General features: G+C 39.2%; 2 protein-coding genes across 2 annotated transcripts in view; one reads left to right on the top strand and one right to left on the bottom strand.

Moving 5' to 3' along the window:
* The window catches only part of sorcs3b (sortilin related VPS10 domain containing receptor 3b), a 46,205-nt gene extending 3,229 nt beyond the window's left edge, over positions 1 to 42,976 (top strand). The window contains exons 2-27 of the mRNA XM_074675804.1: positions 13,026 to 13,093; positions 17,136 to 17,235; positions 17,397 to 17,555; positions 19,320 to 19,393; positions 20,224 to 20,288; positions 20,938 to 21,056; positions 22,816 to 22,905; positions 23,139 to 23,318; positions 23,980 to 24,126; positions 25,035 to 25,137; positions 25,529 to 25,605; positions 27,428 to 27,519; positions 28,335 to 28,442; positions 28,662 to 28,779; positions 28,962 to 29,095; positions 29,661 to 29,774; positions 30,360 to 30,531; positions 32,060 to 32,246; positions 32,543 to 32,676; positions 33,002 to 33,125; positions 33,437 to 33,549; positions 33,863 to 33,997; positions 36,280 to 36,379; positions 37,280 to 37,385; positions 37,497 to 37,657; positions 41,313 to 42,976. Of these exons, the coding sequence (XP_074531905.1) occupies positions 13,026 to 13,093; positions 17,136 to 17,235; positions 17,397 to 17,555; positions 19,320 to 19,393; positions 20,224 to 20,288; positions 20,938 to 21,056; positions 22,816 to 22,905; positions 23,139 to 23,318; positions 23,980 to 24,126; positions 25,035 to 25,137; positions 25,529 to 25,605; positions 27,428 to 27,519; positions 28,335 to 28,442; positions 28,662 to 28,779; positions 28,962 to 29,095; positions 29,661 to 29,774; positions 30,360 to 30,531; positions 32,060 to 32,246; positions 32,543 to 32,676; positions 33,002 to 33,125; positions 33,437 to 33,549; positions 33,863 to 33,997; positions 36,280 to 36,379; positions 37,280 to 37,385; positions 37,497 to 37,657; positions 41,313 to 41,377 (3,045 nt within the window). The 3' untranslated portion in view covers positions 41,378 to 42,976. The remainder of the gene's footprint in view (positions 1 to 13,025; positions 13,094 to 17,135; positions 17,236 to 17,396; positions 17,556 to 19,319; positions 19,394 to 20,223; positions 20,289 to 20,937; positions 21,057 to 22,815; positions 22,906 to 23,138; positions 23,319 to 23,979; positions 24,127 to 25,034; positions 25,138 to 25,528; positions 25,606 to 27,427; positions 27,520 to 28,334; positions 28,443 to 28,661; positions 28,780 to 28,961; positions 29,096 to 29,660; positions 29,775 to 30,359; positions 30,532 to 32,059; positions 32,247 to 32,542; positions 32,677 to 33,001; positions 33,126 to 33,436; positions 33,550 to 33,862; positions 33,998 to 36,279; positions 36,380 to 37,279; positions 37,386 to 37,496; positions 37,658 to 41,312) is intronic.
* A 4,488-nt stretch (positions 42,977 to 47,464) lies between these two features.
* Positions 47,465 to 117,566, bottom strand: LOC141794772 (VPS10 domain-containing receptor SorCS1-like). Its single transcript, XM_074675271.1, has 27 exons — positions 116,728 to 117,566; positions 88,630 to 88,697; positions 86,914 to 87,013; positions 86,550 to 86,708; positions 84,870 to 84,943; positions 80,478 to 80,542; positions 79,873 to 79,991; positions 79,450 to 79,539; positions 78,386 to 78,565; positions 76,398 to 76,544; positions 74,647 to 74,749; positions 74,324 to 74,400; positions 73,623 to 73,714; positions 73,371 to 73,478; positions 73,022 to 73,139; positions 72,722 to 72,855; positions 70,633 to 70,746; positions 69,352 to 69,523; positions 68,905 to 69,091; positions 66,547 to 66,680; positions 66,322 to 66,445; positions 64,286 to 64,398; positions 60,255 to 60,389; positions 56,021 to 56,120; positions 55,475 to 55,583; positions 53,160 to 53,314; positions 47,465 to 48,257 (listed from the first exon to the last, which is right to left on the bottom strand). The coding sequence occupies exons 1-27, from the start codon at positions 117,418 to 117,420 to the stop codon at positions 48,199 to 48,201; spliced, it is 3,729 nt and encodes a 1,242-aa protein (XP_074531372.1). The 5' UTR covers positions 117,421 to 117,566; the 3' UTR covers positions 47,465 to 48,198.
* Between the last annotated feature and the right edge of the window lie 26,613 nt (positions 117,567 to 144,179).

Raw genomic sequence — 144,179 nt, 5'->3', positions numbered from 1 at the left:
GTATTGGATGGAGGGATGGTTAATGAGGGTCTTTATTGACTTCCCCTGAGCTGAAATGATACTGTATGCTGTTGTAAATACAGTCCAGGAGAATAAGGGTCTGGTCATCTTAACTGGCTCGCTACTAGACATTGATGAGGCCAGCTGTTCTTCCTGGCCTGTGCTGTAAATCTCATCGAGCTGTTTTTTTTTCTGTTGTGGTTTTGTCTCACTTGTCAAGATTCAAACCAATCTGTCAGCTCCGTAACCTCGTCTTTTTCCGCCGCGACTGACTGCGAATCAGACAGGCCTCCCGGGTGGCGTTGTCCGCATGCTTAATCAGAACGAGGCAGTTATTGTTGCACATAATCTCATCGGTATAAACAGATAATAAAAAAGAGGAAATGGCACCGCCCTGGGGGACATTTGAGTTTAAAACCGGTTCATTAGATAGACAGCCATTCCATTTAACATGCCAGAGCCGGTTGCATAGAGGCTCCTTGATCCATAAAATCAAATGGAATGGGTTCCCAATCCACAAAGGTGTTTGACCAGAGTTTGTGGGTGTTACAAGATGATGAAAAGTGCATTAAAAAGGGAGCAGGGCTGAGTTCTTCACATGCAACAAAGGGGGAAAGTTTCAGTGCAGTTTTGTTTTTCTCATAATTTCCCACATTTCTCTTTCAGATTCTGCACACACAGAGCTGCTTTTCTCTGGCTTTTGCGCGGTGATAATTTTAGGGTAAGTGTAGGGTAATTTTAGGGTAAAATCCCCTTTTATGAAAAAAGGCACAAGACAATCAAAGGGGGGCTGATGCGTGACCTTGTGAAACCTTTTATTCTTTCATTTTTCATCGTCCTTGGGACCCCTGGTTGATAGCTGAAAGGATTTTGATCTGTGCGATGTTTGATGGAAAACGAAAGTGGTTCATGTTTTGATATTAGAGCACTTTTTTTATCTGACATATTTTGAATGTGCACTTTTGCAGCTTTTAAGCATTTGGAAATATTACAGCTCAGCCTTTTCATGATGTTTTTATCCACATTAGTATAAATACATCATCAGAATCAGCTGGTGAGCAGTCATTTTTCTGTTTTATTACTTCATTAGGCTTTTAAAGTTATTGCCACTGTGGAGACAAACAAAAATATTGAGGTAAATCTCTTCTCGTCCTTTACCTGCTCGTCCCTAGGGGTGTCAGCACCATAAGTCTGTTCATTAATCCCGCCTGTCTGAAGCCTTTAGGGCTGCGCTGTCCACTGATGTGATTGTTAGATGCTGATAGAAACTGCAGCAATCCTCCATTCTTCGTAAGAGGTAGACTGTCGGTTACTACAGCAAAGACAATTGCTCAGGAGCTCGGATGGGCAAATTTGAAACATCTGCTGAGAAAATGCAGCATTTCCTTTCCCCCACTTTTTTTCCATCCTTGGTTTCATTTCATAGCGCACAGGATACAAGTTTCACCCACACTGTAGCAATAATTTAGTGAAATCCCACTTTTTACTCCTTAGAAGACATGCATGTGTGCCCTTTGATTCATGAATCATTTGTGCTTGGGGACCATAATGCATCGCATCAACATAGAGACTCTCAGCACTTCCCTAGCAGTTACTCCATAGTTTTGCCTCCCAAAGTGCATTTTAAGCAGCAAATAGAAGCCTGCCATGAGTTGTTTGCTCAAGTCACCGCTTGATTCCTGTCTGCTTCCCATCACTCTCCCTCTGTCCCTCTATTGTGGCTCTAACACACATACCCACACTTATATTTCAATTTTAATCAAAGGGAGAAAGCGGGCGCACAATCACATTTAAAAGGTTTGCATGTGATTAATTAGTTTAATAACTGTCGCAGGGTGGGATACACATGCTATAGCTGTGATGAGGTTATGAAAACAAATTTATGCGTTTTCTGATTGGCAAAATCACAAAATTAAAATTCAAAATTAGGGAACGACTTCTTTATTAATCATCATGGAGACAGAATCAACATGTCAGTGCAATGCTTTGTTGAAATACTTTTGATGCTTAAAGGTCACGGCTGACTCTAGGTTCATCTCTATGACTGGCTTTACACTGTGATGATTGCATGCTGCTTAAAATTTATCATCTCTTCATACCTGTTTGACTTCAAGTAGTGCTGAATTTTCATTGATTTTCTTTACTCTTATTATGTTCTTGTGAATATCAGGGAGTGCCATTGCAATTCTCATGTGTTGTCAGCAGCACTACGTTGAAATAACTTCATGAATCCCGACTACTAATACCTGGCAAGGTAACAGAGGTTCGGTAACAAAATACGTTGAGCCTGCTTGGGCCTTGAAGCAGCACATTGCCTGAAGCAACACAGCAGCTACTATCATGTTTAAAGATGACTGCGCTCGCTCAGGTGGCAGTCGGCTTAAATAATAGCTTGACTTGGTAGTTTACAGTGACAGGAATGTATAATATGAAGCAGGAAATGACTTTTTCCTATCTAGTGAGAAAGAAAAGAGCAGAACTGAAGCACCACATACAAAAATACACACACACACACACACACACGCGCACACACACACACACACACACACACACACACACACACACACACACACACACACACACACACACACACAAGGTAAGCAATCAATGTAGTTGATGGGAAACTTTCAAACACAAAATGATACAAACAGACTGTTAACTCAATGGTATCCTCGAACACATCCTTCAAAATGAGTAGTGGTTTATTTTGTTTTGAAGAGAAAAACTATAGTCACAATCAGTGGCGGCATAAAAGGAAACCTAAAGATTGTATGCAAGTTATTGACAAATTATAAGAAAATAGCCTCTCGAGACAGAATCTAAACCTTGCACCGGTTAATGATTGATGAGAGTGGGAGTCAATTTAGATCAATCATGTTACAAGACTTCAAGTTATTGAAGAGGTCAAGCATCAAATTGTCTTTTACTTCTGCTGCTGTGACCATCTCAAACATCTTCCTAAGCAGATTCCTGTAGCCTGTAATCTTGATTTCGTGCTGAGCTTTTTATACAAGCCACACTCTGATAGTCATAGAGTGCTCTTTATCTCAATCTATGATTATCGTCCAGTGTTTTTACGCCGTCCTTTAGTGCATAATAAAGCTATTTCTTGCTTTTTCGATGGCTCAATTTTCCCTACTGTGGTAATTGACATAACAACTTTCATGACGTTGTTTTTGGTCAGACTTCTGTTGCCTTCCTTTGCCCAAACTTGTCTCTGTCTTTTCATATTTTCACTCATCTTTAGTGATGTCCTGGAAAAATAAAAGAAAGTGCTGATGGCTTGTTGCAGCTGACAAGAGGGCAAAATTAAAACTAAAATTAGTATGATGAATATACTGTGGTCAGCTACTGAAATTTCAGTCAACAACTTTTTGTGGCCAGACACGAAAACAAATTATGCGAAAATTGAGTGGGCACTTTTCATAACACTTTATTCAATAGAAAGTGATTCATAGGGTCACTGCAGACATACTTACCACATAAATGCGAAAAAGCCGGTATGGTGCTCCAGCTCATGATTGCTCAATGGCCATCTGAAATATTTTTTAAAAGGGCATACAATTTCACAAGACATGATGTAGCAAATTAATAACTTAACTAATAACCTGGTGGACTTAAACCCCTAAAAACCCAATAAAACCTGCCAACATTAGTCTGTGCAAAAGAGACATTTTCTAGGGTGTTGGAAAACAGGCTAATACTCATCAGCCTTTGCATACAACCCTGAACTTCTGCCACTGTAGCTGCTAGCAGCAAGACACGGAGTTCTTCTGTTTAGGGCCCATTTCAGCCATTTTCCAAGCTAGCTTGGCAGAACAAAGCAGAGTGCAGAGCCACTGTTGTGAGGAGTGGCACACGCCTGAGCCAGGATGAGTAGTTTACACATACCTGTCACTGCTGAGTTAGGTTGCCAGATGTTGTGTGATGTATCACATGTAGAGGTGGAGGAACACCCATTTGATTGTGAAACAGGGAGATAATCAGGAACGAATACAAGTTGAAAACCTTAACTTGCTGCTGCTTAAACTGGAAGTGATGACAGGTCCAGCAATAATGAGTAAATTCCCACTTTTGGACACTTCTTGCTGTGTTGCTTGATAAAACAGTAGCAATCCCATTGCTGTTGCATATTATTAAAATGTGCAGCTCAACAGTGGCTGTCAAGCTTTTCAGTGATATGTAGTTCAACAATGAGTGTACTTGTGAAAAGGATCAAAAGTTTCTTTTAAATGTATTTTTAATACAACTCTGATCCCCAGTTTTGAGCCACATTATATAGAATTGTTTTCTGTTCATCAGTTTGTCAAAACTTAAAACCAGAACTAACTACAAACAGAGGTTTGGTCATACTCCTTCTATCTGTACCCTCTCTGTCTTAACATCAACATGCATGATGGTACATACTACTTTGTTGATAACGTTTGATTGTGCACTATTTTCAGTTGTGGGACACAGTATAGGTTAAAACTGTTTCCACAGTTCTCAATTTGAACATCACCACCAGACAGCTCTTGTGTAAGATGTGCATTCAATTGTTGGTATAGTTGAGTTTTTATTTTGTTCGTCTTATGTTGCTTTTATATAAAATTTTTGAGATACAGAAAACGATGTAGAACAGGAAACTGAACAGAGAAATTTAGAGATGACACATAGCCGAAAAGGTCAGAATTAACCTTCCCTACATGCTTTCATTGCTGAAGCCTTCGAACATAAGACACACAATTTAGCTGCTAAATCAAAGCAGAACCTCAGGTGGATGATTCAGTGTTTCTAAAACCCATAAAATAGGACATGTCCAAAGCCCAATCCCTCTAAAATTTGTCAAGAACCATAAATTCCTCATCTGAACAGAAACGCTGGATGAACATCAAGTGTTGGGAAGGGGTGCTATTTTGTTCATATTATAAGGTGAGTAAAAACCTTGGTTTAAGTTTTCAGAGTTATCTACACTAAGTCTTTCAGAAACCGTAACTTCACATTAAAAGTAGAAGGTCATCACTGATGTGAACAGATGAAGCTTTAAAAAGTATTTTATCACAGGGCAATGGCTTTGTGACAAGACTTTTAGCTTTATAGTAATAACCTGAAGGGACATTTGGTTTTGTCGGTCATCAGTTATTAGTCACTCAGTGTCGGGCCCATTGAACTCAGAGCCTTGTCACTCTGAATCATAATACCTGTAGAGGAGAAAGGGTCAATCCACTGGACTGTATCAACACTTTATGTCACAAGGGAACCTCCCAAATAGTACCAAAAAAGTAGCCCAGAGGAGAAATAGAAACTCAAAACTGAAATTTGACTAAACCTTGAAGAGCAGGCAGTCTGTGCCTGTGCACATTACGAAAAATGTAAATGAGAGATGAGCGAAATGACAAGATGGGGTATGCGTGACATATTTAGCTCATGATGTGAGTCTCGCATCACTTTTGGCAGTGAAGAGGGTCATTTTAGGTGGAGGGTTTCTCTCTCTTCCAAAATCTCAATTTGGACCCACTACCGCCTTTGGCTCTGGCTCAGACTCCTGTGGGCAGAAGCCGAGCCATTAAGAGCCAAAGCTGTGAAGGAAGAGAGGAGACTGGAAGAAATGTCTGAGTGCTGCTTTACAAAAAGAAAGAGCGTTAAAAATGATCTAAACTTTTTTTATGTGTATTTTCATATATATATATGTATAGATAGATTCTTCAACATGAATAATGAGTTACATGTTGAAGAGTAGAAGTTATGATACCTAGTCCCTGAACACTCAATATAAGCAAACCTGAGTGGAACAGAACAAAAGCCTTGTAAGAATAAAATGCAAATGTTAAATTTTTTTCTTTCCTCGCAGCTTACGATGCATCAAATTAATTTTAGATTGCACAGGATGTGACTAAAACTTTGTCGAATGTGTCAAAACACTCAAATGACTCCTCAAATTGCCATCAAATTTGTCCTTGAACGCTATGTTCCTTGTTTTTCACCCTCTTTTTTTGTCACAGTGCTTTTTTCCGTGACACAAACACAAAACAAGAAGGAAAAATTACGGACTGAATGTGTGTCTATACCCAGTGCATTAAACATATTTCATTGACTTTTTATTCCACACTTCTCTTCGAAGAAAAAAAGCAGGCCAATGACAGACTTTTTTTTTCGCCCGTAATAGCAAATATCACGGTTTATTGTGCATTGTTAGCAGCAGAGAGACATAACATGCACACAAGCCTCCTCACAATGGAGCTGTATTTGAAGTAAAGCCCCTTTATAGTCAGCCCATTTCATTAATTTCCCCCCATAATGGACTGAATTGATTGCTGGAAAACCTCTGAAGCTCAAAGCATCAGGGCTATATGACCGAAAGCTCAGGAGTCAGGAGGATAAGCAAACGCACAGACAGCAGACTAATGCACAGGGGACGCTTCTCTGAGGTTTACTTGATGAAAGCAGCATCCCTGCAGTATGTTTTCACCCACAAAAGTACAAACAATCAATTTGGTCCAGGGATAAGACGAGGACAGGGGAAGGCCTCTCTCTTCGACCACACCATTTCTCTTAAAAGCAGTTTGTGTTTTCCTGCTAAGTGCTTCACTTTGGAGTCGTCCTCGCAGAGCCACAATCAGAATATGTTGTTTTATTTCTTTATCCCTCCACCCACTTGTAGTGCATCTTGATTTTGCCCCTCGCTGCTGTCAAGCCTTTAAGAAATTTATGCAAATTTGGAACCAATACTGTTTCTTTTCTCTGCAGGTGTTTGCATCAGATAATTTCTAATGGATGCATGAATATATTAATCTTTAATCTACTGAGAAATCAAAAAAGGGTTCCACTTCATGTCTATAGTGGTGGATAGGCTGTAATACTGAAGTTTTGAGTGTTTTTCTGAATCCCATTTGGCACCCCAATGAACAAACTCTGTTTACTTTTTGTTCTTGGCCGATCTTCATCCTTAATATTACAAGAAATTAAAATGAAAGTGGTAGTCTACGTCGGACCTCAAAATGTTCTCAGTATGGGCAAGAGATCCAGGACATTAATTAGTTGGTTGACTCAAGAAAAACAGTGTTTGTCAAATTACTCCAGTGACTCTTTCTAGCCCTTGGCTTCTGTCTTCCTTTCCCTAATGAAGTTGAAAATGTAATGAGCTTAACAACAAATGAAACTGCTTTTATTTTTGTGTCCTCGGGATTGCGTCTGTGAGAATGTGCCAGTGAAGTGCAGTGCAGTGAGATGAACAATGGAGTCGCAGCCTGCTCTTTTCACACTGAAATGCCAACTTTTGGTGTCTGATAATGGCCGGGATGCATTGTGGGGGCTCGATGCATCTGCATTATTTGGTAGACTCGGCTCTTTCTGCCATGTGCTACGTTTTTCATCCTGCTTCCTCTTTCAAACCACTTCTTCTGCTTTTTATTCAAAACAGGATGGCAGGAGTCAATTTCTGGGTAATCAGCAGTATTACACAGGCATGAAAAATTATGTGAAAGCTGGGCATTCAACTCTGCTGCCCTGTTACAGATTTTACAGCTCACAGATACAAAATTACAGACACAGTGGGATGATTATTTTGGTCTTAATCACAATTATTCAAACTCATTTGTTGCTCTACCTCCACACTCTGACTAACTCCTTGTAATTCCTATTTACCAAGTTAATCCTTGTTAACTGAAAATCTGTGTTCAAGCCGAATGGAAAACTATTTTTGGTCTTTCAGAGTTAAGTAGAAAAAAAAAAACTATATCAGAAATCATTTGGTATAATGTCGCCAGTACTTAACACAAAGTATACACGGCCCTGGTTTCCTGACGTCAATAGATCCAAGGTGTGAAACTTACACATATCACAGTTCTTTATGGTGTGGTGCTGTGTTCACACTTTTTGGGCTGATTTCGGCCTTTTTCAGCTCCTCAAGGAAATGGCTGTAATGTTAGCTCTTTTCTAAGATATTTCCCTCAGCTAGCTGCTTGCTAGAACTAGAAATTCATCCAGTTTTTAGCGTAACCAGTTTGACTAAGTCCCGCCCCCAAACACAATAAGCCAATCACAGTGCGCATTCCCCTACACTCTGACATTCTCTGCCTAGAAGTCCATTGGAATACACTAGAAAGTCAGTTTTTATTCTGTTTTGTGAGATTTTTATGAGACTTCAAAAATGGTCAAACTGTGTTCATTGGGTACGTGCAATTCCAGTACATTTCCTGAGAGGTTGGGCGATAGGATGTAATTCTTACTCTTTCCTGAGCCACATCTCAACTGAGAAAAGTGTCTTCTTATGATAAAGTTGTGCAGTCAACCAGGATGTCTACATGTGTTATGTTAGTGTACTAAAAGATCTTTAGTAAAGCTTTGTAGATTAAAAAACTCTGCTTTAGCAGAAGAAAAATCTAGCTCTGCTGATACAGATGTTTAAGTTAAGTTTAGATCAGAAAAAAATGCCATAAGTTATTAGCATAGCCTATTTTACAAGTCAAGTCAAGCTAGGTTAGTTAATTGGAGGTAAACTAGACTTCTTACTCTGTGTTATGTGGTACATGAATAATACAGATCCTCTGTCTTGTGGTCCGAGATGATGACGGCAACAAGATGCGATTTGTCAAGTCTGCACTGGGACCTGTAAATTTTGGCTTGTAGCTGAAGCTTTTTATCGACCATGTCAGCATTAAAATGATTCATATATCCCTCTAATGCCGAGTTTAGACATTTTTGGTGGCTTCTAGGTGGTATGTGATCTCTCTGTCTCCAAAAATCATCGATGGCCTCCTGTGAAATGTCTCCTACTGGGACACCTACCATAGCGCCTGTCACTGAATATTCATTGTTTGTCTGAGTGAGTGGTTGGAGGTGTGGCTTAGGTGAATTACAGTACAGTAGATACCAGAACCCTGTAAGGATCTTTGTGAAAATGAAGCTTGTTAATAAAATACAGCATCTGCTTAACAAAAGGTGAATTCTTTACAAAACCAGCTGCCACTGCCACTATGCTCAGCCACAGGGGAAAATCTTATCTTTACTTTTGTTAAATCGCTGGAAGCTCCACCCATTATCTCTTCTACAGTAGCACCTCAGAGAATAAGGTGGAAAGGGCATCTTTCAAAGGGATGATTGTCTTGTAAAGAGAATAGATTTATATCTGTAAATTTGCACACAGCTTAGTCATAAACAAAAAGTATCTTCAACCAGGACTTGCAGGGTTTGGTTTTATTGGATCACCTGATGGATTGAAAACAAAAATCACATCAAACCAGTTAATTGTGTCTAATAGAGTCTCTCAAACTGACCTTAGAACAGCTGACAGAGCCATATCTGGGCAAATATTACCTCCTGTAAGCTCATCTTTTAGGAGGAGATTTAATTGCAGTCGACACATCTCAGTGAGTTGTCAGACATTTTGATGATGTGGTTGGACTCGCAGGAGGTAAATAGACAAGGGTGAGTCCCAGGAGATGGCTCTGTGTGGATGTGTTTACCCCACAGTACAATATACAAAGGCTTATGTGTATTCATGAGGATGTAAATGTGTATCATTTCAGCTGTGAACTTTTGACGGGAAGTTAAAGGTAAATGAAACTGAGATTTTTTGTCAGTGCTTCTCTTAGATGACTTAATACAAAGAGCCTTACATCAGTCACCGTTATTAACTTTTGGGGTCCCTCAGAAATTAATTTAGATCCTTCAGCTATCCCCTAAGGTTAGGTTGAAAACAGTGACAGAGACATGAAAGTGGCTATACTTCTCACATTTCTGGTGATTATTCCTCCTCCCTCATCATGAGTTACTCATGAGAAGGAACAAACTGTGAATTGAAGGTGTGACTTTTTGGAGCAAAGATCCCTTTTCCCCCTTACTACCTAATCAGTTAGATATGATACGTGAACTGTGCCAAGCTAATGAGGCTTTACTGGAGGTGGAGGAAGCAACAGGTTCCATTTGAAGTGGGGTGTTAGAAAGCATAAAAAGTGTGCAGATGTGGAGAAACAGTCCTTTTATTAATAGCCGTATTGCTGTACAGCACACAGAGATGATTCATATCTAAATTGCGAGCTGTGTAGAAAATGTTCAGCCCACCAACATGGTTTTTGAGATGCCCATCACGTCCCACTGAAGCACTTTAAACATTTCTCTTCAAAAAACCAAAACAGATTGATATGGAATTTCAAAAGATCGGATTTGGTCCAACAGTCTGAGTCATTGAGTCTGTAATATACACACTGCATGCTTGAGCGCCTGTGCAAGTGGAGTGTGTAGGTCTGCCTGCAAGCTGATACAGTATATCACAGTGACAATATGGCTGCATGGAGGGGGTCTATTTAGGCATCAGAAAGAGTTAAAATCTCAACGTGGCAAAACAACACCCCACAGAGATATGGCTTTGTAAAATGTCCCCTTTATGGATTAGCCCCCTTTGAAATGTAATGGATGCTGAAAAACAAAAGAGAGCCTGTATAATAAGAGATGAAAAGACAACAGAAAGAAAGGGAGAATAGGAAAAAAAGAGAAAGAAGAAATGAAAGAAGAAAGGAAGAATAGCTGCCTTGTACTAAACTGTAAGGTAGGAAAGGATGAAAACAAAAGGAAAATGTTGGAAAGATCAAAACAAGGGTAGAAAAGAGTCAAGAATTTATGAAAAAATAGAAAAAAATGTAAGGAAAGACGAAAAAGAAAAAATCGAAGATAATGAAGGGTGGAAGAAAACAAAAGGACAAAAGATAAAAAGAAAGAGGAAATATTAGGAAAGAAAAGTGACAAGGATTGATAAAAAGACAGACTGAAAGAGAGAATGAAGAAAAGAAAGGAAAGAGGTACTTATGAGTTTTAAAAGGGAAGTAAAGAAAGGAAAGAAAGCTCCAAAAAAGGATAAAAGGATGACTAAACCCAACTCCTTGGAGGGTGGGAACCAATCTGAAAAATGATTGGTTGGCTTTCCCGGGGCAAAGCTCTCTTTGCTCACATCAATAAAACATAAACATGAATAAATGCACTGCTTTCGGCCTTCCAGGGTCCTTACTTAATTTCATGTATGCAAGTGAGTGATGATGTGCATGGAAAATTATATTTACCTTGGAGGCTCCAAATAATTCTGGGAGCCATTTTGTGTTTGTTTGTTCTCAGTATTTACATAAATGCAAGGCTGCACCATGATCTCTCACAATATGCGTTTAACAAAACTTAATTCGTTGGCTCTTCACAATGTCACTTATGCATCTGATGTGCAAGGTATGACCCTGCTGGTTGCGGCATTAGCATGTACAGCAGTTGCTCCTCATTGACATGTGCCACGGATGCACAGCCTATCAATAATGTTAAGGACGTGGGAACACGCAGTCTCCAGTGATGTACTCTTGATGTATCCACTTAGGAACAAATCATCCAAACAGTCATTTGCCTCACTAGTCTGTGGGTCCCTGAGGTGGATCTTCACTGACCCAATTCATTGGGTCAGCTTTTGCTAATGAGCCAACTGCACAAACACGTTGATGCCAGTTAAGATGAAGCTCCTAATGACAATTACAGCTGAAATACTTTGAGGCTTTCTGTAATCAAGTTTTGCTGTCAAGGGCTATTCTGAGAGGCGGTTTTACACTTGACAGACTCTGAAAATGTTTGAATAAATCAGATTCTTGTGTAAAATGGTGCAAGATGGTTGAAACCAAATAGAGAACACATTTATGCATTGTTCACACACTTAATTTGCTGTGTTAGATAGTTGAATCCCTTCTATGAGGAATGAACTGCCTCTGGTTTGACACTGATGAAATCAATTCCAGATTCAATTTACCTCATAGTATTTGTAATGTCCCATGACACAGAGTCATTGTTGTGAGCAAAAAGAGAATTGAGGAGACAAACGATCAACAGTTTGGCAGAGTTTTTCTCTCCTATCTATTTTTCAAAGAAGGCAATTAGGCCTTACATCACAGCCATTTAACTAAGTCGGTACTCCAAATTGATTCAGACTTCAGCGTTGGACCTTGCAGACATGGTGCATTTAGTTATGCAAATGCTTATCTCACTGTGTGATTGGTTAATTAACCTGTAATGCAGATAGTCCCAGCCATGCACATTGGCTGTTTGATGGCTAAATCGTGGGTCAATTGGGTTTTTAACATTTTCAAAGCAGACTTAGAGGCACGTCTTTTGTTCCTCCGAGTCTTGTGTGGCTTTTCTTGGTTTAATGATTCGCTCCGCCGGTCCCATAAGGTTAATGTGTTTAAACTCACTGTAATTGAGCTTTTGACCTATCTTTCAGGCTTTTTAAAAATTCCTCATATTATGCCATGTTCCTGCTCCTTGATTGTTATTATCCACCGTTCCTTTCTCTCTTCCTAACTCCCTGCCCTGCCCTAAACTCCCTTCCTTTCCATCCTGAGTTATGAGCATCCCCATGGGAAGTCATTTATAATGCCATTGGAGTGACAATAATTCGTTTGCACACCATTTCACTCTGCCCTCTGTGACTTGCCAAGCTTTTATGGGCTACATTTTTGTTTCCCCCGAAATACATTGTCCAACCATCCTCAGAGAACATGCAAAAGCATTTAGGCCAAACTGGACCTCAGCATCGTCCAGTGACTAAAATAACGGGTACTATTTTATCCATCAACATTTCGGTGCTTTTGCTGCTAAACTACCTCAAAGACAAAAGAAAGAGAATTAAAAGAAATGGATGAGAGAGGGCGTTGTGGTGCAGTGACTGACTGACTGACTGTATTTCTTTCAATGTTCACTGAACAATTATGTTTGGATTTTGCTGTCATGTAGGTATCATTCCACATGAGATACAAACATAGTTCTTGACAGCCCTCATGGATTTTTTTTTCAGATCCTGCCACCAGCAGACATTTTCTTGTGACACAAAGATCCCTTGTCACTGGCATTACACTCTGCACAGGGCTGATATTTATTAGTAAAAGATGTAGCAGGCATGTTGGATTCATTCCATGTCATTAAGTGTAGACAGGTAATGTATGCTAGTGAGGCACTTATGCAAAGGTTTTTAAAGTGCAGACGTTGGCATGTAATTACACATTCCTGTTCCTGTTATGTTGCAGGTGATCCTGATCTTGACAAAGCTGTACGACTTCAACCTGGGGGCTGTTACAGAGAGCTCACTCTGGAGGTAAGGTTGTTTTCAATCACTCCTCTCCCATCCAAACAAAAAGGTTGCAGCATCATGGTGGGAATTTTATAAAAATGCAAAAGCAAGATCCCAAAAACAATAAGCATAATGTATTCATAGAAGATGCAGTATACTGTAAGTTTGATTTATAGTGTTCCCCTTGCAAGGATATGAGCAATCAAGTTATACTGGAAGCCAATATAAAGTATGTTTTAATAAAGCAATCTGGAGTAGTTCAAAACGAAGCATCCTCCCCTTTGCAGCTCCATAAATAACACAGCTGAGAGTGCGACAACCTTTTAAAAAAAGACCCAGATGTGTGCTCGGTCCATCATGACCAAAAAAATCCCTGAAAAGACTGCTTCTAAAAGATGAAACGCCAGACTTATCTGAGGGATTCTTTGTTTGGCTCTCTCTTTTCTCTGACCTAGAAACTTCCTGATGGAGTTTTTGATTGATTGTCATCTGTAACCTTTTGTCTCAGAAGCAATTGACATGCGATTGCCACTGTATAGCCGTAGTAATTCCATTCAGTATATATTGAGAGGTGAGTTACAGTGCCCTGTCAGGTCATAAATAAGAATAGAATTCATTAAGGATTATGCCACAGAGCCCTATCCAGCTTCTGATATGCCTTTTTTCCTCACCTCTTCCATAGCCTGCAGAGAACTCATTTCATTCTGAAATACACACGAAAAAGAGACCATCACTCCGCCAAGCATAGAGTTTCAAATTAATATCTGTTTCACCAAAGGCGCAGCTAAGATTTACACCCGACTTGACACGTTTTGAAATCCCATATTGTGTACAGGAGGTCTTCCATCATCAAGGTGTCTGCTTAACAATGGCGCTGAGAGTAAATTAGAGTGTACCTCAGGGGCCACACGAAGCCTCTTAGTAGGGGTATTAGAAAAGCACAAATTTGAATGTTATGAAAAGAAACAGGAGTAAATGATTTTGGCGATAACACAATACATGATTTATGGCTACAGCTACAGCGCGCTGTTGGTGGCAAAATGCATTGTGCAGATCAATGGGGGACTTGCAGACACCAACTCAGCTAACATCAAGTCACTTTGTGTTTGGAGATAGCTGATTTTTTGGACTGGAGAATGCTTCACAATCTGCTCCAGAGGCTCTCTGAAACAGCAGAGAGAGGGACAGGCCAGAGGAAAGGAGTACTTAAGCACAAATCCAAATGTGTTATAGAGGGGAAAGTCTTTGAAAACAATGTCAACAGCAAACAGCACGATTCAGATTAATGCACAGACAATGATAGCAGACACTGGGTATCTATCCAATTATGCAGTGAAATTACATTTGGAGGCACTCAGGTAGAACTGAGAGCGAGGAGAAATATGAAGATCGGGATGACAAACACATCTACCCTTGTCACGGGAGGCACGGACTTGTAAGGAACAGGCAGTTCTGTGAAGTATCTTTTCATGTTGCGACAGACACTGAATGTCTTATTTTATTTCAACACAGGCTGTTTAAGTAATAAGGGCCAAGAAATGGGTCATCTGTTCTCATAAAAAGGAGATAAAAGCAGAAAATGAGTCACATAATTCATCTTAAACCTGTGGTTATCACCTTCATGCTGCTAATTTGTTGCAATACAGCTACTGAATACATGAAAAAGAGACAAAATAAATGAAACAGATAGAAGCAAAGGTAATATCAAGCATTTGCTTCAGTTGTAACTGTTATAAAATCAGTTAAAATCAAATTTCAAGAACCAGTAAAGCTGGTACTGAAAATGTGTTCATGACCCTGTAAGCTGTGATGATTACTATTACTCCTGATTTTTGCTGTCGCCACATAACATTTACTATAAACACTGTATTTTTAATTCCTCAAAGCATACCTGAAGTTCATGAATTAATTGTACCTTCAGGCCAGCAGCTGTTTTTTATTACATGTCAGTGTTGCATGAAAACCAGCTTTCAAGGACTTGACGTGTATGGGAATGTAAAGTCAGTGTAATGTGTTTGGCAAGGCTACATTATACCTAACTGGTGTTAGAGCAGCAAAAAAGGAAATGTCTAATGAATATGTCACCTCTTTAACGCACAAAGCGTCTCTCGACATCTGTAGAGCGAACAGTTGAGTCTCCTTAAGGTGTCATGGACCCAGTTTGACACCAGTGTATGAAGATGCCCACTTGCCCTCATCTATCTTCATGCTTGGATTGTGGGGGGACACTGACTAAAGGAAAGAATTTTTTGTTCCCTGTAAAACATCCCCAAGAACCACACGTGTCCTGTTGTCCAGTGTTTGTCTGCAATTCCACCACAGTTCAAAAACAGGGGTAAATTATGTAAATCAGACCAGGCAGAGCAGTATACAGGAGTAAATTTATCACTCCAGACCTAAATTTAGACCATAGTTCCTCCATTCAAGATTCATGTTGTTCCAGGGGAAAGTCCTTGTGGTTGAAAAACACCTCTGGTGGTCAAGGTCAAATAGCTTATCAGCAGAATGTAAATATCTGGATGAGGGGATAGTGAGATGAGCACCAGTGCTGGTTTAATGAAAGCAAAAATACCTTGTTTAAATTCAAAAATGTTAATCCCAAAGCTGCATCACACATGTCCTAAAGGCCATGTAAACCTGTCAAATACATTTCTCTACTCAAATACAAAGCTGATGTTTTTAAAACAGCACTGTCTTAACTGCACTACATGTTTATGTTGGGTTGCAATCTTTTACTTCCTACTTTTTTTCTTGCTTGTTGCTACATTTCTAGCTGAGTTAGTTGATCAAACTGAAGGTCATCCTTTACTGTATCCTTCATTTGATAGACATGGCTAATCTCTAAGGTAAATGCATTTATTTGCCTTCACTGCTTCTTAACCTTCAAGCACTGACATTGTCCTTCGCAGAGTCATATCTGATACTCCCTGTTCACCTCTGTTCTCTTGGCATTTTATAGGTTGCACACCCTACAGTATACATTTGCTACCAGCTGATGTGTGTCTTTGCAAATTTACCAACAAAGAGTTTTTTTTATATATTTGCCAACCCATCCTTGGCTCCATTTTTCCCCCATGTCCTGCTCTCCCATATGTACCCTGTGTAAAAGACAATTTATGGATGCACATTGGTATCATGGTAACAGTGTGAAAAACAATAACTGCCAGCCTCAATGTACTACACATTGCTTGAAGTCAAAAATATTTAAGTAGTGTGCACCGTATGCAGCATTAACCCATTTAATCCCAAATTTCTCCCTGCAAAATAAGCACATGCAATTCATTCCTTAGACAGTGTAGAACATAAAATGTGTGATTTTTCATTTTGTTTCATATTGTTATTATTATTGTTGTTGTTGTTGTTGTTGTTGTTGTTGTTTTTATATTATTATATACCTTTTATTATTTCATATTCTACATTTTTAAAACTTAAATAAGCTACCCTAAGTCAAACCATTACCTTAAGAGTTTAAAAAAACATGTCCAGCAGCTTCTCTTGATAGTGGGAGTATATGGGTTAAATGACTCTTTTAGGTAAATGGAAACAAAATAGAAACTATTTACCAAACAATCTTATCAGTGGTCAATAACTCCTATGCTAGCATCCTGTTTATGAATACTTTTGACACACAAATTGACCTGGAGAGAATCTTTTTTTATTCATATTCCACATTTTAGGACTATATAACAGCATCTTCCATGAGTGTTTTTTTTTTTTTTTTGTGCTGTGTCATGTTTTTGCATTTAAAGTGGTGCCCAGGTGGTGCTACAGATTATGAAAAGTGTAGTAATGGCTACAGATTTTGTCTAACAAAGTAATAACATTAGCATGAAGCTAGTCTGTGACTGCAAGTTCATTCAATACGCAAGAGGTTGGCTGAGTGGAAGAAAATCAATCTGAAAATGTATGTTGTGCTTTAGAGATGCAGTCACATAGGAATAACTGACTTGCAGTTAATGGTCTAAAACATGCTACAGCACTGATATGGTGCTTTGAAAACAGTTTCAGGCAGGTCTCTAATGGATTTTTTCATCAAACACACAGCATGCTTTTTGTTTGTGTCCAGATCGACTGATTACGGAAGCACCTACACCAAGCTCAACGACAAAGTGGGCTCAAGGACGGTTTTAAGTTACCTGTACGTCTGCCCTACCAACAAACAGAAGGTCAGCATTCCTCTTTTTGCTTTTATCTCTCTGTCTGATCTCCGGAAAGCTTAGTCCCAACATCAAATTACAGCTTTTTTAAAATTGCTGCCAAATGACAGTATCTCTGTCTCTCTCCCTCTTCTAATGCTATATCCCTCGTCTGGCCCTCTCTACTTTAGATAATGATGCTTAGCGACCCAGAGGTAGAGAGCGCTGTTCTCATCAGTTCAGATGAAGGGGCGAGCTTTGAGAAGCATACCATTAACTTCAATATCCTGAGCCTGCTCTTCCACCCTGCACAGGAGAACTGGATACTGGCCTACAGTCATGACAGCAAGGTATCTTCTGACAATCAACCTGTTAGAGGAAAGGTTGAAAATGACCTTTATATCAAAGCTTTTTCAAGTGGAGATAGATCTATACACTTTTCATTCTGTTTTCTTGTAAATGACAAGTAATGCAACGTTGTTTTCATGAGATCACCACGTAATGCCAGATGATACAACTCAAATCTTCATTGTTTCAAGAGCTCAGAAAAAAACACTGAAATAGGCTAACTGTATGTACCTCTTAAGTTTTGGTAATGACAGCATGGCATATTTAATGAAAATAGAGTAAATTAAATTAACTAGTTTTCCCTGGAAGACTAAGATAATATATTGTATGAAAGACTGTCTGCCAAGAGCTTAGACTTGTACAATTTTTTATGTCTATGTAAACATATTGAATGGTATTTCTGATGGTCGTAGCAACTTGCAGTTGATCAGCAATTTGCATCTATTCAGTTTGTATCAAATGTTATGATGATGCATTTTTGAAGGGTAACTACTTGACTGATTTATGTTAGAGAATACCTACTCTACTCTTTATCACCTTTCATCATGTTAGTCACCTGTTGAGTAGCTCTGAATGATTTGCAGCTTAATTAACCCCTTGTCAATCTTATTTTGACATCTGTGAGAACCCTTAAGTCAAGCACGATTTAGTCTCTGCTTGAAAAGTTTTCTAATTAAAAAGGTGATATTAAGTTAGACACAGCTTATGGGTGTTACTTTCACTCAATTTCATAGTCACAAAGCAACCCAAGAGCCTTTATGCCTATACATAAAAATACCTGTGAGCTGTTAGCAGCACATTATAGCTATTGCAGGATTATGTCAGCTAGTGCAGAATTACCTTGCTATTTTGATATTACTTAAACGGTAAAAGGACATATATAGCGCTTTTCTAGTCTTCCCAACCAATCAAAGCACTTTTCACAGCAGGCCTCATTCACCCATCCACACCACATTCGCACACTAATGGTAGAGGTTTCTATTGGGAAGCACAAGGACACTTCGGCATGTGACTACAAGGGCTGGAATCTAACCCCTGAGTGGTGAGGACTCGTACCATGGAGCCACAACTTACAGCCTGTGCTTTGGAGCATTTCCGGGAGGTTTTTATAAATGGACCACCTCTGTGTTTCAGAAACAGCTGAGACATAAATCCTCTGGCTTCTTTCCTGTGACCAGAAAACATAAAAACTTTCCCGTCTACTGGTACTTTTGTCTTTGTCTTTGGAAAAGGGTGTGATGGAAAGTTTCAGGTCAAGTTTTGCAAAGGTCTTGAAACGAGCTGGAAAAAATCTTCGGGGATTACACCAACATCCATATAGATTATGTAATTAAACGTTGTAAAGGTTTGGTTTGGGCTTTTAACTTTGTAACATTATATAGATGTATTAAAATATGGATCGGTTTAGTAGGTTTTCTATATTCATGGTTACTCGCTGCTCTCTGTCAGAAGATGTTTTTGTTGAACTCAGATTAATGATGATGTTAAAAGTATGTTTAATTCATTTACCCTGTAAAGTTTATCTTACAAAATCTTGAAGTTGTACATATTTCAACTTTTAAATTAACTTTCAGAAACACCGTGTTGCTCCATTTATTTCATATGAATCAGAACAGCTCTTAGAGAGCCAGACCATCATTCAGCCAAGGATGCTCCAAGATGTTTACTATATTGAATCCATAATGTGTTTTTGAAGGTAATTTTTGCTGCAGTTGTGATGATGATACTTAAAGTGTAATAAATGTCATCATGATTTCATCGTGCAGGTGTACAGCTCAATGGACTTTGGGAGGAAATGGCTGCTTGTGCACGACAATGTGATGCCAGGTCGATTCTACTGGTATGATTGCATGGATCCTATTTTTTGAATTGTTTTTTTTTTTGCAGAGTGATTGATTGTAATTTGCATAATGATAGTGTGTGTGACCCTGTGCTGTCAGAAGGATCCAGTGACCTCTTGTCAAAACCAGATCTCCCCTTATGCAGTCAAACACAAAGCTGATTATACCCGAATCACGTAGGAGGAGGCAATATTGTGCTCCTTTTTCCATAGCACAAACATGACATGCTGTTTTTGTTGTCGCTGTCATTTAGTAATCCAGACTCTGAGCACAAGGCAGTGAATATTGATGTGAGCCCGTTTATCCCTGTTTGTCATGGTATGTGTCAAACCCAAGTGTGTTTTTTAGTCGTAAAGAAAGGACACTGGATGGAGGACATCCTCTCCACATGCATGAACAGTTAGATGTTTGATAAATGGGACAGCGCAGCGGGAAGTGTGGTGCCCGAAACAATGCATTATTTGTGCTTTTGAAACCATTCCTTCACACATATTATGTCAAATAGTTATTTTTCAGTAGGGTGCTACAGCCGCATTGCTTGGGTTGATATTTATGGGACTCGCTGTGTTTTTCCTCCCCCTCCCCCTTGTTGTTTTATCTCTTGATGTTTCGGTGAATTGAGATTAATTGCCGCTGGTCTTGTACATTCTATGCACTGACTGATTTACAGCAGATAAAAACATCTTTCAATGGCTCTCACACAATGTCCACCTACAGCTGTGATTCTCACCCCAGCCTCCCTCTTCTTTCTTATCTCATTTTCTTTTTTTTCTCCATCTTCCTTCACCTCTCTCCGCTCCTCTCCAACCCAACCCCCCTCTCCTTCAAGGGCGGTAATGGGGCTGGACAGAGAATCTGATGTGGTCCACATCGAGACGCGCATCGCAAAAGGCCGTGAGTGTGCTCTTCTTCTGTCCACTGCAGTAGCAAGACCCACAGGACCCCCTTGCCTCTCATTTAGAGCGAGGTCACAGGGAAGATGAGACCCGTTCTGTTGCTCAGATTGGTCCCTGAAGTCTAGTAAAGCAGAATAGGTGTCTTCTGACAAAAATGGAGAGTTTTAGCTGGTTGATGGATGTTTCATCCCTTTAATCTATCCCCTGTGTCTCCTAGACAAACCTCAACTCCCTCCTTCTAAACAGCATTCTGTCAAACCAATTATAGGGGTTTCCTGCTTCGGAAAATATGCTCATATGCCTCCTGTGGTGAGAAGAAAATAGTCTCTGAATTAGTATTCAAACTTTTCATGTGTCACAATACTAACACAAAAGTGTGACACAGTAAAAGAGCCTCCCTGAGACTTTTCTAGTCTTGAATGTTTGCTAGTTTGGGATGCTAAAAGGTCAACTATGTGCTTGTAACTTTTGTGGAATACTTTTTTGATTATTCGAGCAATTGCCCAAGCCGAAAGTTTTCTCAAAACTGTGAACTTAGGCTGTTTAGCATATGTATACTGTATAGCAGCTCCAGCGCATACAAAGTACTCTTTGAGGGTAAATGGTTGTAATTTACTTCTGATCGATTTCCTTTCGCCTCTTTCCAGGCGCTCAGTACGTGAAGTGCAGAGCCCAGCGCTGCACAGAAGCCAACAGACAGTACCTGTTTCCCGGACATGTAGACACCAACTCGCTGGTTGTGCAGGATGAATATGTTTTCACACAGGTTTGCATAGTAATGGAGTACTTTTCTTGATGAAACTAAACCAGATGTCTTTATCTCTTCTGACTCAGAGGCTTACGTCTGTTATTTTTAGAGGGGGTTTTGTTTTTGTTTGTTTGTTTTTATTTTATTTTCGTCTCTTGTGCATCCAGTCCATACTTTTCCATCAAAACCCACATAATGGCTTTCCCTAACACACCTGTTCCCCACCAGCCCGATGTGTGTTGTGATTATGTTTTGTCTGGTTCATGTCAAGTCACGCAGTGTGTGAGTTTCCGCACAGACAAACACTCACTGCTGGGAAAAATGTGTTTGTTACCTGAGAACACACAGCAAAGAAGCTCAGAATAGACAGGTTGGTGTCCTTATTACGGTTCCCTCTGACTTTGACTCCAATTAGACAGCCACAGTCAGGGTCATTATTAGAAATTTAATTTCCAAATGCCCTCCTCTGTCATTGATTTCCATCTACAGTGAAGTAATTTTCTCTCTGCCAGGTCATCCTTGATGCGTTCGGTCATCGCTGTTAGACTCAAGCCAAGTTTTAGGGAAATAAAATATCTAATTATTGTAATTTTCTTGAGCTCACTGTTTGTTAGAAAACATTTACACTCCTTCGTTTTGAATAAACACCTCTGAATGTTTACTGTTGGTTTTTTAATTTATCTATCCACAGATTTAATCTTTTGATATGATATGATGTTGCAGCAGCAATACTTTAGCAGTGACCTAGTTTCACTTTCAACACACTTAATCCACAGACTTGATTGGAATGGCTTCGATGCAAGACAGAAAATGTATAAAAAAATATCACAGTGGGGTTCAGAAATGGTGATTCAATAAAAAGACCAAATTGCATTTGGCTGAGATGAGATTGACCGTCAAGGCAGACATGAGGAAGATGCTGGTGAAAATAACTGGACCCAGGGAGTGTCCGCGTGCAGCTGTGGCGGCGGCACAGATGACTTTCTTGTGACTTTCATTGCTTGGGGCAGTTGGATTTAACTTGACAAAGAGTAATGAGGTTATCGATTGGGCTACAACGAAATAAGCAGTCTTCAACACCTCTAAAGTCTCTTGGGAGAGAAGGAACAGCCAAGTGCAACATCCTCAAAAATGTGGCCTGGGAAAATGCAGCTCATTGATTTTCGATAGATTATTCCATTAGAGCTCTAATGTAGTGTGTTGGGGGACAAACACCATCCCTCTAGTTGATTAGAAAATAAGCAATCAAGTAGCATTGGTTTGGCTGTAAGTGGATGGGGAAGTGGCAGTGCATTAAGATCTTCAGGACACACTGTAGATAAAGCCAACACAATTTTCACTGCCTCTTAGCTCAGGACTAATTGAGATAATGATAATAATTTCTGTTGTGCTTGTAATTTTAATCTTCTTTCAACACTCTGGAAAGTGGAGTAAAAAATCCAAGCGTTTTATCAACTCAGTCATGCATCGAGAATTAATATACCTCCTTCTGGAGATGTTTGAGCTTCATGTCCTCATTTCACTGCAGAGTCACATTCGGGATAGTGATGGTCTCCCCCCTCCCATCCCATCGCACCCCACTTTTTTCATTTTCTGGACACTCTGCACAACTCTGTCTCTGTAGGAAGAGCTCACTCTCATGAATTTAATCAGAAATGTGCAAATAAGAGTCACTGACCTAAATGTTGGAAAACAAGGTGTTGGGTAAAGTGAAGTTAAAATATGTATATGTGGCCTATTTAAGGAATGACAGAGCCTCTTTGACTTTATTGCTCAGGTAACAAAGTCAGGACGAGCCAGCTACTTTGTCTCCTACATGAGGGAATCATTCAAGAGGATGAAATTACCAAAATATTGTCTTCCCAAGGTAAGCACCAAAGTGCCAAAGATGAATTCTCATCCAGACATGTGATGATTGCTTTTGTTTGCATCTTTTCTTCCCCTTTGTTGCAGAAATCAATTCTTAAAAGCTGTTTTTGATGAAATATCACACTTTGTTCAGAAGCGTCTCAGCAGTGAATGGCCTTTGTTTCCTCCCCTGTGTCTATCTTTCTCACCTGTTCTTTTACATTTCTCTGTCTAATGCACACCCTCCTGCAGGACATGCACATCATCAGCACGGACGAGAAGCAAGTATTTGCAGCGGTCCAGGAGTGGAATCAGAATAACACTTACAGCCTGTACATCTCTGACTCTCCTGGGGTCTTCTTCACCCTGTCATTAGAGAACCTGCGAACCAGCCGAGGACCTGCTGGAAACCTCCTCGTAGACTTTTATAAGGTGTGTTTTAAGTCTTGGTAATGGTAATGGGCTGCTGCTGTCATTTCAAGTCACTTCTCATGGAAGAGGTAGCATTTGTCAGAAATGTCTGTCATATTTCCAGAAGCCCAGGGTCATGTACTTAATAATTTAATTTCAAACCTTTATTTATTCATGGGAAACTCACAGATGGACATGTTTTCAGAATAAATATACAGTATGACCCAACTCAAAAACATGTTTCTCTTTAACTGGAAATGTATACCTGATGCTATCAAAAGGTTTCAAAAAAATGTCAGGGTGTTTTTTCTATTATGTTTCATCTTCTTTTGATGAATCTGTTTACATTTGGGAGTTTTAAAAACTGAAACATTGTCAAATAAAAGATTGCCATGGCTCATTAGTTTCAGGGTTTCCTTCATTGAATTTTTTTCTCCCATGATGCCCCAAATGTTAACAGTCAGTGAGACGTGGAGACTGCAGTTCAGCACAAATCAACAAAAAGCCAAAACTTCTCGCTGTAGCCTCAAGCTATTTTCTCATTTAAAAAAATGATTATCATAGATTTATTTTCTTTGGTCAGCTGAGTTTTTCTTCAAGCTCTGAGAAGCATCAGGAATTTGATAGATACATCCAGTACATCCCTGAGACATAATTGCATTTTTGCTGTTTTCCTTCATAGGTTGAGGGGATAAACGGCATGTATCTTGCCAACAAACTGGTGGACAGTCACATCAAGACTTTTATCACCTACAACAAGGGACAGACATGGGCCCTGCTGCCAGCTCCCGCTGCTGATGTTGTGGGAAATAACCTTCACTGCATCCTGGTGAGCCTTTGGGCAGGAGTGAATAAATGCTTTTATTCATGCAGAATGAAGCTTTTGACACATATCATTCGTCAAATGTTTCAACCTCATCAGCTGTGCTTTGGATGCTCTGGGTTTCCGAGCCGTGTTTGCTCAGGGCGAGGTGCCAGTTTCAGCATCAGCATCGGCTCACTTTTTTAAACCTCCTAAACGCCAGAGGAGATGCTTGGCTGGGATATTCTTATTAACGGTGTGCGCCTCAGAGTGTCACTGACTCTAGTTTCAGGGGTCCAGACTTTCCATTAACCTCTGTGATTTCAATTTACTACCTGTAGTCACACACGACTAATGAATGTTAGATTACACAGAATCACATTATGAGGTTGTGTTGTTATTCAGCAGGTTTGATTGTCACCTCATTCACTCGGCGTGTTCCTTAAAGATTGAAATAATGTTAGTTGTTCGGTTAACGGCAAGGTTACAGTTTTCCTCTGTGTCACACGGATGACCATAATGCTCTTGTCTACTTTCTGACCCTTCCTTCAACTGCCGCCGCTTGAAAAGCCTTATTGATGTTTTTTCACTGCGCTTTAGTCTGAGAGATGAGTGGAAATGATTTGAATCAATTTCTCCAGTTTTATCAGTGCATCTTGGGAATTTTAATTACATGCCTTGTTTGCTTTAGAATGAAACAATTCAAATGCCCTTTGTGTCCTCTCAGCCAATTCTGCCTCTTTTTTTTCACAGGGAGACGATGAAACGAACAAAGTATCTTTGTTTTCCATAAATGGTGTCTGAAAGTGTTAGCGCTTTTCCCACAATGGGGAGAAGAGCTTGAAGACAAAGCTAATTATGATTGCGCCTGTAAAGATTTTACCGATACGTATTGTGGCCAGCCTATTCTGCACTGACTTCCGTTTTGTTGACAGCCCTTCTGTTCACTACATCTTCATCTGGAAATGTCAGAGAATCCCTACACCTCCGGACCCATCACCAGCAAAAAGTCTGTGCCGGGCATCATCATAGCAACAGGTAGATTGACTCCAATGACTCTGATTTCTAAATTAAACTGATCGGATTAGAGATGACACAAACGGAGGACCTTTGCTTATTTTTCCTCACCAGAGGAATCCCAACTCTCAGATAAACAGTTGATGCATTACAGCCACAAAAATACACTAAGCTAATCACACACTGCCCTTTTTCTGTCATTGAAATCAGAAACTCCTAACTCCTAAATCTCATATTTTGGCTGAGATGATTATGTTGCAGGAAGTTATAACCATGCCCTCTCGTGGAAAATGAGGACACACAGCGCCTCAGAAATAACAATTCTATCAGCTGATTGTGCATATAGGTTTGTTATGGAGTCTTTGCTATGTAAATACTCACTGAGTAAAATTATTCATGCTTTTGTACTCAGGGAATATCGGAACGGAGCTGTCCTCTACCAACCTTGGGATGTTTTTATCATCTGATGCAGGAAATAGCTGGAGACAGGTGAGACCCACTTAAGGTAACACGTTTACCTTAAACAGATTATGTCTTCATATTAAGAGTGCTGTCATGAGAGGAACAAGGAAAGAAATACTTTATTTATCAGTGTACTTGGGGGGACTTTTTAGGCTTCATTACTTGACTATTTATGGGACATTTTATTTTACCTCCTTTTTTTTAACACAGATATCTCTATGCCGATGATACTGTTATTTACTGCTCTGCTCCAACGCAGCATCAGGCTCTGCATCATTTACAGGATGCTTTTAATTCTGTAGTAGTCACATTTAGAAAAACTGTTCTTAAATCCCAAAAAAATAAAACTTCTGAACTTATAAACTCAAAGACTAAACCACAGGACTTTTCTTCTATAATTACATCTCAGGGTGATGTGATTTAGCTTGCCTCATCTTACAAATATTTAGGTTTCTTAACTGATAATACCTGTATTTTATGCTTCACAGTCAGCAGCTTGTCAAGAAGCTACATGCATGTATCTACAGAATGCCTTCACCCTCTGGATACTGTACATCATAGAGCAAGGAGGTTCATTATGAGTCTTAAAGCTCTAACTCATCATTGTGACCTGTATTCAAGTTGGTTGGCCTGCGTTGTCTTTTGGAAGATGAAGTCATTGGCATGTCCTCATTTCTTATGCGGCTGTATCAAGCTTAGAAACGTTGGAAATTAAAGTCTTCACCCTGCCTCTCAACCACAACACTTATTTTTGCTGTCTGCTGCTACAGTACAGCCTAAAATGGAAAACAAGGCGTTTTAGATAATGCGGCCTCTGCCTGGACCTGTTGCAGGAAGAGTTGGGCCTGAGGGAGCAGGCTTTTTCAAATCTTTTTAAAATTAGACCAAAGGTATTGGATGATGATGCATTAGGTTGTAAATGCTTTGACCACTGATCTGTCTGATGTTACACTGGATATGGTGTTCTGCTCTTGTCATTGTTTTGTTTTGTTAGTCTGTAATTGTGTGCTATGACTTGCTGCTGTCCTGGCCAGGATACTCATGCAAATTAGATTTTTAATCTCAATAAAACTTTCCTAGTGAAATCAATTTACTTTATATCCTTAACTTATTAAAACAGGCTTGTAGTGTTAGCATCAAAGCATCTAAGGAGGATTATGAAGATTTTTGTACAGTTGTGTAGTCAAAAGACGAGTTTCCTATCCTCAAATAGTTAAAAAATCAATGGGCTGTCTGATGGCACAGTTAAGCTTTGAAAACTATCCAAATATAGTGAAAATGAGAACAGTCTTCTACAATGGTAGAGTTGATGCTACCTAGTGCTTCACAGCTTAGGTTCTAGTCTGGTTTCCTAACAAGCAGACCGAGTGGACAATACACCGAATATTGGCAGCTGCTTTAAAAAATAACAACTACCCCTTTTAAAGCATTCACTCTACATACAGACTCTGAGTCCTTCTTGCAGTAGCTGCTGTTTTGACACCCAGCTGCTCCTTTTGCAGCACGTCATCCCTGACTTTCTCTGCTGCCTCTCTTGAGCTGTCTTACCCAATAAAGGCTAATGTAAAATGTCAAGGCAGACAGCACAGGATTTTTAGAATGGGGTAATTTTGTTTGATTCAAATTTGTAATGCTGTGAGTCATTTATTACGTAAGATCCAGTTAGCTCTTCACAGAAAGAACCAGAAGCAATGTCCTAGAGGGAGCTACTTTTTCTATCTCCACTAAGTTCAATTTAGAGTCCTTCCTTTCTCACCTCTATATAAGTTAATAGCTGAAGGCTTACAGAAACAGGTATCTGTATGTCAGTAAAGAATGTATGAACTTTTTTCACCTTTGATCATTTCAGATTTTTGATGAAGAGCACAACGTCTGGTTTCTGGATAATGGTGGAGCTCTGCTGGCAGTGTTGCACGCAGCTACCCCGATCCGACACTTGTGGTAGGTGCAGCTATTGTTCATCACCGGCTGATGTCATAGGCAGGAACTGTAGGTGTTGGAGTTGTTCTGTAGTGGGAAATTACCGGGGTATAATTTTATTTTCCTGGGTTTGATGGCGCTTATGATTACGCCTAATGTTTTGAAATGCTGATGGGCAAAGTTTGCCTGATTGCTGTATCAAAACTGCAGCTTCAGAGCTGTCAGAATCATTTCCAATAGAAGAATGTCTGTGTACTCGTGGACAGATATGATGGTTTGAGTGCTTTTATGTAAATGAAAAGTAGCGTCGGGTGGAAATATGAGCCTGAGAATGCCCTCATAAGTTGCTCATATTGTTGGAGCTTTGTAACAGCATCCACTTTGATGTCCCCGCTCACTACAGCCCTGTCAGGAGTGATTAAGCTCAGAGAAAGGTGATTTGAGTCCCCCCTCCCCAATCTATTTGTAATGTTACAGCCCAAGTCACATCTTTCTTTCTGTTGTTTTGTCACCTTCAAAAATTTACCTGCACTAGGGAACATTTGTTCTATTGTTCAGTCTGGTGTCGAGATAATTTTTCACTTTGAAGAGAGTCCAAGGCGCTTCATTTTTCAACTCTGGCAAAAGCTAAATGACCTGAAATCTTTTATCATATTTCTTTGTGCATTGTTTTTTACCGCTCAGCCTGAGCTCTGGTTATGTTTGATGTTGTATGCAAAGAGAAAGCAATATATTTAGCCACTACAGACAGATAAACATGGACAGATAGATAGACTGACAGACGGACAGACAGATGTTTGTGCACTGACAGCTGTTGTTTGTTTGTTTTTACTCAGGATCAGTCTAGACGAAGGAAAGAAATGGGACCGGCACAGTTTCTCCCTGGCTCCTCTGTATGTGGACGGAGTTTTAATGGAGCCAGAATCTGACAATCACATTATCACGTAAGTAGAGACAAGCACAGACCAGCAGGAATCAGACTAATACCAGGCTTACAGAATTGACAGAAATTTCTATCTGATTTCCCACAATGAATGCAACTTTGTGTCCACATGGATGACAGAAGAAGTATTCTGAGAACAAGATGAGCTGATATTTTGTTGCAACAACACCACTGGCAAATGATGTTGCACTAAGTTTGTGGTTTGGTGAATTACTTCCAGTTTCTTCGGACACTTCAGCCATCGTTCTGAGTGGCAGCTGATCAAGATTGACTACAAGGGTCTCTTTAGCAGAAGGTGCATGGATGGAGACTACCAGACATGGCACCTGCACAACAAGGTAGCAGGAATATTCAACATCATTGATTTATCGTCTACTTCAAGAGATGCACGTTTGCCTGTTGCCAGTGTAAACACTGTAGGCATGCTGAATTCATGAACAAATATCCTTCAGTCTCTCTTTCTGCACAGCCCCCCCATCTCTGGATAAAAATAGACCATCTTTTTTTCTCTCTTTGATAGGGAGAGCTGTGCGTGATGGGCGAGAAGCAGATCTATATGAAACGAAGGCCAGGTAACCGTTGCATGCTGGCCCAGGACTATTCAAGGATCTACTCCTCTGAGCCCTGCCCCTGCACATCCTATGACTTTGAATGGTAAAGGTCTTCTTTTCACAGGTTTCCTCTCTGAGATGTAAATCAAACTTTTATCCCTTGTGGTCTTTTAGTTCTTTCCTTTTTGTATTTGTCAAACAGCTGCTCTTCTTTAATATCAAATTCAGATGTTCCTAATTACAGCTTTTTGTAGACATTTGTAATTAACTACAAAAGTTTCAGTTTGCTGAACTTCATCTGTCCAAGTTCCTACTTACAGTGCATATTTACTGGATAACTAATATGACTTTATTCATCAGATCTAATTATAGTTTTTAAAATTGTAGATGGGAGTGAGAAACTTTCATCGAGCCACTGTAATTTGCATAATGTCAAGTGACTTATTAGAATTCAATTAATAATGAATCACTAAATGAATTTTGAATATCTTTTATCCATCTGTCTGAAATTCTCTTTGATCCTGCTTGTCTGACAATCATGTCTCTAGTTATGGTCTTAAAATATGCCATGAAGCTCAAACTGTGCCCCACTACAAAAGCTTGTACATGCCAGATTATTTGAGTAGAGCTGTTTATCATTTTATGAAGTGGTGTGTGTTTTCTGGCAGTGATTACGGGTGGGAGCGCCAGGTGGATGGGAAGTGTTCCCCTGCTTTTTGGTTTAATCCAAATGGGGCAGCTAAGAGCTGCAGCACCAGCCAAAGCTTTCTTAACAGCACAGGGTAAGTGGCCCTCGATGTTCAATCCATCACAAAACAATGTTATTTCATTCCAACTTGTTTGTCATGTTGTGCTGAACGCAAACGAAAAAAATTGCTTTTACTTCCTCAATGGTTAAAAAAAAGACACACTGAGGACTCGGGGAGCTGAAAGAGTAACCTTGACTGTGTCCCAATTCCATAATACATAAAAATGCAAAGTGAGCTTGACTATGCACAACAATTATGATAATAAACTTGCAGATAGATTTATATTGTACACTACACAGGATGGATACAGAATAACAATTGAGCTACTTCTGTTACTACAAATAGGTATAACCTCAAGCATCTGCTCCTCTTTGCTATAAAAGATTTAAAGTAACATGAAGCGCAGCATCTTCACATAAACATCTGGCTTTCTCTTTTTAATACTGAAGTGACAGAAGTATTACTCAGTTTTTGCCCCTATCTGTTAAAAAAAAATGAAAGCATACGATGCAGATTTTTTCTCTATGAAGATTGGTTCCAGCTCACATTTCATGTCAGGAGTTGAAATATAAATGAAATATGACATGACACTTTGTTCTCTGACTTTATGCTTCAAAGGTATCGGAAAGTTTTATCCAATAACTGTAAGGAAGGTGGGAGGAACGTCTACTCACCAAAGAGGCAGGCGTGTCGTCCTCGACCACCTCGAGGACTCCGGCTCTCCACCAGTCAGGGAGAGCTCAGTGCCAGTGTTGGGAGCAACGTTACCTTCATGGTGTACCTGGATGATGTGAGTCTCAACACCTAAAGATCACTGTAGGGTTGGTAGAGCGTGGAGTGTTAGCAAATGTGTAAACAGGTTGGGTCAACCGAGATGCTGCACACATCAGTGAGCTATATACCAGTACAGCTTACATGTGGTAAAGCTCCTCTGCTGAGTCAGCTGGCACAGCATTAAACCATGTTTACCTTAAAGGTATAGCACCGGAGCCTGATTGTATTTCATAATTTAAAAAGTATGCCATGTACAAGAAAATATTACAAAAACATGTTTTTTTGAACTGTGGAAGGAGCTTCATGAAAGTCAAAAGATCAATGTAAGTTGTTTAAGGATCACAAATTTGCATTCCAAAATGATTAAAATCTATCTATTTGTCAAGACCTTTTCTAATTAAAATCACAAATGCAATGATAAAGTGCCCAAATTAAATGCATCCAACTTCTCGGCTTAATGACAGTCTTAGCCAAATTTGTGACAACTTATCATCAGAGTAAATTATCTTTCAAAACATCAGAAAGTTTGACATCTTGAAAATTAGCTTCCCTCAGAGGACCTTGAATGCTTGTACCATTGCGGCCGATTGAATATTTGTAAAGACGTTACAGAAAAATAGAAATTTCAACCTCTTGGTGATGGACAGGAACAGTCAGGGGATCATAATTCGTTCAGGAACATCCTCTGAGAACCACAAATGCTCACATGAAATGGTTAGAAACCATGGTTCAAAGACCATTACCATTTTTAGAGCAATAAGATAATAATCCTTCTATATGTTTCTGATTGCTCAGGGTTTTTAGATATTTCATAGATATCTGGACTCAGTCTATTTAATGGGAGTAACTGAAACGTTGTTTGTGCTGGATTAATAAATCAAAAAGGTTTTTCGCTGCAGTAGTCCTTTGATCTTTGATGTATGAACACTTTTAATTGGAACTACTTCCTGCTTCGAAGATGACCCCTGTAATACTGTGGATGTGGTGCTGTGAAGATCTCTGGGACTCTCCCTGTAAAGACAAGGTGTTATTGATTCTTTGAATTCAAGTCTTAAAACTTGTGAACAATACAAGTGGAGACTTGTTTGTCTTTGATCTGTAGTTTTTGCGGCAATATTCCAATATAACAGATGAGTTCAGCTATTTGCATGACTGGATGCTTCAGGGAGTAATAAAACTGTGTTTTTTCTTTGTAATGAGTCTGGGAAAACACATCAATAAGGGGAGTGTGGTGTTGTGTTTGAGATGATTTATCAGTAGATATGATCACCAGATTTTAGTAGACTCTTGTCACTCTTTAAGCCCTCCGTGACCTTTTTTGCCTCCATTGCTCTCCTTTCCCTTTTCCTCTTCTTTCCTCTGTTGAATTTCTGTCTCCTTTCATTCACATTCACCAACAAAGTGCTTGTGACACCTCTTAAAGGACATCTCAGCCCGAGCACTTTAACAGAGGGCCTCTGCTTACGTCACTTGTATGTGGAGTAATTGAAGTGTCTTGACTTAAGCCGTGGTGACAGAGGCCATGTCTTCCGGTGTGTCCTCAGGGAGACTCGCTGAGGACCAGCATTCAGCTTGACTTCGGGGATGGCATCAAGATCACATACTCTAACCTGAGCAGGACCGATGATGGCATCAAGCACATCTACAGAACAACTGGGATTTACCGAGTGTCAGCTACTGCGGAGAACAGCCAGGGATCTGACAGCAGCACTATGTTTTTACACATCACCAGTACGTGAATAAGAAACATCATTACTCATTCCTGCGGCAGCGCTCATAGCATGAACCTCTTTTCTTTCATGGATAGTCACGTCCCCTATCTGCTGAATTTCATTTTAGTCATGGTTCTATTGTCTTCATGCCTTTTAGACTCAGAAAATGCAAAACTACACACCTGAAGCTAAATCTACATCATCTGTGATAACAATAACACGCACTATGTGAGCGCGTGTGAGTGCAATTATATGTATACACATGTATTTGCATATATGTGTGGTTGTGTTAAAGTGCATGTGTTGCTGCTTCAGGTCCAGTGGAGCGTATTTATCTCTCCGCTCCTATCGTGGCAATCAGGGGGAAGGAGGCTAATCTGACTGCAGTGGTTTGGCCAAGCCACACAAGAATATTGACCTTCTTCTGGTGGTTTGACAACAGCTCCGAGGTGAGAAGCATCTCCACCCACTCCCACTGTTGTTCCGCTGCAGCCGTTCCTACTTCCCCTCTTTTCATTATCCTCGTGCTGTTGTTTGCGAAGTGTAAATCCACAGAGCTTTAGCACAAGTCATGTAAAATGTGACTGCACGTGGCTTCCTGGCGTCTTTCGCGGGTATCCAGCTAGCAAGACTGGTCATATTTATTTATCATGTTGATTGTTTTCCCTGTAGCACCACCTCATTATACAGTATGTCAAGGGCTGCATGTACGCCAGCTGAGAGGAAGAAGAGTTTTTCTGTGAAATTCTCTCTGTTTTTCCTTTTGAAATCCAGCCCATTATAACCTTGGAGGGAAGCATCTCATACACGTTTCAGAAAGAGGGAAAAAACAAGGTCACGGTCCAGGTTGCCTCTGGGAGCACCATCATACAGGATTCAAAAGTTATAACTGTTAAAGGTGAGAGGGGGAGACAGTCTTCAAAGCACTTTAATTGGTATGTTGCACGTTACATGAATATGCAATATGCTAGCTCGGGGAAAGTATGATGCCTCTCGGTCCACCCTGCTAGCAGCAGCGTGTTCATGTCAATGTGGACTTATCTAATGAATGAAATGTCACGGTATGCGAACATGAAATCTTGAGGAGCAATTAACTTCAAGGCTCATGTTGCCAAATGAAAAAAGACGAAACTGCACATCTGATTAATCAGAGAAGAAACCAGAAGTAGCACTCGTATTCTAACAGACCTCACTTCACTGCTTTTTCAGAGTTCTTCAGGTCGCTGCTGTTGTCGTTCTCACCAACTCTTGATGAGCACAATCCTGACATCCCTGAGTGGAGGGAGGACATAGGGCGTGTGGTTCGGACAGCTCTGTCACAGGTACATCGTGGCGCTATTGCTCTGAGATCTTTCTTGGAACTATCATCACCCTATGGCTCTCGGGATTATGACTATTTTATGGATATGTGCAACACTCACCCCCACAGTTACCTTTTACCGTCCAGACAAGGGCTGTTGTCTTTTTAGTTTCACTCTGATGTGAGTAACCTGAAGCCTTTGTTAGGTGTCAAAATGTTTGCAGTAAAAGAACTTGAGTTTGGAATTTTTGCTTTTATTGTCCTTGAGTTTGAATAACAGTCCGTACCTTTAAATATAATCATAGTGGAGTAATACCTGGGACTCATCATTTCAGGTGTCTGGAGTCTCTGAAGAGCAGCTGCTGGTGTCTTTGTACCCTGGTCTTCCAAGTACAGCAGAGCTCTTTATCCTCCCTGATGAGCACATGTCAAGTGAGCACAAGAGGAGCAATGAGGAGGCTCTGGAGACGGTAAGAGACATGATACAATATCATGTGAATTTTTATCTAGAATTTTATCAAACAATGCTGCACTGTTACAGTTAGCAGATTCTAATAATGAGCAAAGAAAAATGACATTGGTTGATTGTTGGTTTGGTCAATACTTGCTGTGACTGTTTTGGTCATAGATATTTTAGCAATGGAAGGATTTTTGAGTTTTACAGTGTGTTATGATGGTGATGCAAGGGGATACAGCAGCTTCTCCTTGTCTGATCTAAATCTGGAATTCTTAATCTTGATGCTGCAGCTTGGTTTGGATTGATATGTTGTAGGAATGCACAATATATCTGTATAAATATCAGTATCGGACAATGTTGGTCATTTTTTTAACATATCAGCATCAGCAGATGTGTAAAAGTGGGCCGAAATTTACTAGTTAGCTGCCGGCCATTTTCAGAGCATCTTGAATGATCTTTGAAGACCCAAATAATATTGTTTTCGATGACAATGTAAACATCAAAATTACCTAAGAAGAGTGGACCCCCTTCTTCTATGTCTCTCTTCCTGTGTTTGATCCAAGTGGTACTTTTTTGCTTGCGTTCATCTGGGGCACTCCATCCTCTGACCCTCTCCATGGTCGTCTTTTCTCAACTTTGTGCCACTCTTTCTCTCTGAACTACCTCAACACATCATCTCAGATATTATTTTTTTCTTTTTTTACCAATATCGATCTTGGTAAATATCGGTTATCAGCCATAACAGCAACATTAATTTGTTGCATCCCTAATTTGTTGTTCCGGTGTTTGTTGATACTAACCAAGAGAACTCAACTTACTACTTTTGTATGATTGTGGACATTTTGCTAAGCTAATATAATAAACTGGTGATATTCAAGGCTGCTTCACCCGAAAAGAGATATTTCTAAAATATGGATCATTTTGTCCCCATTTTCAAAAACAAAAATTGTGTCTAAGATGTATGAACTACACGATCTCTGTGTACGAGCTAAGTTGGAATATTTCTCTGTCCACATAACAGAATGAAGGAAGCACAAGTATGCCAGGCCAGTATGTGGCAAGCATGTGTTATCAGAACATCAAGTTAAGCACATAGACTGTATGATATATGGACAGTCTCTGTGACGTCATCCATCAGTTCTTGATACAGAGTAAACTGTAAACGCTGAGTCAAGAGGGGGCCTTTGAGCCTCCTCCCCAACAGCCACATGGTGCCAGACCTGTCAGCCGTTGATTGAGCCTCTGATTGGACAAATTAATGATCTTAAAATTAGGGATGCTAAATCGATATCAATGTCAGTATCGGCCGATGTTGGTAAAAGTGTAATGTAAAAGTAGGCCGATATTTACTCATGAGCTAACAGCCATTTTCAGAGCATCTTGAATGATCTTTGAAGATCCAAATAATATTGTTTTCTACATCCATGTTACACCAAAATTATCTAAGAGGAGTGAACAAGGAAAGCAAGTTTTACAATAAAGGGAGATATTGAAAAATACAGTTTGCATGATTTTCAGTATGTTCACAATTTGATTGCCTCTGATTGTTTTTTGTTTTGTTTTTTTTGTAATCAATATTTGATATCAGTAAATATCAGTTATTGGCCATATCAGCAATATTAATATCAGATATCGGTATCAGCCAAAATTTTCATCATCGGTGCATCCCTACTTAATATCTCCTAGACCACTGAGTTAGAACCCCCACCCACCCTGTACAGTGTGTCTTAATAAAGAAATTAGATATTCAAACCCAAGCTGTTTTTTGTACCAGAATGTAAAAAAGTTTATAGTATCTGTGTTTTTTTGGCTTGATGTTTACGGGTTTCTGGTTTTTCTGCAGCCAGCCTCAAGCAGACATTCAATGAACTGCAGCTTTTAGCGCTTCTACCTATTCTTCATTTCCTAAACTAGATGTTGCCCTTGTCAGAGCCTGATATGTAACACAGACTGGAAATATAGTACATAAAAAAAGCATTTAGAGAACTCTGACATTTACAAAACTTAACATTTATATACCAACCTGCATTGAAACAATAAGCCCTTTAATCCATAAATTGTTGGCTCACTCTATGATGTAATGAAATTATTGCATTATTGAGAAAAAAATATTTTTCCTGGCCCATCATGTAATAACCGACAAAACCAGCAAAAAGTTGTGTAACTGGGGGTTGCCAAAACAGGAAAAGGTGGCCTATTGACAACATCAAAATAATTTTTATTCTGTTATCTCTCACTTGCCACAGATGTGTAAATGTAAAGTAAATGCGTTCCTTTCCTTTTATTTTAAAACAGATATCAGATATTTTTGTCACTGCCCTGAACCAAGGCCAGATCCAGTTTGAACTGAAAGCTGATATTCGTATTATGGTGTACATGACTCAGCAAACTTTAGGTAAGTTTGTGTGAAACTGCTGCCTATTATCCTCACTCTGATCAATGGTACACTTGAAAACCTGTTTCTGTTTTGTAAAGTAAAAAGCTTTGAGACATGTTTGTCTTCATTTATGCCAACTCAGTAAAGTTTGTCTGTACATCAACAGCACATTAGTTTTGCCTGCTGATGCACAAAAGATAAACTGTGTGTATTTCTTGGGACTGTGTGACATTGAGCTCTGCTAAGACTGAAAACATCCAAAAACAGTGTTCCCTGAGTAAGATCGCTGTGATAAAGTGTATCACAGGATTTAAATATCTTTCACAGTGAATCAGTTTTGCACCTGAGGCTGTGAGACAGTACTTCTCTTTGAAATCATTCGATCAATGAAATGATTGACAAAGAAGTCATTTAGTATGCGCTGAGGTAATCGGCAGGGTCACTGGGTCATTAGCATATCGCAGAAACGTGTCGATCAAGCCCGCGTGGCTTTACCCTTTTCATCCACCAGCAGATCTGTCTTCATTTGTGTCTGCGTACAAAGGTCTGGGTTGCCTTTAAAATGATTCAGAAAGGTCACACATTTCATAGGCTTCTCTCTGAAGGAGACAAAGATGGCCGACAAGGGGAGATACTTTGAATATTGCATCTCAGCATTTAGAAAGCCATGACTATGCATAAGCTACCTGCATGACGGTCCCTGCGGAGAAGTAGCAGACCTCCTAAAGGTTCTCTTTAATACCCTGAGGGGATAACACTCAGAGATCAGCTCTTCAAACTGTACCTGCTGTTGTTACATGACACAGGATAATGAAAGTCATCTCCTTGAAATAAGACACGCTTCAGACGGGGGAAAGGTGCTTTAACACATTTATCATGTCTGAGATTTGACACTCATGGGATGTGCTTACTTTTCAGCGCCACTTGTGGATTCAAACTCCATTCACAGTGGATCTGCAATGTTGATGCTGCTCACTGTGGTCTTTGTTGGATTAGCAGCGTTCTTCATCTACAAGTTTAAAAGGTGTGTTTCCTTTGATACGAGGGTGAAAAGTGTATAGACTTCGCTGGATTCAATTTTTTTGCTTTTCAAGCAAACCTTGACACAGCTTCTTATCTGTTTCCTTGTCAAAAGAAAAATCCCCTGGATCCACGTTCAGACTGAGGACAGTCAGGAGAAGGATCCAGAAGTGATCAGTACAGTCGGTCAGAATGACAACATGACAAAAGTAAAGCTCAGCGAGTTTCCCTCGCCGAAAGAACTAATGGAGAAGGAGCTGGAGGCCAGGAGCCGAGGTACGCTTGCCTCTAAATTTATTTTAACAATCGTCAACTGTTTGAACATAAACAGTTGTAGCAACTCAGAATTTCACAGTATTTCTAAAACACTGACAATATTCCCAAAGATCATTGATTATTACTGATTGTTTTTCTATTTTTAACTGTATCAAATTGTTACCCCTGGTCAATGAGGATCCCCCTGCTCTAAATCCTTGCTTAAATAGCCCATGCTCTGCTGCAACTATTTTAACAGAAAGACAGAGAGTGGGGTCCAACAGTTTCACCACTGTTAATGCACTGATGGAAGTTAGACGTCTCATGTTAAAAATAAACTCTTTCGTACTGTTATTTAGAAGCAATCTTAATTTTAGATTACCTTGAAATGCTCACTTACAAAAAGCCTCACCTGTTGTTGAAACATAAAGTGAAAAATTTCTTATCCTGGTTTTTAGTTTTAGTTGCTGCTACAAAACTCCCTGCTGATTAACTCTGTCAAAGAATCATGAGGCAGTGTTTTTGTGCATAATGACAACCTCATTCAAGTAGATGCATGTTAGGATAGTAGAACTTAGAAGAAGTTAAGTCAAGAAATTTTATTTGTTTATTAAAAGGGAATAAGTTGAATAATTTCTAACATAAAAAGACAATTTTTATAATACTTTTAATTGACATTTACAACCGCCTCAGGTATGGTACCTTTATGTGAGTCAGTTATTACCCAAGGTTTCTTCTTCTTTTTTTGCTTCCTTTAGTGCATAATAGCATTGCTGCAAATTATCCATCAAAAAATGATACATAGAATATTCATACCTGTTCTACTCAGACTCTTAGTACAGTGTTTTAAGAATGAATATCACACCATGAGAGATACGAATTAACATTTCACTGCCCCAAACATCCGCACTGTTTTCCACACAATTTTAGCTAAATTCATAGACCAAACCTCTTCCAGCCTCTTCTTAAATGAAGTCTCCTCGTCGACAGAGGTGACTGTGAGCTGAAGTGTAGATGTTTCTGCAAATTACACACTACAGGCACAACTGCAGCACAGTAACCAGGTATCAGGATGTCAGGTTAACCGTCTGATGGCCACGGCTGACATTCACTGAGATGTCTTTTAGATGAGAACTGTTCGGTCCCTGCACACAGCGCAGGGATTACTTGACAGAGGTAGCTCTGCCATGCTCCTGACACAGACATGTGGGCTGCAGGTCTTTTTTCCTGGACACTCAGCACTTCTGGCTATTCTTCATTTCTCAGCTGTTTTTACCTTTTACAGAGTCCTCGCAGCAGAAACAAATTAACTCTGTTTTGGTTACTTGTGAATTGGTTCATTTACCAAAGAGCAGAGCAGGATAGGACCCTTTGATTGGGGGTTTGATTAAATAAATTTATAACCTGCTGTTTAATGGGTCTATTATTACACCGAGACTCAGGGTGTTTAATTGTCATGCACTCTGAGTTTGGCTGGAAGACAAAAAAAAAAGCTTTTATTTAAATGTTTTGCTTAATAATAAATCGTAAACACTGACTTTTAAGTTGTATTACCTATGGACCAAATTTCCCTCTGTAATGCATTTTCCAAAAGAAAAGATGAATTTCTAAAGCCTGTAGGGGTCTTGTTCCAGACAGTTGGAAACATGCCCCCTACCAGAGGCAAAAACATTAACCACTTTTAATTTAATTAATGTCTGGGTACAGTGATTTTATGTGATCTCATTCTAGTCTAATGGCTTTAGAAGCTCTAGGAAGAAGTCTGATAGTCGCTGGTAGTTTTAAAAAGTGCAGCAGGAGCTCTGAAATGAGAATCACAGCCCAAATTCAAAAAAGTTTAGAAAGTCTCATCACTGAAGAAGATTTGATGAGGTTAAAGTGAACTTAAGAGCAAATGGACTATAATTCTTTTTACCCTGTCATGAATTAATGGTGAATAAGCCATATGCTACTAGATTGTAAGTCTATATGGGGGTTCACTTGGAAAAACTGTGATTCATCAAGCTGTAAAATGCATTTTGACCTTCCAAAGTAAAACATTCGCAGGTGTATACTTCCCAAAATGATGAAAAATGTGCATTTTGTATGACCACACTTCTTTCAGAGACGGGCGTAGTAACAGACTGCTTCTGAAGCTCATGTTCTGTGAGGGAGATACTGCCTTTTTTTTTTTAATGAACCTCAGTTTGAAGTAAGCCAAAAACATTTAGGACTGATCCTGTATGCACTTATCAAACCTCAAAGAGCTCTTAAGATGCTCTGCAGAGCCATTTTTAGGGCTCAGATATTTCTTAGCTTAGTTTGAAGAATATAAAACTCATTCATCCAGCAGCTTGTTCCCACTTACAGTAAGGTATGAGTAATGTTTCAAGAGCAATTTACAAGTAATCACATAATTGCATAATTTCTGGAATGGAATAGCCAATCAGGGACAAGGCTCTCCTCAAGATTAATTCTTATAAAATCCTTACATTTAACTTAAGTGTCGCTCCCTGAGGTAATTTAGGAATAGAGAAAGCTGTCTCTTAGGTGTACATCTTTAAGTGGCCACTTGAGACTACCTCTGAAATTACCTCAAACTCCTTAAACCTTGTCGTTAACTGGACAACTCTGAGCAGAAGTTTTGAATGTGGCTTGAAATGACAGGTTAGTGCAGGTATCTGAATGATAGGCACCACCTCAGCTGGTTGGGTAAACTGAAAGAAAAAGAGGAAAATGCCAAAAAATTGCAGTAACTGTTACACATATCAAAACATGCCCGCTTGTCTGTTTCATCAACCATCAGCGGCTTAAGCTGTGCTGAAATGAGTTTGATTATTTGATTATTGGTTTATTATGGGTTTGTGAACAAGACTGAATGGGAATTTAACAGCGGTGCACATTTGTGCTTTTAGCAGCTTGATAAGTTCAGGTCAGGTCTCCGTCCTACTGCTCACATTTCTTTTTTTGAATCTAACCATTCTGGACTGACAGGCTGAGAAGCTTCTGTTAAGAATAATGAGGCGTTTAAATCTCTGACTGGAACCATTTAGCTCGCAGCCTCAAACTCTATCTTCTACCTTGCAAATAATGATTCTAAAGTTATCTTTTTTAGTGTATACCACATGATAGAAAAAAATGCCCTAATTGAAATGCAAAGCTTGATTTGACAGCCAATTTGTGCTTTCATAAACTTACTGCCAGATTGTTAGTTTAATGAACCATCATGGAATCTGTGTCAAACAGCTTTGCCTGAATTCCTGAGTTTGTACTAACTGACACGGTCAGGAGATAAAAATGCCACCTTTGAATAAGTCTGCGTCTGCACAATCTGAACGACCCCACTTGTCACTGCAGTGATCCCATCTTATCGGCTCTCCATCAGCAGCTCAGTCCTGTGAGGACAGGCTGTGTTGCTTTGAGACGTCAGGGGGCTTTTCAACACAAATGAATGGGACATGACTTTATAATCAAGCCTAAAAGCTTCTACACACCGTTTAATCTACAAGTAAAGAGATTAGAGACATTAAGATTGGACTGTGAGTTGTTTGGATGCTGTTTAAGTTTTAACTTCAAAACAAAATCAATGTCATGCAGATAAAACCCAAAACTCTGTGTTCTGTCTGCAGCAAACAGGATTCTTGTCTTGTGCAAAGCAGCTCACCAAGACTTTATGTATTTCTCTTCATGTTTTCAGGTGGAATTGGGAGAAATATGGAGAGAATTGTTACAAGGGAATTTCCAAACTGTACAAATGTCTAAGACATGCGCTGTCACCCAGTAAGTACAGATTGTTGTGTTACAATTGTGCTGACATTGTTTGCTTTGCTGGCCTTGTTTGTTTTTTTTTGTTCTTTTTTTATTTCACATATATAGCTGCTAATGTTCAGTCATGTTTTTAACTCACATAGACTCAATATCTACTTCACAATACTTGATGAAGATCAGTCCTTTGAGCCAGACTCCAGGGCCTCTAGTTTGAGGGCGGTGAAATGAAGGGATTGGTGAAATTTTACTCAGTGACAAATTCCAGAAGAGCATATATGTTTATGTTTTTGAAAGATTTTATAAATATATTTAATGAGGTTTCGGAACAAAAAAACTACTGCTTGTAGCATAATGTGTTCTAGTTCCTCTTGTATTAAATAACTGTTATGGGAGGAAAACTATGGTAGTCAGTAATGCTAATGGATCTCTAATAGCTCGAACCTTCTACGGAGAAATGTGGCACAAGTTCAGAAATAATGCATGCAACAGAACAAAATAAATTCAACAGCTGAACTATAGAGAGGAAAATAAAAGACAGGGAATAAAAACAGTTGCATATATAACAATCACAGTACAATTTAACATAATTTAAAGTCAGAAAACGCGTGAAGCTAAACAAAAACACGCTAAAAATAAAGAGATGACAATGGAAGTGCTTCATGAAGATTGGAACTTTTCTGTCACATCCCACTCATCCAGTCTCCTGCTCTATCCACTGTGCTATCTTCTTTAACTAAAGATCATAAAAGCTCCACATTAAAACTTAAATATATTAAAAAGCTTTACTTTTACTTTATGAGATTACCTGTTCAGATGATAATGTGTTGCAGTAAAACAACAGGGAGTAAAATTGAAACAAGGCTTAACTGAGTTTTATAGCTTATGTATTGACTCACTTTGTCCCTCCAATAATAAAATGTCATAAACTGTTCCATCGAGCGCCTCTAGAGGCCTGGAGCACTTGGTTGTCAACTCTTGATTTGCAGCGTGTTTCTTTTGCACGTGTTTTTTGTGTCTATATGTTTCCAGAGGAACTCTGTATATGCATGTTTTCTGTTGATGCCTCCGATTTGGTTTTAACTTTTACACGTATTTACAAATTTACGGCACATTTAAATTAAGAATATTTAACCAAATGACAATCATTTAATCATTTTTTTGACTAGTTAGCTTTATTGGCAATTGTAAAGAAAACAAACCTCAAAAGCATTAATAAAGAACCACAACATTCTGCTTTTTAAAGTCATAATTTAGACAAGAAGTGAAAGTGCTCAGAGACAGATGCTTTATTTTATAAGTTTTCTTAAGTAAATACGAACTTGAGATGACGTCTAAGCTCAACAGTCATTGAAAGTTTCTCAGTGTGTAGTTGTCATTTTCTAGTGATTGACGATATTTTGTAACCAATGTAGCTGAGCTGAACTTTGCTCCCATGGGCCTGTTGGTCTAAAACCGAGGTGTGGTCAGATGCATCCTATGTAAATTGTTATCTAATGACAGCAGAATGCAACGGCACTGATTCAAACTAGTTATAAAGTCAATGGTATGGTATTTTCCTGTAAATTAAAGTGATACTCCGGGATGGAACAAGTTGGGTCCTATCACAAGGTTTAGGGCAGAAATTACCCCAATGCAGACCAATATCAGATTTTTTTGGTGGGAGTCTGTTCATTTGTGTTTTTGGTCAAGTAAAAAATGGCCCTGTCTGAGTGCATAGGAAACCGGCAGATGAGCAGGGAGGGGGTGTTTGGTGCGTGTGCCCTGGGTTTCTGCTGCACAAAAACACTGCTGTAGGGGTAATTTCTGCCCTAAACCTTGTGATAGGACCCAACTTGTTCCATCCCGGAGTATCACTTTTAAGGGAACATTTTTCACATGGTCATATTGACTTGACGGGTTCATAAATCTGCTTGAAACACACAAGTCGGAGCAAATTAAGGGTTCACAACTGAGCAAGAGTGATGTTTTATTTTGTTACTGTCATTTATAACTCAAGTTCTTTAGAAACATATATATATCCTGAAAGTTAAAACAACCTGTTACAACAAGAAGAAAGCTGGCTGTTTAAAGGCAGGAACACAGTTAATAGAGTGTTTAAGTTGAGTCAATATTTCATTATGTCGAGTAAAACCACTTTCTGGGTAAACAGCTTTTACCACCCTCAAACTGGAGCTCTTTGAGTTGTAAATACCAAGTTATGAATATTTATAAATATATAAAACTGTCAACATTTGACTTTGTGAATGCTTACAAGAGAGACACGTATAGTTGCTGTGTAAGATAACATGGTGCTCTTAATGACTGTTTCTCAGATGATGTTACACAACACTAATGTGAAATAAGGACAGGGAAGTCTGGCCTTAGAGGTGGAAACACTAACGTTTAAGCTTGTACATAAAAAGAGATGGAATGTAAATCTATACAGTAGCTTCATCCCACTTTATTGTAAAGTCAACTCACTTCACAGAGATTTTCCATAACTTAAAGTCTCACTATGAACTGTTTCTTTCCATTAATTGATTCAGTTTTTAACAGTGGCATGCCCTGATAATCTCTGATAACAGACTTAAGAAAATATTAGGGTGAGCGAGTACTGTATATATTCCATGGCTGGTTTTAAAGTTTACTTGACACATTAAACATGTAAGTAAACACCTTGTCTAATAGTCTAGTCGTGCAATCGAAAGTTGTGCATGATCTATGATATTGTTCATTTTTGTCGATGATATAAAAATCGTCTTGTTTTGAATCATATTTCTTACTGTGAACAAATTGCCATTTTAAAATTGTTCAAAATAAATGTATTTTTATATGGAATCTGTTTTTTCTATGTTCCTACTAATGCTTTGTGCTCTTTAGGAAGACGTAAGGGTATAATAGTTGATGCTAATACTGATTTCTGTCCTTGTTCAAGGCTGTCAGGGACAGACTTTTTTGGCTGTCCTTAAATGAGACACGTGTGTTGTCAGGACATAAACCTGAGGACAAAGGGGTTCACGGAGCTTTGTTCTAACACCATATCCTCAGTCTTATCTCACACACAGGTGTCTCGCAGCAGCCGGTGTATCGGTCTCAGCAGAGGACTTTAATGATTCCACAGAGGCTCTGAAGCTAGCTTTAATGGGCACAAGTGTGATAACACCCATGTGACGATTCCCATCTGACACTCACACTGAGCTTCATTTCACTCTATCACTTGATCACTCAAGTTGCCAGATACGGATTTAATTGGAACAATTACTGAGGCTGTAGTCGAATGATGAGGAACTGATGGTTTTGTTAAGAGGAGCGACAGGCATTACGTTTCCTTCTCCAGATCAGAAAAGAAACACAATTATCGCCTTCAGGTGGTTAACTCTGCCTAATGGTAAAGTTACAGTTCACGCTCATATCTGGCAACTTGTTTGATAAAGCAAATGGGAATTTTTAAAGAAACTCAATACAAGTTATTAGGTGTATGTTCGTCAAAGCAGAAGTGTTGTTATATCTAATGAATCAAGTGATGGATTTCTGGGACATGCTGTACCCACTTCAGAGATTAATTTACTGATCTCTAATTTACTGTGGAGTCATCTGAATGGGAAAATAAGAAGGTAGTTTTAACCAACAGAATTAAATCAGTTCATTCTTAAATCCAGTAGGACTCCAGTGAAAAGTTTAAAGAAATTCCTGATGTTTTGTGTTCAGAAAGACAGGATAAGAAAAAAAAATGCTTTTGACAAAAATGTCAAGCCAAAGACTTATCTGCTCGCTGTATTTCTGTCTTTTAACCTGTGGCAGCCAAACTCAAACCTTTTATTCGATCCTTTTCAGTCCATCAAATATTTTTGTATCAAATTTGAGGAAAATCTCTCAAGAGGATGATGAGATTTCATCACCAAGAATGGCCCAGACAGTGTAGCCAAAACAGTGTCTCCTGCTCAGTCTATCACCAGCAAGACAGCATAAAAGCTGTGAGCATTAAAATGACAAACAGCAAGGTTGGAGGACAGGACTGTACGGCTGATTGGCTGAAACAACTCTTCAAATACAAATCTGTGGCATCAGTGCCCTTGTTCCTCTGTTTTGCATTTTGTTTGCCACTTCAACAGCTCCATATCGCACACCAATCTTCATCACTCCAGCAGCCATCAACGCCCCGAGAGTCTTATTCTCGCTCCTGCTCTCAGTCTGAATTAACACCAAGGCCTTTCTCTAACTGCCCTGGGATGTTCAGCAGCGCACAATCAAATTGAACGGTGACAATCACTAATGGATGATTCGCTGCAGCCAGACACCGTAATGTAGCACTCAATGAAAGGAAACATGCTCATCAATTTCACACTGTGGCTAACACAATATTGCTGTGGGTTATTGTTGTGGGACATTTTTCATTCAAGGTGCTGCCCAGACTGGGAAAATCTTCCCTGATTGTGTGTGTGCGTGTGTTGATTTTCTGGAGAGGGGGGTAATTAATTTGTTGCTCAGTGGGAGAGCCAAGAAACCAGCCCATTAGAATCACTCCAGGCTACTTCTCATTGTCCTGCCACTGGGCCCCTATTGTATCATGCAAATAGCTGTAGTGAAACTTCCAGCATGCTAAGCTAAACTTGTTAGAGAGGAAGCGGAAAAAAAACTAATTTGACAAAGTGAGAATACCTGTCGATCAAATCTCCCTATTTGAGTCGGACTAGTATAATTTTTCCACTTTGTAGAGTGTGTTGATTGACTAAATCAATCCAAGCAAAAGGAAAAGCTGCATTCAAAAACATCGATTTTAACAAAGAGAAGAAATAAGCTGTTTTTGATTTTGGAAATGAGTTTTAACAACCAGCCACGCAGCGTTTATGTTGTGTTTCTGCTTTATTCTGCAACCATGGTTACCTCTGCAAGATCAAATGAGAGACACAGAAACAACCCACTGAATAATCACGTCACTTGTAATGAATGAGTTCCCTAGTTTCTGAGAAACCAAAGAAGTACCAAAGCTCACGTTTCTAACATTTCTTTTTTTCCCTAATAAAGACATATTCAAGTATCTTAAAAGAGGAAAAAAATACATCATGCAAATATGTTCACAATCGTATTCACAGGTTGGATATTGGGACTTAACAGAAACTTTGTTAAATATATAACAAGCACAAACTGAAACTCCTCCGATGTCTGGTGCAGAGAGAGAAAGACAGCGTTCACCTGATGACGAGAGCGAGTTTATTTATGCTGCAGGCTCGATCGCAGGACTGGAAGGGAAGAAGTATGGAGAAGCCTCTAGTCAATTTGTCTTTCTGACATATGATGCTGACAACACTTAAAAAGAAAAGTTTGATGAAGAAGAACTTCAGTACTTATCCCAAAGAGACAGCAGCTGACCAAAGCTCTGCGCGTAGGCTGAGCCTTGTTGACAGCAGATACGTCTTCTCTATCTCCGTGTCCCTCGCAGCCAAGGAGATGAACAAATCCGCAGCCTTTTGTCCGCCGAGTCCTTGGGGGCAAACCTCGAACAGACTGCAGGATCCTCTGCATCGCTGTAAACTCAGGGAATGCTGTGTGGAGATGCTGGTGTCATCGTGGCGGGTAAACAGTCCAGAATGAATAAAAAAAATAAACACAAGGATGTTTTTCTGACCTAAAAACAAGGGTATCAAACAAAATGTGGTGTAGTTCAGAGTTTTTGTACTTTCCTCTTTCACAGTGAGATCAGCTGGATGTAAACAAAACATGAGAAACCTTTTCAAAGAAAGAGTATTTTAAAATTTTGATGCTAACTAAAGAGGAAACAGGCTGATAAATCTGAATAGTCAATTAAAATGTTTTCTGACCACTTGTTACTGCATTACAAAGTCTTCTCATTTAACGCTGGAAAATTTCAGAACAAGAGAATCAAGCTCACTTTGTAGAAACCAGAATGTACAACAAATGCTCCCACCACCACCAAAAAAAGAATAAATAAATAGATATGATGCAAAAGTTGGAAAAATGTTCCTCCTTTAACAGTCTGATAGACAGTTGCTAAAAATCAAAAACAAAGGATCACTGTGGCAGCAACAATCCATAAGCACAGTTAAGCATTTTTAAGCTCTAAGAATGAGAGTTTTTAAGGTATCAACACTCATAAAGTTCATTCCAAAGTCACACAACAGACTAATGTCAGTCTGTATCATCTGGATATACCTCCACAGTACATCCACTTTCATTTTCTGTTCTTATTTTGGTACGACATGTATAAGATTTTGAACGGCGGGTGTGATGGGATACACAGATCTGGGACTAGGAGCCCTCCCTCATCTCCTGGATATTGCAAGCTTTCATTTGATGCGAACGTGGTGATAAGATTTACTGATTGTACAGAGCTTAATGAATCTGCTTCCCTCACTGTCTTGCTCAGATAAGCTGTTTCCACAGAGTTAAACAAAGTAAACTTCACAAACACAGGCCCAAAGAACAGAAACAGGAGCATATTTAGAGATAATATCGTACATTATGTCTATTTCTGCTGCTTGATATGTTCATATTTGAGCAGAAGCAGCTGTAACCAGCTGAGACAAATAACTTTGACGTCCTCCATTATGGATGTACATTATTTACATAAAAAGATCAATGTCCTTGCAAAAATACAAGTATTTTCAGTCAAAAAGTGTTCCTTTTTTTCTCCAAGAAGCGAGTAGAAATCTGTACAGTCTCCTCAGAGGGATTAGGCAGCACAGTGTGAACTGGTCCATCCATGCATGGGTAGCAAAACACTCGAGACCATTCATTGTGACCGTGGTTTCATAGCTTGCTGGAAGTAACTGCCAAAGAAGATGTATTGCTTTCGAGTCGGTCATAGACTCCCAACATTAAAACACATGGGGCGCTTCATCAGAGAGCTTGATGTCTGTGTGAGATGGCAGGTAGCCTGGCAAGGGAGAAGAAAGGAAACAGACAGAGGGGAAATTTTATGTTGCTATTTGCATACGGAGGTTTTTTTTGCAGGCAAACACATTTATCTGGGATGGGTCGATTGTTTAGCCACGGTTGGAGGTAAATCAACCGGAACCTCATAGATATTTCTTGATGAAAATGCTTTCACCACTCCGCTACTTTCCTCATGCACTAATTATTTTATTGGGTCAAATAATTCACCTCGACATTCTCATCACTTTGGCTGGCACTTGATTGTGCTTCACTTACCTTTGAATACTAATACCTTGCTGTGTGGAACCCAGGAAGGCAAATGGATAAATATACAACGCATAATAACAACTGTATCCTGGCAACTCGTCTGATAATGCACAGGGAGCAAGAGCAGCAGGGGCACTTAAAACAAAGCGAGGATGTGGTATCTCTTCCCTGTCAGTGAGCCTCTTCTCTAGTTTTTATTGGACTGAATTAATCTGATATACGGTCCTAAAGGGACAGTTCGTACAATCATAAAAGTAAAAGCTAACATTAGTGATGCAGAACTTAAGTACTGATATTGTGAGGCATCCATTTCTGGGAATTCTGTCAAAACAAAATCCAAAATCTAATCACAGAAATGGATTTAAAATATTCCACAATGTTCTGGTTAGAGGTATGGCCACATTAGCCTTCTGTTCAGTCAAGCTGCCCTCCATAAGAGGATGCGTTGACACAGTTTTGTCGGGTAATGAGCCTTTTCAGAGCAATCAGCAAACTGTGGTTGTTTTTGAGAGCCGTGCTGCTGTTAGTTGTCTTTTAGATAGAACAAAGTAAGTGGAAAATCTAGTGAGCTAGTTTTTATTTACATGTCATCAAACATCCAGCCAAGAAGCAACTTTACACCGGGATCAGCATCTGGATCAGCTTTCAGATAATAAACATTAAGGTGCAAAACTTCAAACGAGTTGTGCAGCACAGAGTAGAAAAAGACATGAAATGCTCAAGGCTAAAAGTTTACCCTGGTTACAGGGTTTGCTTCTCTCATCCCCCAGCTTTCCTCCAAGTTTTTGGCTAACCTAAATGTTTATTATGAGAAAAGCCAACCCATTCTGCTGGACTAATTAACAAGAAAAATGACTACATTGCGAAGCACAGTCCAGCAGTGTGTTTCTGCAAATTAGTGAAGAAAAGTTCCCCAAAAGTAAACTCTACCCCAAGAGTCTGCCAGAGCTGGCAGGAGATCGCAACAAACGAGGTAGAGCATCTATGCATTAATTATATTTACCGGAGAACAGACTTCATTTGAATGTAAAGAAGTGATGGAGGTGTAATGTGAACATTTCCTAAACTTCTGTTCCAAAAGGTGTAACATATAACATTTTAGCTTCAAGTTTTCTACAAACAACTTATTTGGCAATTGTTTTCCTATTCTATTGGGCAGATTTCATTTTGTCTGCTTCTGTGCAAACCATGGACAGCGCCTCCATCTCTTCCTGTTGAAAGCCGTGAAGCCAAAATTCTGCTGCAGTGGGAACTGGCTTTTTGCACCAGCAGGACCCCCTTCTGCTAACCAAAATGCACACCTGACCTATCGATGAAACTGTAAATATAACCACAGTCCAAATCAGAATCTTGTGTTGATTAGAAGCAGACCTTTCTAGATACGGAAAGTTCAACAACTCTTGTTTGGACATTTTCTTTTCTCATGAAGTCACGTCACCTCCTTTGAAATCAAATGACTTATAAATCGGAACTTCTATAAAATACGAACAAATATTTCTGCTTCATGCTAAGAACAAACTACTTTAACAAAAGATTTTTTGTGAAGTTTTTCTGATGTGTTTGATGCTTTTTTTAGTTTGATTCATGTTGCAACTACAAAACATGAAGGAAGCCTGCATTGTGAAGCTGTGTTACGACCCGTCACAAGGAAAAGCTCTGAAAGTGTTGTCTTCACTTGGAGCAGCTGTTGTGCTGTCCATGGTTTTATTTAGTCTCTTTTCTAAATCTGCAACTTAAAAGGGACATATGCTTGTTTCTCCTTTTCACTATGCCAGACGAGGATGCCTGTAAAGCATTTCTGCCCTCAGTACAAGTCATTTAGTTCCTTCATTGCCCCACAATAGCGTTCTCAATATCCTCATTTTAGGCCATTCTGAAGATCTCGTTGAAACGCTCCGTTTCCAGAATGACCTCCAGTAACCTCGCAACGGCACAGCCCTTTGTGCTCTGATTGGTCAGTTCTATCAGAGAGGCGGAGGGGGTAGAGTCAGGGGGGCGGTTTTTACAGCATGGCAGTATTTACAAAATCGCCACATTGAATGGACCTTACCGAGCGGGTTTGCTGTTTGCCAAAACTTCACCGTAAGGCATTGATAGGGTTAATAAAATGGCAGAGTGTAGGATACGTCCTTTTGTATTGGACCCGAGTCAGACCTGGACTGTTCTGCAGCTCAGGAGGAAGAAAATCCACCTCGACACAGAACATCTCAGGACGCTTCAGTGTGGTGAGTCAAACCAGTACGGTAACATGTATAGTTTATAGGTTTATAATCGGCTCTTGGTGGGTGTATCCCTTGGTGGCGGTTGTGTGACTAACTGACATCACAGAGGAGGAGCTGCTTTATCAGATTACTCCAATAAAAACAGAGGATCCTCGTGTCGTCATGAAGGTCGAAATCTTGCGACCAAATGGCAATGACCTATTTTCAGAGGCATCAAATCTTGTTCTAGGATATCAGAAAAAATACGATATCTCATTTTTTGAAAATTCAGGGGGTGAAAGATCTTGTTTTCAAATTTACTATATTATATGTAAGTATTAAATCAGGGATCAGCATGATATGTCCCCTTTAAAGGATGTGTGACCCAAACGTGTAGATTACAGGAATGTAAAAGAAGCAGAAATGAGGGTAAATGCTAGTGTTTGAGAGTGAAAAGGCTCCCTGAGAAGATGTTTAAACAGTGAAATATCACTCCCCTACTTTCATACGTCTGCTGGCTTGTTTTATTGAAAGGATAAAGTGACTGTAAGTATGGTTTTCTTATCTGTAAAAGCAGTTAATAAGTGATGAAAGTCATTTAATTCAGCACTTCCTCATACATCACAAAAATACATTTTTTATGTTGTTCTCACTGGAAAAAACTTGACAGCGGAAGATTCATTCTGAGGCGATTTCCACTATTACACAGATATTATTGGAAGAATAAAAATAATAATAATGATAATAATAATTCTTTAATAATAGAGCACAGAAAAGGTGCTGTTGAATATCTCTGTCCGCTCCATTAGCACTGCATGCCAGTGGGTGGAGATAATGCACAATCAGTCAAAGAAGATTGTTGTGCACATGCTCATTGAGCCTCTCCTTAAGTAAATGTCACATGGCACTTGTTTCTTCAAACTTTGTAGAGTGGTGAATTAAAAACTACCGAGTTTGATGTATATATGTATTCACCCGTGCAGGGGTGCAATGATGGACAGAAAGGTGTCCTTGTTAGTATGTAATTAAATTTTCAGTATCAATCAGTCATTAAGGGCTGCATGGTGGCGCAACGGTTAGAGCTGCATCCTTGCAGCAAAAGGTCACTGGTTCGATTCCCAGCTTGGCCGATGGGCCTTTCTGTGTGGAGCTTGCATGTTCTCCCCGTGCATGCTTGGGTTCTCTCGGGCCCTCTGGCTTTCTCCCACTGTTCATCATATTGATTGACCATTGACCATTCTTGCCCATAGGTGTGAGAGTGTGCGTGAATGGTTGTCTGTCTGTCTGTGTCAGCCCTGTGATCGACTGGCGACCAGTCCAGGGTGTACCCCGCCTCTCGCCCAATGACAGCTGGGATAGGCTCCAGCCACCCGCAACCCTGAACAGGATAAGCGGTTAAGAAAATGAATGAATGAATGAATGAATTAGTCATTAATTAGGGGCCCACCATCTTGGCACATGCTCAATAAGTACAAAAAACCATAATTGAGATAATGACATCTCTGTTTCCAAAACTTAGGTTTAGGCTGTCCTTATCACTACACATAATACAGAGCTTTTAATAATCTCCACCTTGGAAGGTGTTTTATCAAAGCTCTACGGTGGGTGATCTAGAACAGAGGTAATACAGGGACATAACACACAGAGAGAAAAAATCAAAATGAGCCGTGTACATGGGGACTGGGCCTAAGCTTCACTTTGAGTACTACCCAAATTCATAGAATGCAAGTCTGTGTATTTGAAAAATGTCAACTAGGTTAGCCTGAATTCTGAAGTATGAGTTGAAGCTCACTTTTTCTAACTAACGGCTAAGAAATACATCACATTAGTTCGAACCATGATAGCATATTTCGCCTGTGAGCAACAAGCAGTGTACAAATATATGATAAAGATTTTCAGTGTAAAAAACTATGAAGCTACATAAGGTATCAATGTTTGTGTATTATGGTTAAATTCTTCATACAGCTTAAAGAGCAAGCTAGCTAAGTCATAACTCAGACCTGTTTGCATTGATAAAGTCATTAAACAGGAAGTGCTTTGGTGTGTTGTACACAGTGCACACTGTTTGACTTTTATATCGTAAAAGGGTTTAAAAAATAAAAGTATGACCGGTCAGAACCAGTGAATGCAGTTAACTGTGAAGGTTTTAGAAAGGCTCCTTTCTACTTTTCTGTCTAAACCTATGAGTAGATTAAGGATTACAAATGGATAAGTAATTCTATCATCATTTTGAGCAGTATACAAGCATTCTGTTTCTCCTTTCTGTGCTTTAAAAACGGATACACTGATTGTGCGATTACCCTGGCAGAATAGAGGAGCACATCAAGAACAGATTTTCATTGTCAAACAAAAGAGTCTGAAAATAGCTGTGAATGAACTCTGTTTGCTTGAGGTATAACAACCGTATCCTAGAGGAAGAGTGGACATGTTAATACCTCGGCTTTTGGAGTCCAGCTGTACATCCACATGATCCAGCGAGGTCAGCTTGTCCCCCTCAGGATTTGGGACCGCAATCGAGGTCACCGTCGGGATGACCTCCTGTTCTTTGTCGGGCTGTTCTGCTGTGTATGTGTTGATGCCGGGAATCTTCCTGGAGGCCGAATCAAGAAGACAGAAAAAAGTAAAGCCGAAGGGAAAAAAAAGTGTGTGGGGGGGTTAAAAACGGCAAGTTAATGGAAAGCTGCCATCAGGTCTGTTTCACTAATGCTTCCACTATGCATAATGTGTCTCACTATTTTTAACTGTTAAATATAGTAGAGGATTGCTTGAAAGCTGAAAACTAGGGCATTTTGCGTTCCACTGGGCATTGCTCTCTCACTTTCATATTGTTCACCTCAGTTTTCAATCAATTTTTCATCCCCTTCAGATGCACCCGCAATTCTGCTTAAAACTAACATCTTGCATTTCTAATTTCAGATCCTCCCCTTGTGGTTCCGTGCAGCAGCTGCTGCTGTGACATTTGAGGCAGCTTTAGGAACCAAACTTGATTTCTTAATGTAGTAATTATATCCTGGAAGTTGGAGTTAAGCTATGTTGGACTTTATAATGAGTGAAATTTAGCAAACAGCACAGAAAGCAAGCCACCCCCCTGTGATTGACATGGGATTACCTGCAGCACAGGATGCTATTTACTGTATGTCCCTCACTGTATAATATATGTTGTCTCAGGACTTATCACCTCAACCTTTCCTGCCATTCTGCAGAGTATGCCTCACCTTGGATGGCTGTGTTTAGCATTTCCAAAAGGTCAAGCCTCGCATTGTCAGATAGATGAATATTGATAACTGCAGGACTCTGACACCCATTCAGCTCTGTGGGAGAATTGATTAGACTGTCATTCCCTGTAATATTCTGCAGATTGAGACAGAGGGGAATTGTTTTATTCCTCCAGCTATTATTGTGTCCCCAGTGTCCATAACTGAGGGATAAATGGAGGCTGGATTCCAGTGGAAAGTTTGAAGAGTTCAGGAGTGAGGTGCTCGTCTGCACATAATGGGGCCAGCTCTAAACAGGCTGTTATACAACAAAAACCCATTTAAATGAAACAGGGATAACAATTATATCATCGAGGGGATCTGCAACAATGTGAGTATGAAAATGAGAAGATTCATTTTTGAACATTTTTTCAAACAGTATTCTTTTGTCTCAGATGTACCTGGATTTTGTGTTCAAATACTCCAGTCCAGGACTTGGACTTGAGCCTAATTCATAACTTTTGGGATGACTCTGACTTCTTTTATTTATACATAAACACTGCTGTTTCAAAGGCTGTCATGTTTTACATTTGGAGCAAGGACTGGCCTCTGTGTTCACCTGGATATGAATTCACATGTCGTCTCATTGAACAGTTCCTGTCAGGATGCCCAAATACATGTCACATTTAATGTGTGTTGCCTTCAAAAATTCAAAAGAAAAATCAAGCAAGAGCAGTGCAGCATGTTCCATTTGCAAAAGACCCATCAAGAAAATAATGTCAACCTCAAACGTTCAGGGGTATCTGTACAGGATGAACCCAGGAAAGTAAGTGGGATGCTGGAGTTTGCTTTCTTACACTCCTGACAACATCTCTGTTAGCCAGCGAATGGTAAGGTTCATAGTTTGTTACTCAACCCCTGGGTCAAAGATGTTTGGTTGGTTAATATTTGGATTATCCTGACTATTTATGAACCTTTAAGTTCATTCATGCAGGACAGAGAAGTCACATCTGCAGCCATTATCAGCTAATAGGCTGATTTTTGAACAACAAGGTAGTGTATTTAAACACACCCACTCATTGATCCCTGCACATTGCTGCTGGCGAATTGTTTGCTTCCTCTGATCGAGTCCATATGCATGTTTTTAGCCTTGCAAGAAAAGTGCATTGCACTTCCCAGACAGCCAAAGCAGGCTGCTTGATCAGTCAAGGGAGCAACAAGCATGTTGTTTTACCATTTGGCAGTAACGGGTTAAAATCTATGACGAGAGTGTTCCTGACTGAATTGAGTTTACTGGATGCCTGTAGTGATCCCATCACAGCAGAAACAGTGTGTCCCTCTCCATTAAAAGGGATGTGGTGGTTTAAGTTGATATGGTAAATCTGTAGACATGTTGACAGGATCAGTCAATAGTTTCGAGCTAAACGGTATGATGAATAATAAATGAATAATGACTCAACTTAGGCTTAGACTTGAGTATCAGAGACTAATATTCAAGGTTTAGTGACTTGACTACAACACTGCCTTTGTAATACATTATATCTACTGCACTGTACCTTTTGAATTTGTATATCGCAAAGACAACCAAACCCATCAGCACGACTGACACCAGCATGATGACTGCGGTGCCACTGTGGCTGCTATCGCTGCTGTCCACAAGAGGAGCTTTGAAGGAGAAAGAAGAATAGAGAAACAGACACACATGAAAACTAAATAAGGACAAATGTGTTTTTTTCAGTTCTGCAATAATACAAGTTGTGTTACAATCATATTAAACGAAAACTGAGAATAACTGCTGGGTCATTTTAATGCAACTACTCAAGACAATAATGGGGAAAGCCAAAGTCTAATCAGGGTTTTATGGTTTGTTTTACTTGATCTGGGATAATCTAGTCACTTTAAGGCTTTAAGGATCACTCTCCAGGGAGTCCTGAGCACATACACATACACAAAAAAAACATTTAAAAGCTTTCATGCTTTTCTTCCCACTCATTAGACATCATCACCTCCAAACTTAGACACATCCTTCTCCTAAAAGTGGATTCACTGGAACACCATTTGTCCAGGTAGGTGTGTGTGTGTGACAGAAGCTGCAGACTCACCTGGAGACAGTTGCGTGGCGTACACATTCACCAGCACCCCTGGCTTGAGTGTGAACTGGATGAGGTCTTGGTTCAAAGCACTTAGCAGAACCTGAGAAAGCTATGAGGAGGAGTGACAGAGCAGACGGGGACTGTTAGCGGTGGCTGCACAGCAATATTCCATAGTCATCAATATTTTAGCCCAAGTCATTTCATACCGCAGCCTGAATTATGAATCAGAATTTTTGCTTCCGTCTAAAGAGGAGCAAATGCTGATATGACATGGAAAACCAAACCTGCTGCTTCAAAACCCAGGCTGCTTTTAAAGAGCAATGGGAACCACATGAGAAGAAGAGGCAGCCTGCATCTTGTGGGCCAGTGGCATTTAAAATAAAGCTTTAGCTTTTTCTATCAAAAAAAGACACTTTTCCTTCTCATCTCTTTCATTTCCGGTGTGCTTTTTATTAAAGAAGAGATTTAAAGTTCACTTAAGCCAAGCTTTTGGAAATCAAACTATGTACCAAAATCATAAAATTACTGTTTTGAATTTTTTCCCTTAAGTTCCCCTGCTTTTCACACCTAGATGAAGCAGTCATTTAACAAGAGACCAAAATGCCTTCCCAGAGCCCATTTGAGTCCTTAGCCATGCCTCACTAATTCCATCTCGCTCTTTCTAAAATCTTTCCATTGGTTAAAATTAGACTGCTCTACACAGTATGAATAATTACTTTTTGTTCTAGTGGCATATCAGGGTCAGTAAATCTATTACACATTTTAATAAGCTGCTTCACACATACACTCAGCACATGCATGTGTGTCTTTGTGTGTCTGCGTGTGTGTGTGTGGGCAGACGCTGGCTTAATGCAGCCATGCTGCAAGTCATTCACTGGAGATGAGAACAGTGAACTGAAGATTTATTACCCTATTGTCTGTGAGGTTCTGCCAGGTAATCAGACAGGCTTTAGATAAATACATCTCTTTAATTCCCAATCCAGGCCGCATGCCCCAGTTTGCCTCCTTTCTCCATGGTGCCAATTATATGATGCATCAATGTAATTAAATACCTATTAACTAAGTTCAAGACTGACTGCAAGCCAGCAAAATGATGTTTACTTGTGATACATTGTGGCCCTATCCGTTATGATGAATAAATGAGATTGTTTAGCCAGAGGTTTGAAAAGTAGCTCTGTGTTGTTGTTTTTTTCTGAGCGCTTTCTTTAAAGCTATAAAAGATAAGGAGTCTTGTTTCGCTGCAGGAAATGGAGCACCAGAGTAGAAGGTTTATGACCGACTGTTAACTTCTTAAAGGTGGCATGGAGTCCATAACATGAGATGCTCTGTGAATATTATTTCTCTGATGTGTGCCATTTGAAGGCTTTTACATGGGAAGACATTGCCCTCTAGTGTTAATTTTATGCATTACTCTTCAGGGAGCAAAACATGAAGAACAAGGTGCTGAACACTGTAAAGACATTAATTCCATTGCTTAAATTCTGTGTGATAAATTCAACTGATGTTTTGTTTGTTGGGATAAATACAATCTAAGTTTGTAAAGTTGTATTAAACTTTCATAAAGCTTTGATGAAAGCTTAAAAATCCCTGTTTGCAGTTTCTTGACTGAATGATTCCATGGGGAACCAACAGTCTCTCATCCTGTGATCTAGAAACTAAATTAAATCAATATTTTATATCCCTCTATGAGATAATGTGGCTTCTATGTTTCTGTATGCTAATGACAGAGGAGCTACTGAACACATGTCCCTTCCATCACTTAATAACCCACACCAGAGTTGCATCTTTTATCCCAATTACTACAAAAAAATGTCCTCTCCTCATTACTGCTGACCTTTTCAGGAGAATAACATAGTGTTTCTCCAGCCTACCCTGCAGCCTGTGGTGTCCATTCATTTCACTGCTGTATGAAAATACATTCGCACTGACGTTAAACTTGGCCGATTTGAGTAATCCATCACCATGAGCATCATGTCTGCATTCATTTTTGTCAAAGCGACCCTTACTGTTGCATGGCAATGAAGTACAATCCAGCCTTAAACTTTATTACCATGCAACAATAATGTAACTTTGACAAAAATAAACACAGGCATAATGCTCATTGTGATGTATCGCCACACCAAAACAGTTTAAAGTCTCTGCAAGTTGATTTTCATATGGAAATGGAATTCATGGAAGCCAATAGCTGGGAAAGGAGAGGTTATAAATTCCACTAGATTATAAACATCACCACAGAAGATGAAAAAAAAAAAAAAAGTTAAGTGGTTAAATCAAGTATTTATTCTGTGTATCTTGATTTAAGGCTGGACACTCAAAGAGACAACTAGAAAAATTGAACTTTAAAAAAATAAGGTAGGTGAAACATCTTCAAGTCACATGACTCTAAAACTTGACTCAACAATCGGTTTTAATCTAGAAATATGAGGGGGGAAAAAAAAATCTAACTTGACAAAGTAAGACTGCAGTAAAATGAAATGGGAAATGGTCAATTTCAAAAAGTTTATTTTTTACAGAAGGAGCTTCTTAGATTTGTCTATCAACTGTTATACTGCAAAAGGATGATTCTAAAATGTTATTTAGAATCAAAGAGGGTAGAAAGAAAACTGTGAAATGAATTACAAGGGCTGTGACATTCAAACTGTATCTAAAACGTTAAAAATAACTGACGTTATGCTGATTAGATCTCACCTTTAACATCTGCTAGTTGAAAAACAATTGTCTGGTTCCACATAAACCATACAGAATCATAAGTCCAATGAGATGATCATTTTTGTCACATGTTTTTAAGTTAATAACCTCTATTAATGATTGTACTCACCATCAGTTGCCATTATCTGTCCTTTAACATCACCATTTGCAAATAATATATTTTTAATGACTTTTAGAGTTCAAGACATGACATATTTTTGTCAGAGTTACATTGAGAGTGATACTTGGTCACATGAGTGCACTTCACAAGACAGAGTTGAGGGGTATGCCATTGGGTTCATATATTACGTGCTCTAATTAACTAAGTTTGATTTTGTCATTTTTTTCTTTTTCAAGGTGTGTTTTCCTTTAAGTATTTTTGAGAGAACCTTAAAATTTAATAAAACTCTTTGGTGTTTGCATTGATTTGTAATTAAATAATCTCTGCTCATTGTGATGATGATGATGCTTTGCTAGCTAAAACACAGCTTCATCATCAATCTCCATGGTGTTTGAATGCTATCCTAAAGTAAGATGAATTGGTACTTTAGCTTTTTGCCACTAGGTGGCTAAAGGGACCTCATTTGCTTCTGCAAGTTAATAACCTGGGTATATTAGATTATTTTTCCTTTGTACACATTATGGCAGCATGTGTGTACTACATGTTAACATGTACAGATACAATAAAGCTGTCACCTTTCCAAGACCTCAGGGGTTTAGTAACCCCTGCCTTCCATTTGGCTTGAAATTACACTCCAATAATCATCTAATTAGATGGTTATTGAGTGAGCAATTAAAGTTGGCTTGACTATACATCAGACTCAAACAGTTCAAATCAGAGATAACTGAGAAAGATTGTTAAGATAAATGGTAACAGGCAGCTTTCCAAATGTTTCAGTTTTTAAACAAAGGGATTACTGGATTTATCCTTCAACTTTTCACTTTGGGGAGAGAATGAAGATAGGATGATGGAAATATCTGGAACGGGAGTCGCTATTCTATAACAGGGTGGGATTTTGGATGAACTCTTGGTGCTGGATAATTTTGGCTTGGAGCAAGGGAGCTATTACGCAAACTGCTGCAGGCAAAACCTCCAGTTCAGAACAAAAGAAGTGCTGTCTATGAAATAAATTGAAGAGAAAAGACAACAGTTTGAGAAATATGTACAGTACATCTTTTATTAAATGGACTTTATGCTGATAGATGTAACCTGGGGCACAGTAAAAGAAGAATCTGTTTGCCTGTGTCAGCCCACTGACTAAACTGAAAATACTTAAAACAATAAAATGCAACACAAGGCTTCACCTTCAGGTGAGAGAAATGTTTCAGCATTAAAAAATATGTCCTCTTAAAAACACAACAATAAAGCTTTAGCAAACAACCCAGCACTGTTGTATTTAAAGTAAAGGGCATATTCTCCAGGGATGTTCTCTCTAGAGACAGTCTCTGACTCCCTCAGCTTTCCTTTGTGCTGCTTTAATTATCATGAAAAGGAAAAAAAAAAAAGCACTGCGCATCTGCCAGGGCCCGTTAAAATGATTTGACAAGGCCATACCTGATCCAGGTGCGCCCACTTTTCATCCATGGCTCCATGTCTTGCTCTCTTCTCAGGCACGATAAAAATCTCTGCTGAGGTTGGCACACCTGGAAACACAGTGACCAGGAGCTGATCCTCACTGATACCCGTGACCTTTAACACAAAACAACAACAGCTCATTAAAAAGGTTATTAAGTCCACACTTGTTCAAAGTGATCCTGTGAGTAGGATTCTGAGTTGTACGCTTTAATGAGTAAATTTTGTTGCCTTTCTGCTTCATATTTCATTAGCCTCAGCAGCAGTCACTGTCAGGAAGTAATGCGTGGATACACTGAAACATGCAAGTTCAATTTGACAGTCTTTGGTAAAGGCCAAGGCTTTTAGCGCAGCAGTGCCGTAACCAGAGGTCTCTTGTCAGTTTTCTGGTGTAAACTGAGGTAATATCTGACAAGATAGAAGGTCAAAGTGAATGTTTCATACTGAGGGTTACCGTAGGATATATATAGAGCTCCGTATCCAGGTCTTTTACATAACCTGGTGTAGCTGAGTAAATATTTCATCTTAAAATATTATGCCCTTTAATTCTGGTGAGGATCCTCGAAATCTGTGCGCTCTATTCTCAGCCATAAAAGTCAAAGCAGAAGGATCACTAACTATTCCTTGAACCTTCTGTGGAATACATGAGTGAATGTGTTATACAGAGCTCTTTTTTTTAATTCCCACACATTTTCTATTGTGTAATGAGCTTTTTTGTAAGAGTACACTATGTAAACTTGCGAGTACAAAATCCGCAAAACATGAACTGTACTGCCTTGTCCACAGTGGGATGCCAGAATCAACACAGGAGCTTTAAGTTTTTAATAGATGTTGTGTTATACACTCACTGGCCACTTTATTAGGCACACCCTTCCAACTGCATGTTATCAGCCAATCACATGGCAGCAACTCAGTGCATTCAGGAATGTAGACATGGCAAAGTTCAAACCGAGCCTCAGAATGGGGAAGAAAGGTGATTTTCGTGACTTTGAACGTGGCATGGTTGTTGGTGCCAGACAAGCTGGTCTGAGTGTTTCAGAAACTGCTGATCTACTGGGATTTTCACACACAGCCATCTCTAGGGTTTACAGATAATGGTCAAAAAAGAGAAAATATCCAGTGAGTGGCAGTTCTGTGGGCGTAAATGCCTTGTTGATGCCAGAGGTCAGAGGAGAATAACCAGACTAGTTCGAGCTGATAGAAAGGCAACAGTAACTCAAATAACCACTTGTTACAACCGAGGTCTGTAGAAGAGCATCTCTGAACGCACAACACGTCCAACCTTGAGGCAGATGGCCTACAGCAGCAGAAGACCACACCGGGTGCCACTCCTGTCAGCTAAGAACAGGAAACTGAGGCTACAATTCACACAAGCTCTCCAAAATTGGACAATAGAAGATTGGAAAAACTTTGCCTGGTCTGACATTCGGATAGTAGGGTTAGAATTTGGCATCAACAACATGAAAGCATGGATCCATCCTGCCTTGTACCAACGGTTCAGACTGCTGGTGATAGTGTAATGGTGTGAGGGATATTTTCTTGGCACACTTTGGGCCCCTTAGTACCAATTGAGCATTGTTTAAACACCACAGCCTACTTGAGTCTTGTTGCTGACCATATCCATCCCTTTATGAGCACAGTGTGCCCATCTTCTGATGGCTACTTCCAGCAGGATATCTCAGACTGATTCCTTCAACATGACAATGAGTTCCCTGTACTCAGATGGCCTCCACAGTCCCCAGATCTCAATCCAATAGAGCACCTTTGGGATGTGATGTTACGGGAGATTCTCATCATGGATGTTCAGCGGACAAAACTCCAGCAACTGCGTGATGCTATCAATATGGACCAAACTCTCTCAGGAATGTTTCCAGTACCTTGTTGAATATATGCCAGGAAGGATTAAGGCAGTTCTGAAGGCAAAAGGGGGTCCAACTCCGTACTAGCAAGGTGTACCTAATAAAGTGGCCAGTGAGTGTAAGTTTCTCTCAGTGTGTTTACAGCGGCCAAACAGATTGCCAGATAGGAACTGAGCAGTGACCTTCAATGTTTATGAAAAAAAATAAGCCAGTGAGGGAGTGCAGAAGACTCCAGTGTCCACAGGAGGATATTTTTAAGAAGATCTGTTCTGATAATATCAAGTTGTCAACATATCTCCTTGATTAGGGGTAAACTGAGCTAACAGACAGGCGATCGAAGGTTTAGTTGAGACAGTGTCTCTGTTTCAATGTGAAAGACGTAACCAATTTACAATTGATGTAACCAATGTTTGTCATAAGAAATCTGATTTTGTGCAAAAAACACTGTGAGTATGATTTTAGTGGGATAACACACTGTGAATATAAAATTTAAAGCAATTTTAACCAACTGACCCAGAAATAAAGAGTAAACATGCACACAGTAGAAGATACATTTGACATCCACATGAAATACTCTGAAAATGTCTTAACAAATTTCAGTAGTGGGTCTGAAGGAACATTTCACTCATTCATATTATTTTGTTATTTTTGGAAAGCGATTTTTTTCCCACATACTAGTGTTAATGCTTTCATCAGCAAACTTGGTAGCAGGAAGACTTCAATGACTGACACTTTCGAGACACATGCAGGATAAAGCTCAAAGAGTAAGAGGGGGAGGCTGCCACTGTCTGTGTTTTTGCTCCTGTTCCCTATTCAAAGAGTAACTGCAGATCATGATAACTGTTGTGGTTGACTCCTCAGCTTAGGTCTGCTACAAGACTGCTTTTTTTAACATCTGTACAGTATCTAAGAGGGAAAACTACTCATACTTGAGCACAGTTAGTCTCTCTTCACTGGAGGTTTTGGTCCTCTGGCGATGGCATTCAGCTCTTCAGAGTGCAAATGGCATCTGTCCCTTAATGGCCTTTAGTGTTTTGACAAGTTTAGTTCAAAGCTTGGACTGGTAATAATGATGTTGGGTGATGAGCCGTGTCAGCGTGTAGAGGTTAACAGCTAATTACACAGCAGGGGAGGTCAAAAACACTGCAAGAAGTGAAGTGCAGCACTCAGAGAAAAAGCATATACGCAGTTTAACCAAGAATCCAAATGTCAATGGCTCACTCAAGCAAGGTACAAAATAATCATCCAATTTTAGGCTTGGTTTTCCTCTTCAAACAAAAATCAGCAAAGCCTAGATTAGGGGATGGTTCTTCAGATTATTTTGCCAGATTCTCCTGAAGTGTGAGATGTGTTAGGAGTGACTTTTTACTCCCCCCACAATCTGCTTGGAAGACGCGAAAGGACCGCGTGGATTTGAGATTGTAAATATTAAACATGTTTAATATTTATGATCAGAATTCCAGTTGTTTGGGGGGAACGCTGAGGACAGCCAAGCACGCACACCGTGGATTGTCAAGTGGAACGAAAACACAGCCAATCGTGAAGCAAGCTGTCGAAAGGAGGCAGAAAAAATGTAACCATAGAGATATTAGTGAAGGTTACATTAAGTAAGATGGATGTCAGAAATAGAGAATCGCATGTTGGGTTCATTTTGCACAACACGTCCTGTAAAACATACTGCAATCAAATATGTGGAAATGTGAGTATTTTAAATGCTGTGTAGCAGATGTAAGAGCTTTTCCTCAGTGTCCCCCCTGTCTCTGTGCTAGCTTCAGGATGATAACTTTAGCTGCGGTTAGCCTGTTGTTTCAGCCTGTAATGTTACGGTAAACATGCGTTGCTGTTTTCTAAACATTGTGCACTCTGAACTCAGTAGATACGGTTACATGGCACCGCTCCTAGTGGAGGAGCGGGTCGGTATCAGCGGTGGCTCATTTACATATGAAGGTCACGCCCACTAAATCAGGCCATTCTGAACAGAGGGGCTATGAGAGCCTGGAGATACTGCTGTGCTTGATTTATTGGCTTTTTGGACCAAAACATTGTACTACCATTTCATTAAGATATCAATGATCCATATTAAACTGCAGACAAAGGAGCAAAATATGGGACCTTTAATTGTCATAAATCGAGCGCGCTCTTCATCATACTGACCTGAACCGCACAGCTCTTCACCACTCTGCCGATGTCCTCCCTCCACTCAGACAGCCCCGGGTTCATTTCATCCAGATTAGAAGAAAAGGCCAAAACCTGTGACCGAAAATAATCTGAAACATAGGAAGAACTCTGTATCAGACTTAATATTCCTTTTTCTGTTCAACAGGATAATCAGATTCTTCACACAGCTCTTTAAAGGCCATCTGCGAAGAGCACTTCATCAGAAAATATGGAGGCTTGGCTTGAATGGAAGTGTGTGATTGCCAAATTAAAATTGAGGAACATGACTGCACTTCTTTCTCTCTCATTGTTTGTAGATTTTCATTACGTTTTTGACTTCGGTTGATCATTTGAAAGAAGCAGCATCAAATATATTACCCTGGAAAAGATCTGCAGACTTAGTGGAAGATTTCTTTTCTATCTTGGTACTGTACGATGCAAAAGTGGTTTCTTGCATATATTTATATATTTCAGTCCTTGTAACATCATTTTCCACCATTATCTTCTGCTTAAATCTTAACTTTGTTCATTTCACACTCTGATATTGATTTTGCACTATAGGCAGCTATGAAATACATTGCTATTCAAGGGAGAGCAACTTTTTTTCCAGCTCTTTCATCTACATCAAAGAGAAGCTCAAATGATTCAAAGTGTATGTATTCTATATGAATTTAATGTCTTGAAATATTTAGAGAGAATTAAACAAAAAAAAGGGGATGTGAGAGTGTGACCAGACTTGATCACTCTCCAACACCCTGAACTAAGAGTATCATAATGTGGGCCTTTCTCTGGATGCTTTAATGTCTCTTAAACTCCATAATGAGCTAAGTGACCTTGGGCTTGCACCAGTTCCAAATAGTATAAGACTTGTCCATCTTCAGGACAAAGCAGAACAGAAACAGCAGCTTGCAAGGCAGCAGCAGAATCACCTGTCCTTAAAGAGGGGGTATTGTGCTATTTTTAGGTTTTATACTGTCCCTCTGGTACCCTCACTGTAGCTTTACATGACTTTCAGCTCCAAAAATCCCTGTTTTTCTCACACTGGATTTTTTAGAAAAAGCCATATTTCTGCATTTCTGCTTTTGAGCTGCTGTCTCTTTAAGGGTCCTGCTCCACAAATCCCCTTCCCTCTGATTGGCCAGCCCTCTGGAGGTCTGTCAAGGGCATCATTTTAGTCCTTGAGGCTTGCTCCCTTAAAGTGTAATGAACCAGTTAGAGGATCCTTATGCCATGACCTCATCATTCCAGCCAGTCTCGTGATGTTCCCTGAGGATCTTGTGCTACTTTTAGAAAGAACTGGTCTGAGTAGTTTACAAAAAGATTCAGAGATTTCTACAACAAATTGATATGTTAGCCTTTAAAAATTTACACATGTTCCAGCATTAGGTAGGTAAAATATCAGAACACATAATACTCCCTCTTTAAAAACATACCTCTTACCACAGAGTACACACTAATTAACTGCCAGACCCCCTGCTTTCTGATCAGATCACCATAACATTGGTTCAGGGGCTTATGACAAAAGAAATCCTGGTTTATCCTCCATTGCTGTTTATTTCCAGGTAGATTTGTTGTCACCTTAAAGAACTTGAGTCTTTAAATCAACCTGATGGACAGTGGGTGAAAAGAAAATCCAGATGCAATCTTGCGGTGTACAAACAAGCTGCCTGCTTAAAGAAACAATGTGAAGAAACACCTCTCACAGCAAAACTGCACTTTATCAGGTCGAAAATATTTTGGTGTTTAATCATTATCAGCATGAAAACAAAGCAACTCTACCCATTGATGTAGGCTACAAAGCTCCAGATAGAAAAACAAGTATGCAGATTGAGATTACGTTTATTTAGTTCCAAAGGGCTGATCACTGGAACGTGTTGGGGAATTCCAAGTACTGCCTCTGCTATCACTAAAAAGATCCATGTTCAATAACATTACTTGCATGACTTTTGATCCTGTCAGAGCCTGTTTAAGTGAAATCACATGGATTAAAAAGAGAACATACAAACAAAAAAAAAAAACAATGTTTAGCTCACCATAAACTGCGACAGTCATCTGATCCTGATGGACAGTATTTCCCACTGCAGCCTGAACAACAACTGTGTGACTCCCCTCTGTGGAGAAAGTGAAAGACATCGCTCCATCCAGGGTCACCACAGGCTGAAAAGACAGAGACAGAGAGGGATGCACTGTGATGTGTGAATCTATCAAGTCATTCAGTTAGGGGGCTGCATGGTGGAGAATAAGAAAGTAAGGCTTGCCTCTGTTTTGTTACCAAACCACCAGTAATAGGTGACTGTTCCCACGTTGTTTGGGTGTAGCACTGTCGTGAGGTTTACTGCTTTGTTCTTGACGACCACCGACGGGGCCAAGAGCTGAACCTGCTCGAGCTGACCTTTAGAGAAAAATCAAAAGCGCCACATATTCACATTTTGTAAAAAGAAATGGCCGAGAACTGCTGCAAATGATGCTCAAACTCCATCTGGAGCCACATATAGAGGTATATTTTTGGCCCAAGTGTGGCCGTCTAGCACACACTGAGCTTGTAAACACAGGAGTTGATCGCACTGCAGGAGCAGCTTGACAAGTATCTGTGGATGTTCTGAAAATGTCACATTTGGTTTCCATTATAATGAGCTCAATTGAAACTGACCACCGCTGATCTTCTCTGTCAATAAAGAGGAGACAAACGGCAGTCTCTGGGGCCAACACAGAGTGAGTCACTCTCAGAACTTAGCATGGGTCTAGCTTTAAAGAGCCAATTTGAAGAGGGAAGAAGAAATTTGTGAGCATATTTGTCAAAGGGTTTCACATTCTTGTTGTCTCTTTTGTCTCAAGCTGTTTGAGGAATAGGAGAGACATAATAGTGCATTATTATTTCCAGCACTTTAGTAAGCCTAAATTGAACTGTTTTGTTCCAAAAATCTAGAATAATCTGCTCAAGGTGACCAGATCAGCTGATTCAGAAATCTCTGGATCCTTCTCAAACATACCTTTCTTCTTCAATCGAACTATTTCATGAAAATTTGATTTATTTTAGAGTGGTGTTTAACAGTCTCGTGTGCTTCTCTACATTTTCATGTCTTAAGAATTACTTTGGCTTATCATTTCATGACCCGCCTGTTGGATTTCCCTGCTTTGATGAAGCACTTTGTCACTTGGACTTTGGACACAGATCTGGAAATTAAAAGAGAAGAAGACTGGTATCAAAAAATTTATTTAGCACTTTTGTCAAGTGTATCCCCTTTATTCTTTGTCTCATTTTCTCCACCAGAAAAAGTTACCACATCAGTCACCCAAGAAGACACATTTTCTCCACTTGAGGAGCAAGCTGGATGTAACTTTCTCTGTTTTTTTGTTCTGGAAGAGTGACTTGGATGGCACTTAAAAAGTGTTCTTTTGAGAATGAAGTTTTCTCCTTTAAAAGGTCAGCAAAGAGAATGCTATGATATTTTCTTTACTGGAAGGGTGCCTAAAAAGGAAAAAAACCTTTTTATTTCATGTTCCCATTAAAGTAGGAAACTTGTCAAGTTTCCTCCACAGCTGGGACACCTTAAGTACACCTGATCATATTTGCTCCTTCAAATGAGCGCCATAAAGAATGGCAGACTCTTTGTCCTCTTTTAAGTCTCTTTTAAAGACACATTTTTACAGATGTGCTTTTACTGGAGATTTTAGCTGAGCATGTTTTAATTGTTGAACTGCTGCTTGTAATCCGACAGTGTCACGGGCAGCTTCTTATATCCTTTATCTCTTGTTGTCTTAATTGTTTTACTCGTTTATTGCTTTTATTTTCAAGATGCTATTTCCTTCTTTTATGTGTTATTTATTCTTATTTATTGTCTTCTCTGCTGCTCCTCACACTTCTCTCTTTCTTCTCTCTGTTATTTCCTCTCTTAATTCTTTTAATGCCTATTTTTATTATGTAAAGCACTTTGTAACATTTGTTTTGAAAAGTGCTATATAAATAAAGTTTATAAAGTGTACTTACATGCACTGTGCATGAAGCCCACAACACAAGACCATTAAAGGCACCACCTGGGGACTACATAAGGTCATGTTAGTTTTGATAAAACAAATCAGAATATTTCCAAATTTTCGAAGCATAACTTCTGATGAAAAGTTTGTGGAAATTTTCCACCCCTTAGCAACCTTACTCTGAAGTTTTCTAAAGTTTTCCCGACTAAAAGGTCAGCCAAGAAGACACAAGGATTTTTTTCTTCACTGGAAGAACATCTTCAACGCACTTGTTTGCATTTTCTCCAAGGAGCGCATTTGATTGTTGTGTATCACTTATAAGGCTACTCTAAAGAGTACTTCTCCACTGGTAAGGAACACTGAAGAGTGGTTCACCACCGTTGCATCCACTGCACACACACATGGGGTAGCTGGTTCATCCTTTATTTAACAAAAGGGCATCCAAAGCAAGCACTGTGACATGTTTTCCTGTTACACCAAGTCCACTTCAGAATAAAAGGTTATACACAGTGATTACATAATGCAAAAGGACATCTGTTACCATTTCAAGGGATCAATGAAAGTTTTCTCATAGTAACCTTTTAAGATTCATTAAAAGGATGATCACAATTCTTTTTTTCAGGTGGACTGTTTGCACTTACAGGAGACGTGAAGGTAGAGTATCACCCTGTCAAAGCCCAGAGTGTTGGTTGCTGTTGCAGAAACTTGATAGATGCCAACTTTGCCATAGATATGCTTGATCCCGTCATCAATGGAGCTTATGTTTACATAAGATATGGAGGTCCCATCGCCAAAGTCCACTGTAATACTTGTGGTGGAGCTCAGACCCTTCAGAAAGGAAACAAAATACTGTCATTCATGCTGTAGCCTGAGATATTTGTCAGCATCCTAGATGACACATAGCAGCCTGCATTTGCAATAAGATCTGCAAAAAGGAGGTCATGTAGTAAACCGTGTCACTGCATATTTACTTGACGTGCTCCTGCCTCTGTGGTTCTGACAGGATCTTAATGTACAGAGGACACTGAAAAGAGGAAGTTACACTCTTTAACAGATTAAATGGTTACAGGCTTATGACAAGTCAGCACCTCCTCCAGGAAGACCAAGAAAGTGACGTTCCTTCCCAGTGTTGCCACCAGTGTCCCCTCACTGGTGAAGAGCTGGAGGCCCTTGGGTGCTTGGGTGGGACACTTTTGTCGTCTGGGGCTGTACTTCAGCAGCGGTCCCTCAGTGCAGTTGTTCGACAAAGCCTTGCGATATCTGGAATTCATAAAGAGCCCCAGAAGACATGGATGAGCACTGCGTGAGTGTAAAAGCAGACATAAAACAAATGAACACGCAGGGAGACATTCATAGAGGGTACAATAAAGTGTTTTTGTCTACATACTCCCACAGCTCTGTCAGTTCAATTAGTCTTTTATCAACACCAGACATCAGTTGAAAGTGGTCTCATTCGAACTGACTCAGAATTAAATGATATTTAACACCAACTATGGCATAAATGAATCCTATTATAATGTTTTTGTCATTCAAAATTAGCTGTACTTTTACTTTTAGCCTTACAAAGTGAAGATCTTTTTGTTTTTGGTGTTTCCACTACTAGTAGTTTAAAAGTTTAAACCCCATAAACTAAATTTTTCATTAATACAGCTACAATGCTCACTTTGAACCCCAGCGAGTGTATCTACCCTTTGTTGGAAATCACTGATAGAATCAAAATCATGCATGAATGTTTTTCACCCATCTTTGCAGACAGTGAGCATATCTGCAAGAAAAAAAGTACATTTTTTACACAGTGAAAGATCCAGACCCTGCTAAAAAAATCTAAAAGATACTTTCCACAAAAGACTTTTTATAAAAATGTTTCTTTAGAGGATATTAAAAAAATGAGACTGATTTTTCATTCTTCTTTCCTCTAGCAGACTCTTCCACAGTACAGGTGCCCTTATAGATAAGGCACAGTCACTTTTTGCCTCGAGTCTGGGCTGTGGAACAAATCAGAGGGCCTTGCTTGACATTTTAAAAGCAGAGAAGAAATGTCTTGTTTGTGGAGCTGCTACCAACCTATGGACATCAAACAGAGCAAGGAGCCACAACCAGACTTTTTATTTTGTGGAAAAGAAACAAACAAGGTTGAGAATCACTGGGTAACTCGTAAAAAATGTGTTCAAACTTCAAAAGTAATAATTTGATGACGCTTTCAATCAGATTTGGTGACATTTAAGGAACAGTGTTTACCTCTATGTGGTTGCAGAAGGTGTAGTGAAGCACAAGTACGTGATACTGGAGGCAAAGTACCAGTGCTCATAAGTATATAAGCACCACTACAACTCCTTTAACTCATGCCAGAACAAACATTTAAATCATACCCTGTGGTGTTCAGGAAGCTGTCTCCTGTGATGCAGTCTCTGAATGTTGCTGAAGGAATGAACCAGAAAGCTGGAGTGCAGCTTCCATCCACCTGCCTCTCAAACCCGTAGTCGCTGTTTTAGTTGGAACAACAAGCACAGACAAAGAGGGAGTAATTGGGATTTGTTATCATTTATTTAAAATATCAAATATAATTACAAAGCTCAAACAGAATCATACACAGTGGAGGTGTTCCCAGCTGCAGAAAAGTTGCAACAGCCCAGCAGTTCAGAGTATTTGAGATTTGATGTTTTATGTATCAAACTCCTGAAGCAGAAAAGACGTTGTGCGTGTTAGCACACTCTGCAATTATTACCTTGGCAGAGTCAGAGGGATCTGTCAGATTCCTGTCATTGTGTTCAGAGGAAACACAGTCTCAGGAGCCAGAGTTGGAAAGTTTAATACGCCTTATAGTAATTATGTGGTGTTAAGCTTGTTTAATATAGCTGTGATTTTTGCTCATTTAACACATGCGAGATCAGAGAGATAAAAGAAAGTATGAGACAGTGAAGTGAGGTACAAGAAGTTCTGACTCATTATATACAGAGAAAAACATCATATCATTGTGGAAATATTCCTCTGATTGTCAGAGACAGCCTATCTTTGCTAATCTGAATTATGTTGTGCTTTAATGTGCTGTGGAATCATACTTCCCAGATTATTCCACCCCAGTTGAGGCTGAGGAAACTGTGACTTTCCTGTTTTGGGGGGGGGGCATTTGTGTCAGTCATCACAGACCTGATTCAGGGAATTTTATTTGGCTCACTCAGGGAAATAAAAATAAAGTACCCTGTGCATAAAAATATAATGCCAAGTTTGACACATCACAATACTTTTAAGCCAGGAGTTTAGAACTTGATTCCAGGACTGAATGACTCAGACTTTGACCCGAGCACTGTCTGCACTCTGATTGGTTGATGGAGAGAACTCAAATTTACTCCATGACAGAGACTGTTTTATTGTTCTGGTTCGTTTTTCAGTATGAGGCCCTGATTATTTTCAGTTTCAAGCATGAGCTGGCATGTGCATTCGCCTGTCATCTTGCTCAGCAAAAGCTCCTTCCAGGACACCGTAAGAGGCTGCTTTCAAAGACTTTATTTTGAATGCAAGCAAGAGCAGTGTGATCTGATATCCCCCAAACAGCCCTGATGAACACTACAACAAACTACCTCCTCCTACCTTCTTGCACCTCAAAGCAGAATCTTGAAGCCACCTTAAAATGTTTCATCTTTTTCCTTTGTATATTTTTATCTTATATATTTTAAATTCTTCCACGGTGCATGATGGCTCTATGGGAGCACTCTAAATTTTGTTGTAACTTCACAGTGCAATGACAACAAAGACTATTTTATTCTATTCTATATCCAAAAACTTCAGGATGTACTGAGAAAAGTGGAAGGCTAAAATCACTTAACCAATAACTTGACTCTTAGCTAACATTAGCCAAAGTGGCTCAAGGGTAAGTAAAAGTTCTGGTGAATAACATGTTGGATGCAGATATGTCTGAGTTTATCAGACACCTGCTGTCATCCATCACAGCGTAATTGATGAGAGCAGGAGCTTCTCCCCACTACGAGAGGTGTGGTGCATTTTTATTACAACCAACAGTGCTGTGATTTGATTGATAATTAAAACCTTAGGATGTCAGGAAGGAGAGTTGATAAATGAAATGTGTTTTCTAGACAACTAGTGGTCTGACAGAGTTAAAGTTGGGGACCTGACGAGGAATCTGATTCTTTTTGGAAGACTTGAACTCTACTTGGACCTAAGACTCGAGGCTTGGTGAATCATCTACTATATGCACTCAATGTACTCAAGTTAATAATTACTGCACAATTATTAAAGCTACAATCATATTTAACAGTAAGACCCTATAGAAAGATAGCAGAAATATGATTAAAAAGTTGTGAATTATGAAATATAAATCTTCAAACACTTCTCTTGTTGTGCCTTCAGTCTGCCTCGCAGTCTCTGCCTCTGGAGACGTATAAAGCGTTGTGCACTGGATTTAATGAAGTGAAAGGAGAAGCTGCAGAGCGGGGAACTCACCACTCAAAATCTGCCTCTGTGCACGGGCAGGAGTCTGACATCTGGGAAATATACTGATCTCTGGCCTTGACACACTGAACGTTTGCTTTCAGCTTCTGGAAGATTCTCTTCATTCCCATGATGCACACTTCGTCCTGTGATGAATAATGGATCAAAAACATTTTCAGAGCTTCTTATTCTCTTTTTTTGGTGCCATCTGGCTTTTATTGTGTGACTGAATCAAAGAGATTCAGCTGAGTTTAATCAGTGACAAGGAGCCCCAGTGTTGGCACCAGTCAGGGAGGAGCAGGATCCTCTTACCCCATTGTGTAGCTGCCATGTCACATAATCTTCAGATGTGCAACGATGTTGGAAAATGGACCGGAAGTCAATTTTCACAAGTTGCCACTCAGATCGATGGCTGAAATGACCAAAAATCCTGCACAAACAAGTCAGATGGACAAGGTCAGAAACAGAGGGTTATATTCGGATAATTTGATGCTCTAACTTTGATCCTCATGTTTCATCTTAGGCTGATTCAAACCCTTTCAAAACCACATTAAATAGACCCCTGTACATTCCTTAGGGTTCTTTAGTTGACATCAAATAACATACTGTGGTAATTAACAAACTAGAGATGAGTCGACTCTTTATTTCCTTCACATCTTACGTCATAATTAGGGTGTCCTCTCCAGGCTCCCCAAGCACCCCGTCAACGTAGAGCGGAGATGAGGTGAAGCTATATTTGTCCCAGTTTTTGCCCTCATCAAAACTCAGCCTGAGGGAGAGAACAATGGTTAGATCACAAACACACCAGCCACAAGTCAGCAAGAAGAGCCTCAAGCAGGAAAACAGTCTCAGCCCTTTTCAAAGAATGTGCATAGCCCCTAAAACGACGTGCTCCATCCTCGGAGATCCTTACCAAATATGTCTAATTGGTAGAGGTGTGTGTCTTATGGCCACCAGAGATCCTCCTTGATTCAAGAAAAATACGCTGTACTCCTCCTGAAAAACCTGCAGACACAACCAGCTTCACTTTATTTCACCAGAGGAAAACATTTAAGTCAGCGACAACATAAGGAACATGCATCCTTATCCCTACACGCTAAACAAGAAGTCTCAAATGTTCTTTACGCAGGAGTCTCAGTTGTGTGAGTAAACAAATGCATCAAGCAAATGCTGCTTGCTTTGTTGGTTTGCGGAGCTTTTAAAGCCAATGTCAAAACTCTGTGTGCTCTTTTTGGTTTATCGCTTTTACAGATCAGAGATGCACATATCTCACACAACAAGCCGTGTGTGTCAAACTTCAATTCTTTATTCCTCTGTAACTGCGTGAAGCACCAGGAGCTAAAAAAGTGGAAGCTGAAAGTTGGCATTGAAATCCAGGTCAGATTATGTGTTTTTCCCCTATCCTTCACTCAGGTAATGATCCTTTGTTATCAGTTTTGGGGTTAGTTCAAGGCTGAGGCAACATTTAACAGTCTGGAATAAGTTCCCTTGATAAAAAAAGAAAAGCTTGATTGTACTCAGCATGTTTTCAAAAACTAAGACAGTAGAAATGGAGGTAACATTTATATAATAGGTGAAGCATTTCTACATGCAGCAATAGTCGTCATACTGTACCTCTTGCCAGGTGTTTCCAGCATCAGATGTAATGAAAACACTGACATTAGTGCTAGTCAGCTCAGGTCCAACCACACCTGCATTCAAAAGTTAAACATGTCATTTGGACAAAACAAACCAGTTTATGTGAGCTTGTTTTTCTTTCCTCTGATATGGTATGGAACAGATCTGCGGGAAAGATTGATCTAACTTCTTTTTATAAACTGCTGTAAGCTCAAGACGATAGAGCCGGGAAACAAGTCAAGAAGTGGGAGAGATATGACTGAAAGAAAACAACAGTATGGATGTAAAAATCGAAGGTGCGAATCAAATAATCTCCTCACCTGATGCTATTATAACTCCTGGAGCTGTATCTTTGCTGACGATGTTCCCTGAGGTGTAGGGATTCTCTGAGACGTGCAGGTGGAGATGTAAAGAACAGTGCGGCTGCAGAGACAGAAATCAAAGCAGATTAATCTGATGCATTCAAAATTAAATGACAAAAGGTTTGGGACTGAAATACATTTCATAAAATAGAAAACTTTAACCGAGCTGTTTCCCTGTAATGTGAGGGAAATTTATGCAAGTGTTCACATGTGAAAGAATTACAAATGTATTATCATAAACAATCAAACCTCTGTAAAACAGTTGAATTGGGGGGATTTTTGCTGGAATCTGTTTCAACTTGAGCTCAGAAACTAAAAATATGAAAGTCCCAGAAGCTGGAATTCATCATGTTTCATCCTTCAGAATTACTTAGAGGTGTTGCAAAGCTGCAGGATGAGAGGAGTGAGTACATGCAGTGGTAAAGAAAAGATGATCTGTTTGTAAGTGAAAACATACTCAGTGCACTGAATAACAGCAGAGCAAAATTACCTATTCCAACATTTTAATCAGGGAAAAAGCATCTGATTGGTTTAATGTTTGTTTAAATAATCAGGATCCTTTTTATTCATTATTACTATATCACGTTTTGTGCTTTCTACATTGCGTATTGTATTACTTAGGTTACTCTTTACTAATACATACATCTTATTGCTAACAAAACAAATAAAAAAAACCCACTCTACTATCAATCATACATTTATGTTTAGGACAAACATTTCTCTTGAACTTAAACCTTTAGACATTATCGAGGGACAAGATAATAAATACCATTAGCCTGCTGAATTGAATAATCGCCCATTTCTGATCAAATCCCTATTAATAATTTAAACATAGTAATTATAAATTAAAAAATATACACTACTTACTGTAGTGGGGCAACATAATTTAGAAGAAAAGTTGGACAGTAAAAACACCTTGACACACTTTATAGTGTAAAATGTGTTCACTTAATAGCATTTTTCATTGGTGACTGAATCACTGAGATATTTGTTTTTCTTTCTTTTTTTTTGTTTATTTTCTGAATTAACAGATTGTCTGGGTTATGTTAATGTGAGTTAATACTGTATTGTCATGTTTCAGCTAATTTTGTCTTAATGTTATGCATAATATTTGTTTGGACTTGATGAAAAAAAATGGAAGGTAGCGCTTATCTGTTTCAATATCATACAAACACAAAAACAAACAAACAAAAAAAAAACCCCACAAAAAATATAATTATAAAACCATAATGTGTGACATTTTACATTCACTGTTCTCCTTTTACAATACTTTACTACTTCCACAACAGTTTAATGTACTAAAAATGAAATAAAAGTTGTTTGAATTATGCAAAAGTTTAGACACAACATAAGTTTGAGATTTGTTTCTTTTGATAGATGAATGGGCATTTTCCAAACTGAAAGAATGTAAGCATACATATTTTGCCCAGAGGAAAAGTTAAATTGATCCATATTTCAAGTATCACAAATAAGCTGTAAGAGGCTTTACAATCTGTGTAGCATGAAATACCCTCCAACCTTTAACTCCAAATGCTTGAGGTATCTTAAATTATTTGGAAAGTCTCTGCAGTCCCTGATATTAACTGAGCCATGCTGATGTGAGATACAGTCTTTTGGCCGTACTGTGGCAGGATCCAGTGAAGTATTTGTTTGAGCAGATAACAGCAAACCAAATAAGCAGATCTCTCTCCTGTCAGTGGCCCACTTACTTGTTCACAATAGACCTTGTTTCCCTGGAGATCGGTTGTTGGAGCCTGAAGAAGGCGCCAGTCTCTCCCCTTGTTGTATGTGATATAAGTTTTCACTTGGTTCTCAACAACTTTATTTGACAGGAACACCCCTTTAATCCCGGCAACCTGCAAACATGAGAGAGAAAGAGAAAGAGCGATGGAGGGGAAAATAACAAAAAAGGCATGGGGGGAAAAATAACAGTGAATTATTCAGACTTAAGTAAAGCTGAAGGCCTAGTTCGGAAAGGAAGAGATGTCTGAAAGTGATAGCTTTTCTGACAGGGAGCACTATTTTAGACCATCTGTAGGACTCTGCAGAATCAAAACAACATATGGCGCAGCCCTGAGATATTTCTTGCTCTTTGTTTTTAGAGATGCAGAGATGCAGACTCACGTGCGTGATTCACATTTCTCTTCCATTTAAAGAGCTGACATGCTGTGTCAGTGGCAGAATGACTGTTCTGTATCTTCAGCTGGTCAAGTCACTGTAGCTGAATATTTCACAGCATTTAATGCATGTGTGGGTCAATGAGCAGCCGGAGTAGCCTACGCTGATGGCCCTCAAAGGTGTGTGTTGGTAACAATGTGATGCTTTTACTGCTGGCTGCATGTGAGGGTAATCCAGAGTGATGCATACATGTCACTGCAGTCTCGTTGTGCCTCCATCCCCACACATTCGACATATACGGCGCATAGGCTAAAGCTGCTCTCCTGCCAGCATTGTAAGAACAGGCTTTATCTGATGCAGGTGTTGCCTTGAATTTATGTTTAACTGGTGCTCCATAGCAAGAATGAGCCAACTTAATGTGCCTTTGTCTGACACTTTGGCATGAAAAAGATAATAAAAGCAGGCAGAAAAAGGACTGGAGAGAGGGACTGCAGAATAAAACGCAATGTAGCAACATCTGGTCCATTATGTGGGGACATCCGAGACATCAGAGCACATGGTACACTTAAGGAAAACATGCCAGAGAAATAACGACTAACTAGAAAGTTTCAGACTGTCTGTTGGTTCTCTTCCTGTCAGAGTCTATTTAAATTTGTATTGTGCTGTAACTTGAGAGTAAAACCAGCAAATGGGAACTTTATTCTTGCATATTCCTCCACTGTTGGCACAGCTTTATTCTTATAGTCTATAATAAAAAAGTGAGGAGACCTAGAGACTATAAATTGCAAGGTAGCGTGATTTGATTGATGAATACTGCAAAGAGGTACTTTATTCAATGTACAGAGAGAATTATTTTCATTATTAATCAAGCTGTCAAATATTTTTCTTATTAATCATCCCCCCATTATTTTTGGGAAAACAGACCCAAAAATAGTCAATTAATTCTGAACACAGTGAGCTCTTTTAAATCAATCAGGTGCCATTTTGTTATTCACTTAATCATTAAGGACACTTTTTTAAGCACTTGTTTCTGAAAAATTCACAGGTAAAGCTCCCTGAATGTGGTCATTTTATCCTCTACATTTTTAAGGTTCCCAGCATATTCCGGGGCTCTAGATAATTAAAAATGACACTGACATGTGTTAAGCAATTTAATGGATTGTGAAAATCACCATGCAGCTTTTCTCTTTTGTAAAAGGTTTAAACTCCAAGAGAAATAGTCAGATAAATGCTCCAGAATATAAAACAGAAAATATTTGAATAGGAAAGTGTTTCAAGTTTTTGTTTTAAAGATAATTTAATTAAAAAAAAGGAGTTCCTGGTTAGATTTTGAATCCTGTTATCTTTTTAAACCAACAGCTAATCAAAGAACTGCAAAAAGGTCTATGTAGTTAGCAAGTAGAATGTCCTCGAATGGGCACAAATGTCTGCACACCTTAGTTCAGCAGAAACTTTATGAATATGAAAATTGTCTCAATACAGCAGTTACAAAACCAGTGGTATCACTGGGACCAGTGTGCCTGAATAACAGGAGGTAACACGATGACAGCACCAGCCCAACAGCATCATTGTTGCCCACCTCATAAAGGTCGATCATGATGTTACCCTCAGGTCCTCCGCTGCTCACAACGTCCTCCAGCATCAGGGTGAAGAACAGTCCTCTGGACTCAGACATGTACAGGTTGTACGAGTCATTCTGGTGCCAGTCCTGAATCGCTGTCACCACCTGGTTATCATCTGTGCTGATTATCTGCAAGTCCTTAACACATTCAATCCATCAGTGACTGCCTGTGTGTGAGGAAGACAGCTTGGCAGCCAAAAAAGTAATGATTTAAAGGAGTTCTTTCAATAAAACAGTGTAGAAATGAGTGCACAGAGGCCTCAGAGCTCATGCAGCTAGCTAGCGATTTGTCACTTCTTGACAAGATTCAGTCAGGATCAGCAGGGATTAGACCTCAGGCGTTTCATGCCATGCACTAAAAATGAAGACAGGCTCCATTTAATTTTACAGAACCCTTTATCCAGTGTGAGGAGAGGTAGAGTGTGTCCCACTCAGGGAAACTCTGACAGAATACATGGATGGATGGGTGGGTGGATGGAAGGATGGAAGGATGGATGGATAGATGGATGGATAAAAAGACAGATTGATCGTCACAACAGTCCGGTCAGTAAATCTCCCCTGTTGACACAGAATGGCCACTTAAACCACAAAGCCACCCTGCTGTGCTTTTAACGTATCAAAGCCGAACTCTGCTTTGTGCAAATGCGTTGGACTTTTCTTCAAAGGAAGGTTCTTGAGAAGACAAACTGTGCTACAGCAGATTTATTTCTATCAATTCAGTTTCTGTTGATACAGAGGGGAGGGCAATTGATTAAAAACTAAGCATGGCTCTTGAATAAACATGAGATCTGAAGATAAAATTATGAATGAGCAAATCAGTTTTCAGGAGGGTAATAATGCGGAGTAAACAGCTTAATGGATTTGTCAGCAAACATCATGACTAACTGGGAACAAGCCTACTTAAAATCATTTGAAAGTACGAGTGTTTCACGGGAAAATGAGCGCTGCACTTGTTCTGCAAATTGTTTCTCTGCATGTGCCTGGCTCTCCTAACACTGCTGGCTCTGCAGCAGTCTTCTTACCTTTGGCAGTGTGTACTTGGGAAGCTTCATGGGGTAGAAAGCGTTCCTTTTATAGGACACATAATGGAGAGACTGGCCACCTATTGGCACCTGGAAAAGCATAATAGTGCAATTTGAAGCTCATCACAATTCAGGTAAATATTCATAAACTTCACTGGGTCTACCAATTGCTGGCAGCATGTTTAAAACAATTAAAACCGCCATCAAAACTCTGAGTTTGCCACTAATTAGGATGTTTTGCATTATGGGGTTTTAGTATAATACACGACAGTGTGATTTTCCTTCCATGCCATCCTTTCCCAGGATAATGGCCCCTTTTAGTTAATGAAAAACATGACTGTACATTAAAATGCAACTGAATGCAGTAGTTTTACGGCTTTTAATTGTCTTTTAATGAAGCCAGACCTTGCAATAAAAACCCACCTGGATGAAAACGTATTCATCCTGAACCACCAGGGAATTAGGGATGATAAATCCAGGGAAAGGCTTGCCCTTGTTTCCATCAGAGCAATTCTGAAGTTTACAAGTTATGTACTGTGACCCTGTGGGTAAACAAAAGATGGGTGCTAAAAATACAGAAAAGGGGAAAACAGACAACCTTCTGTAGCTCAAAATCAAGGTTTTGCATCACTTATGCTGATGGTAGCATCTGAGCCATAGAGGCAACATTTTGGAGGCCAATTCTTATTCTTGCTAATAGATAAAGTAGATAGTGCTGTCCCAGTGTGTTAGCATCAGCCAAATGAGGCAGTCCCCCAAGGGACAGAGCATTAACACACGAGGCCTTATGGAAGAGCCTCCTCTCTGCACTGTGGCCAAGAACAGAGCCAAGTCACAACCCAGCCCTTAAAAAATGAATTAGCTTAATCGTATGAAGAGTCTCCATGAAGCCAATTCAAATGGGGGATGTGGTTTTTAATGGGGTAGGCAAAAAGATTGAATCTCTCACCAGTCTTTTTTAAAGGTAGGGTTTTAGGAATTGCAACAAATGTTAGTGCAAACTGTACTAAAACTATTCTTTCACTTACGTCCTTCAGACACGCTGATTTCCAGGTGAATCATTCCCTGCTCTTTGTCTAAACCCAGTCTGGACCTGCAACATCAGGACAAAGAGATCAGTTTCCTCCCAAAGGGTAGATAATGATGACATCTTGTACATAAATAAAGAAGTCCTGTATACACATTAAGGTAACAGATTCAATATGTTTAACTTGTGACCCTAAAATGAAATGTTTTTGTTTCATAATGATTGTTTTAGCCTTGTGCTTTTTATTTTGTATTGTTTGCCTTACTTCTTATACCATGATACAAATTATGAAACACAATGTGAGTGGAGAATAATGTTACCTATAAATTGAAAAACAAACTAATTTCTATGTGAAGTAGACTTAGCTAAAGATAAGTACACTATCAATATGTTTACTTCAAGTGTAAGTGATATCCAGTAAACTAGAGTGAGTGATAGCAGGTAGCATGCTAGAGTAATATGGCTTTAGTTAGCTAAAGACACATGAAAATCAGCAGCTTAGCAAGTCCTTATAAATTCTACATTTCAACAGACAAGCAAATGAGTTTATTTACAGTAAACAGAAACCTGCAAATATTAATTTTCACCACTATGTTACTTAACAAAGGCTAGCAGGGGTTCAAATGGATTCCAATGTTAAGTGGCACAATTCAGGAGCTAGTATAAAAACTGAAAGTCATTTAGAAAGGACTGCAAACACAAGCTAAGCCAATGATTTTTTTTAATGCTTGGTGCAACACAAAAGAAAAAAAGGAGAATGTTGGAGAAGTCAGGGGTATTATTATCTGATTTATTGAAAGGTTCTGTGTTTTGTTCCAACATAGAACAACACTGTTCCAGTCCAGGGGCAAACCAGAATGCAGTACCTCTATGTGGGTTTTTAGAACTCTTGAAAACTATTGTCACTTGTTTTTTGTTTTTTATTCTCTTGATAAATACTATAAACATTGAGAGGCTTACTAAGCCATTAAATTAAAAGCTTAAACAAATATTATGCTGCTGTCTCAAAGCCTATATAAAGAAGAAGGGCTGTGTAAACAATTATATTAAAAAAAATGAAGTGAAAATTAAGGAGACGGTTGATAGAATAATTGCATTTATCTCACAGTTATAATTTTCTATGAAATGAACTGCAGTCCAAGTGTTTCACATTAAAGTTTGACTTTGTAAGGAGACATGGGAAATAAAAGATCTTTACTGTTCTCTGAGGAGCAATAATACAACAAGCTTATCTTTTAACACTGGTCTGACAGACATTTGACCCGCACTGCACTTTATGGCTAAGGTGTACTTAGCCATTTCATTCTCTTTCAGTCAAGATTTTTCAAGATAGTGGTTAAGTGCAGAGGGACAGGACTGACCACTTGTTGTATTAATAGCAGCTGTTGTGACAGAAGATGGGTTTCTTCTCATTTTCCATACTGTGTCTGAACTATAATATAGAAAGCCCCCATCCTGCTTCCCTCAGCACTCTGTAATTGCCTCACAGCTCCATCTCTTTTAATGGACTTTCTGTCAAATACTTCATCCAATTCTATCAGCGAACAGCGGGACCTCGCTCTTAAATAAACGCCTGCAGTGTAACGCTGTGTTCTTCACATAACTAACCCTGTGTCTGACTAGCGAGGGCGCCTGTTAACATGTTTTTGTAAATCATGTTTGTCAGATTTCCTCTGATAAGACGAGCAGCAAATGGTGAGATGAAAGTATTTCTTTCAAAGCCGATCTCTGGTGATTTTGGGAGCGTTTTATTCTGGCATGTTTGACTTGCAGTTGACTTATTTCTTCAGACAGAAAGGAAGAGCACGTTTGAACATCAAAAATTTCGCTTCTGATTGATCATGCTTTATAACACTCCGGATGAAGCCAACTCTGGAGGATGTTGCCAAAACAACTGCAGACAGTCCTGACTGAACAAACTGACTTTCAAACAATAAATAGTAACTGGAAATGAGTGTTTACATTAATTTTTAAAATACTGCAGAAATTTAAACGCACAGCTTTTGGACCCAAATTTTAAATATGCCTGAACAGGAGCTCATTAGAGAGAATTTATAACAGATTGTACTGTTACTTTTCTGATACATTTTGAAAACCTACTAAACTGATACATTCCTCTGTAAAAGCTACTTTTCAGCACTTTTAAAGAACCAAAAATATCTAATGTGCACAGGCTCAGGTACATATTGGATTTCCAAAGAAACAGATTTAATTATTTCCCTGCAGAGAACCAGGCTTTGTTTGTTGTGTGATTGAGGTGTGACTTACAGACAACACTTTTATTTTAATATCATCTTTTTCTGATGGGATTTCCTTGTTGAATACTAATTTATAATAGAACTGTTCCTACTGTTATTATTAAAGTAGGCTGTTGAGCTTTTTTCCTGTCTGCAAGTAAATTTTGAGTCTTGTGATTCCACATGAGGATAATTTGGGTGTGCATGACCCTTTAGATAATAGAATTAAGTGTGGAGTGATATCATGCAGCTGTTTTGAGACATGCAGATGTTCCAAGCTTGCTAACTGTGGTACTTTCAGCCTAAATGTGATCACACAAATAAACAAACAAGAACAAATGGAGCAAATTAAAGATAACTTCTTAACCCCAGTGACAGATCCTCCCAGACTTCCTATGAAGAATTGAACGACAAGCCTTATTAAAACAGGTGACACTCTTTGTGCATTACTTTGTCAAAAAACCATCTTAGTCATCTTCTTTACAGTGATTTCCATCCTTTTATTCACTGTGATATTGCTGATGAAGTGTGGGGTCATGATATGTCTCATGTCTCATGCAAAATCTGCCAAACTAAGCACTGCAGGTCACTTTTGCGCTTCTTCTTTTTTGAAGTCTTAGTTGGAAAAAGGATATTGCAGCCAACAACTATAAAAAAAAAACTATAAATTAAACATTTATTCTGGGCCATAATCCCTGAACTGGCATTTAACAGCTAATATCACTAAAACACTCAGGAGCTCTACCCAGAGGCTCTCTGCCATATCACTAGGCCCACACAAAAAAAAAAAAAAAAAAAAAAAAAAAATCAGGTCTAATATAGATGGAATCTCATTGGTGGTATGTAGACACTTTATTAATATTTCTTATACAGATATTCTATTGGATTTAACATTCATCGAATGGGGACCGTTTTATTTAAGAAAAACACAAACCCCATCACAAAATTCATAAATCTACATTGTTAGAAAATATGTGGGTGAAGAATTAAGTAATGAAAGAAACTGTATTAAATATGAAACTGACTTGTACAGCTTGTACCCTTACAGTGATGAGTGGAGTTGAGAAGTATCAAAAAAAAAAAAAAAAAAGCTCGAGTGCTGCACTTGAGTGTAAGTCTGATGAATAACTTCACTTTATTCACTTCACACGTCCACTCCAATGAATGTCACAAATTATTGTCTTTTGTGCCTTTACTTATTATTCAAGGGCCATTTAACAAATACTTTTATAATTAGAAGTTTGATTTAATATAATATTAGCAGGTCTAGACCTTGGTTGGTTGATTGAATTTAAAACACTTGGTATGCTTTAACAGATGCCGACCTTGCTATATGTATGTCTTATATATATATATATAAGTAGCTGAAACTTGCTGTGGTTTAATCAATGAAACAGTGACTTTCCTCTCAGCATGAATAAGTCAATTCACTCTAGAAATAAAGAAACCAGAACTGTGAGCTGGTCAAACTAACCCCCAGGGACCACCTGCAGGCTCCAACCTGGGGATTTAAGATGTTACAGCATCTCTCATTGAATCTGAGTATGTTCATGTACATTTAGAGGAGTGTTGAGGATACCAAAAACAAACAATATTCTGCTGCTGTAGTAAACTGTCTGACAAAAATGTCATCAATACTCATCCATAAGACAACTTCTGAAACTTTAAAAACCTTAACTGACATCATGAATGTCATTTAACAGGTCGTATTCTCAAATCAAGGATTTACATTACAGTTGTTTGGGTGTTTTTAACTTAAAAAAGCAAACAAACAAACAAAAAACAAACAAACAAAGAACCTTTTGCATCTGACTGCAATAGAAATACTGGACTCAGTGTATTTCATTCCTGTAAATGAGCAGCTTACTGATCAGAAACAGGAAATATGAATGTAGTTTAAGTCTGTGAACTTTTTATTCATGCCACTATCTGATGTTTTTTCTAAGACTTGTAAATATTTACCAGCATTTCCCCTCTGTACTACTGCTGTAAACAGACAGCTAAAATGCATACATTTTAATTTATTAATGTAGGATTGTTCTGTGCCTGTCTATTATTCACACTGTTTTTTGACTATGTCAAGATATGCTGCAATGTTGCAGCATTTTCTCTCCCAGGAAGACAAACCTCTGAAAAAGACTGATAGTTGAACTCACCAGTAGAATCTGTTGGGGACAACGCCATCGTGCACAAGCTGCCATCTTCTCCCAAACTCGACAGAGACATAGAGCTGAAAAAAAAGGGGAATGCATTACGTAAATGAGTTACAGTAGAGGAATATGATTCCAAGTCAGGATATTCAAAAGAATTATTCCCTGATTTATGTCCAACTGAATTATCAAGCAGCTGTCACATCTGTAGACTTTGCAGCGTCAATATGGTGATGTTGTTTTGAATGCTGCACTGCTGAGCGCATACTTTATGTGAAAACGCATCCATGATGAGAAAAACTGTCAGTTCCAGTAAAGATTCAGTCATTTTCTGAAGGCAGGTTTATAATGTAGAAAAAGAAAGCAGAGAAAGAAGTGAATCAATGCTGATGCAAAGGAAAGGAAGGGAGGGAGGACATAAAAAAATATGCTTTCATCTTAAAATCAAAGTGTCTCCTCGACGTCTAATTGAGATCTTTCACTAATTGGCATTTTGAAATCACTCATTTCACTGTCATAGTAATCTTCTTTCTTTTCCATAAAGCCATTAGTCTCCCTTTTACTGCAAAGCTGGACTTTTGTCCGAGCATTCAGAAGGCCTGTCATCTTGGCAGAATGATCGAGCTGCGAGACTCTTAAGCTTGGAGCTTTACAAGGATAAGCAGCATCATTTTTTCTCATCTGAGAGCTTTGAATGTTGAAAAGACATGACAGTCAATCGATAAATGCAAAATGAATGTAAGATTAATTTCAGTTGTGATAAAATACACGAATAAACTGATGATATTTCACTTGGTGAAGATGCACACAGTGACCTGGAGCCAAATTTCACCAGAACGTCTTCATTTTGACCCTTCGATGGCCCTGAACCAAGCTTTCATCTTCCTCCCTGCACCATTTATCTCAATTCTCAGACCTTGACTGTGTTTCTCTCTAAAAATCAAGTCCTCCAAATAGCAGCAGGCTGGGGAGGCCGAGTTTGATGTCTGCGGTGCTGAGTAAAGCAGACAGCAGGGTTCTCACACAGAGTAATGGTGTGTGTGTGTGTGTGTGTGTGTGTGTGTGTGTGTGTGTGTGTGTGTGTGTGTGTGTGTGTGTGCGTGTGTGTGTGTGTGTGTGTGTTTATGCTATTGCAGTAGTTTGTGTGTATGTGTGTGTGTGTGTGTGTGTGTGTGTGTGTGTGTGTGTGTGTGCGTGTGTGTGTGCGTGTGTGTGTGCGTGTGTGTGTGCGTGTGTGTGTGTGTGTGTGTGTGTGTGTGTGTGAGTAAGCTCGTGAATTGCTTGGGCGTGTCTTCCTTGTTAGCTTTCCCCCGTGCTGTCTAGGACAAATCCTTTCAAAGTAAAAGACTGCAACCAGGCCTTATGGCTTTTAAAGGGGAACAGGTGAGCTGCTGTGTGTGTTTTAGCCTTAGTAAGCTCACTGGCTTTAACAGAGTGGATGGTTTACCAAAAATAAAATAAAAACACAATCTATGCTCTGTGTTTTTAAAAAGAAATTCCCCTCCTGTTGACCTAACAGGCTTGTGAAATGAAATCAAAAGAGAAACAATCTCTCTAGCAGCATGGAAGCCACTCACAAAAGCTTATGCTTCCATGCAGAGATTTTTTTTTTTGATTTGAGGTTTTCTATCACATTTTTCAGATTGTACTCCATCTTTTTCATGCCATCTGACAGCTACATGTTACCTTTTGGTCGTGGCTGTAAGCCAGGATCCAGTCCTCTTGCTCGGGGTGAAAAAGCAGGCTGAGAATATCAAAGGCTAAGCTGTGTTTCTGATAGGACGCCCCCTCGTCAAGGCTAATGAGCAGACTGCTCTCCACCTCCGGGTCCGTAAGTAACATGATCTGAGACAAGACAAGAAAGGATACAGGGGAATCAGCGGCCACCTTGACAGCATCCATTCTGCAGGGCTTGGGGTGTTCATACTACTCAGAGCAGGTGCACCGTGCAAGCTACCAGCAGGGCTGCTATGTAGTGAAATGATAATAAGTCTGCAGCACGGTGATAATTCCTAAAATACAGGCAGAATTCATGCATGTGGAAGCTTACCTTTCTTTTGTTGTTTGGACTCACGTATAAGTAGCTCAGGATGGTTTTCAAGCCAACTTTCTCATTAAGTTTCTCATATGTGGTCCCATAATCAGTTGACCTAAAATTCAATTAAAGGGATAAATTTAATAGGTTGTGGTAGAGAGCAAAGGAGAATAGAGCAACACCTACTAGTTAAGATGCTGATGGTATCATTAAGCATATCAGGCAAGCAGAAAATTGCAACAGCAGAAGTCATGAAGCAATTTGCTAGATGAATGGAGATTTTTTTAATTATAAAAATAAACAAGAATATCCTGTGTGGCATGCAAGGAAAAGAGCAAACCTATTATTCTTATTGTTATTAATGCTATGGGGTAAACACCAAGTCTAATTTTTTTTGTGTGTTTTTTAAACTACAGAGGATTTGGAGGACATATTTGCCTGTTGGCTGAAAAGAAACTTTTTAAAATATGATAAAAATGCTGGAAAATTATAGTCGTCCTCTGAAAAGATGATGCTTTTTGAGTTCATTAAGGATATTGTTCATCCTCTATCCAATATATAGTGGTCCCAGTTGCTTGGTGACACTTTTGAAAAGAAATAATGTCATTCATGCATTTTTACAGCTACTTTCCTTCTTTATAATCTGCATGTAAAATCTTTATTTATATATTTTGGCCACTTGGGGGCAGTGGGGAAAAGTTGGCAAACAAACTTCACCTTTTAAGTTACATTGTGAACCTGTTAGCAAACAGTTGCTCATTTACACATCCAGCAGACATGGAGCCACATTATCATTCATTTGAAGTCACTGCTAGATGTAAGTCCAATTTCACTCCCTTTTAGCAGTTTTTTTCTTTTGTCTCTACCAAACCCTGAGGGAAATATCTGCCTTTTAAGCTGATAAATGCATCACTATGTTCTCTACTTAGTTGCTAACTCTTTCTGTCTGCTGTTAGGTTCTGAACAGGTAGCATGTATCGTGTTTGTAGAGCGTTTTCGCAGCTGCTTTGACAGGAAATTACAAAGTGAGTGTTGTAAAACAGAACTAAAACACAGACGCTGTAGATGTAAGAGCTGAACAGCGAGCTCAACTAGCTACAGAGAGCTGCGAGGCCGGTGGGACCTTCAGATTCAGGTTTGTTTACACATTATCATTATATAGAATATTTATAATACCAGCTTCATTGAGGGATGCAAAATAGGAGAATGATCAAGAGGAATACACAATGTTTTTCTTTCAAAGAGCCAGGCTATAAATGTCACCAAGAAGAGCAAAAATTGTCTCAAGTTTGATCACAATAAAACTTTCAAGTTAGCTAAAGAAGGTGTCAGCAGCAGTAGCTGCAGCCAGCAGCTATACACAATCTGGTTAACATCAGGGACATTAGTTTTACTGATATCTTCTGACTCCTGAAGTCAGTGGCTGGATGAAGACCTACACAAGTAAATCCTAGCCCTTCAGAATAACTGGTTGATTAAATTAGTTATTTATAGTTAAGTAATGTAGACCTTAAAGGAGGATGTGTTGTGACTGAGCCATAGTGCAGGCACCCTACACTGGCTGGGACTGGAGCACATGGATGTCAGGAGCAGTTTTATTTCTGTTTATGACTAATATCAAGGCCGTAAATTGAACACAGGGGTGAAATCAGCACAAATGTCTTCAATAATGTGAGACATAGATGTATTCATTCTTCTCTGTGTAAAATACAATAAGTCAGAAGATCTCACCTCCATAAAGAACTCTCTGTCACCCTGCCAGAGTTGAAGTCGTAGTATTTGGTCAACATGAGGATCACCTAAACAGATGAAAAACACAACAGTTTTGAAGCAGTGTATAGTAAGATTTGGTAACATCTCATATGAAGAGTCACATTGTGAAACAGAAGTGCACAGTCATCCATGCGCACCTTTTAAACTCCCTGACAGCTCCACCTTAAATAGAAGGCAAACAAAGCACTGATGACATGCCTTGTTTTCCATAAAGCTATAAACCGTGCACATACTCTCCGAGGATAAGCTGATCAACATGTGCATGCTAGAATGGTTTTTAAGACCCTGTGGACTACAAGAAACGCTAGCACTGGTAAGCTATGACTATATGAATAAATAAGTCAGCATTAAAATTCTTTTCAGGCACACCAAGACAGACATCGTAAATATCAGGGACACGTTTTCTGAAGCGGATCGTAAACAAGTGTCATAGTAGTACGTGGTTTACAGTACACAGTGCTTTGCTTAATGCACATAAAAAGCTGAGGATTTCAAAATGTCTTGTAAATTACTGCTGACATCAATAAGTGGCCACTGTGGACATTAAATATGAAGAGAAACTGTTGTTTCGCTGCAGATATCAGAACCCTGATCAAATTCATCTTGTTTATATGCATGTCATGTATTTTTGTGTGCATTTAACTTCTTTTGTACTTGTAAATGAAAAAATAATTAACTTAATTTGGAAGGAGAATACATGTTCTGCAAAGACTGATGCCATAAGTAAAAGCTCATCTTTCCTTTATACGAACACTATTGTTCATATTGTGCCCTTCACCCTTTTCACAAAATGCCTGCATGGTGCAATCATAAAATTGACTTCACATCACTCTCTTGGGAAGCCTCTCTTGGCATCTTGTTCAACCATCTTCTAATTATCAAGTGTTATGAGTGTTTGGGGAAACATTTCCTCTAACAAGTAAGCGCTCCATCATGTAAACAAGAAATCTGAACTTTTTCAAAACCTCATACAGTTTGCAGATATTCTGGCAGCTTTTACTAAAATCAAACAAGTCAGACCTTCTGAACTCTGCTGAATAAAAACGACCCCAATCTTTTCAAACTGTGAAACAAAGCTGTAGCGAATACATGCCCTGCACACATGAGGCACTCCAAGGTCACTAATGTAGAATTCGACTGCAGAATTCAGCGGGGAAGATACTCCCAAAAACAAAAGAATCTGAGGCTTTTCAGAGCTAAACCAGCCAACAGGCATGTGCTGTACTAAACAGAGAACTGGAAATCATAGCAGTAAATACAGAACACTCTATCCTCAATCAAGGCTTCTCTCTTTCTCTGAAAACTGACACTTTCATTTTCTGTACCAACTAACATAACCACTGTGAAATCCAGTGCTGTTTGTGACTAGTACATTAAGACACTCATTCTACTCAGAGTTTTAACCTTTTTGGGGGGTCACTTTATGAACCAAGGCTGCAGCTAATAAGTATTTTTCATCAAGTAAATCAGGCCTTAATTCATCTCATCATCTAACATTTCTAATCAAGTTCCTCAGAGCTTGGTTTCATTATTGGATATTTTCTGACAAAAAAAAATTGGAAAAAGAAATATAAAACTCTAAGAAATGTATCAAAAATGACACAAAGTATAGAAAAAACAGCAGCGTGCAACTAAACGTGTTCCTATTTCAAGTCAACTTCTGATGTTTCTTAAACCTATCAATCAAATCCTTTCATGAGCTTTTACATTATCTGAAATAGGAATGGACAACTCCTGAGGTCTCTCTAAAATCCCATTTTTACTTGATTAGAGCTTCAGACTTATTTATAGACTTAAGCCAACTTTTTGGTCTTCAGACTGGTAGTAGTTTTCATTGTATTTTAACGAACACAGCTCCTTTTGTTGGTATCTTAAGGCTGATTTATGCTTAATGCGTCCCCGGGGTCCATGTGACTTTGTGCGGACAAATGACGTCTTCTTTGCACCTATGCCCCATCGCCCAGTCCTTTTCACGCAGAAAATTTCTGCACCACACACACTCAAAAATCAGACTATCATAATAACTTCTGAACCACCAAGTTAGAAAAAAGTTCACTTGTCGTACAGTGTTTGCGGATAGTGAAATCAGTGTTTTAGACCCAAGCCGTTCTTTGAACCAGGCTGTAAATATGCTTTTTAATGCTCTAAAAGTCAGTTTTTATGGCTGTGCGTGTGCGTGACTTCCAGTCGTTCTGCAGCCGGCCTCAAGCGGACTCTCGATGAACAGCAACTTTTAGCACTTCCACACAGGCTTCATTTTTACTAACTGGATGTTGCCCCTTGGGACAGATATGTCATGTCAAAGCCAAACTTCTTTCACTCTTAATTAGTACTTTGGTAGACGAACATTTGTGATACACCACCCCCTGCAGTTTGGGAATGAACACTATCGGACGCCGTGCAGGATGTTAAAAAGCATAAAAATATCTCATATGTCTCATTTGCGTGTCACGTTCGTGCAGAAAGCATAACACAGCCCTTAGGGCACGGTCACTCTGACCATCTGAACCATACCCAAGCCCACTTCAACCCTAAAATCCAGTTTGTTTGGCCAGTGTGACCGTAAGTGTGCCATGTTCAGGCATGGTTCACTTCCCTTCTTTGGCACGCTCGCCGTAGAGGTGTGCTTCAGCACAGTACACTTCAGGCACAAGAACAAGTATGTGCATACAATGAGGGCATGATGAATAAGACTGTCTGAACAGATTGTATGCTTTTTTAATCCTGTTTTTAATCTTGTCCTTGAAATGAGCCTGTCAAAGACAAATTTCTGTCACCGATACAGACAGTAACATTTTTCTATTATATTCTATTCACTATCCATGATCGCTGATCCCGCTCCTCTTGACAATCATTTCAGACACACTTCCCTTTTTGCTTAGTAAAACATACATTTAAAAAACGATAAAATGTTTAGGATCCTTCAGGCCACAGCAGAACATTTCCCTGTGCTGATTTGAAGCCTTCAGTGTTTCTTGTGTCAGTGCTTGTTACAATTTCTCTCGCCACTCTCTCTGCTGAAAATCTGGTAGTGAATGCTGCAGGAGCCAACAGCTCAACAGAGCTGTCAATCAATCATCTTTTTGACATCAAACATGAATAAAACTAAACTCCTCCATAAAAAATGAACACTTGATTGGAGCTAACTGCTACGCCAGAAACCATGCATGAGAAAGTTTATTGGATTTGTATCTTAATTTAGTAGTTTGACTCATGTTCCATCAGTCTGTATGGAGGAGGCTGGCTTCATGACCTTAACTTACAGAGAGAGGGATCTAAAACTTGTGCCTGTTGTTCTGTTGATCGCTTCAAACTGTCTTTGGTGCTCCAGGTGGAACACTTCCCTGCTTACATGGACTTTCCAGCATTTTACACCTCTATCTGCACCACTTATGTACACTCTGCATTCATTCATATGAAGTGAATTTTGTCTTGTTAGTTTTTATGCAGGTGTGCATTTTTTTTGTCTTTGTTTGCTTTGTTGTTTTTATGTGTCTCTGCGTTTGCCTGTCTGTGTTGGCTATAACTGTTATCTTTTATGCATCTATGTAGCTGCTTGTCTTGTCTAGATCTGATTTAACGGTTATAGTTTTTATGTCTGTTTTACTGTGTTTATCATGTGCCTCATTCCCCAAAGCCTAACCAGGGACAAGGACAGCAAATTAGCCATGGCCACAAGTCTTGGAATACACAGCATCGATTGCACTGTAATTAGATGTAGCAGTGCCCACATGTATCGTTCCTGTCAAATCAACTGATAAATAAATAAATAATCTAACCACACTTTTTCTATAGCAACCCTTGCTGCTAATAATGCAGTAAATTCAAACTCATCAGTCTTGCTTTATGTCCTAATTATTTGCCCTCTTTGCACAAAAGCAGACCAAAAAAGAAAAAAAACCTCTGACTCGGCTATAACTTTGTGCTGAACGTATGAAATCCTTTACGAGCGCTAGTTCAGAGATAACCCAGGTAGCTTGTTAGAACCATGGTGTCCAGGCTGGGCTGCAGAGATTTATGGACCTCCTATAAAATGGCCTTTATTCCTTTGAAATACTTGGCCCTCATGGAGACTGTCATACACAATAAAACAACCTAGAGCAGTTGGAAAATTAGGCCAAAAATATCCCCAATTCTATAAAGCAATTAACTTTATGCTTTTACTTGGGAATGATCCAGGGTTACAGTCGCACATAATTTTGATTATTGCCGGCAAGAAAGTTTCTAGGAGATGTTAAAAATGAAAAGTTAAAGCTCTAAAGTTGCAGTATCAATCCAGAGATACAGCATTCACTTTGTAGATTTTTAGTGTTATGCAGGTGTTTGAAGTCCAGCATGTCTCCTGAGCTTTTAACTTGCTAATTGAAAACTCTGGACAAAGGCTCCTCTTTTTATAATTTCACAGTTCTCCAGATAATGTCCTAAGTTATTCTGTGAATTTAAATAACAATGACATATATATTTGCATATTTCCCTCTGAATTACAACAATGGTGTCACATTTCGAGGCCAGATTCGATGTAATGCACAGCCCATTACACTGCAGCGCACTACCGTATCCCCAAACTGGATTACTTGACATCCAGGAGCAAGCAAATTGATTTTTCAACCTCTAATCCTTTGTAAATCTTAAACCTTGGAGGTAAATGGACTGGGATGAATTTGATCATTATGTTAGAATGAATAGAGGCTTAATGGTGACTTTAAGGGCTTAGGGTGAGGAGATTACTGTTGAAAAATGAAGGTGTTGTATGAAGAGGAGAGGTATCAGGAAAACAGGGGAGGAGGAGGGGAGGGGGGGGATTTGTTATTGAAGGATGAACACCTGAGACAAATGAAAGCAGTGACACATTACCATTCATTCCCACTCGCAGCAACCCCATGATCCAGCCTTATCAGCTGTTGGTATTAAGTTGCCTCATCAATAAAACTGTCATCACATTTAGCCACTGCAATTAAACAGATGGATGATTCCATGAAAGCGATTGTTACAAGAGTTACTGACTGGAATATTAATAGTCAAAACAAATCTATCAACACCTGTCACATATCTGAGGTGTGCACCTGACTTTTGCAAAATGCATGATGCGATCGGCTACAGATTAACTTTAACCAGCAGTATGTCATACAAAAAAAAGTTTACCAAAACAACCTTAAGAAAGAGGAAAAAGGGGTCAAACTTTCTTTTTGTCCTTTGGTGTATACTATCTTGCTCCGAGAGGGGAGAAAAATGACAGACACACACACAAAAGATTTAAAAACAATGCAAGACAGTTTCTTTACAAAGACCTTAAAAAAAGACATAAACGAGACATCTGACACAGACAACTCAGTAGCTCAGACAGAAACTGAAAGACAGAAAATGCAAAAGAGCTTCTATATTTATCACACATTGCTCCTGTGCACTGGGGGTTAAGAAGCTTGATGGAGGCTGGAACAAAATATAGCCTCAAGCAGTTTGACTTTAACTTTAGCAGACTGAGTTTGAGTTTGTTTGTTTCAAAAAATAAAAACAAGACCAGTGGTGTTAACCTCACTGTCAAAGCATGTGGATAATCCGGATTAATGGGGGCACAGTATCGGGAAGAGAGGTTTATTTTTAATCTAGGTGAACCAACCATTTGACATTTCCAAACTCACCAGCCTGCAGAGTAACTGAACCAGTAAAAAAGTTCACCACAGTGCAACAAAATAACAACAGAAAAATCAACAGTAGAGCGATATGTAGTTGTGCCTGAAAAAAACAGTACTGTGTAAAAGTATTGGTCATAGACTGTGTAAAACATGGACAACAAAAACTCCCCCAAGTGAAGCCACAATCTGTAGAGTTCCCACTGTTAACTGGCTGCAGAACGAGACCAGGAACATGGGTCAAACTAGCAAACACCAGCATGAGCGTTTGCTGTGCATCAACACAAGAGCCTGTGCTGGTGTGTACTGTACCAAAGTAAGGGATTTATTCTTAAATTAAACATGTGTCTTGGTTAGCTGGACAGGAGTAGCATCAGTCTCTCTGTTCCAACAGCCAGATTTCTTCTGCCTGTGCCTTTGCTCCCAATCTACAGAACTTTTGGCTTTGATTTTTTCACAATGGGAAACACTGTTTTGAAACAACAAAAAACAACTAGCAAGGCTGCATGACTCAAACATGACTCAAAGAAAGCAAAATTTAAATAATCTTTGTTTCTAAATCACAAATTTTAAACCTTAATCTGTTTACAAAAAGGTTATTGGAATCCTTCAAAACCCCGAATCAGGCAATTTCATGTAAAATAAACAGGGTTTCTTCAACACACAACACTATGCAAGGAGAATGCTACACTGCAAACACTGAAATCTTATCAAGTGTTTTTGTCTTATTTTCAGTAGAAAATTCCTTTTTAGACTCAATATGAGCCAAATTCACATGACCAATCCAGAAAAATGTCTTGTTTAAAGTTATTTAAGGACTAAAATGAGGTCTGAATTGCTCGTAACCAGTAAAAAAAAAATCTGCCAATGGAACAAAAGAAAAGTTACTTGTATTAAGACATTATTCTAGTCTCAAGGAAATTTTCAAGCAATTTTTTCTTGTTCCATTGGCAGATTTATTTACTGGTTACAAGTGATTCAAACCTCATTTTTGTACTCTGAAAACTTGAAACAAGACATTTTTCTGGATTGATAAGTTGAAAGTGGCTCAAATCGAGTATAATAAGACGATTTCTACTTAAAAAAGACAAAAACACTTGATAAGATTTCAGTTTTTTACAGTGTAGTGCCAAGAAACAGCTGACTCTTGTTCAGCTCCTTTTTAAACTCTTACTTTTTCAGGTTTACATCTTTTCAGTGAACACAGAAAAGCTTTAAATCATTTAAAACAACAATACCCCATGCATACAGGGGTGAAAGTATGGCAGAGGCAATAAGATTATCATTACACTAAACTTCCACACACTGAGTATTACTCATTAGCTGATACTGAAGGTTTTTAATCTAAACCTGAACATGGAGGAAGAAATTGATTTTTCAAGCATCTCATGAGGTGGAAAATGAACATTATAGAAACCAAATGGCACTCAAAAGCAATCCCTGTAGTTAAATTGATCCCTTTTTCAGCTCCTTTAAAGGTCCCATATTATGCAAAAATAACTTTATTAAGTCTTTTGGTGAAATTTTTGGGTCTTTGGCTTTCCTCCCAGCCCACAAAATGTGATATTTAATGACAAAACCTGCGCTTAGTAGTGCTTGTGAATGTAAAATCCTGACCTAAAATGAGCTGTTTGGATTTTGGGGATTTGCCGACATCAGCAATTCCCTTTTTTGACCAATCAGGAGTCCGACCTGATAGGTCCACCGGAGCAGATACCCCCGCGCCCACTCCCCTCCCCAAAGGGCCATCACTGCTCTGTTTTTGGCTGTAAACAGCCACATAGTTCCATGCACAAGCTTCCCATCCTGGAAGAAGACAAGACTTAGTGGCTAGAGTTAGCTTCAGGATGCTAACTTAAGGCCGCGGTTAGCCTGTTGTTTTAGCCTGTAATGTTACGGTAAACAAGCTTTTCTGTTTTCTTAACACTGTGCACTCGGAGCCCAGTAGTCATGGATGTGGCGCCGCTCTCAGTGACGCGTGAGAGTGGGCGGTATCAGCTATGGCTAATTTACATATACAGGCCACGCCCACTAAATCAGACCGTTCTGAAGAGAGGGGCTATGAGAACCTGGAAACAATGCTGCTGTGCTTGATTTATTGACTTTTTGGACCAAAACATGTTACTACCATTTCATGAAGGCATCAATGATCTATATTAAACTGCAGAAAAGGAGCATAAATGAGACCTTTAATATCTGAGGGTGATTCTGGGTGCTCTTTTACTGCTAACTTGCCCTGATCATGACTTGCTGGATTCACCAGGCTATAAGAGCTAACAGTATATATTGCTACACCTGGGAACTACACTGATGAGAGCAGTGACAGTGCACCAAACTTCTCAGTATGGTGAAAAAAAATAAGGAGTGAGTGTTGTAAAAGGATCCAACATTTTCACAGATGTAATAAAAGCTGATCTCAGCAGCTTTAATTTATGGAGCAGCAAACTGAATAGGTCTACAGGACTTTGACTTATTGCATTATGACACTTAAATGAGTAATACCTGGTGACATTAAATGTCACAACCTTGGGAAATTAAATGGGGGGAAAAGGGTGCTGAACACCTGCTGACAGGATGTAACACAGCACAGAAGTGTTGACCAGGTGGTGGCTGAAGCCTTTCAAGGAAAAAACACAGCTTAGCAAGCAAATTTAGACCCCGTGGGCCAGAATGGCAAAAACCATGAAGCCCCACTTTATAAAATTTCCACATAAAACAGCATTCAATAACACCTTTTATAAGAAAAGAGCCGCCTGATTCTATTTTATTGTTTTGTGGCCCTGTGTCTCTCTCTGAAAAACAAAACCCTGCAGGGAGGCGAATCCTCATATAGTTCAATACCACCTCAGTGAGAGACATAATGTACAGAGGCTTTTGTCTGCCACATCAATTAATATCACTTCATTAACAAAGGCAACATTTCCTCACGGACCAGATGTTGTACTGAAGCGGGGCTGTTTGAAGTCAGATCTGTGAGCTCTGCCATGCATAGCAGGTCACTGCAGTCATTAATTATAAAGCAATGGAAAAACTTTACGTACAACATAATGTAAGTTAATGAGAAAAGAGCGAGGAGTCTCCTGTACAGTAATGAATTGCTGGTGCTGGAGTTTTCTAATGACTGATTTAATAGCAGATATGATTTACCGAAGAGCGGGCAGGGATTTACTCTATTAATAAATCATTCTTTTATCATTTCAGGTTTAGGATTTGGGAATCAGAATTATTTTCTCCTTGATTAACTCTTAACCCTGGTAACTACTAATTTATCTACCTCTGGCTTCATCATGATTCACTTATTTGCTGCACCCTTGAGTGAAGTCGTACATCATACTGAGCAGTCCTTAACTACTGCATAGTTATCTCTCCACTGGTCAAACTTTTACTTATTAGATGCTTCAATAACCACTCTTATTTTTTAAAACAGTTGCCAAGGCAGCTTAACCCACTCAATATGAAGAAAGAAAACTTGTCATGTTGAAGCTGAATAAGTAAAAAGAAGGAATGTGATGGAAATTTAACTCCATTTGTTGCTCGAAGCACTTGTAGGTTATTTAAAGGACTCCAAGTTTAAAAGATGTAATTCCAGCCCTAATAAAGCCCCACTTCAATGTGACTGAAGGCAACATTGTGTAACTATTGCAGATGGTAATACCATTGATCTGTGAACATCAAATAACCAGCGTTTTGAATGGACAGCATGCGGATACATTGGAGCAGAACAAGCCAGTGTCTGACCTTAATGGACTCCTCGTATTGAGACAACAGCCCCGTGTGGACCTAGCAGCTCGCTTGATAAGTCATCTGAAACGACTTCCTTCTTCTTTGGGCTTCTCCTCTCGCATCGTTCGCCTCTTCACCATAAATGAAAGGCACAGGCTAGTTTAGCTGCTCGGCTATGGTGGCCCGCTGGGCTTGGAAGCTTCGGCGTGCATGAGGAGGGGGTCTGATCAATGCAGGAAGAATGAGACAGCGAGTGAGCTGTTTTTTATGTTCTTTTTTTTCTAAAAAGTATTCTTCTGTGCATTATTTTTTTTTAAACTGCTCCGAACTCTTGCACCCTTTTTGAAAATTTAGAAGTGCTGAGTGTGATAGTAGCAGATAAGTTGCAGGCTTCCAGACTCTTAAATAAAAATGTTTTTCCTCTGACATAAAGTAAAACAGCTGATTAGATAAATATGCTGGGGAAGGTTTTTCTCACCCATATGTCTTGTTAAGCTCAACAACAGTGTTTGAAACCTACTGATTGCCAAAATGCATCTCTATAAATTCAGCGGGTGAATAAGAGTTATGGTTTTCAATGTGATTGGGTTCTCAAAGCAGCCAGGTCTTGTAACTCATACTGAATAAGGGAGTAATGCAGGTGGTCACAGTAAAGTGAAAATGTTCTGAGGCACAAAATGAGATGGCAACTAAGCAAAGGCCAATAAAAGAGTATTGACGATATGAACCGATGGGGGTTTCTGATTCGCAGATGGAGCACTGAGGCACGGACTGAATTGGTTTCAGCTGAGCTACATTTCAGAAATACAAGTGAGGTTGAAGTCTCGGAGTTTGAAACACAGCGAAAACAGGCAGAAGAAGATGACTACTTTTACAGCACACAGAGTTTGACCCTTATACAACATATGCTGATTAATATCACTGTGTCTATAAGGGCCTGTTATAGTCCATAGAAATCCATTCAGACCAGCATACACATTTTTGAAACAGAATATATAATGCAGAGAATAATTCCAGGGTGGTTTAAGTCTGTCTAGCAGAGCATGCTTATACTTGTAGTTTCTGTAGTTTCTCTTAACTCGATCCAAAGGGATGTGGCTCAGTGTATGTTCAAGCCTCGGAGAAGAGATGCCTTTTGAAACTCTCTTTTCAGTCTGTAGACTCATGTTGTACTGGTCAGAATCGTTATAACCCATTATGTGGGTTTGCATGACCACTTCTAAATCAAATCAGAATTAGAAATATGCTCCAATCTGAAAAAAAAAAATTGTATATAAACACTGAATTTAAATGCAAATTTCTTTTAATTGGTTTCCTTTCTCTTTTGGATTAAAGGTTTTTGCGTGCTCGTTTCTTGTTTTGAGATTGGACATAGCAAGGTAAACCAGTCAAGAAACTAAACAGGTCTTTTTTGACATTTTAAAACAGCAAAAGCTACCAATCTACCCAACAGAGGCTTGACCTCCAAGTCCTTTATTGTGTATCGGATCAGAATAGGCCATGCCGCCTAAAAACAGATGACACAGTATTTTCAACCAGAATCTGGCAGATTTTAACAAGGATAGCAAAAAGTGGTTGTTTTAGTATTTTGTTGCTACTTTGGCTTCAAACCTCATTAAACACCCCTGATTAATTTAACATGCAGCACTTGGTAAATGGAGCCTGCAGGTGGATGCTGGTGAGGTGTTGAGGCTGAACGTTTGAGCGCAGCAGTGGGGCAGAGCAGTGGTGGCAGTAGCAAAGCAAAGGCAGAGGCCTGGGGTCTTACTGCTTAAATAAGCTGCCCAATTGAGAGTGGCTCCATTTGCGCTGCTTTTATGTTGCCCTTTAAACTGCATCACACCCGAGTCACTTTATTTGCTTCCTGTTTGCTTTGCTTTTTAAAGTCAGAGGAATTTAAAAGCAGCTAAATGAAAGATCCTGTTACCTGCAGAGCAGATGGGGAGACACTACTTTTGACAGGTATGACAAGTGTTGAGAGAGATCATCCTCCAGCTTTTAGATGATGGATGGCAATCTTGTATGGATTTCTTAAAAAAAAAAAAAAAGAAAATGTTGCAATGGTTTGCAAATACACCTTGGCAGGCTCAGACATTGGCTTTCTGTGGGAAACACTGTAACATCAAAGTGTTCACCTGCTGCTGCCATGTTTGCATACATCCACTCAGCAACAGGCATAAGAGACATGATAAAACATCACTGAGTCAAAGACAGATAGCACTGTTTTAGCTTTATTTGTTGTCTGTGTGGCTTGTCAGTTAGCATGTTAGTGAGCAACGACTACTATCTACTCACAACATATATGTCTATAAACGGACATCTGCGCACTAGTACTTCCTGTATGATCAACTATGTTGTCTCTCAATTTGCTATTCGGGCTGTAAACAATGACAACGCATCATAAAATTGAGATAATGACTGTTAGTCATTTCGTACACCTCTGGCTCAGCCCCAAAAACGCAGTACTCTGAAAACTGTCTGCAGCACATGAATGCATCACAGCTGTGCAGAAAAAAAAGAAAAAACAGGCTTACAATGAATAGTAATTAAACACAAAAATTAAAATTTACAAAGTGTTTTTGTTCAAGAAAATAGTCCCCTGAGCACATTTTCATAGTAATTTATGTGCAAATTTGCCATGTCTGCCGGCACATCAGTAACCATGAGTTTTTGTTCTGTGAAATCAGTATTAGACTCAAAAAGCCCCTCATTGGTAAGGCTCTTACATATATTTGATTCAAGCAAACAAAAAGAGTCCCTGCATCAAAAACACAGCAATGACTGTGCAGTGCATTGTTCGAGCCAAATATCCAGACCGAGGATAAAATCTTTGGCTGATTTTTATGGAATTTATGTTAGACAGCGCTCAGTGAACGAGAAAAGGAAATCCAAGAGGGGAACACAGCATGCCCAGGAAAAAAAAAAAAAAAAAAAAACGCACACTGCAGGATTCAAGGGGTAAGAGAACCTCACCACAGGAAGGCATGGTGACTTGGCAGAGCTGATCTCAGCCTGCCAGTCGTTTCTGCACAGCGCCGTGCTTTAAATACCAGCCCCTCTGTTTATCCATGCAATGAAAGCAATGCCACATCCAGGAATTCTGTCAGGAGGAATCAATTCTTTGCCTTTTGTCGGCTTATACATTGATTTGTGGTGCTGCAGTTCTTATTATGTATTTCATGAATTTATTTATGTGTCTTTAGCTCGATGTGTGATGTTCAATCTCCCCCCACTCCCAAAGACAAAATGCCACAGCAACCCCTCACCCTCCAACAAGCTGTCCATCAAAGCCTTCCACACTGAGGAGGGGGCAGATGTTAAAGTCCATGCTGACAGTATCAGCCACAGGGTTGTCTGAACGTGTCAACATGTCTCATGCAGGAAATTGAATGTATCACAATGTCCAGAATATTACTTATGATGGTGTGCTGAGGAGGCAGAGTCAAGGTGGGGTATAAGGAGGGAAATAAATGGGGGCAAAGGTGTTAAAATGGAATTCAATTAAGCTATTGATCATATTGAGTCTCCTGTTGCTCCCCCTGAGGTACAAACAAGAAAGGCTGAACCTGAACTAGCATGATTACTGACAGAAAGGGACGAGTGTCAGCCAAATTAAATGTTGCCCCAGACAGGCTAACTACAGTTTTTATCACATAACTTTTTATGCTAGAGGAGGAGCATTCAGAAACTGACATATAGGCAGCAAATGCTTAAAATGAATGCTTTGAAAATCACAGCATTTTCTTTAATTACAGAGTACTGTGTGCATTTACCACAAAAATATGCAAACCCCATCTATGTTTCTCCCCTGTAGAATTCAGCTTGGACAGATTAGAGTGTTATTTGAGCAAACATGCACTAAACCTCATTACCGGCTCAAAGAGAAACCAAAGAGATACCAATCACAGAAACTAATTATTTTTTGATGAGTCTTTTCAAATTTAATTCTGGTGTTTTCAGGTGGGAGACATTTTGACAATATAACTGCTTTGTTCATTCCCGTGCCTAACTCTGTTTAGAAGTTTCACAATTTTTCCAAATTTCTTACAACCCTGCATGTGTCAAAATTTCTGTGAAAGATTCACATTCATTTCTCCTTGATAATGTCGCAGCTGAAAGCAGCTTTCATTGTTTACATAAAACAATGGTAAATTTTGGGGGAAATGTGTTTATCTGATATCTTGTCAAGAATTAAAAGAGAAGAGTGAAAACAAGAAAAAAAGCTTCAAGATGTTTTTTTATCTACATACCACTGTCGGAAAACATTCAACAAATCTCTGTGTTTAATTTTGCCATACTTTTGAATAAAGAGTATTTTATACATAACGTTTCTACACACTCAGAAGTAAAACAAATCTTATCCCAAAACCGCTGCTGAACACAGTACCAATGAGGCACATACAGGATTCTCACTGTTGCTCTAAAACTTTTGGTTCAGTGGTACCTCAGGTGAAAAACAAAAGAGTCTGCAGCACAACAAGGCCCAGCTTTCAAATCCTTCACTCCATCATAAATTGATTTCTTTGGCAGTAGATTTTTGTCTTTACTTCTGCTGTAGCTCTATTAATAACGCTCCAAGGCAAAGTGAGGAGTTTTCATGTGGACAAAATCTGTGCTTTCCAATATGAAGACTGCATTTCCCATGAGCATCATCACCCACTGTGTGTAGATGTGTCTCTTACCAGAATTCTTTGTTGTGGTAGAAAATAAATGGATTCTAGATCTTTTTAACACTACTTTCTTTGCTCAAGACAATATTTTGCAGGCTGCTTTAATACTATAACTTAGTTCATAAAAATGGGCCAGACGTACCAGAGGTACAAATATTGATTCAACCTTATTTTCAGAAATCTAACCTAATAAACACAGTCACTAAATTCTAAACAAAGAGTAATCAGTGTTGTCACAAATGCCTTGCAGTTGACCATCTTTCAACAACATCCTTCAAAGATTTTCTCTTCACAGCAGTGTTCTTAAATTGATAAATAACAGGTCTCCTTATGCTTAAAGCTCACGCTTAAAGCTCATGCTTAAAGCTCACAATTACCATAGATATACGCCCCTAACATGCCCATATAAGGGTATGAGACCACTGTGCCACATAAATCATACAGGCACGAGAGAAGAGGAGAGACATCACAAATGCACAAAATAAATTATAAACCCATCTAGCACTGGACTCTGAGTAAAAAGAGAATTAGGTTTTCGTGAAACGGAGGTAGTGCAGCTACCAGTGAAATACAAATGAGCTAAACTATTTTTTGTAGCTGTAGAAATGAATATAAACAGATTTAATCACTATCACTCATACAGAGGATGGCATCTTCAGAAACACTGGGACGTTAACAGAAAAATGATGCCCACTAAATGAAATGTGAAGGGTAAAGAAAGCTTTCTCAAATCTCCTCCATAATTAATCGTAGCGTAATTAATGACTGATTTTATTCTAAAGGCTTTTACTGTAGAATGATAGGCATGTGATGGATTAGTCATTAAACAACCAAATATAAAGGAAGGTTATTTTTAGTGCGAATAACTTTTCACTTCTGAGGCCTAAATGATAGTCTTATGCAATCTTGTGCATACATTAGTGACAAATAAAATTCAACTGTTTCTGGGACTATGTTTGGCTGATAAAGTTAATTCTGTTCAGATTCTGATATTTCTAAACATGCAAACATGATTTCCACTTTCATTTTCTGTATTTGACATTTTGTAATTTAAACCAAGCTGCCTGGTTAAAATACAATTTGATTACATCCAATGCATTATCTACAAAAGTCTTTCGATGATGGAAAAAAAAAGGTGCTAAATGAGGGAAAACTCAATATCCAACAGCTTTGCACCAAAATACAGTATGGGACTGAATGGTACTCCTGAAAGTTCCTAGCTCGAGCAAACCAGAGAAATGAATTAAGGTGATTGTCAGCGTGTTATTAAAATCATAAGGACAAATTTGTGCAGTTTTTGTTTGTGTAAAATCAGTTAGTGGATGAAGCCCAGTGCCTTTAGTGGCACTTTTCTATACTGGCTTGTCACTGATGTTGAAAAAATATGTTTGAGTATGACTAATGTTGGCAGGACTCTGATTTTTCATTGACTTTCCTCCTGACCTTGATTGCCTGAAGTCTCTATACACATCAATTTTCTGTGCAACAATCTTATTAAATTAAAAAGAAAGTTACTCCAAACTAATTTCCTACTGATAGTTTGGACTGGAGTTTCTGACATCAATTAAACCTTGCTGCACTTTGACAGCACAATACTGAGGATGCAGTCATTATATTCATCCTTCCAGAGTTTGTGTTTGGGCACTCAGAGTCAACATCTGACATCTGCTAATGAGCTAAAATCATCTTTCCTTTCATAATGAAATAAACCTCTGCTCTGTTTGATCTCTAACCGAGTGTTTACCTCTGTTTGCCAGAGACCAACATTAGCTTTCACAAACTTCAGTGTCCCTGGATCATTGCAGCAATAACAACATGGCTTTTCTAAGTAGCATCAAGTGTTATCTTCAGTGGACTTTTCTCAAGTACGTTTAGAAAATGAATGGGACATACTGTTCCTGCTTTGAATAGCCAAGAAACAAGCTTTTAGCGTCCTCATCTTGGAGTAAATACAAGTTCAACAGAATGTAATAGATGTAAAGATCAGCCAAGGACAGACTCAGATGATGTGGACTGTGTGCTTTTGCCCATTATTTTTTCCAGGACAGTTCCAAGTGCAAATCCCCAGTTGGGCAGTCTGTGTAGTTTGCATGTTCTCTTTGTGCACATGGGTTCTCTCCAGGAACTCTGGCTTCCTTCCACAGTCCAAAATCATTCTCATCATGTTGTTTGGACACTTAATTGCTCGTAGGTGTGAGTGTGAATGGTTGTCTGTCTTTACATGTTAGCCCTGTGATAGGCTGGCGTCCTAGCTGTCGTTGGCCTTCTGCCCAATGACAGCTGGGACTGCTCTGGCTCCTCTGTGACCCCGAATGCATGGATGTCAAGGTTTTGAAAATATCTGTGGCACAGAACAAGAAAAACATTCCCAGGCTAACAACATAATTTAAAAAACGGTGAAGTTTTGATAATGAGACAGACCACTATCCACTAGAAAATGTTTCCTCCATATCATAAACCGTGCAGGAATTGGTTGTTGCCCTTATTTGTAAAAATGAAGCTAATGAAGAAATATCTTCAACTAATCGTCTCTGCAATGTTTCTAGGGGATAAAACGAACCCTTCTCAATTTATGTATCACCTACACAAGCATTTCCTGTATGAGTTTGTCATCTCAATCACTATTTTTGCATCTTTTCAGCACCATAATAAATCCTGTTTTATAGATAATGGCACAGTATGCTTTAATGGTGTGGCTTCTTCTAACTGACAAGGTCCTGCAGCTGGGACACATCAACCAGGATGGGGATGTAACAGTCGAATGATTCAGTTTGGATTAGGGCTGGGCGATTATGGTAAAAAATAAGAATCCTGATTATTTTAAGTGATACTAAAATCACAATTAATATACACAATTATTCGTTTATTCAGTACTGATTTAAACACAACTTTAAAGAGGCAGCAAGTGGCACATACATTATTATTGATACACATAAGTCACACACACTTGCTGTGGCTGCACATGGAACACAGAAGAGCTATGAAGCACAGGAACTTGCATACATCTACACTGTGTGGCATATTAATTGTTTTTCTTTGATTATATTGTTTATATGATTGTCAGATGGCAAAATTGAAATCACGATTAAAATCAAATTAATTGTCCAGCCCTAGTTCAGATCACAGGTTAAAGATTAAAATAAGAAAAAAAAAAACTGTCACACTATTTTCTTAGAAATGACCCTAATTTTGCATTTCAAGGCACAACAAAACACAATGCACCTCTGGGCATCTGAGAGAAACAGACGCCTGGAGGCTTTTTACCAACATTATTCTACAAAAGCCTCACTCATCAATAATTAAGCTTTCCTATAAAGACTATTTGGTTGTGTCTTTAAAATGAAACTGTTCAAAAACCATGCGCTTAAAAAACACAGATCAGTGAATTGACTCCAATCAGGTGTAAACTCAACACCCAGTCATCTTGTCATATTTGTTGTCACCTAGGCACAGTTGTGTGCACCGGGCCATGTGAGGTGTTCATTGCTGCATCTCAATGCCTTTGTATTCCCGCTGTGCTTGTATTTTGGAAATAGTGCATAATCATTATCCCTACTCTCACAGCAGATTTTGTGGGAGGAGTGATGATTTGTCTCTGACCAGGAGGAGAGGACCAACAAGGTGCCGTTTATGTTTATATCTGTAAACAGTGAGGCTGTTTTTCTCATTACTTCAACCGTAAATGTGCATGTATCACCTGGGTTTTCTGGTATTTTTTAAAGGAGCTACTGTCACACCTTTATGTGCAGTACGATAAAATTCTTCTTGAAGTCTTTTATTTTACCAAGATGTATCAAATACTGAAGCTTTCGCCACAGCCTCCCCTCACACACACTCAGAGGAGAGACTGGTGCAGACGGACAGGTATTGTGATCATGCTCATGTTAGTTTGGGGCTGAGGAACAAGCAAGGTGCAGTTTTATATTGTACACTACAATGATAAATTTTCCATCAACAAGTGAATCAAACATGGCCTGACTCATGGTGGTGCGGATGGATTGTGAAAAAAATTGCAATCCAAATACTGTCATTTCTGGTATCAAACAACTGAAATGTCAAACACAAGACTGTGATGGGAGCTCTCTAAGAGGCTCCTTTAAAGGTCCCATATTATGCAAAAATCACTTTATTAAGTCTTTCGGTGAAATTTGTTTGTCTTTGGCTTTCCTCCCAGCCCACAAAATGTGATATTTAATGACAAAACCTGTACTTAGTAGTGCTTGTGAATGTAAAATCCTGACCTATAACAAGCTGTTTGGATTTTGGGGATTTGCCAACATCAGCAATTCCCTTTTTTGACTAATCAGGAGCAAGTCTGACCTTATTGGTCCACTGGAGCAGATACCCCCGCATCCCCCTCCCGCCCACTCCCCTCGAGAATGCCGAAGTTGATGAGCCATCACTGCTCTGTTTTTGGCTGTAAACAGCCACATAGTTTCATGCACAAGCTTCCCATTTCGGAAGAAGACAAGACCAAGTGGCTAGAGTTCATTTATCAAGGAAATGTGCCAGCTACACTCAGTAAAACTGTTCATGTGTGTGCTAGTCACTTCAGGGCCGACTGCTTTTCCAACTTTGGACAGTACAACAGAGGACTAGCAAATAGACTGGTCCTGAATCCAGGCGCATTACCAACCATCCGCCAACAAACCTCGGACCCTAGAAATGTGAGTATTTTAAATGCTGTGTGCTGTGGAGCAGATGTAAGAGCTTTTCCTCAGTGTCCTCCCTGTCTCTGTGTTAGCTTCAGGATGCTAACTGTAGCTGCAGTTAGCCTGTTGTTTTAGCCTGTAATGTTACGGTAAACGAGCTTCACTATTTTCTAAACATTTTGCACTCTGAGCTCGGTAGTCATGGATGTGGTGCCGCTCTCAGTGACGCGGAAGAGCGCGGCAGTATCAGTGGCGGCTCATTTACATATGAAGGTCACGCCCACTAAATCAGACCGTTCTGAAGAGAGGGGCTATGAGAGCCTGGAAACAATGCTGCTGTGCTTGATTTATTGGCTTTTTGGACCAAAACATGTTACTACCATTTCATCAAGATATCAATGATCCATATTAAATTGCAGCAAAGGAGCGTAATATGGGACCTTTAATGACTCCAAAGCAATCATTTTTGGTGGAAATACCAAAAAACTAGATTTTTTGTCTTCAGTTCAGAATTGTGATAGCTTCAGCTCTTACTTCAGCCTTGGCTCAGTGCTATTGAGAAGTGTAAAGACATATCTGGCTAAGCAAGACTACTCCAACAGTTCTCAGGCACTGAGCTTCACAAAGACTGTGATAGAAAAAGTCTCAAAATAGAACATAAGAATGCCAGCAGATACAGCATTTTACCCAAAGTTGAGCCGGTGAGTCATAGATGTGACAACTGCATACCTGGCCCTGCTCCAACTTGCAGAGGCAGATGAGACGATAAACAAAAGTCTCAATAAACTACCTCAGGTTTAGCTTTACACCTGGGCCGTAAGCATATAGAAGAAGAAGAAGAAGAAGAAGATGCCCTTTTCAGGAAAAACAGAGCTGGAATTACAACAAAACAAAGTAAACACGAGCTAGGCACCAATCTTTGAATGGCTGCAGGATGAAGGACGTATTTTAAGAAGCGGGAAGGGAAAACTGTCTTTGCCAGAGATGGAGAAACTCAGCAAATACCCGAGACGTAGAAAGTTTGGAGTCCCAGAGGAGCTGGCCATTCAGCTTTAAGATATAGAAAGATTATGAGGCATCTTTTGCCAAGAAATGGGGAACTGTAAAGAAAAAGACACTCAAGCTAAATACCCTCAATACTGCAGAGCAAGCTGAAGCCCAAGGCCAGGGAGACACAGAAAATGGTGTTCCATCAATAGGTTGATTTTTTAAAGGACAAAAAACTACTGAAGGGATCTTCATCACTGACTGCAACAAGAAAAGGGAAGAGGAAAAGTGTGAAGAAAATGGTGTTAACATTTTACACAATTGAAATCTGGATATCATTTTCCTTCTGTTCAGCCTCTTCTGCCGGTGATATCTCGTGAATTATACAGGGTGCTGCCTGTACACTTTTTATCTGAAGAATTTTAAGTGACTAACATAATTCGCAATGCATTTAAAACAGCTGGACGGAGTGAAAATTAAACAGGACAACGTTCAAGGTTATTAGGGGGTTGGAGTCTGCACGGGGCAACACCCAGGACAGTTTGAATGTGTCACAGAATGACAAACACATTCACACCTACAGGCAATTTAGTCTCTGATTCACCACACCAGCATGGGTTTGGACTGAGAGCGGGGACTAAGGTCATTAAATTAGCAACATCATGCAAAACAAGGGGTAAATACAAAGACAGAATGAAAATAAAACAAAAACTTCTTTTTAATAAATGAAACACTAAAGTTACCTTGATCCCTAAATTTGCACAAAGTATTATTCTTCTTTGAATAAGAAGAATGATACATGTTCCACATTTAAGGCACTCAGATGAATTTCTGGCATGTTAAATAATGCTGGCTGGCTGTTTGCAGTTCGAGGAGGTCCATTGACAGTTTTCCCTACATAGCTACTGCCAACGGATTACTTACAAGCTGCAATAAGCCTGTTTCAATATCTCTGGATTAATATTTTACATGTTTTGGCAGCAGTGGTCTTTCTGCAGAGATCCAAGATATCTGAAGACAGCTTGAGAAAAGGCCAAACGTTTTTTCCTCCAACATGTGTGGTTCCATAATTCGTCTTTAGATATGATATGCTGTTGTTGGCCAAACTTGAGGTTGCTTATAAACTGAAAGTGTGATGATAGTTTTGTGCAGACACACAAGCAGAGTAGCTTGGTCTTACCTAATTTAAGACCTTTTCACACCACTGAAGATATATTTAAATTACTTTCCAGAGTTGTTAGTCACACCTTTCTTACAGCGTGAAGTTTCCCTAATTGGATAAGGAGTGTAGAAGCTGTTTTGAGGGGGAAGGATATGATATAAAAAGGTCACTTTTATCAAATAATGTTAAGAAATCCAACACTGTGGCAAAAGATGGTACAACAATATGACTTTGACATCATTTCTTTTGCCTTTTGAAGAATGCTTCATGTAGATGAATGCAGTAAATAACAGTTAAGGAACAGCTTCGATGCACTCATGACGACTGACCAATCCAGCATGGGTCACATAACAGAAAAATCACCATCCCCTCCCAACCTCATTCCCCCTTGTGACTTTTTCACACATTAGCTCACCCTGACATCTGGTGTAAAGTTCACTTGGGGATGGGCATGAAAACTGTCTGGGTAGAGTCAGGCTAAAAAGTGAGGCCTGGGCATTTTAAGGATTTTTGTGCCAATGTGAATCAGAGATGTGTGTGTATTTTCTTACTATCAAACATCAACCAGACAGCAGAATCACTAGTAAGTTCAACAAATTCCTGATATTTTCATTAATGCAGCCTGAAACATGGTAACATGTTGTGTCAAAGCTGTTGTGTAGACATCTGCCTCAAGCAAGGGCTGTGGCTAATGATTAATGCCATGATGCTCTACTACCTGGATGGAAACAAACACAGATGAAGATGGCATCTTACAGTGCAGCTCAGTCTGGCAGTACTCATCTTGAAAATTGAGATAAAAGTGTATATAGGCTTTGTGATGTAACCACTTGGTCAGCGCAATCCCTAACCAGCATTGACATTTGTGGTTGGTGCTAGCCCTGCTAACATTTACCACAAATGGCAAACTAATGTGTAATTTTTCACCCTGAGACACTGTGATTCCATTTGATTGTTCTTTGAGTGCTTCCTTACCTTCAGACTTATTGACTAGTTGGAATCTGAATTCAGCCACTTGGAAATGAGTTGCTTCAGAATATCCCTGGTGTGGCTACAACTACAGAGTAATACAATCAAGGCAGCCACCAAATGTCAATCATTTTACTACATAGAGAAACAGCCTTTTTAAACCTGTGCAATTAAATCCAAATGCTTACTATAATATTTCTTAAGTTTTTTAGTGCTTGCTTCCTTGCTACATTTTTGAAAGCATCAAAGCATCTGGTTGACAAGCCGCAGTGTATGTCATAAATGCCCTGCACTACAAAACAGTACACAGCCTGTTTTCCTTTGATCATCCCAAATGAAGGAGCATTTTTTTCTGAGCTTTTTATACCCTAGCTAGAATTTCTTTTAAAAGGGACAAATAACACAAAGCCAAAGTTAATTGTTTGCTGCACTCTAATCACTGCTGGACTCTTTAGCCCTTGCACATCAGGCCGTTAAACATGCTGTGCCCTTGGTTCACAGCTCATAAAGCCCCAGCAGATCTTCAGTTAACATCCTCTGCCACACAAGTTAATTGAAATTATGAATCTGTGCTGACTCCTGTAGAGAAAACATTGAAGGCTGGGAAGCTACATTTATGCTCTCTATGACACAAACTCTGCAACGCTCAGAAATATAGTCTACCTTACCATCTTTACATAATACAACATTTATCCACAATGTCCTTCATTGCATTCACGTCCTTAAAGCAACGAGTAAATCAATCTTTCAGACATAGTGCTGTTTACCCTGTTGGCCTGTCTGTTCACTTATACACAGGCACAAACTGTGACTAATGACTGACAATAACCTCATAAATCAATGTGCAATTGCAGCTGATTTTCTCTGCCTTTTCAGTGGTTTTCCTCTCAATTTAAAAGCAAAATGAAACCACAGCTGTGATAATTTAATAAATGATGTAAGAAAAGGTCCAGAGTCTCTGAAATTGGACTGGGACACTAAATATCACAGCAAAACAAAGCTGGGTCATGCAAGCTGTTTGCACAAGCTGGCAGGTGTCCTGTAGGTCCAACACCAGAAAAATACAGATCAGTGTTAAGAAAAACATTTTAGCAGGCTCAACAATATTGTTTACTAACACTTGTCTAAATTTTTGAGGAGTGTGGGCGCTCTGACAACTTGTTTCGTGTATGACAAAGTCCTCATGTGAGGACACAGCCTGAAGTGTCAAAACAGAGCCGCTCTTTCCCACGCAAACTGAGTCACGCTAACAAGCCACAGAAGATATCACGTATACGAACACTGTAAGCTTTTAAAACCCCTAAAACCTTCTCCTCTCTTTTTTTTCTGTTAGGTGACCAGTGCATCAATTGTTTCTACATTTTCCAAACAGTCCTCCTCCTTCATTTGCCTTGAAACACAAGTTACCCAATGATGTGTGACAGGCTGCTAAACCTCTTTTGGACCCACTAACAGTCAGCCAGTAGGCGTAAACTGTAAGTGTTAACAAGTTGAATTGACATTTAACCTTTTAAAGGGTAACTGGCTGGTTTTTCGGATATATCCCCTCTTGAAAAACAATTCTTGTAAGTGCACCAGCTGTAAACCTGAGAGCTTCTTTTGCGACTGTGCAAAGAGAGAAAAAGACAGAGACAGAGAGAAAGACAGACAGAGAGAGAAAGGGTGTGACACATAGAGGAGCAAACACATACTGTTTGTGGGATGTGGAACTGTGCCATGAGGTTGAAGCAACTCTGGCAAGAGAGGTTTGTCATGTTACTGCGAAAAGGATGATACTAAATTCTGGTAATCATGATTTTACTCCAAGGCAAACAGATTAAGAAGCATAATTTGTTAATGTATCCTGACTGTTACGAATAAAAAATAAAATTTACTAGGATATGTGACAGTACTTTAGGCTTTTTAGCAGTAAACCCAGGCTACAGCTACTCTTAGGGCCTGTGTCCACCAACAGCATTTTTGCATTATTTCTGTACAAACTAGGGCTGGGGGGTATATCGAATATACTCGATGTATCACAGGTTTTTGCACGTGACATATATAAAATGACTAGATTTCAATCATCGAGTATAAACAGCAACCTAAATGTTTTCAGACGTCACAACGTAAATCTCTTCGGTAATTGGCTCGTTTCACTCTCTGTTGCTCAGCCGGTGCTCCTCTCACAGCAAGCACCACGCTCCCCCGCCCACCCAGAAAATTCTCCTGCCCATGCGTGTTATGATATTAGGAGAGGAGAGAAGAAAAGTCGCTTACACGTCGTAGTCGCTGTCGTTGTGGGTTCCTGGGGCTTGTTTTCAAGAGTGCAGTAGTTGCTTATTTGGATTTGCTTTTCTGCCTGTATGATCCCTGATTCTCTCCCAGCTCTCCACAACGAGAAACAAACACAGCATGTTTTTAACTTTAACTTTGGCTTTTCTGCGCACTCTGCCCACCCTCTCTGAGTGCCGTTCGGTCAAAGCACTCAGCTGATCACTGCTCAAAACATGACGACAGATGAGTTTGATGCTATTTTACAGCTGAATACCAAAATACTGCAAGCTGGGATAATATCAGAAGACAAATCCAATACAATTCAACCAGACCCCAGGCTCAAAGACAGAAATCACTAGTCCTTTCCGCAAGACCAACATTACCCAGGTAGCTGATTTATGGATGTGAAAGTCATATTATCTCCAACTTTAGTTCATATTTTGAAAGTATAATTTAATAAATTATAAAATAATATAATATAATAAAATATATAATATAATATAATATAATATAATATAATATAATATAATATAATATAATATAATATAATATAATATAATATAAGTCAGTTTAATAAACCTAAATGAATTATTTTACTGGAACTAAAAATATGTAACTACGTGAAGTTTGGTTTCAAATAAAGAATTTGCTAAACTTTACCTGAGAGAGATTGAGATTTTCTCCTTTTTGCATTAAAATTTCAAAAATCCAACTAAAAGGTCTGCTTGAATCATTATACTGATGTCATTTTATGTATCAAAAGGGTTGGATTTAACATTAATAGAGTGATTTAGAGGAGAAATCAGAATATCGAGATATATATCTTGTATCGAGATATATATCTTGTATCGGGATATAGCCTACGAATATCGAGATAATGGATTTTGGCCATATCGTGCAGCCCTAGTACAAACCAATGCACGTCCCAGGCAAGAGACAAACACCTTGTGGCACCTGTTTTACCAAGCTGCTTACAGCACTTTAATGAAAATAATTCTACTTTGCAGAGCTAGTTGAGGTTACTCAAGTGGCCAAATGAAAATCAAAAAGGGCTTTAACTTCTGATGTGAACTTTATCAACAACAATTGAGAATTTTTTTTGTTATGTTTTGTTTTGTTTTGTTAGTAGGTTCTTTCTTTATGTGTGTAGCTGCTGCTAACTCATGATTACAATCAAATACTTTTCATGTTGTTGTTTCTATTTTAATAAAATTCCATTTATTAAAGGCAAATGAGAAGTATGCAGAGCATTTTAAGAGCTGCCTGTAGTACAAAAACATAAGTGGACACAGGCCCTTGTGTTTTATCCTATGTGTTTTTAATTTTTCTTAACAGATTGTGGAAGGCTGAAACAAAACAAACAGGGGTTTGAGAGACAAGTACACCCTAAGTGGGTCACATGTTAACACAGTCAACTGTACATGTATGTATTTGTGTAAAAAATGTAGACTCCTCCCACTGAGGCCACATTCTTTAAAAAGTTTGGTATGAACCCAAACTTAGCAGAGTACTTCTGTGGTGCCAGTTATTTTTTTTCTGTATTATTTCAAAAAGAACTGTATTTGCTCTCTCACCAACAGTTGGTGTGATGGCGATTGATGCCACTCTTGTGTCAGTCTGGTAAATAGGAAGCTTACATTAGCATGTGAGTAGCTTTTAGCTTAGCATTTTAAATGGCAACTAGGAAATAGGAAATGTAACCAAGTTTGAGCATTTCACTGTCTTTTGAGCCATATCCATTCCTGTGTGTGTGTATGTTAAAAAAATGAGATAACCATGTCTAGACAGGCTGTCCCCTCCTTACTCCCAGTCTTATCCTAAGCTAATAGTATTTTTGGCTGTAAGTTAATTTTATATGTGCAAAATTGTGAGTGGTATTTTCTTCTAAAGCATTCCATAAAAAAAGTTTGTTTCTAAATGTCAAAATATCTCTCCAAGGAATTCAGAGTCACAGAAAAACAAGTTGTGCTCTATTTGGAGTTTATTTTGGAGCACTGTTGCCTTTTTATAATTTATTTGCATCTGTTTACAGCTCACCATTAAATCTGGTGTGTTTAAAAACATTGAAATTCATTTCTGGTTCTTTTGGATGAAGTGATGCATGAGATGAATTTGACTGCAACATTGTTAGCTGGTCTTGATAATGGGTTGTTCTTGCTGAATGTGTTTTAAATTTGTTTCATTTAAACATGAGTGTGTGTATGTGTGTATATGGGGGGGGGGGGGGGGGGGTGTTAATGCAATTCTAGTGGCTTATGTGTCTGAGAAATTAAACACTTCCTTTTTTGAATGGGAGAGCCATCTCTGTTTCATCCTCTTGCTAATCTATATGCTGGCCAGAGATAATGTCATAATTATGTCCATTTCCATAGCCATTATGCTGATGACACACAATTATACATATCTGTATAATGAAGCTAAATGTGTTAAACTGACTCACAGCCTGTCTGCACTTTCCAACATAGACAAGTCATAACTTTATGAAACTCAATGAAAGGCAAATAAGGCATAAATACTTTTTCATAGCCTGAGGCCAAAACAGATGCGCTATCCCAGGAACCTTGGATCTCTGGTTCTCCAAAATCAAGCCTCGGCCCTGTGTCATAGTGTGTTAGACTCTGATTCCACTAATAAATCTCATCTCCAAATCAGCAGGCTCTCATCTCAGAAATATCGCCTGGGTGTATTTCAATCCAGCAAGATATCTAAAAGCTAATTCATGCTTACATTTTAAGCAGGCTAGACTACTAAACATTTCCCTGGTCTTACTGAAAAGTCTATTTAGGGACTAGAAATTATTCAAATTCTGCTGCTTGACTCATGATCAAAACAAGAAAGCGACAGCATACCAGTGTGGTTTTAGCTGAACTCTAAAAGGCTCTGCGTGTCTCTTAGAACTGATTTCAAAGTCTTCCTGCTTGTAAAACTGTAAATGGCTTGGACTGGCTTACATTGCAGACCCCCTGTTGTTTTTGGAGCTCTCCCATTCACTCACATCCTCGACTGGGGGTTGCTGGATGTTCACAGAAACAAAAATAAGAGAAGAGGATGTTCCCAAACTAGGGAATGCCAGTTTCCTTGATATATGGGAAGCTGCTTCCATGAGCATTTTCGAGTAGAAGCTAAAAACACATTTCTGGTTGCCTTTGAATGTGGGGTGGTTATCACTTTCTGTGTAATGGTATCACTGTGCTGCTATTTACTGCCCCATTTTGCTTTTTAAAGTCTGCTTATTTTTAACTTCAAGTAACAGTTTTGGAATAAAAAGAGGGTGAAAAGGAGTATTTCTATTAATACTTGAGAATTTGTATTCTTGGTATCATGACTTTGACTTTTACTCTGCAGTGGCTGTGCTCTCTGACGTAGATTAACGTCTGCATAACTTTGGGAACAGTGCACCAGTCACTGTGCTGTATGTTTAACCTTTAATATAGTCTCATCCATCTCTCTATTTATGAGCAAAGCAGATGAAGCTCCAGTAAGAAGATAAGGCGCATAAAAAGGGTCATTGATCTCGTTTATGGATGAAAATAATGCCCACAGCCAGCTGCCAAAATCAGTGATTCGACCCAAAAAGGAGAAAAAGGAGCTAAAGAGTAGAGTGTGTGGATGAGTGAAGGAACGGATGGGAAAGAGAAGACAATCATTAATTTTGAGCTCAATGCCCGGTTTCAAACTTGTGTTATTTAGACTTTTTTTTCTTAGAGGTTCATCCTATCCAAGACAGCTAATCAATAAATAATAGTTGATGGTGTATGCGTGTGTGAGAAAGACGGAGAGAGACAGAGAAAGAAAGGAAGCGGGGAGGGTGAAGCAGAGCAAGACTGATACCCTGAAACTCCGCAACCTCTCAGCAGTCTCACATTCATCTCTTCCAAGCCTCATTTACTCAATCATTGCCAGTCAAAAGTATGTGCTTTAAATGACGTAATTAAACCTTGTAATTAAACACTGACCACACTGCGTCAAAAGAGCGCCGTGCGTAAATCTGGTACACATGAACTACTTACGCTGCTGTTCTGTCCGGACCAGTGCACCATCGCCTGGTTATGCGCCGTGTCCCCTGTCAGTGGAAATGTGGTGCTTGTCAGTTGAATCTCCTCCTGGTCCGCAAACGAAGCATCCTCCCCGCCCTCTTCGGGTCTGTAGCCGGACCATGCCTCTGCGCTCCTCGCGCTGCGTGTTCGTCTCCAACTGGGCACGTCCGCGTCCTCTTCCCCCATCACATCAACCTGCGCCCCATTTTCAACGTAAAAGCTGTTGTTTTTTGCCTCTTGGGCCAAGTCACCGTTAACAGGAGATGAGGCTGAAGCACTTCCAGAAACCACTTTCTGCTGGGAAAGTTTTTGCTGCCCGCTTAACGCGTCTTTCTCCAGGCAACTCGTGTTATTTCTACCCAGCCGTGGCTGCACTTTGAACGAACTTTCTTCCCTCGCTGGTAATTCCGCAATGTTATACTTTTCGTCTCCTTTGGCTTCTGGTGACCCCTCGGTAATTCCAACAAATTCATCAACTGGTGCCTCGTCTAAGTCAGCCAGATCAAGCGCCGAGAGTTCCCGGGGAAACGCGTTGATAAGCGGCAGCTGGCACGAGGGAATGCACCTCACCTCCGCTTTCGTTCCGCCCAGGATGGAAGTTAGGGTGAAGAGCCAAATCCACTCAGAGAAAACGATGAAAAGGCAATGACCGAGGCGCGTCTCCATTCTCCGTCAATTCCCGACTTCGGGCGTGTTAGAAACATATCATGTTTTCACTCTTGAGCGCGTGTCTGCTGTCACCTGGCAAAGTGCAGTCCGTGAATGCACTGTGGGGAGGTGCAGCAGCGCGCGGACAAGTGTTCCCAAGTACTGATGCAAACGATGCATCAGAGGAGGAGCTGGAGGCTGAATCCTGGACGAGTGGGGAGAGGGGGCTCGTACCCCCGCAACTCCATCTCAACCTGAATGAATAAAACAGGGCGTACTCTCAATTAAGTTATATTACTAGGGAAGCACATGGTCCCTTAGTGCTTTTTGATCATCATTGCGCCAGATTTCTGCAGGGAACGTAATCTTTTAGATGATTATGCATTGGATTAAAACAACCTGACAGGTCTTAAGATGGTGGGGCACCCCGGGGAGAAGTTAAATGTGCCCCTGCCCATCTTTTGGTGGAAATGTTCCTGACATGAGCTTTATGGTAGACACAATGAGCCTTTGCATTTTCCATTAGCAGGGGGGCTAGGTAATCAATTAACAGGATCGCCTGTGTTCACTGTCAATTATGCCCCTGCAGGTAATGACTCTGTTGTGGCCCGCCTGCAAAATAGCTCAGAAATTGTTTCACTTCAGCTGCACTCCTGTATTATCCATTCAACACAGCTGAATGGACAAAATGCACGCTCCCCACATTTTCTGTTTTGTGTGCCCTTTTCTCAGGTTAATGGATGGTTGTTTGACAGAGAATAATACCAAAGATTCAAACTAAAAATGAACATATAAACTCTCTCTCTATCAATGGACTCTGCTGTTTAATACAAGCTCTGATGCAAACGCCGTGGTAATCATTGAAAAGCCATTATTGCCATGCAATGCAGGCTCCCTGGGATATATATTGTGATATTTCTCCATACTTTGGGCTTTGTTCCAGTCAGCTAATGGTAAACCATTAGGAGAACTAGGCCCCGTCCAAACCCTGTGATTAGATTCTATTTCTGGGCAGTGTTTCGTCAATAGGATGAGGATGCTGTTGACTAGTGACTGATGCCGAAGAGGCTCCTTATATTGAGCTGTGTTCTCCCCATCGCTCTGAGCTGCGACGTGATCCTGTTCCACACACGGGTCAACTGCACAGAGATGTCTTTCATTGGCAGCCATTAGTGATGCAGTGAGCAAGAGCTGTCTCAATCTGTTTCAGTTAGCCCCCACCAGACAAGGGGAAACCAGTCTATAATGCAGATTGATGGCTGACTGAGAATTTCAATCATGGAGAACATTGGCTGAAAAGACCAAGTCTGGACTGTAATGCAAAGCTGGAGCTTAGTCCATCTATAACAGAGCAGGAGACTTCTTTAAAGACACTGATGTCTGTGTCTGTGGCACCTGTACAGCTTTCTGCATGTATTTTTCACTCGCTGTGACTTTGGCTTACATCTATGATGACATTGTGTAGCCATTATAATGGGTTTTAGCCTGAGCCGTCTGCTTAGTTTAGACATGGATGGTTGTGCACAGGATGCATAGCTTTGTGTATATTTGGATGTCTTTTTTTTTTTTTTTTTACTTTGTCACTTCCTTTGACTTATTCTGTTTTAAGAAATATTCCACAAAAATAGATGCAGTGGCAGTTTTTTTCTTGCATTATCAATATAATCTAAATCATTTTATGAACAGATTAATCATTAAAATGTCAGAAAATAGAGCTGCACAATTTCTAAGCAAAAAAATGTGGCATTTAAAAATGGCTTTGCTTATCTGGAACTCTGTCACACCTGTAATGTATAAAAATTTTATTGATCATAATCAGCTAACAGGAAAAGAGTCTGGAAAAGCAAAAGATTGTGAGGCAGTGGTCCAAAAAAAAAGTGACTCTACTTGTGCACCAACTATCCAAATAGCTTTGCATGACTGTACTACATCCAGCTTTACCGATCAAATAGATGTTTCTTTGATCCCACTGTGAGAGGAAGTTATTCTGTCAATAATTGATTTTTCATAGAAACCAAACTGCGGTTATAGGAGGCACCTGTCAAAATGAAATCTTCAACAGCCAAGACATTTACAAGAAGTCTGTCAGAGAGTGCTTTAAAAACTCAAATATCCATGAAGGATCTTTCTGACTTCGTCACAGTCTTTAAGTTCCTCTGTGAGATGACAGATTTCAGGACTGATGTCGTATAGCACATTATTGTGCAAAACATGGCAGCTGAGTGGAATCATTGTCTTCTGGCAGACAAGATTGCTGCTTTGCCGCCTGTCACACAGACTGAATACAAACCACGTTCTGCTCCCAGAGCTTCTACTTCTCTGAAGGAAACTTGTGAGCAGACGGTGTGAAAAGCACACAAAAGGAACAAGACGGCAGCGATTCATGTTGCTGGATTATTCTGTGTTTTTTGATTTAATTGAATTCAGCGGAAGAAGAAAGAGCAGTGTATAGCTCCCCTCTGAAATTGGACCTTTTCCACACTGATGTCTGGTTCACTTTCACAACCGTCCGAATTACTCTAGTGATCATAAGAGTGGAAAAAAAGGAGCAAAGACGCTCAGGACATTAGTCATGCACAGTACATTGTGTCGCCCTTCTGCTCCAACTAAAAAGCTAACATCTGCCTTCACTGCTGCTGAGCACTGAGCAGAAGCAGCAGCAGTGTGTGTGCAGGGCAAACCCACACAGTAGAAAAGTAATCTATCTTTTCACCCTTCAATAATTATGTACACCCAACCCTCTCATATGGGGAAGAAGGAAAGAAGTGTGAGACTTCTTTTGCAGGTTTTGTGATTTGGCTCCACACAGATGTGTGAAAGAACCACTCTTGCTGAGTTAGGAGGTGTTGAGGTAGCAGTAGGCACCTGAGATATCCACTTCAATTAGTGCCGAACACACCACCGGGGCAGCGGGAGAGAAAATCGCCCTTTTCAAATAATGATTTCAATTACGTTATCGAGAGATACGGTGAAATGCAATACAGACAGGAGGTTAAGTGCTCTGACCTCTGCAAAGAGCTGAGGGTCATATCTATTTCATATCACAAATCTTTAGTTACTTCTCTGAATTTAAGGCTTGAAGCCAGTGAAGCAGATACTTTGCAGAAAGGTGTTCAATGTTATGAAAGGATTTAGCTCCAATAAAAGAAATGTCCAACTTTCATCTACTTTCATTTTCCATTTTATTTTCAGCTTATTTTGTTGTACAGTAGATAAGCCTTCATTCATTAACCTTCAGTTCAATTACATGAGGGCTGATTCAAAACACTAATATATTTAGCAAAGATACACTAATCCGTGAGGAGACAATTCAGTTAATCTTAACTATTATTATTACTTTCCCTCACCTTTAGATTTTGTCTCTGCACAGTTTAAGACAACAGCAGCCTTGAATGATTGCAAAATTACCACAAAGTCATGTTTTTAAAGAGCTTATTCCCAACAAAAAGCGCTCTAAAATGACCATTTTCAGCTACAGGGCGTACATTTCTTCTTATTGCTCCACCGCCAACAAGCTGAGATGTACTGATGTTGCACAATCTTAGCTTAACTGCAAATTGAGTGCAGCAGGTGTGAGCACATTCTTGGCTCGTCCTGCCTGAAGAAATAAAACTATTGCTTACTGCGGAGGAGTGATTTTTTTCAATAATAGCAGAATAATGATAAAGTTCAGCCAGCTTTGCATTTTGAACCTAAGTTGTTTAATTGTTCTTATTTGAAATTTGTTACAAGTGGCACCTTTTTAAGCCGTACCTGTGCTTGCAGAAACATGTCGAAGTAGTTGAGTTGCCACTGCAGTTGCTTCCCTAGGGACTAGAGACTTTCAGAGGTACTCAGTGTGTTCTGACTGCAGGCACCACAGATCTAAATAAAGTCTTGGAGACTACGTCTTACCCCCCCCCTCCCTGAAGCGTTGTTCTTTTGAAAGTACAATGACTTAAAGAGTGGGCTTTGCAGATTTCTGAATATTCGAGTATTCGCTGCTTTCAGTCGGCTGCCAGAGTTACCAGCAGGTGGTTTGACTGTCTGGATGTGTTGCCAGACCATACTTAAATATTTACAACACTCTGAGGAAGTAGAGGTTGTCAAGTTGACCATTATGCACCAGTAAGCAAAGAATTTAGAACAGGAGAGAGTGCATGATGTAAAATAAGGAATGGTCTTTGTGCTGAGTTGCAGGTGATGTTAATCAGTTAAAGCACTGGGATGATGTAGCTCCAACTTTTCTTTTGATGAAAATTCCATGTGTTAATCGTTTCTGAACCTGTGTAGTAGGTGTAGAGTTATTGCCCACGTTTCTTAAACATCAACAAAAACAACGAGTCCAGAAAACTGCTCAGGTGAAATCGGCAACAGTCCCCAAAGTGAACAGTCTCCTGCTTTTACTGCATTCATTCCCCACTTACTCACCTCAGTTTCCAACTCTGCCTACCACCCTGTCTCTAAAATATCAGTATAAAAGCACAAACATGAATATTAAAAACATATCTATGATGGAGGACCTTTTCAGTCCTTTGACAAGAAACTTCTGGAAAAAGAAAGTCTTGGCTACTTTTGGTGGAAATGTGGTTTCGGTATTTTAATGGCACCATTCAGCATATTTTTCTGTGAATAGCTTTATAGGCAGGACGCTCCAATCCTGTTTATGGCAGTTGCGATTTCTTTCTCTGAAGCCAAGCGAAACCAAGTTCCATGTTGTTGGGATTTTTTCCCCACATTTTTTCACTCTGAGGCTGTCATTTGAATGCAACACTTTTTTTAGCAGTTCAGGTGATTCTTCTATGTGTTGCTGCCATTTCTGATCCACATTTCTCATAGCACAGAGACGAATGTTACGGAGTAGACGTGTGATAAAACAGGACTAGATAATGAGGGTGAGATCATATCTTTTAAAACAATACAGTTTATATTGCATATAAATAACTTTAAACTTTTTTTGGTCAATTCACCCAGTTCTTCAGTCATTGTTCATCAGTCATTATGTCTTCTCTCTCCTTTTTTTTTTTAACTCAAAACCAGCTCCCACTATACTGTTAAAGACACAAACTGTTATTGAAAACCACCTTTTTCACACTACTTACGAATGTAGTTTGAATTTTGCACTGCATACCATGTTTGAATGTGGTAAACTATGGCTGCTCTGTTCATTTAGTTTTCTCTTTAGTAAGCCTGGGGGTTTTTAGTTTTGGAAAGTATCTGTAAACAATGGCCAAAGTGATAACTAAACCATACCATCCACTTGTGATTTTTAAAACAAAAAAAAAAAGAGGTAAGCAAATGATAAGAAATGTTATAATTTTCAGATAGATAAACAGTTATTTGTGAGATAGATATCACTTCTGCAACAGCTGGAAATAGGAAGCATCAGCGTTTTTTTTTTTTTTTTTTTTTTTTTTTTTTCACAATACTTCACCTCTCACTACTTCAGTAAATGTGATATAACTGGTAAAAACCAGCACCAAAAGGTAACAGTTTTGTTGCCCAGTAAAGAGACTGTTCACAGTAATGTGCCTTTTGACCACAAGATTAGTAGTTTGAACAGTGAAGTATTTTGTCTAAATTTGAAATATCATGTACCACTATTCATTAAAATGATATCTAGATATGATTTTTGGTCTACATCATCCAGCCTTGCAGCTATAGCGGCTTTAAATTAGTTTGTCTTTGTCTTTGTCACATCTCAGAGGACACAGGTGAAGTTGGCATTCGTTGATGGGACAATGAATCAAGAGGTAACCAATCGTATGCGGTTATAATTATGTCACTGCCAAGCTGTGATTAGCCAGGGCTGCAGTACGCCAAGGGAAGACATCAGCTCATTGGCTTCATACCATCAGATCATAACATAGCATCTATTGTCAATCCCAATTCAGACCAGGTTATCACACTTGGTATAAAATACAGTCACATACTCACTTTGTATTGTAATAGTTGCAGCAAGTTTTTTATTTAACAGGGTTCATTTATAAATGAGGACATTATCCCGCTTTTAAATTGTTTGTGACAAAGGGACATATAAGTGAAGGTTGTTAATACAAATTTGGATGGAAAGTTTTCTATTCAGAGATCAAAACATTACCAGAAGTATATAAAGTAGAATAAATTGTTGCAGAGTAAATATAATTTTTATAAGTCCTTGTTAAGTGTTAAATTACTTCTCTAATTTGATTCTAAATGTTATGAAAATCATTTCTTTTATTGCTACATGTAAATTTTCAGCTTTGTGAATAAACCAACAGTGCCACCAGGTTTAAATAAATAATAGAACCACCATAGATGTGAAAACCTCTTGACATCATCCATTAAAATAAAACTTCTTTTTAAATACCACTCGACTGCACAAAAGGCACTGATCTGACCTTGCATCATGTTCCAGCCTAATCGCTACTTTCAATGGAAAATGTGTCAAGCCTCGGCGATGAGATGTTCCTGAAAGCTTATTTCTGAGGACCTGGGTGTTAGATTTAGATGAGACGTTAGTGCCGGTGGCCTTATCTGTGTGGGGGAAGTGTTGTCTTACAAATGTGTTTTTTATTATGTGCCCATATTAAAAGCTAGGGGGACTCAGGTAAAGCTGATTTATGATTTACAAATGCACACAAGTTGCACATAATAGCCTCATGTCTCATTGTGTCCTCAATCTCAAAATGGACACCTGGGGAAATGATGGTGAAGTGATTCATCCTCTTGTTAGATTAACAAATTTGATTCCTAAGGGTGACTTCAGGCTCTCCCAGACTGTTCTGAATGTGGGCAGAGAATAATAAATCTGAACCTGAAGCTGAAGACACCCTGGCTGTAAACATTAATATCAGAGAGAAATATTGAAATGTTGGCACAGTAGACCTGAAGTTCTTTCTGAAGTAGCTTCCAGTTAAACTTAGAAGTCTGCTTTCGGACTGTAAGACAGTGGTATGAAGCCTTATCCAAGCCTCAGATGGTTTCCTCATTAAAGTGTTTTTCTTTTTAATGGCTCACTTTGCAGATTATTACAGCAGTTTGCTACAGAAGAGGGAAATCTTCAGAACCTTAAAAAAATCTGTCATATAAATATTATCAACAAAGTGAATAAAGATTCACAAAGCATTGAAGACACAGGCACCTGCTCCTCATTCTTTAATTTGACAAGTGAGTCTGTTTTCAGCACAGTTGGACTCACAGTTTCTATCGACTAGTCATTACCCCACAGCAGCAGAGTCACAAGCATGACGCTAAGACTTGTAATTACCAATTATAAATGTCCCCATTTAAACTGTTCTTTTATTTTGCAAATGACAGGAGCAACAAAACAGTTCTTTGTTGTGCTATTGTGTGCTGAATAGTCATTAAAGAAAGTATTAATGTGAAGATTACTTTGAAATACTCCTCAGATGTAAAATCATCTATCCCATTTTCCTTGGCCTTACTTTTTATTTGCCTTTCAGTCATTGAGCCTCTCAAGCCCTAAACTTCACTGTAAGGAATGGACCAACATTTTGTGCAACATACTGCCAAATCAAGCAGTAATACACATCCATCTGATGATGGCTACATCCTGATTGTCCAATAAGATGTAAGCATTGGCTCTTTTTCATGTTACGTCTGAGCCCTCTAACTGCATATTACCTTATGAGGTATTTACCTTTCGTAAAGAAACACCACTATGGTTAAAGAGGTAAAGAAATTATGTATTTTGATAAAACCTGTTGGCTTTTTTGAGTTGATCATTTTTTCCAACATGGTATCCACCATCATAATGCTTCAAAATGACGCCACTGAGACTACATCTGTGTCTTATTCACACAATGGTCAATTCCTGTCATGCCTTGTATCTAAATTTCCATGTAGTGCATTGAGTATTTTTGTTTGTTTGTTTGTTTGTTTGTTTGTTTGTTTGTTTGTTTTTGTTTTTTGCAATGAGGAGCAGGTGCGTGACTTGTTTGTGAATCAGGATCTATCTTTGCTTTGGGGTTTAGATGTGTGAAAGCATGTGTTGAGTTAGATTAAGTTCAGTAGCTATATAAGCTTTCTATGGTTATTCACCTCATACTGGAGTTTCATCCAGTGGGCTATATTTAGAAACAGGTACTTTTTCGCTTGCTAATTGTTCAGCCAAATGTTTTATCCCTGAGCCCAGGCAGTTTGGTGTGAAACTTTTCTCTTCTGGCTTTAAGAAAACAACATATGACCAGAGCTGTGATGCTGAATTTGAATCTAAAAGCAGTTTGCAGACCAATGTGTAACAGCACAATGGCTACCTCCACCTCTTTTGTAAAATCTCTGGTTTTGGGAAAGTGTATTAGTTTGTGATGAAGTAATTCTTTGCTAACATTAAGAAGGCTTTGTTGTCACAATGAACACACGATTAAAACAGCATTAGAACTTTATCCATAGTTTAGACTACCAGGGGAAGAACAGAGACTTGATGACTAAAGAATTTTGTCCTGCTGACGCATCCATTCTCTCTGACCTCCTGACTGTATGGAGATTTTTCACAGTATCACCTTTTTTCTCTTTTGCTCCTGTCATGAATGAAAAGTATCTTGTTTGAGGTTCTGTCTGACACAACAGATTCTGCTGTTTATACCAATTTACAATAACATGCCTGTAGTAAAATAGATAACTCAATGAAAGTTGTGTTCACTGTTGCATGCCAATGACACAACAAATGTCTGTAGATAGAAAGCATGCCAATTTTGTCGTGAAAGCAATGTCATTACAATTAACGCAAGAGTAAGACAACCCTCCTTCTCAAACTCATAGTAAAGCATTATGTTACGTTACCGTAGATTATTTGTTTAGTGTAGTGATGGAAGTCAGGAGGATGGAGAGTTTGAAGCTACTACCTTTAACTCTGCTTCCTCTGAACCGTCTTCCAGAGGGCAATGATTCGTATTCTGAATAAAGAACATGAGAAGAGTCATTTAAGATGTTTTATGCCTGGCTGATGATGATATTTTCAAAGGTGCGGTATACTTCATGCATGAGCGGAAGCATGCGCAAGCAACAGGGACATGACGTATAATCCATGATGTATAATCACTTCACTGCTCCTCTCAACAATCATTTTAAACAACGATGGGTGTTAAAGGGCTGTGTTGGACCAAAACGACTTGACATAAGACAAAAATGTCACTGAACTTGTAGCTGTGTTCTTGTTTGCATACTGATAAGAGGAAACTTCTTGGAAACAGATGCTCCATTAAGATGTCGCAGTCCATGCATGTGCCTTAGTGTGACCGCGGGCTGTACTCACCACTTTGGATGCTGTGGGAGGCCAATCGTGCTTGGATACAGCAAGGTACGGATGACCAGTGTGATCGTGCCCAAGGGGGATTCACTTCTTTTCACATTTTGTTTCCTTTTTTTTTATAACAGGGCCAGGTTTGTTATTTAGCCACATTTCTTTTCCTGGATGTTTTATTAAGCTAGGCTAACAAGCACTGACAATTTTAGCCCTTTCCTGTTATCCAATTCATAATGTTAAGCTAGCTGAGGAAGCTGCTAGCTTTAGTAGTTTTAGTGTTTACCTTGGCTCTAGTCCATATGCTAATCTAGGCTAACAGGCTTTGGCTCCAGCTTCAGTTTTCTCAAAAAGAAGGGCAAAATTAAGGGTCTTTAAATTAAGCTTTCATGAAGAAAGTGAAATTAGCATGTTCCCCAAAAACTGGTTCTTCTGGATTTTGATACCACACCTTGCTGTTGGCTTAGCTTGCATCATGTTACTTTCCCGGCACAACAGTTGTCTTCAAGTCCCTCCTTACCAAACGTAATTAGCCGTAGAGAGACATGCATTAGAAAAAAAGAGAAGGTCATCTTTGTTGTTTAGCACACAGATAGAAACTACAAGACACAGATCACTAGCTGCATATGCTAGCCAGTCAGCACTAATGAGGTCAGCACAAGCCTTTGCCTACCAGTCTAAAGGCCATGGCACACTTCAAAACACTGAACTTTGCACAATAACGAGGGAGCCAGGAGGGGGTGGGAACTCCCACATGGTGCATCAGTAATTCACAAAGTGAAAGTTTTATCCTGTAGAAGACCCCCCTCTTATTTTCAGGAATGTCATTTTTGAGTCATATGAAGGAGCTAGAGAGAGACATCCTTCCAGACATCAATTATTAACCAAAGCTTATATCACAACCTCACAGATCAAAAACAGCAAGCTTGTACGGTACTAGAGGGCATCTCATATATTTAGCGCTTCCAGAGAAACACAAACCTCGCACAGAAAGGTTAGGTGTTTGAAATCTGACGCGAGCTCACGAGCCTTTGTAATTTCCCTGACAGGTACACGATGTGGCACAGGAACACTGTAGGGTATGTGAGTCTATCTTTGTACTTCTCCATCAGAGGCAGAGTATTTTGCACCACCACAGAATAGGGTTCCTGTGAAAATGAATATTTTATGATATTGCTACCAGGCTATGATTGGTAGCATAGGAGCAGATTTGCATTCCAAACTGCCTGTTGTGCAAAAAAACATTCATCACTCCCAAGCTTAGATAAGTCTTAATGTACTGTGCAGTCCAGGAACCTGTGGTGTTGTGCTTTATATGGTCTCCCCTGAGGTTAATACAACAAGGCAGGTAAAAAATATTTACCCGAGGTTAAAAGCAGATAATTCAATGACTCATTAAAGCCACATTTAGCTCTGGGAATCCTCACTCATGCCCTGCTTCATTTTGCTGTTTCTATTGATAAAAAAGACCTTTTCCTCTGTGTGGCTGCCGGTAGAAGTAATGAGACACACCTGCCAACGGCTTTTTTATCATTCAAATAATAATTTACAGTTGTTGTTTTCTTCAATGTAGTAATTGAACTTCTTTTTTAACGTAAGGCGCCACACAGAAGTTGAGGTAGATGTCACAAAACTGTTGCCAAACAAAGACATTAGGGGTGATATGAATAATGTAGAGTCATTTCTCCGTAAGAAGTCCGGACGCTTGCCCCAAGGGAGGCTGCGTCACTCTCTGAGCCCCATAACCTATATTTGTGAGTCGTTTTTAACAGCCCATCGGGGAGCACAGCTCTCCAATACAACAAGCTTGCAATGTGAAAACAGATGATTCATCTCTGTCCTAGTGCTGCCATGCAGAAATGGGATGCAGTATATTTATCCACAAAACTCGGTTGTGAAGTTATTTAAAATGCATTTTTACAAGTTTTTTGCCAGCTGTCACAGAAGTGGAAAGTGCTTTGTAACAGAATCCAGGAGAAGCAAAGCCTATGAATCTGAATCTGTTTGAGAGACTAACGTAAAAAATAGCCTTGCAGCAGCTGCATTTCCCTAAGACTACTCCGTCCTGATGCAAAGAACCTGTCAGTCTCCACCTTGTGACAGAAACAAACTGGAACCACCTCAGGTACTCGATGCTCATTTGCATATTGTATCAAGTTCCTTGGTCCGACGCCAGCACAAGCATAAAAAGCTTTGCCCCACAGATATGGAGGCCCTGATTGAAACTGTAGGCAGCATGGAGGCTCTCTCTGTGTGCTCTCTATATAGAGAGCTCATTAGTTGGAGAGACCTGTGTGCATTGTTCCAAGTCTGCAGAGTCAGCGAGGGAGCCACTCATCACTCTGCACAATCCAGACACTCGCACATCTGGTCTGTCAGTTTCAGGGTGACCTGCACGCACACGCAGACACTCATATGCACATGCAAATTTTGGCACAGAGGCAAACATAAACATTTACCAGTGCACAAAGGAGAACCTGGATACCAGCGTGCATAATCTCCTGGAGGATCATGCATTCATTGTGTATACAGACAAACTGAAGATTAAAATGGAAAAGATTGTACTCTTCAAACGTGTTCGCACACACCTTCACACAAGAACTCCACTGTATAGCCTGTGATTTAATGGCCATTTTACACCAAGCTGAGGTGGCCACCTCCAGCGCTGACCCTGCACTGCAGCTCAGGGCCGCAGGTACAGCACTTGGCAGCACTTCCTAAAGAATCCCCCAGCACATAAGGCTGTGGTGTCAATCTCCACTTATGAAGGTTTTAATATAGAGGCTTGAAGGTCTTAAATGCACAGCTCTTTTCAAATAAGTAAGTCTCCACATCACTACTACTCCTATTTCTCGGTTTTAACAACAAGCTGGTATGCACTGCAGCAAGCTTTACCAAACCCTGGCTGCTTGGGGACTCAGAATCAGTCAGAGGAAGTCATCGGCATGCAGGTGACTGTCATGAATGACATATGAGTAAAGAGAAATTGAAGTAAATCTATCCCTCAGCAAGAGAGAGGGCATGCCTCTATTGAGAACATGTCACAGTGAATTCTATTGACAGACCCGTTTTATCTACGTTATTTCCAAGACATGCTGAGTGGTGAGTGGAGGAAAAAGTTGCCTGAAAAAACTGAGAACAATAGTGCAGAAGACCGCATATTGAGTCTCTGTATCAGTATAAAAGAAATATATTTACTGGACCCATGGCTGCCATTTCAAAAGACAAAATTAATCAATGGAGTTCACTGGAGCAGCTCCTTCATAATGGTACTCACAGAGAGCTGTCATTCAAGATTAAAACCCCCATTTGAAATCGATGCTTTAGACTCTTCGCTTCCGATGCCACTGGCAAGATGCAATAGTGGTGTCCAATCAGCGTGGCCTGAAAAGTACAATGAGATGATATCCATGCACCCGATGTGGTATGAGGAAAAGATGAGGTAGTGTTTAATCAAATTATCCAGTTAAAAGAAAAAGTTTGACCCACCAAGAAATACGCTTGTTCACTTTCTTTATGAGAGTGTGACAAAGAGGTCCCGACACTCTTGTCCGTATTTCAGCTGAATATAAACCCATCCACAGGACAGAGCTTTCTAATGATCATTCAGGTTTCTGTAAACTCTCATTCTCACAAGTCGCCAACAGCTACACAATCTGTAATCCAGGGAGAACTAAACAGACTGGTTGCAGGTGTTGAAGACATGCTCCCTGTGTCAGCTTTTGAGTCTGCTGCTTTCAGAGAACTTTTTAGCAAAATACTAAAGATACAAATGGCAGGGCTAATTAACAAGTAATAGGACGTGACATTAAAGTTGCTTCCCCAAGTTGCTAAATGCTTTTATAATGCCGTTATTCAGCATAGACTGTAGTCAACTAATAATTGTAACAAACCAGGTTAACATAGACTTCGGTTCAACGAAGGGCATATGCAACATATAATATGATACCATGTGACACAATAAGATACTAAACAATCCATAGAGTATGTCACAAAGCAATACAATAAGATGCAGTACGATATGATATGATATGATATGATATGATATGATATGATATGATATGATATGATATGATATGATATGATATGATATGATATGATATGATTTGATATGATATGATATGATATGATATGATATGATATGATATGATTCCATAATTAACTATTTGATACAATGCAATATGCTTTGATGTGATATAATACAATACAATGAAATACGATTAACATTTTTGAGCAATTTAATACAACACAATATGATTGCCACAGAATAGAATTAAATAGAATATTCTTTTTTTAATCCTCTGAAGTAAATTCAGGTTTCTGCTGGAGGAAATTTTAAAAATTACATAAAACAAACTTTAAAAAAAACAACAATAATAAATTCTAAAAGTTAAATTACAATAAGATAAATGTATATCAAGTAAACAAAATCTGAAATGATTTATGATATGATAAATGATTGATGATTCAATACAATACAAAACAATGCACTTTTCTATCCCCTGAGAAAAGTGGGTCTTAGGGGTCTTGGGGGTCTTTTTTAGTCAGTAAATTGCTTGCAGTGATGACCTCCATGATATATCTCTTCAAAATGTAAATACCAAGTTTTGACTCATGAAACTACTCCATGCACTCATTGATGCAGTAGAAACAACTCTTCTGTAGTGATTGAATATATTCTTGTTTGGAAAGTGAAATAAAAAGTATGTTGGACATTTTTCCAGTCCAAACACTCATCTTGACAAGCTTTAAGATCTGGAAAAGTTCTTAATTGAAAATTATAATCCATACTTTACTCACTGCCTCCTCTTAGATTATAATAAATGGGATCATAACACCTCTCAGAAACAACAGCACCTGTCTGATACTTCATTTTCTGCTGCTTGTCGCTAAGCTGTGCAAGTCTTCCAACATCAGGCGTTATTTGGGACTGGTCAGTGTTTTTTGGCAACAGACAGACCGCTCAGGAGAGACACTTAAGCAGCTTTGACAGATGTGTTGTAAGGATTTAACCACCCTTGATACAAACATGCCCAATCAATTATTACCGTACTTTATTTCATATTGTTTTCTAGATTATTATCAAGCTTACTGTTGTCTTTGTTTGGAACCAAGAATGCATTCAGATGTGCTTTAGCAACTGTAAATTGTATTCCCTGGCTGTCACAACACCTCTTCAGAAAGCTGCTAATTGGGAAGACTCAGCCTATTCTCAGTAGCCGAGGGAAGAAAAAAAATAGACAAAGAAAAGAAGAAAAGTGTGAGACTTCAACGTCCCAGGCTTGACTGTCATAGAACAACGTGCTGCTGCTCCTCAGAGATTTGCCTCTGTGAAAAGCACACACAAAGGCTTACAGACTCCTCAGTTGAGTTTTATCGGAGGTGTGAGAGAACAGAGTTGTCAAGGCCATCAGAAATGTATTCACAAACCTTACAGAGGTTCAAATTAATCCGGATGGGGAGTGGTACCGTGACGTCAATGCACGTCTATTTATGGAATCATCAGTATTCAGTGTTGGGGTGATGGCACAGATACTTTATTTAACTGCATGACCTCATCATCAACCATCTTCACTCCCTCTACTTTGTTGTCAAAGACTGGAATAAGAAACATGTCAAATGAGGTACAAGCATCTCACATGGGAAACTGTCAGAGTTCAATGGCTTCTCAGAACATTTTTGATGTGGCAGAATCAGATATACTGCCGGCATCAAAGCTACAAATTTGGGGGCACTCTTCCTAATGATGAATGAAGTATAGCCGTTCTGAGTTTTCACAAAACACTAAAACTGTACTCAAGTCCATGGGCCATGGAAGTCTTCAAGTAAAATTACCACATTTTTTTATTACATTCTTAATTTGGGGAATTAATTTAAAACTCTTTGATCCAAACAGGAACCCCCAGTCACCTGTTAGCTGGTTTTTGGAGGAGAAGCTTGCTTTGTCTGTTGCAGAATCTGACTTTGAAGAAGTCTTTTCCCCCGAAGAGAAAACGGAAGCATTTCTTTGTGAGAAAGTTAAGAAGTTTCAAAAGTTGCTATCTAATAAATGAATACCCACCAAGACATACACGTTTTTTGCATTTTCCTTGTAAACAGTGCTGTGCACGCTTTTCATACTCAATGACAGCATTGTGCTTTTGCAGTGTTCTGCATGTTTTAAATGAACAGAGCTTAAAACAAAGAGTTCGTACTTGATTTGTGTTTTTCCCTGAAGCCCAATTAAAAAAAGAGGTACAGATCTGTGGGTTTATTTCACAGTAAAAGCATGGTTAGGCTAAGGACAGGTGATGCAGTGGGTGCCTAGCAACGCTTTAAATACAATTCTTTTTTCGAGTTATCCCCTTAGAAAAGAGACTTCTGCAAAAAAAAAAAAAAAAAAAATCATGCTGTCTTTCTTCTAACCTTTCACAACCTGTGAAGATTCCTCTGTCTGATAGGGAAGAGCTGACATCTGATACAAACAAGAATGAAATCTAAGTAAAAAGCCAATCAGATATGGTCATCAGAGACATGCCAAGCTCTCCGCTATGTTTTATGAATGGAGTAAAAGGTCTTGCAGGGGATACCCCCTGAACGCACTAGGGTACATTGCCATTTTTGGAAATGGAGTGCCTATTTTCAAAGTTTTAATTTGAAATGAAATAATTAAAGACAGTATGTCTAAATCCTGCATTCTAAAAGGAGCTGAAACTTTTATGAGCACCATCTTTTTTTTTTTTTTTTTTTTAGCTTGACGTAGGAAGCTTAGCCTTCTCCGTGGCACACTTTTCAGACTTTATAAATAAAAAATGACATTCACATGGGTCTGCTTAAGCGACAAAAAGAAATGCTGTCTGGGATGTTCTACAACAGTTTCATATAGACCTTTTGTGAGGAGAAAATCAAAGGCATCTTCTGATTCAAAGCTTTTTTTTTTTTTTTTTTAGGATCAAAGCGTCTGTAAGTAATTGCCCTGTAATAGAGAAATCAATCAAAAGTGAGGTTTCTGAAGGTTCTGATCTCATTATTGTGGTATATGAGAGGCCTAACTATGGTTTAATTGCATTGGGTGCAGTCTAAATTGATCCATTTATTTGTTAGATTCCAGGCCGGTGGTTGTTAAGATAAAGCCATTTACAGATGGCTAACCCATTAATCCAGCTCATTAAGGTATCAGTCAGAGCAGCTGTCGCACTCTGTAAGTCATGATGGACATAAGAAGGCTAACACAATGCTAAACCAAATTACACACTCTTGGTGGGATTACTCTTGTGTGTGTGCACCATTTTAATAACTATCTGCCTAACAGTGGGATATGAGTGTGATTTGTAGGTCTAATTTAAATGTAAAATCAAATGGCTTTATGGTCGTAGATTCTGAGGGCAGTATGTTGGCTCATTTTATGTTGATGCTGAGAATGTGTTTTCAAAACATTGCCTGCAAATCCACCATCGACCCTTTAATATTTCGGTCTGGAATTTGTCTCAAGGAGTTTCACAGAAACTACACTGATTGGCAAGTGTGTTTGTGTAACATGGGAGCCACCATCCATTGGGATCGGCAGGGCTGATTATAGGCATCTGCCTTTTTTTTTTTTAATCCAGCGGCCAATAAGAAACTAAATTTAAGACTGTTTTATATTAATACAGCCGTGCCTCTCTCTTTGCAGTCACTACACCGTCTTTAGCATTGCCCCACCCACATTACCATCTGATTGGTGACGCACAGAGCCATTTTTTTAAACTTAACTTACTGTTGAAAACTTTAGGGGGCTATTCACTTTTTTAAAGTCTTAATTTAACTTTATAAGACAGCTGCTTAGCCTGGGAGCTGTTTGATAACCAAATATTGGTTATTGGCTTCCTTGTCTATTGATAATCCCTGAAAAAAACACATCAGTCTATATCCAATCATCCGTGTGTTAACACATTTACAGACACCATCATGTGCACAAGTGGAAACAAGGCTAGGGCAAAGAGACTTGGTTCAGTACAGACTGTGGTCTTTGAGTAAATGTGACAGCAACTTGAAGCAGGAGACAAGAAACTTTAAATTATTAACATTTAACAGAAACACTCTCTTTGTTCCTCTGAACTTGGCAAGGGTGAACTCAGGATGTGAACTCCAGTTTTTGTGGTCAAGGTCCCATTCTTTTTCTGAGTCAACTATTTACCCAAATGCTTCTCTTTTATAGAGACTTAAATTTATTCTCTAAACCAGAATTTTTTTTGGCTTGTTGTGAACATTATTCATGCAGCAATTAGCCAGCCTCCATTTTATTAGCATAACAAATTATAATGGGTATTTAAAGGACTGGGATGACATTTAAATGGAATATGGTTTTAGGCTTCGTGCTATGATTATCTTAAGAGACAAAGTTTTATTTTGGAGATATTAGGGTACACTGTGAAAAGTGAAAGGTTTTACAAACGACCTGTTTTCTCGTGATAACCTATACAGCTGTACAGAGTACCAGTGGGGATCCTACAGTATGTGTGCCACTTTGTGATTGACTCTGAGGAGCAGGGAGGAGACCTGGCCCATCAAAGATGAATGCATCAGAGAGAAAAAAAATCAATGGTTACAACAATGGAACATATTTAGTGTGGACTCTGCAGTGACTTCAGGGACATCTCAGTCAGCAGCCATATGATGAACTCATTAAAATGATTGAGGTTGGTCTTCAAAGAGCCACAGTTCAAATCCCTGGACAGCAAGAGGATATAAATCACGGCCAAGATCCTGAAGTCTTGACCTTAATTCTTTCATTAAGCTATGTTGGGCTTTGATAATGACAATGACAAGCTGGAGCACCAGGTACAGCACGCAACCCTGGCCTATATTTCATGAACCAAAATGGCTTTCATACCCATCTATTACATTCATTACAGTGAATCACATGTTAAGATCCCCTCAGGTTTCTATGGAATCTTTGTATCAGCCGTCTTGTTTCAGTTTTTACAAAAGAGAGTGCTATAAGAGACTCAGAAAAAAAGAAAGAGGTAAACATGATTTTCAATTCATCTTTACAATCTGCCTGGAGAGAACATTATACCAGTCAATGAAAGGAAATGCGGGCTAGCCACATGCGGTGCTGAAAAGAGCATTAGTGAGAGCCCAGGCTGTAAAAGCAAGATTTCATACGTTGGTTACAGAGAATCCACTTTGTCAACCAATAACAAAAGAAAACTCATATATAGAACTTTCTATTGTTAACTTTATTTCAAAGGAAGCTTGAAAAGCATGAAGCATTAAATGGCATATGTTAGTGATTACTATAAACTATACATGATAGACAAAAAATGTCTTTCTATTGAAACTTATGCAAATAATTATTTTAACTCCATTGCAAAAATATCAAATCAAGTGAAGGTATTAAATAGATCAAGGAAGAAGACTAAAATAACTGTAATCTAAGATCATTACAAACTTGCAAAAGGCATGTAAGAGCAGAATGGATTTAGCTGAATGAATCAAATTCCTTTTCTATGGCAGACACAGCTTATGAAATAAACACTTATTTAATACAATTTTTTTTGCAAGGCAAGGTCAGTGCATTTCCAAAGCACAGTTCAACATTTAATTCAAAGGGCTTTATAAAGCAACGTTTGGAAATGAAGTAAAATGTGATTTAACACAGACTAAGAGTACACAGCAGTGCAAGCAGCTCTATGGGGCTGGTAATCAAACTAATGATGAGTGAGCTGATTCATTGTTTAGTAGCTGGAATGATTACCTTTGTTTACCAACTTAGTTTAGAGTTTTAGGTAGCGAGCACCAACTAAAGTAGATAAAGTACAACAGCTGAGGGTGATTCGGACATTTTGACTTTACAAGTTTTCTATCAAGGTGCTGAGTAAAACCCAAACATTAACAAGATTTTTCTTTCTCTTTATTGATTCATGAATGTCAGAAAAAAAATTAGCTTTAACAAGGCTTTACAAAAAAGTCAGAGGACTATCACTGTTGTAATCATAGACTGTATATTAGGGCTGAACAATTAATCAAATTTTAATCGACATCGCAATGTTATAGAATGCAATTTTCAAAACGCAAAGGCTGCAACTTAAATTTAAAAAAAGAGAAGCTTTAAAGAGCATTTAAAAAGTGCAATCTAGAAGTATACAAATTTCAGTGATTGAGCCAAAACTTTGTTTTTATTCACAGTTCTTCATTTAATTTTGTGTGAGATTCATTTAAGAGAAGATTTCTATAGATTTTTTTTATATTATAGTTCATATCTGGCCTCTTGTTATGAAGGACTCTTTTTCTGGTTGTATTTAAGGAAGTTAATGATAATTTCATTACATGTCTACAAGGCTTGAAGTAAAATCAATCAGTCAATATTCTACTGTGTTTGTAATAGTTAAAGATACATTATTCATATCAATTCATCTCATTTCATCATAACATGTAGGCCTGGCCTACAGGAAAGACTTGTTTATATGTTTACAGTATCCTTTGTTGTGTTGGTCATACTACAGAATGTTGTATTGCTTGTGTTAAGTGAATAATGTAGAAGACACACATCCCCCCTAAAAATTACATGCTAAATCGCAATCGCAATATTGGTCCAGAATAATCACAATGAGATTATTTTCCAAAATCGCTCAGCCCTACTGTATATAGAGTGGACAGTGTGGCTCCGCAATTTATCATTGTACGGTTTTGAAACCAAAATACCTCCATCACAGGTGCAGCCATTGTAGCAGTTGTGCAGCCAGAGTCTGCACAGTAGGGACTGTGAGGGATTCTGGGAGAATCTGAATGGAGCTGGGTGACAAAAATAATAATAATTATTTTTTCTTTCAAGAGTCTAATCACTTCTTGACTCTACCTCCCGACATATTTTACGATCCTTAAAAAAATACACAAGAACGGCAGCTGTCAATCATTTTTAAACTTTACGTCAAGTCTTGTTTTTAACCTCTTATAACTAAGGAAAACGAAACTTTTCAGAAAAAAGAGGACTTGAATACGAGACAGCCAAATGATAACTTCAAATCGCCACAGCATTCAGACGTAAGACACATCTCTACGAGGAGTATTAATTTTTATAAGTTTGAGTACAGCCCATCTGGAATGGCTGAAAAGCCAGATTTTTTTACCTAAACTGCAGCTAGCCACCAGGGGGAGCAATTTTTGTGGAGACCTTCGAGCCAAGCAAGCAGATGTCCATTTTTTTTTACAGTCTATGGTTGTAATAGTTAGTCAGCACCAGAATTACTAGTCACTTAAACAAATATTAGTATATTATTAGTATATTTATTTGTGCGTAGTTTCATTCTGATATGAATCTAGGCTGTACTGCAGACACTGTTGATCTGATTAATGGCAATAGGGTGTAAACAAGCACTGATGATAGATGGGCTCTAAAAGTGCAGCACAGCTCACTTTAGTTTTATTATTTACAAAGACCCAACATCAAGATGGGGTCATATAACAGGATCCAGTCTCATCTAGTCTTAGCCTGGCATTAGCACAGCACTTGGCAGTGTTAAATTCAAGTTACAAGGAGACCAAGTTTCCTGTAATAAGTAAAAACACTGAGCAGAAACAGACTCATGCTACACAGCTGATAGAAAGAGAGAGATGCAGAAAGAGAGGGATGACAAAAGGAACAATAACAGCAGACTTATGTTTACACTACCAGTTATACCGGTGAAAGTCTGTGTACCGTTTGAAGGCTAATAGACTGATCTTTCTACATATGGCACTTAAAGTCAGCAGGCCTCATATCACAGTTTACCATGGTGATGTTGATAATAGAAAATGAAAGTATCAGTTACAGCAATCGGAGTTGAGCTGTTCTAAAATTAATATGAGAATTATAACAGTGGCAATGATGGTGAGACTGATATTAATAGTTGTAACAGCTGGAGCCTGGCAGGTCCACAGCAGCAAGCCGTCTACAGCAGCAACCCAGAACAACCTGCAAGGCATGAGAGCTCAGGGACTCCCAGAAAGATCCACGGTTAGTGACTACAATTGAATCTGAATCATTTCTCTGAGTTGTCTTTGTATTTGGTAGTTTTCTTTCTACTTTTTTACAGTCAGATTTTAAATTTCCACTTTAATAGCTATAAATTTGTTCCTTCAGAGCATCCCCTTTAAAGACTTTAAATTTTTGTGGCAAATTTTATAACATCTGTTCAAAAGCTTTTTTCTTTTCTTTTTTTTTTTCCAGATCTTGCCCTGTAAAAGATAAAAACACATTTTCTCCCACAAGAAAACAGAAACTTTTAGTTTTCTTTTTAGTGTTTTCTAGGATTTTGTGATGCATAAAAATTGAATGCTGCTGTTCTGTGTTCTGATTTCACTTTGGGGGAAAACAGCAAACATGCCCCAGACAACTGAAGTGATGTGGTAGTTTAATAAAATAGCAGCCAATAAGGCATGTTTTTGGCCCTTAACCATCTAGTGCTATAAGAAAAACAAACAGCAGCATTTTAGAATCTATTCTTTGACCGTGCAAAGATTTGAGAACTGGAGGGATGTGCTGTCCTGTGAGGACTTCAGAAACAAGCTGAAGCTGTCTGGTTGAATCTTTTGAGGAGACCTGAGGGCTTCAACAACACTAAAAAGGGTGCCTCTGCATTTTAAAAACCTGTGTAATATATGGTTTGAGCTTATTGTGGAACGGTATAAACAGCATAGAAACTGTTAAGCTGGAGAGACTGTCTTAACTGTCACAATCCAGATAGCGTATACCTAAGACTGTCATGCACACATGACCCGACTTTCCCAGCAGTGTGCTCCACAATGACAGGATTTCATTATGTGATGAAATGCTGAAAAATGATAGCATAGATATATATATATATATATATATATATATATATATATATATATATATAAAAAGTCTTATCAGTTCACACCAAAAGAAGGAAGCCTGCATAGCTCTGAACACTGATCCCAGTGATTTAAAAAAATATATCTTATTATGCCGCTGTTGTCTTGGAATAAAATACCTAAAATACTGACGTACAAGCCCACGCTTCTAATATCCCAGAGGGCAGGAAGAGATTTCTGAGAAATGCCTGAACATTATATTATAATGCATTGTACAAATCTATTCCTATATTTTGACTCAAACTTTATGCTGGGTAAAAATATCAGACTGCACTTCTTACAGGGTTAAAATAAGCTCATGTCCACTTCTTTATTGCTTGACAAGAATCTATTCCTTCACATTGTGGACAATTTTGCAGCATCAACAACATTTTATAAATAATGAAAACCCCCAGAATATTGGTATTGAACGTTTTCACACTTGGTTTAACAGTCCCTTCAACATAAGAAAAAAATCATTAAGCCTTTTCTTTCATTTCCTCTCGAGTGTGTGGAGCCCTGTGTTGCCAGAGATGAATTGTATCTGAGAATCTAAAGTGTCAGCTACAGCCAAAGTTAAGCGAAGTTTGAACCCGGGAGACTTTTTGCTGCATTCTGCATTGATGGTTCTTCTCCCTTTCCTAAAACTATGTGACTCTCTCTCTCTGCTTTCATCTTTGAAGTTGCATAGGCTACAGCAGTACAAAAGTCAGAGTGAATTGGATTTTGCACCTCCTCTCTACCAGTTGAGTTTTTTGATCAGAGCATAACTTCCTGCAGAAGAGAGGAGAAGAGAACAGCACTCATCTTAAAATGACCAACCTTTACTTCCACCTTTACTTTGACGCTTGGTCTGCAAAGACAGTAATTATGGTTTCTTGCAATGCTAATGGCAGGAATGGAAAACCTGACTTTTAGTCGTCATTTGGTCCAGAAATATCTCAAGAACTTTTAAAGTGGTACCTTGACGTGGAGTACTGTCATTCAAGTTGACCACGGGATTTATTTTACTGAATTATCAACACTTCCCCTGGCAGTGAAATTAGGTCTTTCATTTTGAGTGAAATGTCTTCACATGTGTTGAAAACTTTCTTGAAATGGGGGTCTTGGTTCACTTTCAGGCAACCCTGGCGCGGTTGAGGTGAAAGCAAAGCAGAACAGCTCAACAAGGATTATTCTGTATATTATCTATAGAAATATAATTAGATGATTCAATATTTGAAAAATTCTTTGTAACCAGGGCAACATGTTTTATACACAATAAGACAAAGATGCTGGGTGCCATCTGAAACCCACCAATGAACACCAAAGCTAAAGCAGAAATCCAGAGACTGCATCAATTTGGTGTTAATCCATTGTTTACGGGATGAGTTAGCCAAAGAGACATCCATCCAACCAGCCATTCCCTATCCATCCATACATCCATACATCTTCCATCACTCATCCGAGTCGCAGGGGCAGCAATGTTACCAGTGAAGACCAATGTCCTCTGTTCCCAGCCACTTTCCAGCTAAAAGATATAACATCTCCCAGATGCCTGAAACACCTTTCCAGGGAAGCATATGGTAGGCATCATCACAGAATGCCTGAAACACTTCATCTGACTTTTTTTGATACGAAGGAGTAGCAGCTCTTCTTCAAGTCCCTCCCAAACGTCAAAGCTCCGAACCCTTTCTCCTAGGCTGAGCCCTGACACCCTCCGAAGAAAGCTCATTTCAGCAACTTGAATTCACGATCTTGTTCTTTTGGTCACTACCCACAGCTCATGACCATAGGTGACAGTTGAGGCGTAGACTGACCAGTAAATTAAAAGCCTTGCTTCTGGCTTAACTCCCTCTTCACCAAGTCAATCTCTCAATCTCACTCTATTTTCCTTTCACTTGTGAACAAGACCCCGAGACACTTGAACTCCTCCACTTGGGGTGAAGATTCTCTCCTGACCTGGAGTGTGCAGTTCATCCCTTTCCAGCTGAGAACCATGGCCTCAGACTTAGAGGTGTTGATCTTTATCCCGTTTGCTTCACACTCCACAAACCAATAGAGGGGACAAAGATTAAACTTGTAAGAAACACAAAGACTCAATGGAAATAAAGATATCTGAAAATTAGGTGCAGCTAATATCTGTATGTTAGCATGCAGGTATTGGAGTTGAAAAAACTATGCCTGAGCAGTCTAACAGATCCACCTTAGACTTTTAATCCTGTTCAATTAGAAACATGAGGTGAAAAATGTCCCATAAGGAGAGTCAGCTTCAACAGAGTATTTTCTAAACTGTTTGTTGTCCTCCCTTGATGCACAACATTGAAAAATGTTGCCATCACCACAGCTCCTTGAATAAGTACCAGTCTGATGAGGCCCAACAAAGGACAGCATTACATTAAGGCTCGATAAGAAAATTACGTCCTCGCTCCTTTCACTTAGAGCTGAAGAGCTCTGCTTCATTATGTCTCCAACATATTGAAAAAACCTCAAGTATTCAATGATTATCCCATCAAGGGTCTCCTGAGGATCAAGTTCAGGGTAAGTTTGACGGGTGCTGTGGATACACTCTGCTGCTGAATGGTGTGAACACTCTCCTCAAGGATCCTGGAGAGAAAATAACTCTGGGACAAATAAGCAGAAAGGTTTTCTAATAACTGCCACGGCAGGAAAATCTAATTTGAGGATATGGCAGGTGTTTATTCACACCTTTGGTATTTAGAGGACACTGTGTTTCAAAAGATTCTGAAATACTCTTTTTCTATTAACAGAGAAAGTTTTGATCTCTTTGATATGAATTCAAATGACCAGACATGTGTTATGAATAACACAGCGTGGTATTTCAGATCACACATTTGTTTGTTCCTTTGGAAAAGCCCAGGAAGATCAAACAAATAATCGAGCACCCTGGGGACGGAAAAAGGTAATAAATTAAGCCTTCTGTGAGAAAACCTGCTTAGCACATCCAAAAAACTAAATTCCTCTTCAACATTTCACACTTTAAAGTTTTTGTGTCCCTTTAACAGCTTTATCAAAGTATTATCGCTCTCAGGGGAGTGATCATCCTCATCATCATCTCAGTCATTAAAAGTCAGTGAAAGTAACTTTTAATGACACTCTCCCTTGTTATGCGACCAGAAATAACTAGAAAATAATTATGTTTTAAAACCAAATGGTAGCAATCATCCACTGACCTAGAAAATACAGAAAGTTTCTTAGAAGGTTTTAAATATTTATCTCAAATCTGTTCTCTTATTACCTACACTAACAAGGTTTTGTCTTCCGCTCTTAGTCATTAGGTTCTTCCTGATATCCCAAATTGGACCATTGGGTTTACATGATATTAGCTTGGCAGGTGAGCCTGAAGCCGAAGAAGAAATGATCACATTTTGGAAGAGGTGCAGCACTTTAGAATTCCCTCATAACACTTTTACTGTGTTAGATCTATAACTATGCATTTAAGGCAAATGGGGCTTGATTGTAGATGCTGAGGGAATGTTTGGAGGGTCAAAGCATCAAGTGGAGAATTTGAGAGAAGATACAACGATACAAAAATAGCTACAGTGCAGCCAGGGCTGTGGCCAAAGGGGTGAAATCTGCCTCCCAAATTCCAAAAAGCTGATTGGCTATTTGTGCAGTCAGAGGTGGAACAAGCTTGTGGGTAGAGCTCCTTTGTATGCAAACATGCCAACAAGACAAAGTTGTTTTATTTCTTTTAATAAAAGTAGTGCAGGAGTGTAAAAGATCAATTAAAAAGATGAAAACTAAACTGAAACAGCAAAGCAAGAAAGATACGGTTTAAATATTTATGTACGGCAGTAATTACTGTAATATAAGTACCTTCTATATACTGGGTCCTTATTGTCTTACAGCTATAATTTAGTCATAACCACGGCTGAAATCCAAGTTTTCATCTTACACACAATTAAAAATAGGTTCAGATTTCTGACAGTTAATAAAACTTATTTGCAGCCAAGCCTGATTGAACTGAGGTTGGATGCAGCATGTAATATCTCACAGCTACAGATGCTGCTGGTGTTCTGATGTAAATGGGGACCCTGCTAACTGGTGACTTTCAGCCAAATCTGTCTTTCGTAAATGTTTTTTTGTCTGGACATGCCCCAAAGTGTGGCACACACAGTTTTGAAGACAGGTGAGAAAATAGCAAACAAGATTAGCTCCAATAAAAGGTATTGCAAGATATAAAACGCCAAGAAAAATAAATCAGACTTGGAGGAAAAGGCAGGAAGGAAGAAAAGAAATACTAAATCCAACTAAAGAAAACAGCCACCTGATTCTACTAACAATTTAACATATAAATGACACTACAGAAAAAAAAACATATCTGGTTGTTACTGGTGAGCCTTTTAAAAACACCATCCTTTAAATATTGATCAGGCTGATGTCTAGAAAAGTTTGTGCCTCAGCAAGGTTTAGCGAACTTCAGGACATGAAAATGATGATCACAGTGGGGGATATGCTTTTTAATGCTTTTTTTATTTTAATGAATTCGTCTTCCTTCTTAACCACTGCCTCTTGATTCCTTGCAGAAGCTGTAATTGCCTTACAGGGATTGCGAGACAGCATCTCAGATACCCATGTATGCCTCTTTTTCTGCGGTAATTAAGGTTTGGAGTCACCTTAGGAGATATTGTGGCAGCCAAAGCTACTCGCTTTGGATCTCTGTTGTGCAGTGTTTAGGTATTCAACGATGGGCAAGGCAAGAGTCCTTACGTTTGGAAAGGGTCTCCTGGGTGAACAT

This window comes from Halichoeres trimaculatus, unplaced genomic scaffold (assembly GCF_033239565.1).
Source record: "Halichoeres trimaculatus isolate MK-OKI-2021-1 unplaced genomic scaffold, fHalTri1.1 fHalTri1_scaffold_8, whole genome shotgun sequence".
Lineage (NCBI taxonomy): Eukaryota > Metazoa > Chordata > Actinopteri > Labriformes > Labridae > Halichoeres > Halichoeres trimaculatus.
Note: the sequence above shows the minus strand (reverse complement) of the source record. Positions and strands in the feature narration are given on the sequence as shown.

Excerpts from the sequence above, each read along its gene's own strand:
- LOC141794772 (XM_074675271.1), bottom strand. The coding sequence starts at position 117,420 with ATGGAGACGCGCCTCGGTCATTGCCTTTTCATCGTTTTCTCTGAGTGG. Across the intron at positions 70,747-72,721 it reads ACAGAGGCAGATTTTGAGTG|CGACTACGGGTTTGAGAGGC; the intron begins GTGAGTTCCCCG and ends CAACTAAAACAG. Across the intron at positions 69,092-69,351 it reads TCTTGGTCTTCCTGGAGGAG|GGTCTGAGCTCCACCACAAG; the intron begins GTGCTGACTTGT and ends TCCTTTCTGAAG.